The sequence below is a fragment of the Muscardinus avellanarius genome, assembly GCF_963383645.1.
Source record: "Muscardinus avellanarius genome assembly, chromosome: 2".
Taxonomy (NCBI): domain Eukaryota; kingdom Metazoa; phylum Chordata; class Mammalia; order Rodentia; family Gliridae; genus Muscardinus; species Muscardinus avellanarius.
Genome location: NC_137787.1, coordinates 141345452 through 141489630, shown reverse-complemented (window position 1 = coordinate 141489630; position 144179 = coordinate 141345452). Strand labels below are relative to the sequence as shown.

The following is a 144179-nucleotide window of genomic DNA, read 5'->3' as shown; positions in this document are numbered from 1 at the left end:
CATTACCACTGACATTCAACTTCCTGCTTGCCTCTCAGTAATCACTGGCTCTCTCCTATTTTTCTCCAGGCCCTTTGTCATCAATTATCTAGTGAACTAAGAAAAATAAATATGTTAAATAATGAGGATAGAAATAAAATCTCACTAACATTTTTCTGTTTCTATATTATACATATTAGAAAATTTTGCATAATTAGAAAATACATAAATATAGGTTTTGTCTCAATGACCCTTTGAACTGCTCTCATTAAATTCTTTGGGCCTAAATTATCTCTACTTGGGAAATTACAGAATCTGTCTGCATCAGCCCTATTCTCCAATAAAAAGAATTAAGTTGTAACATGCATTACACTAACAAGCATTCTTTTTTCTTTTTCTTTTGTGCTTGGGACTTAACCCAGGGTCTCACGCATGCTAAGCATGTGCTCTACCACTGAGCTACACCCTCAGCCCCATGCATTTCTTTTTCTCCTTTCCTTGCTTCCTTCCTTCCTTTCTTGCTTCCTTATTGGGGATTGAACCCAGGGGCATTCTACATATGAGCTATACCCCAGCACTATTTATATTTTCATTTATTTATTTTTATTTTTTGGTGGTACTGGGGTTCCTGGAAGCCCTTCTATCTCCGGGCTACACTCCCAGACCTATTTTTACATTTTTATTTGGAAACAGGGTCTCCTAAGCCAGTGCGCGGGGCTGGCTTCGAACCTGCGAGATCCTCCTGTCTCTGCCTCCCAAGCGCGGGGATTACAAGCGTGCGCCACCACGCCCGGCTATTTTCAAAAAGGGTCTCACTTAGCCAGGCGTGGTGGCGCACGCTTGTAATCCCCGTACTTGGGAGGCGGAGACAGGAGGATCGCGCTGGTTTGGAGCCAGCCTCACTGGCTTAAGAGACCCTGTTTCCATATAAAAAAGTTAAAAAATAGGTCTGGGAGTGTAGCCCGTGGGAGTGTATCCCAGAGGTAGAAGGGCTTCCAGGAACCCCAGTACCACCAAAAAAAAAAAAGGTCTCACTTAGTTGCTGAGGTTGGCCTTGAAGCTGTGATTTTCCTGTCTCAGCTTCACAAGTATTGGGATGACAGGTGTGTGCCACCATACCTGGCTCCCCATGAATTTCTTAATATGAGAACATCAAAAACATATACAACACAATGATTAGTTCTGCTAGTAAGTTAAAATAATTAAAAACCTCAAAATTAACAGATGACTTAGCTCTTCTTCAGCTCCCAAGTACTGTGATCACAGGCATGGGTCACTGTGCCCGGAGCTCAGTGAATTCTTTTACATCAAGAATTTTATTTTAACCTGGGCGTGGTGGCGCACACTTGTAATCCCTGCGCTTGGGAGGCTGAGACAGGAGGATCACGCAGGTTCGAAGCCAGCCTCAGCTGGCTTAAGAGACCCTGTTTCCAAATAAAATATAAAACAGGTCTGGGAGTGTGGCCCAGAGGTAGAAGGCCCCTGGGTTCCATCCCTAGTACCACCAAAAAAAGAAAAAAAATTATTTTAATTATTTTGTCCACTTGAAATTTCATCCTTTAAAAATGTATAGAAAGCCGGGTGTGGTGGCGCATGCTTGTAATCCCTGCGCTTGGGAGGCTGAGACGGGAGGATCACACAGGTTCAAAGCCAGCCTCAGCTACTTAGTGAGGCTCTCAGCAACTTAGAGAGACCCTGTTTCCAAATAAAATATAAAAATAGATCTGGGAGTATAGCCCGGAGGTTCCATCCCCAGTACCACCACCAAAAAAAAAAAAAAGTATAGAAAGTTACACACTATATTTTACCCTGATAACACCATAGCTATGTTCATTTCAGAGTATTTCCTAGCACTTTTTTTTAATATATACATGTACATTTCACATAACTAGAGTAATGCCTAGCCCATTTAATTTTTAAGATTCTATTATTATAATTTTCATTTCTGAAATGCCAATGATTGTTTTTTTTAATTGCCAAGTCACAGCTCGGGGTGGTGTCATGTGCCTGTAATCCCAGTTTTGGGGAAGCTGAGACAGGAGGATTGCAGGTTCTCAGATAGCCTTAGTAATTTAGCAAGCCTCTCACTAAGTATCTCCAGGATCAGAAAGAAAAAAAATTGCCTAGTCACTTCTTAGTCTATAATTTGTATTTATGTTTTAGAATTCCTCTTTTATTTATTAAAATTTTATTTTGTTATTATTTTTAATGGTACTGGGGGTTGAACCCAGGGGCATTCTACCACTGAGATATACCCGTAGCCCCTTTTATTTTTTAGTTTGAAACAGGGTCTCACCTAGTTGCTGAGGGCATTCCTAAATTGCTGAGGCTGACCTCGAACCTGCAACCCTTCTATATCAGCCTCCCAGGTACCGGGATTACAGGTGTGTGCCACCATGCCTGGCTATTAAACATATTTATTTTCTATATTAGGAATTTCTTATAGCTGAAATCTCTGCAGTTCTGTTTCAGTTGTTTGCAGGTGTTTGTTTCTGCTGCCTCTTGCTCATAGTATTTTGATTCTTCCCCCTTGTGTGCTTTTTAAAAATGTATAAATGCCCTTGTCAGAATTAAAATGATGACTATGAATGTACTTTGTACATTCCTCCATGAAGATTTATAATTGTGTGTGTGTGTGTGTGTGTGTGTGTGTGTGTGTGTGTGGTACTAGGGTTCCTGGAAACCCTTCTACCTCCGGGCTACACTCCCAGATCTATTTTTTTTATATTTTTATTTGGAAACAGGGTGTATTAAGGCAGCGCAGCTGACTTCGAACCTGCGAGATCCTCCTGTCTCCACCTCCCAAGCGGAGGGATTACAAGCGTGCGCCACCACGCCCGGCTGCAAATGTTTATAACAGTAGTATAAGAGTATTATAGACCAGGCCCATTTTAGATTTAAATCCTCCACTTGTGGGATTTTGAAACCATGAAAAAAAAGAACTTGATGACAGGAATTATTAAGGGGAGATTTCAACTATAATCAGCACTGAAGGCCTCTGAAGATGGGCTCTGATCAACTTTCCTACCCTTTTGCAAGGCCCAAGGAGATTTTCTCGAATACTTCCCCCCTACCTTTTTGTTAACCCAGGGGTGTCTGAGCCACACATCAGCCCTATATTCTTTTTTTATTTTATTTTATTTTTTGTGGTACTGAGGATTAAATCCAGGGGCGTACTACAACTGAGCTTCCCCCTCAACCCTACTTTATTTTTTATTTTGAAATAGGGTCATGCTAGGGTAATAAGAATCTCATTACTTGCTAAGGCTGTCCTTGAACTTGTAATCTTCCTGGTTTAGCTTCCCAAGTGCTGGAATTACAAGTGGGCACCACCACCGTTCCTGGCTATTTCTTATTTTCTGAAACAGGGTCTTACTAAGTTGCCTTGTGTTGACCACAAAGCCATGATCCTCCTATCTCAGCCTCCCAAGTACTGGGATTGCAGGCATTTGCCATCACACGGCATATCCATCCTTCTCCATGAGTACTGCTTCTGTGCTGATAGAGAGCCATTCCGTGACTTCAGCACCTGCTTAATCTACTTGTTTTGTTCTTACCCCAAAAAAGTTTCGCTAATTTCCTTAGACTTATCTATTATCATCTTAAAGAATAATTTAAATGCCGATTTTAATATTTTACATGTTTGGTAGAAGGAAGAATTAAAGCTCTCTTGTCTAACATATGGCTGCAAATAGCAATCTATTATTTCTGCAATTGCTTTGTAAAATTTCAATTGCTGTATTATATTTATTCATGATAACATTTTAGTGTGTTCAGTGCAGTCTACAAATCTGTCAGGAGTACTGATAATTGTGGTCTTGACATATGTTATTATCTTACCTTAGAAATCATGTATCATCTGCAAATTGGCTTCAACTCTCAGCCTTCACCACAGTCACTTATCAACACAGCTTCTGACAAAAAGAAAAGCTTCACAATTAATTTTGAAACTATAGTAAATTCAACATTTTATCTCACTTTTAGGTATATAGGATAAAAATCAAATATAGATATACAAAAACAGGAAGATTTCTCTACCTCAATTACTTCAAGAGGAAGATTTTTCAAAAACAGCGATGAAGCTGAGCGTGGTGGTGGTCCACACCTATAATCCCAGTACTTGGGAGGCTGAGAAAGGAGGAGTGCAGGTTCAAGGACAGCCTCAGGGACACAACTAGACTCTTAGTAACCTAAAGAGACTCTGTTTTTTTGGTTTTGTTTTGTTTTTGCGGTACTGAGGATAGAACCTAGGGGCATTCTACCTCTGAAATACACCCCCAGCCCTAATTTTTATTCTTTATTTTGAAACAAGGTCTCACTTAGTTGCAAAACGCGTCACTAAGTAGCTGAGGCTGTCCATGAACCATGATCCTCCTGTCTCAGCCTCCCAAATGCTAGAATTACAAGTGTGCACCACCATGCCCTACTGAAGACTCTGGTTTTTTGGTTTTTTTTGTTTTTTGGTGGTACTGGGGTTCCTGGAAGCCCTTCTACCTCCGGGCTACACTCCCAGACCTATTTTTACATTTTTTATTTGGAAACAGGGTCTCCTAAGTCAGCGCGCGGCTGGCTGCATGATCCTCCTGTCTCTGCCTCCCAAGCACGGAGATTACAAGCATGCGCCACCACGCCCGGCTGGAGACTGTTTTAACACAAAAAAATAAAATCTGGCTGGGGGTATAACCTGGAGGTAGAATGCCCCTGCATTCAATCCCCAGTACCCAGTCCCACCCATGCATACATACACACAAACAAAGTAGCACTGAAGCCAGGTGTGGTGTTGTACAGTACTTGGGAGGCTGGAATAGAAAGATTATAGATTTGAAGCCAGTCTTAACAACTTAGTGAGACCCTCAATAACTTAGTGAGACCCTTTTTCAAAAAAAAAAAAAAAAAAAAGCCGGGCGTGGTGGCGCACACTTGTAATCCCCGCGCTTGGAAGGCGGAGACAAGAGGATCCTGCAGGTTCGAAGCCAGCCACGCTGGCTTAAGAGACCCTGTTTCCAAATAAAAATATATAGAAAAATAGGTCTGGGAGCGTAGCCTGGAGTTGAAGGGCTTCCAGGAACCCCAGTACCACCAAAAAAAAAAAAAAAAAAAAAAGCAGCTGGGGTGGATTTGGTGGCAGAGCATGTACTCGGTATGTGCAAGGCTCAAGGTTCAATTCCTAGCACCACATGTAATATATATATATGTCTGGGGGGTACAGCTCAGAGGTAGAATGCACCTGGGTTTAATCCCCAGTACCCAAAATAGTAATGATAATAAAACTAAATAACATTGAACTACATGAAAAATATATTTCTGGTCAAGAGAAATCAGTAAAAATATGAAAAGCTGATTTGGGTGAAGGGGGCTTTAGTACTAATCCCTGAAATGTCCATCAGCCCCCATCTCTAATAGAAAACACAACTTACTTAAACCAGTATCTTGTCTTATACAAAAATGGCTATGCGCCGGGTGTGGTGGCGCACGCTTGTAATCCCAGCATTGAGGAGGCTGAGACAGGAGGATTGCGGTTCGCAGACAGCCTCAGGTACTTAGTGAGGCCCTCGGCAACTCAGCAAGACCCGGTTTCAAAATAAAGAATAAAAATAGGGCAGGGGGTATGTTAAACTGGGTCTCACTAAGTAGATGAAGCTGTCTGTGGACCACAATGCTCCTGTCTCAGCCTCCCAAGTACTGGGATTACAAGCGTGCATCACCATGCTGTGTTACAGGGCTTTCCAGGCTAAATAGGGTCAAATGCCCCTGGGTTCCAGCCCCAGACCCACAAAAAAAAAAAAAAAAAAAAAAAAAAAAAAAAAAAAAAAGGCTTTGCAAAGTCTTTCCTACTTTAAGGATATTCTCCTTTCTATTAAATGTTTTTTTTTTTTTAGCTCTTTCGTCTTTCTATTGTTTTATGGCACAAAACACAGAAGAAACTTTGAAGTGTCAACAAAGGGGATCTTTCAGGTTTTTTCTCACCTTCCCCAACAACATCATAATACCTATTAGGTATTTTACTTTGTGCTTCACCACATACTCTTAGTTCGTACTTTTTACTAATTTCAATTTTCATTGATAACTTTGCAAAATTTATTTCCTTGATCAATATCTGGATGTGTGATATTAACATTTCCCCATCAGAAATAAGAGAACACTTAAAGTTCTCTCCTTCGATATTCTGCTCTTGAATGAAAAACGTATAAACCACAACTTGGATTTTGCATCCTTATTTTCTGAGCAGCAACTATAATTTTAAACAGAACCCTTAGCTCCCGATGTTCTTTCTTCTTAAAATTTGCTGTACATTCTGCAACAATGTAGGAGAAAAAGCTCAGGCTTGGAGTCCTGTACATCTGGGTTTAAATCTCTGTCTTTTAGTAACCAGCTAATCTGGAGCAAATGGCACAAACTCTCTGAACCTATCAGGAAAACATTGCAGATTACGTGTAGCTCCAAGAACTAAATGACATTGTACATGTATAGCACCAGCACAATGCCTACCACATAATATAGATTCTATTATGTTAGCTCTACTGTTGTACACTTCATTTTCATTTTGTTCAATCTGTTACAGGACTTCTTTTTTTTTTTTTTGTAGTAGGGATGGAACCTAGGGTCATTCTACCTCTGTGCTACACCCCCAGCCCTATTTTTTATTCTTTATTTTGAAACAGGGTTTCACTAAGTTGCCGAGACTCTCACTAAGTAGATGAAGCTGTCTGTGGACCACAATGCTCCTGTCTCAGCCTCCCAAGTACTGGGATTACAAGTGTGCATCACCATGCTGTGTTACAGGACTTTCCAAGCTAAATTTTCTTAAGTCCCAGCCCTGATAAACTTCTGTGGTTTTGTCTACCAATTAGCATATCAACATTTTGTAACATTCATATTACCTAATAATGCAAAAATTCCATTCAAAATAGCAATACATTAAAATACTATTGTTGAATGTAATTCTAGTTCTTGAGAGGCTAAGATAGAAGAATCGCAGGTTTGAGGATAGCCTCAGCAATTTGGTAAGGTCCTCTGCAATTTAGTGAGTCACTGTTTCAAAACTAAAAAAAAAAGAATATAAAGCTGGGGGTATAGCTCAGAGGTAGAATGTTCCCCAGTTCTACCCCCAGTACCACTACCACCACCAAAACAAAACAAAACAAGGTACAGTCTAAAATCTATGTTCTAAAACCACTAGAAGTTGTCCCCTTTCTTGTATGGCTATGTTGCCCAAAAGCTATATGGTTATGTAAACTTTGCTTCTGTTCCTTTCAGGTTTTTCATTCCACCTTTTCATTTAATTTTATTTTTGAGTATGTAAAGAGGCATGATTCTAAGATCAAAATGTAAACAAGTTGTATTTGGAGAAACTTCCCTTCCACTGTATCTTTTCCCTGATCCTACTTTCTGTCTCTAGCTTACTCTATATACCATTCCTCTGGAGAAAGAGAGTGACTTGAAAGGGGCACCATATGCCTGAAGATTGTTCCATTGTTTGGATATACTATAGTGCATCCAATCAGTCCCCATTAATGGGCACTTTAGTAGTTGCCAATATTTTGCTAATACAAATAATGCTGTTGTGACCAAGTATTATGGTTAGATACAGAATGTCTCCTGAAAAGCTCTAGTGTTCATATTCAGAGTTGATATGATTAAGCCACAGGGTTGTGATCTCATCAGTGGATAAATCCATTGTAATGGGTACCTAGGGTGGTAACCTAGGCAGGTAGGGTGTGGCCAGAGAAGGTGGGTCCCTGGAGGTGTGAGTTTAAGGGCTGGGCTTTTTCTTTGAATCCCTTTGCTTGCTTGCTCTCTCTTGCTTCTGGCCCCCACAGTGTGAGAGTAGAATCCTTGTTCTCTTCTTTTCTCTGCTTCCTGCCACCAAGTCCTGAGATGTGCAGATCCTGGCCACACATGGACTGAACCCAAAGACTCCCCAAAACTGTGAGCAAATAAATCTTCCTTCCTCTAAATTGTGTGGTCAGTTCTTTTGGATTATATCAGTGAGAATGTTAACAGTCGCTAAGTATATACAAGCTATCACAGCTTATACTTTATTTCAATTTGTTCTTAGAAAACTCCTAAAAGTTAAATGCCTATTCCAGAGGGAAAATGCATGTGTAATTTCCCTGGAGAATGCCAAATTCACTCTCATGCAATCGCTAGTTATTATGTATCTATCCTATCAGCAATTTATCAAAATGTCCACTTCCCCTGCTACCAAGTATAGAGTACCACTTTTGGATTTGGATGAGAAATGCTTTAGAATAGTTTTAATTTGTATTTCTCTTTGAAGCTGAAATTCTTTTTTCTTTCTTTCTTTTTTTTTTTTTAGTACTGGGGATTGAACCCAAGAGTGTCCTACCTCTGGGCTGTCCCCAGTCCTACTTAATTTTTTTTTTTTTTTTAATTTGGAAACAGGGTCTCACTAAGTTGCTGAAAGCCTAAATAGCTGAGGCTGGCTTCGAACCTGTGCGATCCTCCTGTCTCAGCCTCCCAAGCGCGGGGATTATAAGCGTGTGCCACCACGCCCGGCTCCTACTTAATTTTTTATTTTGAAACAGTGTCCCACTAAGTTGCTGAGGACCTTGGCTAGAATCCTGAAGCTGGACCTAAATTGTGATCTTCCTGTTTCAGCCTCCCATATGCTGGGATTACAAGTGTGTGCCACTACACCTGGCTAAAGCCGGAACATCTTTTATATATCTGTCCTTTGTATTTCTTTTCCTATGAGCTCTCTTTTCTTATTTCTGGCTGATTTTTCTCTTGGGTTAATGGTATTATTCTCTTGGATTTTCAGAAGTTGTTTTCATTAAGGAGATTAGCTTTTTGTGATAAAAGTCCAAATATTTTCCACATTTTGTCATTTGTCTTTGCTCATGACATTTCTCACCATGTACTTAAAAAAAGAAAAACACTGGGATTTATCATGGTTTTTATTTTTTCTTGAATGACTCATAAGATCCTTGGCTTATACTTTCACAGATTTCACTATGTTGTTTCATAGCTGTTTCGCTCTGTGCGTCGCTGTCAAGACATCTGTTGCCAGCCTTTCCTCTCTGCTTGGAAGCCCACAGGAATTTTTCTTCATTATCTTGAAAGTCTACCAGTTTTACTGGGACATGACTTGGAGCTGAACATTCTGGATCAATTTTCCCAGTACACAATGAGTCTTTTCTATGTATGTGCATGTGTTTTGGTGGGGATGGAACCCAGAGCCCCAAGCATACTAGGCAAGCACTTTACCACTGAACTATACCCCAGCCTGAGCCTTTTCAGTGTACTTGTGTATGTATATACGTATATTTATGTCTAAAGTCCAGAATGTTTTTGTAGAAATTTAAATATTAGCTCCCTCCTCCCAAATCCCATAGGAACTCTAATTTTGCAAACCTTTTACATCAGTCACCTCTAGGTGTTGGGAAAAATAGCTCACTGGTAGAGTACTTGCCTAGCACACACAAGGTCCTGGGTTCAATTCCTAAATTCAAATTGAAAATTAAACTAAAATTAAAGTAAAATAGAGCTGGGAGTATAGCTTGGAGGCAGAATCCTCAGTACCAAAGGGGAAAACTAAATAAATAATATACATATGTGTGTGTGTGTGTGTATGTGTGTGTGTGTGTGTGTGTGTGTGTGTATTTTGTCCCTTAGGTACCTTGGAATTTATCTTGATTTTTTAAAAAATGACTTTGTGCTTTACTTCCAGAGTTCAATAAATTCACTTTTCATGTCCTCCTCTTTTTGCCTATTTGTTTCAGGGTTTTGAATTTTAATCTAAGGCTTTATAACTCTGCAAATGCTTGAATTTAACTATAATAGGACATTTTGATATAGTTTCCTTTAACTCTCTATTTGAGTGGTTTGACTTTTATTTTGCTTTCTACTTAAGGTAACTTTGCATGGATATTGTCTGCCATCTTCTGTTCGTTTGGAAGTATTTTATTTTTCCTCAACTAGATGAGAGATCTATATAGACAAGAGTGAGGGAGTTGGGTGACTTACTGGATTTCTTAGTTCTATAGTACCTATTTTTTTCTTTCTTTTTTTTTTTTTTTTTTTTTTTTCCAGTACTGGGGATGGAACCCAGGGGCAATGTACTTCTGAGCTCACCCCTAGCCCTACTTTTTAGTCTTTTTATTTTTGAAACCGTGTCTCACAGAGTTGCAAAGGACCTCACTAAGTGGCTAAAGCTGTCCAAGAACCATGATCCTCAGGTCTCTGCCTCTGGAATGCTGGGATTACAAGCACGCGCCACCATGCCCCGCCTATTTTATTTCTTTTTTTGCGGGATCAGGGATGGAACCTAGGGGCATTGTACCTCTGATCTACACTCCCAGTCCTATTTTTTAGTATTTTTATTTTTTGAAACAGAGTCTCACTGAGTTGTAAAGGGCCTTGCTAAGTAGCTGAGACTGTCTGTGGGCTGAAATCCTCCAGTTTCCACCTCCCGAATGCTGGAATTAAGCTTTGTCCACTTATTTTGCAAGAAGTATGTTGATGGCACTATTAGCACATTTCTACTTCTTCTATCTTTTTGCAGTTTATATTTTTATGGCAGTTAATGTTGTGTCTTTTGGTAAGAAGACATTTAAACAAATCTTTAATTTGAACTGTAATCTTTAATGTACCAGTATTGGGAATGGCCTAGGAAGATTTGAGAAAGCTATGATTATTAATATATTCCAAAAATTTTGCCTCTGAGCCACACACCCAGCCCTATTTTTTTTTTTTTTTGAAACTGGTATCAACAAGTTGTAGAGGGCTTCACAAAGTGTCCAGGCTGGCCTTGAACCTGCAATCTGCCTGTCTCAGCCTCCCAAGTACTGAGATTACAGGCAAGTGCTACCATGCTTGGCTAGTTGTAACCCCTTTTTTAAAATAGCAATCTGAAATCTTTTTTCATAAAGTTGAGCCCATTTATATTTGACACACCTGTCAAGAGCAGTTTCCTCTATCCACTCACCCTTTGGACACAAAATGTGCAGCTTTCCCTCAAATTAAGCAATTTTCTAACTCTCTGGACACGAACTGGGTTTCCCTTACAATTCAATTATGAAACTGACTAATCACCACAGATCTCAGGAGGGCTCAGTCTCACAAGACTGTCACTTTGGACACCAGTTGCAGGTCCCAGTTTGTAATCTATCCTTCTCACCAATCAGCTGTGAATCAGAGATTTCCACAACCTCTACTGAGGTCAGTGATTTTCTAGAACAGCTCACAGGTGCATTCTACCTCTGAGCTACACCCCCAACCCTATTTTTTTTTTTTACATACTATTATGTAATAGTTTTACATACTATTACCAGTTTGTTATATTTTTATTTTTTGTAGTACAGGGGATGGAACCCAGGAATATTGTACCTCTGGGCTACACCCCCAGCCCTATTTTTTTATTTTTGAAACAAGGTCTCACTGAGTTGCGAAGGGCCTTGCTAAGTAGCTGAGGCTGTCTGTGAACCCCGATCCTCTGGTCTCTGCCTCCTGAGTGCTAGTATTACAAGTGTGTGCCACCACACCCTGGTACCAGTTTATTTTAAAGGAAGAGGGAAATAGAAGAGATGCACAGGGCAAGGGATAAAAATGGGGAGCAGAGCACCCATGCTGCAGCAGATACACCCTCTGTTATGGGGGGGCAGGATTGATTAAATCACTGGACATTAGTGATAGTCAGGGAGTGGGGTTGAAGGTTTCAAGCTCTAACCTCCAGTTTGGTTCTTCTGGTGATCAGCCCTACCCTCCAAGTTACCTCATCAACATAGAATCTGGTGGAAAAGGATTTCTCATGAACAAGATATTTTCCCCAAAGATTAAGGGCTGTTTTGCTTTTTGTACTGGGAATTGAACCCGGAGGCATTGACTTTTGAACTACACACCCAGTCCTTCCTATTTTTGTTTGTGAAACTGGGTCTCCCTAAATTACCAGTAATGGGATACTGGCCTTGAACCTGGATCCTCCTATCTCAGCCATCCACCAGTATGTAAATTCCAAGCTGAAAAGTATAAGCTTTGTCAGGAACATAACTGCATTTTTTTTCTAGTGCATAATCCTGGTGACTGAACCCAGGAGCATTTCACTTCCTATTTGTACCCCCAGCCCTGTTTCATTTTTTATTTTGAAACAGGGGCTCCCAAACTGGCCTCAAACCTGAGCTGAGATTATAGGTGTGTACCTCTGTACCTTGCTTAAGATCATTTCAGTTTTTTGGAGGTTTTTTTTTGCTGGTCTGGGGATGGAACCCAGAGGCATTTGACCTCTGAGCTACACCCCCAGCCCTATTTTTTATTCTTTATTTTGAAACAGGGTCTCACTGAGTTGCAGAGGGCCTCACTAAGTAGCGAGGCTGTCCGTGAACTGCGATCCTCAGGTCTCAGCCTCCCAAATGCTGGGATTACAAGATTGCACCACAGTGCCGGGCTGATCATTTCAGTTTTTAAAGTGCCAAATGAAAAAATTCCAGACTTCCGGGAAGATGGCGACCGAGAAAAGCGGGGCTTAAGAGCCCCGCTAACAACCAGTCTCCATTACCACAAAACCAGTGCCTTTCATAGCCAGAAAACACCATCACCAGAAAAACAAAAAAACCACCAGGCTCCAGAGAGAAAGCGGACTGAGAACAGAGCTCAGGGCCACAGAGGAGACACACGCACCCGAGGACGCGGCAGCAGCGCCATACTGCCGGCGGCAGCGGCGAACTCAACGGACGGCTACAGCAAGCCAGGTGAGCCGCTGCGGAACAGCCAGGCGGGATCTTTCGGCGCAGACAGCATTTAAAGCTCCCAGTGGCTGAGCTCAGCACACGCTGCAGGGATTCAGAGTGGAAATCAAAACCAGAGAAGAAAAAACACGCCAGCCTCACGGCCGAGGGTGTGGCAGCGGCACCATATTGTTACCGGCGGCGGCAGTAGCAGTGAATTCAACGAGTCCAGTACAGCTACATCTGCGTACTCAAGAACAGTGAGTCAAATTGCGGGCCACAGAGGAGAAATCCCAGTACTGTACCTCCTGGGACTTGACCCAGTGAGGGAGTGGTGGTGGCAGAGATATCACACCATAGGAGAACGTGCAACCTGGCACCCCCCATAGTTTAAAGCAGCTTCTATCGACTCCCTGGGTCGGAGACTCTGTGATACAACCCAGTAAAGGAGTAGTGGGGTCTGAGATAATACAGACTCGAGATCCAGAGCACCTTAAGTGAAGCCATAGTGACCCAAGGGAAGAACCCAGAGAAGGCACAAACTTCCGAAATCATGGGAAAGAGGAATAACACTGGAGTAATGAATATGCACAACCCCACAACATCAGAACCCGATAAAACAGAAAATCAGAGATTTCTAGAAGATCAAATCAGGAAAATAACTGTAGAAATAATAGAGGTGCTTCGAAAAGAACTCAGAGAGAGCCAAAAAGAGATAAAGGATGCAATTAATGAAGTAAAGGCCTCAATTCAAAGCACAAACAACCGATTAGACCACATGGAGAACAGAATCTCGCTCTTAGAAGATGAGCAATCCAAAAATGAACGCATAGTTTCTAATCTAGAAAAAAATATCCGACAGCAGGAATCTGACATTGAAGAAATATGGGCCCTTCTTAAGAGAGCTAACCTAAGAATAATTGGAATAGAGGAGGGAAAAGAAAGTGAAACCAAAGGGATCAACAATCTCTTCAAGGAAGTAATAGCAGAAAATTTTCCAAATATAGAGCAAGAGGTTGATACACAGATCCAGGAAACTTATAGAACTCCCTTTAGACAGGATCGGAGAAGAGGATCCCTACGCCACATAATTGTCAAAATGACCAATGTGGAAGCCAAGCAGAGAATCTTAAAGGCAACAAAAACAAAGGGCCAAGTGACATTCAGAGGCAAACCAATTAGAATCACTCCAGACTTCCCAAACCAAGTCATGAGAGCCAGAAGGGCTTGGAGTAACATATTCCAAACTCTGAAAGAAAACAACTTCCAGCCAAAAATTTCCTATCCAGCAAAACTTTCTATCAAATTAGATGGAGAAATAAGAAGCTTCCATGACAAACAGAAACTGAAGGAATTTATGTCTTCAAAACCAGCACTAGAGAAAATACTCAAAGAGATTAACTACAAAGAAGAAATAGGTAACACTCACCAGAACCAGAGAAACAAGAGTTTCCATCCAACAGACAACTAAGATTGGTTATCTGTGGAGATTCATTATTTATGTTAGTCTTTTACCTATCTCTAAATTGTATTGTTTGCCTTTATTGTTGTTAATTTTTAGGATTTCTAGTTGGAATATTAATATACCTTCAGATATAGCATTTGGAAATATTTTATCCAATTCTGTTAGTAACTTTTAACTCTGTTTACATTGTCTTTGGATATACAATATTTTCTTTTATTTTTTAGGGAGTTTGTATATTCTTCTGTTGCCTGTGCCATTGAAATCATATCCAAGAAATCACTGCCAATTTCAATGTTGTGAGGTTTTATGACCCAGATTTTCTTCTAAAAGTTTATAGTCTTAAGATTTATATTTAGGTCTTTTATCTATTTTGAGTTAATACTTGTATGTGGGATTAGGTAAGGGTCCAATTTTATTCTTTTCCATGTAATTATTATTTTTCAACAATATTTAGTTAAAAGATTATTATTTCCACCACCAAATGTTCGTGGAAACCTTGTCAAAAATAGCTTGACAATATAGGGAAGAATTTAGCTCTAGGCTTGTATTTAACTCCAATGGTTTATATATCTGCCTTTAGAACAGTACTACATTGTTTCAAGTATTGTAGCTTTATATGGTTTGAAATCAGAAAATATATATCTTCTAGCTTTGTTTTTTTCAAGATCGTTTTGGGTATCTAGAATTCATATTCCATATTAGGATAGATTTTTTTCTGAAAAATAAATATATAAATATATGATAGTTTCACCTAAAAAAAAAAACCAGAAAAAAATATGCTCTGGTAAGAAAGAAAGCAAAAAGAAATATTGAAATGTTATCTTTAAATCATCAAAAGCTTGGTATCAGACAAATGAAACTGTTATGTGAGATTATCATTTTTAATTTTGGATAAATTGCTATAATACTAGATGTCAACCACTAAGCCAAGCATGGGAAGGAGGGATGGGGAGAGAATGGGGTGGGGATCGGGTGGGGGCTGACTGGGTGATGTGTGCATGTATGTCTACAAAAGTTTGTATCCCACTATGATGTATGAATACAGTGCACCAATAAAATAAAATTTAAAAAAAAAGAAAAAAAAAAAAGAAAAAATTCCAAACAGGTTTTGTGAGCAGTTTTTATTGACTTTATTATATTGAATTAGAAAAAGACTGAATATATAACCTGTTGAAATATACTATATTCATTTAAATGGCATTATCATTTCTAGCTAAACTACTCCTAGATAATGGGAAAATCTGTTAATTATACAATGAGATTGCAGTGGAAAATAATCTCCAATGGATCAATTTAAGTAAAAATCGATTTTAGTTACTCAACATAGTTCCTGCAAAATGCCATTTAAAAAATTTTAAAGTATTTTCAAAAGATTATATATTGTGAAATCCAGAGGACTTCATTCTTCAAAGTAAAATCTGAGGTTACCTAATTAGAAATTATCTATTTAGCCGGGCATGGTGGCTCACGCTTGTAATCCCCACGCTTGGGAGGCAGAGACAGGAGGATCACGCTGGTTCGGCTGGCTTAAGAGACCCTGTTTCCAAATAAAAAATATACAATAGGTCTGGGAGTTTAGCCCAGAGATAGGAGGGCTTCCAGGAACCCCAGTACCACAAAAAAAAAAAAAAAGAAATTATCTACTTAAATTTACAGAACATTTTTGTGCAATGTAGTCAATTTACAGTTGCAAGTTGGGCATGGTGGTGAGATAGAACAGCCTTAGCAAGCAGTAAAGCTCATCAACCTATCAAGACCCTGGCTCAAAAAACAAAAAACAAAATAGGGCCAGGGGTGTAGCTCAGACGTAAATTGCCCCTAGGTTCAATTCCCAATACCATAAATAAATAAATAAGGCAAAGTGGCAGTATTTCAACTTTTTTTTGGGGGGGGGGCTGGGGATGGAACCCAGAGGCTTTCTACCTTTGGGCTACACCCCCAGACCCATTTTGTATTTTATTTGGAAACAGGGTCTCACTAAATTGCTGAGAGCCTGACTAAGTAACTGAGGCTAGCTTTGAACCTCCTATCTCAGCCTCCCAAACATGGGGATTTTGTTAAAAAAGAATTTAGAGCCAGGCGTGGTGGCGCACGATTATCATCTCTGTGCTTGGGAAGCTGAGGCAGGAGGATCACACAGGTTCAAAGCCAGTTTCAGCTGGCTTAAGAGATCCTGTTTCCAAATAAAATATTAAAATATAAAATAGGTCTGGGAGTGTAGCCCAGAGGTAGAAGCCCCTGGGTTCCATCCTCAGAACCAAAAAAAAAAAAAAAAAAAAAAAAAAAAAAAATTTTAGAGGGGCTGGCAGCATAGCTTTGTGGTAGAGCACTTACTTAGCATGGGTAAACCCCTGGGTTCAATCCTCAGGACCAAAAAACAAAGCAAACAATACCAAAAGCAATAAATATCCTTTAGCAGGATATCTAAGGCTTAGTTTGGTATTCATCTATTGAAATTGTATGTGCTTTCAATAAACTATGGTAAATCATTCTTGCTTTAGGGCTCATCATAATTGCCTAAATTTCCCAACTGTAACATCTCTAAAACTTCTCACTTTAAGTAAATGAATTTGAACTTAGCCTTAATATTGGAATGCAGAGTAGAAGTTACAAGTAAATTTAATCCAAACAAAGTCCAGTTTTCAAAAAGCAGGTTTAAAACTGTTTATCAGTTAGGCTAATAAAATGTATGGCTGTATCTCCCATTTACTGTCTATTTATCCATTTATTTACTGTCCATTTATCCATTCAACTACTGTTTAATATAGGTTAGGCACCTGAATGGGTGAATGAACTACTGATGTTTTAGCAAACATTTACCGAGCTCCTATATTATGTTTCCTCCCCGTCCTCCTTTCTGGTGCTGGGATTGAACCCAGGGTCTCTTGGCATACTAAACAAAAACACCCCAATCCTTTTCTTACTCATTTATGTCCTATCAGATAAAATAGCTTGTATTAACCCATTTTGCCCCATAGTCCCATATATGAACCACCTATAAAAACTTAAATTGAACATCCAATATAATACCTATGGTAACTTTGAGATAGTTATGGTCGCAGAATTGAACACTTGGTGCTTAATGGGTTAAATAGGTTATTTAGCCACCAAACTAAATTATTAATATCTGAATTCTTACAACCTAGGTTATAGGTGCAGTACTCAAGATTGAACACAGGGACACTCAATTTTCTGGGCTACATCCTCAGCTCTTTTGCTGTCTGTGTTGAAACAGGCAGGGTTTCCCTAGGTTGCTCTGAGTCTCACTACTTGCAGAGGCTATCCTCAAACCTGGGATCCTCTTATCTCAGCCTCCCAAGTACTGGGATTACAGGCGGAGGCTACCACCACGAGCTTTTCTAATTTTTTTTTTTTTAATTCTTAATTTGAAAGGGGGCTGAGTTGCAAAGGGTCTCACTAAGTAGCTGAGGCTGGCCATGAACCTGGATCCTTCTGTCTCCCAAATGCTGGGATTACAAACGTGTGCCACCTTGCCCGGCCCAGCTATTTTTTTTTTTTTTTTAAGAGAAAGGAATATTTACTTGATCTCCAGCATAAGCTTCATGAATGAAAATTTAAAAGCAAAATTAATCTTAAATGCGTCGGTTCTTTTGTATTCATAAAAATGTTTACATCATACACTGTAGATTCAATAGTTATCAATTAATCTTGTATAACTGACTACACTGGGTAGATAAATCTGTTTCCTTTTCATAAGTGTCAAACTCCATAAGTTAATCACCAAATTTTGGTCTTTCATTGGCCTTTTTTTTTTTTTTTTTTGTGGTACTGGGGGTGGAACCCAGAGGCTTTCTACCTCCGGGCTATACTCCCAGACCTATTTTTTGGAAACAGGGTCTCACTAAGTTACTGAGAGCCTCACTAAGTAGCTGAGGTTGGCTTCGAACCTGTGTGATCCTCCTGTCTCAGCCTCCCAAGTGCAGGGATTACAAGCGTGCGCCACCACGCCTGGCTTGGCGTTGTTTTCTGATCCCCCAAATTTTTCAAATGGAAGATGATGCATATTTTCTTTTTTTCTTTTTTTCCTGTTTTTTGTTTGTTTGTTGTGGTACTGGGGATAGAACCAGGGGCATTCTACCTCCGAGCTACACTCCCGGTCCTACTTTTAGTCTTTCTATTTTTTGAAACAGGTTTTTACTGAGTTGCAAAGGGCCTCATTAAGTAGCTGAGGCTGTCGGCGAACTGCGATCCTCCAGTCTCTGCCTCTCGAATGCTGGGGTTACAAGAGTCCGCCACCATGCCCGGCTTGCCTATTTTCTCTTTCAACTTAGAAACCAGAATATAGAAAAACGAGATAATTTTTTACTTTTTCCTCCCACTCCAAAAGAACCCAGAAGGGGCTTTTCCTGGAAAAAAGCCTCTTCCTCCCCCAAGACAAAGCAACCAAGCATGGCCTGGCACCTCCAGAGATGTACACAACTCTTCAACGCATCAAAACAAAATTTTGACAAAATTCTTCCTCCAACTGCTCTGTTTCTACAAAAGGATGTCACCTTTTAATAATAATAATAAAAAAGAATGCTCTTGGAATGCTGGCTTCCCGCTGTTATTCGGACGCAGAACGGGACATCCACTCATACTAAAGGCCGGTCTCAGGCAAGGGCAACTCCCCGAGAAGAGCACAATTTAGCAGCCGCTCGCGGGCAAAGGACGGGCAGCGCCGAGTTGTCAACTTTCGAACCTGGGGATAGTCTCCGAGGCATCACCCTCTTCCCCCGTCCACGACCATATTTCTTTCTTTCTGGATCCAGCAGTCCACCAGCCATCCCCTTTATCAATAAAAGGGCGGTGGTGGTCAGGTTCTTTCTGAGACAAAGAGTTCTGAGGCAGCTCTCAAACGAAACAAAACAACAGGCCCCATGGAATCAACGCTGAGGCATCGAAGCCCGGCCAGGGGCCACGAAGACAAAGCCTGGCGTCGCCCACACCGCCGCGCCCAGCCAGGGGTGCAGCGAAGGCCCGGGAGACCTGTGCTTGCAGCCAAGGAGAAGGCGCCACATCTCTTCTTCCACGTCCTTCCTCTCCCATCTCCTCGCCCGGGACCCCTCCACAAGGACTAGCTGCCACTGAATCTTCCAACCACACGAGAAGCCCCGTCCCAGCCACACACAACATGGCAGCCGCGCACCTACCGAAGGAAGCAGCTGCGCCACTACTCCAGCGGTCCGGGTCCCTCGACCGCGGGCAATCCCATTGGCCCAGCCGGGGTGCGCGAGACCAGACCCGCGCGCGGGCAGCCAATCAGGAGGCGGCGCGCTCCGGGGGCCGGCGCGGGGCGGGCGGGCGGCTCGCGGAGCCGGAGGGGCGGCGACCTCTGGGCTGCGGGCGGGGAGGAGCCGACCCCTCCGAGTAGGGGTCGCCTTAGGGTGGCGCGGGCTCCGGAGGTGGCGCGCTCGCCCGCGCGGCCGAGTTGAATCTAGTACGCGGTGAAGTACTTCCCGGCCAGGGGGCACTGGGCCGCGGCGCGGGGGACTTAGGGGAGCGCGCCGGGCGGCGGGGCGGCGGCGGCCGATGCTCCTCCCGGGAACACCCCGAGCTGGGCCGCGCGGGCTCGGGTGCGCGCCAGCCCGCCTCCCGCCCTGCCCGCGCCCACGTGCAGCCGGCGCTGGAGCACGGAACGCGCGGCCCTGTTTATCCGCACCCTAGAGGGGTGATTTCCTCGGCAGCTGGGGACCTGATGCTCTAGAAAGGGCCATAGGACAGGCACTGCGGTATAAAACCCAGAAACAGAACGGAAGGTTTAACCATTGGCCCATTTCACAGGTAAGATTACACATGCCCTGAGTAAGAGGAATCATGTAGCCAGGATCCCACAGCTGAGATTCTCAGGAGCCATAACCCAGTAAGTAAAAACAGGACGGGAAGGTATGTAATTTGCTGCTCTTTGGCATGTGGAAACCAACCAAAGAGGGAGGAGCCACCCTGAGGCGGTAGAATGGAGCGATCCCGACCCGAGCTCTGGAAACCAGGCTGCCTGGTTCCTTATTTTGTGTTTGCCACTTAGCATGTGACATACCAGTAGCTTCCTCGTCAGAGGAACCGTTTTTCTTATATATGTGGATTAAGTAAGAACACATGAAACACTTAGAAGCGTGCCTGCCACATGGTTTATGCTCAATAAATGTTCATTGCCATCATCATAATTAAGGTAATAGAAAACCGAGAAGAAATGGTTACGGCCAGTTTTTTGTTTTGTTTTGTTTTTTTTGCGAGTTTGGGGATGGAACCCAGGGGGATTTGACCTCTGAACCACACCCCCTGCCCCCATTTTTTAATTCTTTATTTTGAAACAGGGTCTCACTAAGTTGCAGAGGGCCTCACAAAGTATATGAGGCTGTCCGCGAACCTCCCGTCTCAGCCTCTCTAATGCTTGGATTACAAGCCTGTGCTACCTTGCCCGGCTTTACAGTCAATTTTTTTTCCTCCTTTTTTTCCTTTTTTCTTTTTTCCTTTTTTTTTTTTTTTTTTTTGTAGTACTGGGGATTGAACCCAGGGGCATTCTACCTCCGAGCTACACCCCCAGCCCTATTTTTTATTCTTTATTTTGAAACAGGGTCTCACTAAGTTGCGGAGGCCCTCACTAAAGCTGAGACTGGCGGCACACCTGCGATCCTCTTGTCTCAGCCTCCCAAGTACCGGGTTCTAATTAAAAACAAACCCAAAACACGAAGGGAAACATACATTGAAGAGACAAAAATTGACCTAATTATTTTTCTTTTAATATGAGTAACAGAGGGAAAAAACATTTTAAAAATCCCAGAAATACTAGCACGATCTGTCTTTGGAGGATAAGCCTGGGAGTGATTTAGGTTTTCTTGTTTATATATTTCTGCATTTTGCAAATTTTCTACAGTAAATGCTTTTACTTTTGAAAATTTATTTTAGAAATTTCAGAAGGTGTAGACAACACAGTTGAGAGCTTTGTTAATGTACAGCTTTTACTGAGTGTACTTGGTCGGAAGTTAAAGACCTTTCTAGAAGGCAGTTTGTTGATGTGCTATGTATTTTAAAATGGAAGCTTGCTTTTTGAAAATAACTTTATTCCAAAAAAATCTCTTTTTGCAAAATTAGAACCCTTGCAGATAAAGAGCACAATCCAGAATCCCTGAGTGCTCCCTGCTCCCCTGCACTTTATCCCCCTACACTTAAGCCTTCAAGTTCTTTTATGTAGATAAATACTAAGACACACATATTTTTTGAAGATGCATGTATGCATTTTTAATGGAAATAGCATGATACTGTAATATTCTATAGCTTTATTCATTCAACAGTGTTTTTGCAATGTGTACATATCATTTATAGCACATTTTATTATTTATGGATCATTTAATTTACCTGCTGCATAGTGTTCCAGGGTAAAACTGAGTTGCTCTGTTAATGTAAAATTTTTACTTTTATCTATTTCTGGTTTTCACATTAAATTATATTTTGTTTGATATGTGTTTTTAGCACATTTTGCTTGCCATTTTTTCTTTTGGTGAACATTAGGTTGTTTCCAATTTTTTATCTTAATGTTATTGCAAGGGAAATCTTTGCGTACATATTGCTATTTCTCAAGGGTATATACCTAAAAATGTAATTGCTTGGTTTTAAATTATGAACATAGTCTTAGTAGTTTATTCCAAGTTTGCCTTCAAAATATCTCTACTAATTTACTCACTCAAGTAATATGTGCCGGGCTTGGTGGTGTACTCTTGTAATCCCAGCAGGAGGCTGAGACCAGAGGATTCCTTGTTCCAGGCCAGCCTCAGCTACTTAGTGAGGCCCTCCGAAACTTAGTGAGACCCTGTTTCAAAATAAAGAATAAAAAATAGGGCAGGGGGTGTAGCTTGGAGGTACAATGCCCCTGGGCTCCATCCCCAGACCCGCCAAAAAAAAAAAGTAATTTGCAAGTTCAATTTCCCTACAGTCTATTTCAGTGCCAGATGTTATCTTACTTTTTGCCCTTCTAATGGCTGAAAATGAAAATGATACTCAATATTATTTTCATCCTCAAACTTAAAATTGGGATATTTATTCATATGCTTATTAACCTATAATTTATATAAATCTCTAAGAAAAACCAAAACTAGCTGTCTTGCTTTTGAGTCATCCTTTTATATTAATAATAATCATATTATTATTACTTATATTAGTAGTATATTATTATTGTTCTTTATTTGGTACTGGGGATTGAATCCAGGAGTATTCTACCTCTGAACTACACCCTCAGCCCTATTTTATTTTAAATTTTGAAACAGGGTCTCACTAAGTTGGGGAGGACCTCCCTAAGTTGCTGAGGCTGGTTTGAACTTGTGACCTCCTGTCTCAGTCTCCCAAGTACTGGGATTACAAGTGTGTGCCACCATGCTCTGCTCTGTTGGGTCTTTTTTTTTTTTTTTTTTTTTTTTTTTTTTCCTTTTTGCAGTACAGGGGATGGGGTTGGAACCCAGGGGTATTGTACCTCTGAGCTATACCCCAAGCCCTATTTTATTGTTTTTTTTTTTAATTTAATTTTTATTTATATATTTATTTATTTTGGTGGTACTGGGGATGGAACCCTTCTACCTCCTGCCTATACTCCCAGACCTATTTTATATTTTTTTATTTGGAAACAGGGTCTCTTAAGCCAGCAAGGCTGGCTTCGAACCTGCATGAACCTCCTGTCTCAGCCTCCCAAGCTTTGGGATTACAAGCGTGTGTCACCATGCCCGGCAGGTTTTTTTTAAACAGGGTCTCACTAAGTTGCAAAGGGCCTCACTAAGTAGCTGAGGCTGCCTGCGAAACCATGATCCTCCAGTTTTGGCCTCCCAAATGCTGGGATTACAAGTGTGTGCCACCACACAGGCTATTGGGTCTTCTATTTTGGTGGTACTGGGGTTCCTGGAAGTCCTTCTACCTCAGGGCTACACTCCCAGACCTATTTTATTTTTGGAAACAGGGTCTCTTAAGCCAGCAAGGCTGGCTTCAAACCTGTGCGATCCTCCTGTTTCCTCCTCCCAAGTGCAGGGATTACCAGCGTGTGCCACTACGCCCCCGCGATTGGGTCATTTTAATGATTAAAGGCATTCTTTACATGTCCTGAAGACTGTGTATTTATTTGTATTCTGTATTTTTTTAAGGATTAAGTAAATTCAATTTTCTCATTTGTTTAATGAGTAAAGTTTTCTTAAGGTTTAAATATTTCTTTATATGCTACTCTGGCAGAATCCTGGCTTTAATATATAATCAATTTATCTTCTTTCTAAATATTTTTGAACTTTGATATCTTTTTAAACTTGGATAGTCTCTGTAATCCATAAATTATTTGGAAATTTGTTTTTTAAATTTCAAGTAGTGTAGGGAGGATTAACTTGTTAATGTTCATTTTATTTTTTACTATATTTAGTGACTATGTAACATTATTTGGAATTTGTTTAGAATTCCTTTTAGTCTAGTAACAGTGAGTTTTTCTATGTTTCATGTTTGTATCCTTTCCGCTCCAAAGTATTGGCTATTGGGTATAAATTTGTTAAATTAAACCTTTAAACTTATCTCTCATAGGCAAGCATTCTACCTCTGAGCTATATCTCTAGCCCCTTAAATTCTATATAGCCTGATTTTTGCCTTCTTCTTTCTTTCTTTTTTTTTTTTTAAGGGAGTAAAAGGTTTATTGGAAGCAGCAGGGAATAGGGAAAAGTGGCTGAACACCCCCAAAGGCTGTCGGAACTCTGAAGTCCAGCAGCTGCCTTCAGGACAATACTTGAGGGTACCCCAAGCCTTCAGTTGCAACCTTCAGTTGCAAGCTGCTTTCTCCCAAAGTCCACGCGATCTGCCAGAAAAGAAGTGCAGGTCACCCCTAGGGGCCCTGGTCGGCCTTGATGTCTAGCAGAGGCCTTCAGGTCACTACCCGAGTGTAGCACGGGCCAAGTGCCTTCAATTGGCACCCCACCTTCTCTCAAAGCTAATGTGACCTAGGAGAGAGAGAGAGAAAAGCTCCCCAATGGGGAGGGGTTCTCAGAGTGGGTAACCTGATTTTTGCCTTCTTGTTCTATCAGTTTCCAAGAATAATTTGTTACCTTTCACCCCCAATTTTTTTTTTTTTTTTTTTTTGTGGTACTGGGGTTCCTGGAAGCCCTTCTACCTCTGGGCTCCACTCCCAGACCTATTTTTACATTTTTATTTGGAAACGGGGTCTCCTAAGCCAGCACGCGTGGCTGGCTTCGAACCTGCGTGATCCTCCTGTCTCTGCCTCCCAAGCAAGGGGATTACAAGCGTGTGCCACCACGCCCGGCCACCCAAAATTTTGAATTTATACATTTTCCTTGTTATTTCTTTTAAATTTTACTTCATAGATTTCAGAGTGATATTGTTTGAACATAGAAGGTAAAATGTTAGATCTTCATGGTGAATATATGTTCTCATAAAATTTTTTCTTTTCCTATTTTTTGATTTTTATTTTTCTCTCTCTTTTTTTTTTTCCTGTACTGGGGATGGAACCAGGGGCATTCTACCTTCAAGCGACACCACCAGCCCAATTTTTTATTCTTTATTTTGATACAGATTTTCAGCTGCAGAGGGCCTAAGTAAGTGAGGCTGTCTGCACAGCGCGTTCTTCCTGTCTTAGCCTCTGAGGTACTAGAATTACAAGCCTCCCAAATGCTGGGATTACAAGCAAGCACCACCACGCCTAGCTCTTTTTTTTTTTAATTTTTATTTTTGCTGCAGTACTGAGGATAGAACCCTGGGGCATTCTACCTTGGAGCTATCCCCCCAGCCCTATTTTATATTCTTTATTTTGAAACAAGGTCTCAGTTACAGAAGGGTTCACTAAATAGCTGAAGCTGTCCACAAACTGCCATATTCCTGTTTTAGCCTCTTAAGTACTAGGATTACAAGCATGCACCATCACACCCGGCAACTCTTAGTTTTAATATGAATGTTTCCTCTTGTATTTACTAGTGTGTCTTTTCATTTTCAACCTTTCTGTGACATTGCTTTCAACTTAGGTGGATCTCTTATTTAAAAGTACACATTTACAAGGGGTGTGGTGGCACACACTTGTAATCCCATGGGTCTCACTAAATTGGGGGGGGGCTTGCTAAATTGCTGTGGTTGGCTTTGAACCTGTGGTCCTCCTGTCTTGGCCTCTCAAGTACTGGGATTACATGTGTAAACCACCATGCCTGGCTTGCCCAGGCTGGCCTTCAAGCAACCTGGAGTCCTCTCTCAGCCTCCTAAGTAAATGAGATTAAAGCCGGGCGTGGTGGCGCATTCTTGTAATCCCAGCATTCTGGAGGCTGAGACCGAGCATCACGGTTCAGAGGATCGCGGTTCACAGACAGCTTCAGTGATTTAGGCCCTTTGCAACTCAGTGAGACCCGGTTTCAAAATAAAGAATAAAAATTAGGGCAGGGGTGTAGCCCAGAGGACAAATGCCCCTGGGTTCCATCCCCAGACCTGCAAAAAAAAAAAAAATGTGTTTTAATGTGTGAGTTATTGATTAAAGTATGTTACATTATGTAGCCAGTTATTCAAAATAAGACTACTAATGATGGGGCAGTTACAGGATATTTTATTAGTGAAAGAGCATAAAATTATATACACTAAAATTCAAATGTTAAAAAAATTATATACTAAAAGGATAATACAATTACTGGCATTGAATGAATCCTTCACTTCTCTCAGGTACTATTCTAAGTGAATATTAAGTTTTATCCTTACAACAACCTATAAAGTAGTTATCTCTGTTTTAAAAGTTTTTTTGTTTTGATGGTACTGGGGGTGGAACCCAGAGGCTTTCTACCTCTGGGTTATACTCCCAGACCTTTTTTTTTTTTACATTTTTATTTGGAAACAGGGTCTCACTAAGTTGCTGAAAGCCTCACTAAGTAGCTGAGCTGGCTTTGAACCCGTGCGATCCTCCTGTCTCAGCCTCCCAAGCACAGGGATTACAAGCGTGTGCCACCACGCCCAGCTTTCTGCTTTAAAAGTTTTAATAAGGTATTTATAAAATGGAACTAGTTTAATTGTTGATTACTAATGTAATTTAAATGTAATTAAGCCAGGCATGGTGGTGTACACCTATAATCCCAGTAATTGGGAGGCTGAGATAGGAGGATCACTCTTTTGAGGACAGCCTCAGCAATGTAGAGGCTTTCAGCAATATACAGGCTTTCAGCAACCTAATGGGACTCTGTTTCAAACAAAAAAAATTAAAAAGGGCTAGGGGGTGTAGCTCAGAGGTAGAAAGCCCCTGGGCTCGATCCCGTGTGTGTGTGTGTGTGTGTGTGTGTGTGTGTGTGTGTGTGTGTGTGTGTATCACCACACAGAGTTAATTTACAGGTGTTTTTAGTATGGTAATAGGATTGTGGGTGATTCTCCTCAGTACTTTTTCCTAATTTTTTATATTTTACATTTTTTCCAGTCAATGTGTATTCTTTAATGATTCATGGTATTTTAAAAGATAGAACTATTGTTATAACTATATTTTTGCCTTGTATATCTTGTTCTTAACATAGATATATCATTCTTTATTGTTTTCCTTATAGAATCTTTCATGTATTTGTGGACCAAAAGATGGAGTTGGTTTTTATCTTTTAGAAGATAGTGGCAGTGATCTGAAATGACTGCAAATTTTCACTTGACGAAGATGCGTGGACCTGTTTTGTTTGGACAAGTGGCCATTTATGAAAGTTTCTTCAGCCATGATTTCTATTTGAAAATTCAAATATCAAAGAATATTAGGTTTTAGATGGCATAATAATGTATTTTGTCTGAGGACTTCAGATTTTATATAGACCACAATTGGATTCTAGTTATATTCTCCAATCAAAGTGATTTATATCAGTCTTTTGATAAGCTTAATTCTGAAGAATTTTATACTTATAAACACCAAAAGATGGGAGAAAAAAACGGTAGGTTGAAGAACACACATCGCTAAACTTTATATTTGCAAGTTTATAGACAAGCTAAATTGTGGAATTTTCAAGTTTTTTTTAATATAAATGACATCTGAATTAAAGGGAATTGAGGTTTTTCTCCACGTAGTTACCAGTTTTGATTGTTTTTTGTGGCACTGGGGAAGGAACCCAGGGATATTGTACCTCCGAGCTACACCCCAGCCCTATTTTTTAATTATTTTTATTTTTATTTATTTATTTGCAGTACTGGGGATGGACCCTAGGGGTATTCTATTTTTTTTTTTTAATTCTTTATTTTGAAACTGAGTTGCAAAGGGCCTCACTAAGTAGCTGAGGCTGTCCAGTAACCACGATCCTCCTGTCTCAGCTTCCCAAATGCGGGGATTATAAGTGTGCATCACCACGCCCAGAGTTAGTTTTGACTGTTTTTATTACTAATTGTTAATCAATATTTTAAAATCAGAACTCTAGTATACTTTTAAAAAATATACTTTACGCCGGGCGTGGTGGCGCACGCTTGTAATCCCAGTATTCGGGAGGCTGAAACTGGAGGATCGCGGTTCGTGGACAGCCTCAGCTACTTAGTGAGGCCCCCTGCAACTCAGTGAGGCCCTGTTTCAAAATAAAGAATAAAAAACAGGGCAGGGGATGTGTGCTCGGAGATCAAATGCCTTTGGGTTCCATCCCCAGACCCACGCAAAAAAAAAAAAAAAAAAAAAAAATATATATATATATATATATATATATATATATACACACACACACACACTTTACTTTCTAGAAGATATTCTTAGTTTTACAGAAAATTAATTGGGTAATTCAGTGAGTTTCCATATACTTAATAACCAGTTCCACCTATAATTTTCTTTCTTTCCTTTTTTTTTTTTTTTTTTTTTTTTTGTGGCACCGGGAATTGAACCTGGGACATTCTACCTCTGAGCCCCACCCCCAACCCAATTTTTTATTCTTTATTTTGAAACAAGGTCTCACCAGTTGCAGATGGCCTCACACGTTGCTGAGACTGGTTATGAACCTGCGGTTCTCCTGTCTCAGCCTCTCAGGTACTGGGGCTACGGGTATGCATCACCACATCCGGCTTTATTAAAACACAGTCTCACTCAGTTGTGGAGGGCCTTGCTAAGTTGCCAGGATTGGCTGTGAAGTTGTGATTCTCCTATCTCAGTTTCACAAGGACTAGGCATGTGCCATCACACCCAGCTGTCATCTTTCAATTAGATAGTACGTGTTATAATTAACAAGCAATATTGGTATATTATTATTAACTAAAGTCCTCAGTTTAAGATTTCCTTAGTGTTTATATGTCTTGTTCTGTTCCAGGATTCCATCCAGGATACCACATTTTATGTCTGTAGGCTCTCTTCCCCCCTTTTTTATGGTACTGTAGATTGAATTCAGAAGCATCCTACCTCTGTGCTACACCCCCAGCCCTGTCTTATTTTTATATTATTATTATTATTATTATTATTATTATTATTATTATTATTATTATCTTGCAGCTGAAACCCAGGGACATTCTACCTCCAAGCTATACCCCTAATTCTATTTTTTATTCTTTATTTTGAAACAGGGTCTCACTGAGTTCCTCACTAGGTAGCTGAGGCTGTCCGTGAACTGCAATCCTCCTGTCTCAGCCTCCCAAATGCTGGGATTACAAGTGTGAGCCACCGCGCCCGGCTCATTTTTTTATTTTGATAGGGAGTCTCACTAAGTTACAGAGTGCCTCACTAAGTTGCTGAACCTATGATCCTCCTCTGTTAGCCTCCTAAGTACTAGGAATACAGGTGTGTGTTACTGCGCCCAGACAGCAAGCTTTTTTTGGCTATGATCATTTATCAGACTTTTTTTTTTTTTTGTGATTTTTGTATCCAAGTATTTTTATTGTTCTCTATTGGAATTATTGTGTGATGTTTTTCTCTTGATTAGACTGGAATTAGTGGTTTAGAGGAGTAAGGCCACAGAGGTAAAGAGTCATTTTCATCACATCCTACATGCTATGAACATGATTTCTCTGTTGATACAGCTTGATCACCTGGCTGATATAGGTGTTTTTCCACTGTGAAGATGGAGATTCAGTTTCAGATTATAACTCTACATATAGTGCTTGTGTACTATAAGATCAAGAGCAAGAAACTGAAATTGTTTCCATTGTGGTAATCATCTGTACAGGCTACAGTTGAGATCAGTCTGATGTTTCTTCTTAGGAGCCCTTAGTGCACAGAAGTTGTTAATTATTAGTTTTCTTTCTTTCTTTCTTTCTTTCTTTCTTTCTTTCTTTCTTTCTTTCTTTCTTTCTTTCTTTCCTTGTGTGGTACTGGGGTTCCTGGAAGCCCTTCTACCTCTGGGCTACACTCCCAGATCTATTTTTATATTTTTATTTGGAAATAGGGTCTCTTAAGCCAGTGCTGCTGGCTTCCTTCCAAGCACAGGGATTACAAGAGTGTGCCACCATGCCCGGCAGTTGTTAGTTTTCTTATCAGAAAGTTAGGTACCTCCTATCTTACCCAGTATTGCTGTGATTAAGAGTTTCTATAACAAGAAGACAAAGAAAAATGGTCATGAGGGAAGATAGGAGGATTGAACACTATTTTAAAGATAATTAAACTTAGCAGTATGTAGTAACAAGGATGTCATAAGGAAAAATATATTCATTTAAAACCTAGAGAAAATAAATATAAATTGCTTAATTACACTAATTTGTTATAAAAGCAGAAAATCTCAATATTTTCTTTCATTGGCTTTGTTTTCTTAGATTAATCTCTGGGGGCATGCTAGGGATCCAACCTAGAGCCTTCCCCAGTCCCTATTTTCTAAGTTATATTGTCATTGTCTTCCTTATTAATTAGTTCCAAGATTAAGCAGCAGTTAATCTGGTACTTTGTTATAGTTGGTTTTAAATAATTCTTATCAGAATAACTTAGTAATGACATATTTTAGCATTTTAAAGATAGTTTTAAATGATATTCACTAAAAACCAAATTCAGCAAGTCCTGATTGTTGTCGTTTAGCATTGTCACATCTTTTCTCAGTTCAGGATGAAGTGATATATGGTTCCAGAAAGGTGAGCAAACCCAGAGTCTCAGGATTTCTAAGCAAGGGCTCTCCAACCGTGCTACATCCTCATCTCTGATTTTTAATTGACATATCTATATGGTATGCTGTGATGTTTCAGTCATATATATATTGTGTAATGTTTTAAGTTTGGGTAACTATCCTTTCAAACATCATTTATTTATGGTGAAAACATTCAAAAGCCTTTATTCTAGCATTTTTTAAGTGCTGTATATTATGATTGTTATCTCTAGTTATCCTGCTTGCATCAGAATACCAGAACTTACTTCTCCTCTCTAGCCACAGTTTAGTACCTGTTGACCAACTTTGCTCATCCTTCCCTCCTCCCTGCTCTCTGCGGGCTCTGGTAACCATTCTTTACTATTCATTGCTTTTGATACCAAATTTTTTAGATTCCACATATGAGATCATGTAGCACTTGTCTTTCTTATTTCACTTAACACTATCCTTCAATTCCACCCGTATATATTCATAAGTGACAGGATTTTGTTCTCTTTTTATGGTTGAGTAACATCACACTGAATACATATGTGTTCATTAAAAATGATTTTTAAATACTTTCACAATCCTTCCCATCTCAGTCCACCTCTAATAAAGATAAATCCTTCAAATGGGGTGCTAACTTACATCTACAAAAGGAAGGGTGGCAACAGTAATCAGTTAAGTGCTTTGAACAATAGTTTTGCCTAAAAGCATTGGTTTTTCTTGTCTTTCTTCTATCAGTGGAAAAACTTAATGATGAAAATACTTCCCTGCCTAGCTAAATGACCTCTTACAGTCCACAGGTAAAGATTAATTCTTTTTGCCTAAGACTGTATTCTCTGTTGAGTTATAAACAGTAATCTGTTGTCAGTTGCTGATGTGTACTTCAGTTCTTTGAGATTGAGGCTACGTTTATGCCTATTTTTACAGATAAGTGGCAGTACTGGGATTCAAACCCACCTTTTAATCACTACTTCCCTGCTACCCTCTCAGACATTATGGCTCCTCCCTTACATATTGGTACTCTACTAAAGACCTTTTTGTACATGTTCGTCATAAGGAATCATACCTGCTGTATGGCAGCAAGCATTTGTATGCTGTTGACTCTAAAATCTATACTTCTGGATCATATCTTACTTAGAAGCCTGCATAGCCAGTATGCAAAATAAGCCTCCTTAAGTTTCCCACTGGTTCTTCTACCAATATTTTCTACTCCAGTGAACAGCATTACTTTCCATATACTTGCCTGAGGTAGAAAGGTGGAAATCATTAACTCTTCCTACTGTTACCTGTGTGGTCTATTCATTTATTTATTTTTGTGGTACTGAGGATTGAACCTAGGGACATTCTATGGCCGAGCTATACCCCCAGCCCTATTTTTTATTTTTATTTTGAAATGGGGTCTTGCAACATTGATGAGCGTCTCACTACTTGCTGAGGCTGTCCTCGTACATGCGAGCCTACAGTCTCAGCCTCCCAAATACTGACATTACAGGCATGTGCCACCACACCTGGCTTTGTGTGGTCTTTTTAAAAAACATATAGTTAATTGCATGGTAAGATGCTTACACCTCTTGAGTAGTCTTTTACATAGACATAAAGTTGCTTAGTGTGGCACATAAGGCTTTTCATGTCGTGGCCCCTACCTGCCCTATTCTAAGTACTGTTTGTCATCCATTTTGTCCTCTCCCACTGCATTTGTTTAAAATTATGAAAACTGCCTCAGCTGTGCCATTGGGGAATTAAAAGCAGGCTCCACTTTAGTAGTGCACATTAGGCCACAGTGTTAACAGGGAAACAGCACTCCTCCTGAGGCCACTTGGTGGAGGCAGCCCTCATTAGCCGGAGATCCCCTTTGGGAGAGGTAACCTTCCCAGTGGGAGTTGAGACTCTGAGATCTAAGCTTCTTTCCTTATGAAGATTCTGCCTTCATTACCAAACTTGGAGGTTTAGGGTTTAATTTAAGGAAAATATTTTTTTGGTAATAATTTGGTGCTTTCACCTCATTATTTCTCCTGATGACTACTCAAGTGACTTTTTTTTTTTTTTTTTTTTGCAAGTCTGGGGATTCAACCCAGAGGCATTTGACCTCCAAGCTATACCCCCTGCCCAATTTTTTATTTTTTATTTTGAAACAGGATCTCACTGAGTTGCAGAGGGTCTCACTAAGTAGCTGAGGCTGTCCGTGAACCCCAACCCTCTGGTCTCAGCCTCCCAAATGCTGGGATTACAAGTGTGTGCCACCACGCCCAGCTTCAAGTGACCTTTCTAAGCAGTTATTGTTATGACCCTTCTTTGTCCTATTAGTTTTAAATAATTTTATTTACTTTAATAATTGATAAGTTATGCCTAACATTTAAATATTTTTGTTATTTTTAAACTGTAAATGTGAGGTTTAGTTTTGCTAATTATAATTGCCTTTTATACATTTGTATTTAGCTTTGGAAGGATTTTTTTTTTCAAAGAAAATTTTGAGTAAGATGTTAGCTTGCTGGGTTTCAGAAACGCAAGCCCCAGTGGCCCATACCTATAATCCTAGTACTTAGAAGTTTGAGACACGAAAATTGAATGTTCAAGGCCAGTCAGTAACTTAATGAGACCTTGTCTCAAAATAAAAAATAAGCTGTGCGTGGTGGTGCACACTTGTTATCCCTGTGCTTGGGAGGCTAAGACAGGAGGATTGCACAGGTTTGAAGCCAGCCTCAGCTACTTAGGCTCTCAGCAACTTAGTGAGACCCTGTTTCCAATAAAATGTAAAATAGGTCTGGGAGGATAGCCCGGAAGTAGAAAGCCCCTGGGTTCCATTCCTAGTACCACCAAAAAAATAATAATAATAAAAATAAAAAATAAAAAGGGCTTGCTTGGGCATGGTGGTATATGCCTTCAATCCCAGTATGTGAGAGGCTGAGATAGGAAAATTACAGGCTCAAGACCAGCCTTAGCAATATAGCAAGACTCTGCAACCTAGTGAGATCATTTCAAATACAAAGGGCTAGGGTTGTAGCTCAGGTAGAATGCCCCTGGAAAGCCAGGCGTGGTGGCACACACTTGTAATCCCAGCATTCGGGAGGCTGAGACCAGAGGATCGCAGTTCACGGACAACCTCAGCTACTTAGTGAGGCCCTCTGCAACTTAGTGAGACCCTGTTTCAAAATAAAGAATAAGAATAGGGCAGGGGGTGTAGCTCAGAGGTAGAATACCCCTGGGTTCTATCCCCAGACCCGCAAAAGAAAAAAACCACCCTGGATTCAACACCCAGTGCCACAAAAAAGGAGGGCTGCTCAATAACTCAGTGATAGAACACCCCTTGGTTAGATCCTCAGTAGCACACATGGGAAAAAAAAAAAAAAAAGTGGGCTCCTTTATATACACTTACCTATAAAAACTTTAAACATTATTTTTTTTCCATATAATCTAAGTAAATATAAAGGACTTTTAAAAAACCATTAGTGTAGCTGTAGATGGTAGCACATGCCTATGATCTTAGTACTTGGGAGGCTGAGACTAGAAGATCCCAGGTTTGAGGAGCTTAGCAAGAACTAATAGTTTGAGGAACTATTTTTAAAAGGGGGGCTGAGATAGGGATGGGCTTGTGGCTTGGAGGTAGAATACCCCTAAGTTCAATTGGCAGTACCAAAAAAGAAAAAAAATATTGCTGGACTTGGAGTGCGCCACCATGCCTGGCTTTATTCTTTATATTGAAAGGGTTTCATTGAGTTGCAAAGGGCCTCACTAAGTAGCTGAGGCTGTCAGCGAACCACAAACCTCCTGTCTCCGTTTCCTGAATGTTGGGATTACAAGCCTATGCCACCATGCCCAGCTCATTAACTGATTTTTGTTGTAGGTGATGCAAAAACTTTCTGGATGGAGTTGGAAGATGATGGAAAAGTAGATTTCATATTTGAAAAAGTACAAAATGTGCTTCACTCACTTAAACAAAAGATCAAAGATGGGTCTGCCACAAATAAAGGTATGAAGGAGGATCAATGTGCCCAATAGTAAATGTTGCTCACTTGGCAATACTATAATTCTACTTCCAATATTATTTTCTTTAAAAGTCAAGTAATTTCATTTGTTTTCTAAGAACCTAACATTAGTCTAATTGCTTATTTTTTGCACCATGCTTCTTGATTTTCATACCATGGACATTTTGTAAAAGTGGGTAAATCTGATTACTTATGAATAGCTACTGAATTTATTTTCTTTTCTCTCACTCTACTTTTTTTAAGACTTTATGTCTTTTGGAGGGGGTTGTTAAAAAAGTCTGATCATCATATAACATCTGGAAACAAAGGAAAATAAATCAGTAATTATTCATTGTTCTATTTTTCAGACAACTAGTTCTTATATTCATATAAAAGTATAGAGAATAGGGATATAGCCCAATGTGGTAGAGTTTGTGCTTAGCATATGCAAAGCCCTGGGTTCAGTCCCTAACCAGAAACAAAAAGATTACATTTTGCCTGCTTGAAGCACAACTTGCTCTACTAGCATTTTGAAAGTAAAACTGTGTTCTACATAGACAGTTTAGTCATTTATATTTTTTGTTGTTTTGTATTTTCCTATGTTTGTCTTCAACCCTGCTTATTTGCAAAACATAAAAACTTTAATGAGGTATCCTCTTTTAGAACGTATAGGTGGTGTTTTGTATTGTTTTAATAGTACTGGAGACTGAACCAAGACGTGCTGCATCACTAAGATACATCTCCATCCCTTTTTATTTTTTATTTTGAGAAAGATCTCAATATGTTGCTGAGACTGGCCTTGAACATGTTTGGCTTCAGCCTTGTGAATAGCTTGGATTATAGGTGTGCACTACTGCACCTGGGAAGACATATTATTATTATTATTATTATTATTATTTATTTTTTTTTTTTTTGGTGGTACTGGGGCAGGGGGCATTCTACCTCTGAGCTGCACCCCAAGCCCTATTTTTTTTTTTTTTTTTTTTTGAAACCGGGTCTTACTGAGTTGCAAAGGCCCTCACTAAGTAGCTGAGGCTGCCTGCAAACTGCAATCCTCCTGTCTCAGCCTCCTGAATGCTGGGATTACAAACCTGTGCCACTACACCCAGCTGGACATAAAATTTTAAAGCAAAAATTTCCCAAAACTATTTTCAATACTTATTGGTGCCATTTCTCTTCTTATAATATTAATCTATTATGTATTCATAAAAAATACATGATATTCCTTCTCCATACTTCATGGGTCAGATATACATAGGTTTTAATCTAGTTCTGCAACCTCTCCCTGACCTAGAATAAATAGTTTAATCTGTGAGCCTGTTTCTTTTTCTGTAATGGAGGTAATTATAAGAGCCTCTCAGGAGAATTGGGCAAATTGAGAAAAATGTGTAAATTGTTTGTACAGTAGTACTGTGAATAAAGGTGATGGTCATGCTGATTTCTTTAATTCTTTTTCCTGAACAGAATACTTCCAAGCAATGATTCTAGTGAATGAAGCAACTATAAGTAACCATTCAATGTTGATAAAAGGTATATACCATCCTTACCCCTATCCTAGAATATTCTCTGCTATTTTCTTACCTTGAACTTGGCCAGTCTTAATATGTTAGTTAATTAAAGATAACTTGAAATAAAATATAAGATCCAATTGAGAAGTTATATGTATCAGCCTTCTGTATTAAATGAAAAGTCTTATCCATCCACCGATAGGGAAAACAAAGACTTCAAAGACTATAACACTATAAACTTGCTTTCTATGAAAGCACTACTGGAAAGGCAATTGTTCTGTGATAGTACATTGCTGGATAAATTTTTCATTTATAGGTTGTTTAGATCATTAATCTTCCAAGCTTTAAACAAATTCAGTTTAGAAAGATCAAAGATATCATACAAAAGAAAAGGCCAGCCTCTCTTTCCTTTCCTTTCCTTTCTTCCTTTCTTTCTTTCTTTCTTTCTTTCTCTTTCTCTTTCTTTCTTTCTTCTTTTCAAATGTGGGGTTTGAATCCAGAAGTGCTTACTCATTGGGCTACACCTCCAACACTTCATAGTTTTCTTTAATTTGGAGTTGAGGTTTTGCCAGGTTATGAGGCTGACCTTGGACTTGTGATATCCACCTTCCTTAGCCTCCTGAGTTGCTGGGATTGTAGGCATGTACCACCATACCTGGCTTAATAATTCTTTCTTTACCAGCAAGGTAATATACTAAGGCAATATACTTTTTTCCTTGAAGTTCATTGTTACATATGAAAAGCACAATTAAAAAAAGGGTTTTGCTGGGTGTGATGACAAATGCCTATAATCCTAGGACTTGGGAGGCCAAGACAAGAGGATTGTAGGTTTGAATCCATCCTCGCAACTTAGGGAGGCTCTCAGTTACTTAGCACGACCCTGTTTCAAAATAAATAATAAAATAGACTTGGGGTTATCGCTTGGATGTAGACTGCCTTTGGGTTCAATCCCCAGCAACACACACACACACACACACACACACACACACACACACACACACACACACTCTTTAGGCCAAACACAGAATATTTCACATATCCACTTTACAGGAAAGAAAACAGGTAATGTATAACTTTCATCAGTACATAGCTTTACTTCTATATTATATTCATGTTAGAGAGTAAGAATAGATTAAGTATTATAGAATAAAAGTGTTTGCCTAGCATGATCAATGGCCTAGTGTTCCCCAGCACTAGAAGAAAAAATGTAAAAAGGTATGTGGAGATCAGGCATGTAATCCCAGTACTTGGAAAGGCTGAGACAGGAGGATCGCAGGTTCACGGCCGGCCTCAACAACTTTGAGGCCCTCCATAACTTAGTAAGAACCTGTTTCAAAACTGGGGGTGTAGCTCAGAGGTAGAATGCGCCTGAGTTCCATCTCCAGTACCACGAAAATAAATAAATAAATAAATAAATAAATAAATAAATAAATAATGTGGAATAATATGAAAAGATTAAAATAACAAATACCTCTACCCTTCTCCCCCTAAACAGTTACAGAATAATGACAAAACAAAAGATATATAAACTTTCCATTCTCTGACCTTTTCTAACCCCTAAAGAGAACTATGTTATTTTTTATAAAATATAGGTAGAAATATGGATACTTGATATTCCCCATAAAGATTGGTTAAAATTCAGATCAAGTTCAGGCCAGACCAGAGCTTCTCCAGTAGAAATGTCTTCCTAAGTGTTTTATCCTATATAATTTTCTTAATGTTTTTGAAAATACTGACACCTAATCTTTTGGCTTATTCTTGAAATCTTAATATGTTTGAGGATTTTAAGGCTCCTTATGGGCAAAGTTTCTAATCAGTGAAGATATTTTGATATTTTAATGAATGAATTTTTACTTGGTGTACTTCTGGCACTTTTTTTTTTTTAATTTTTGTTTTGTTTTGTTTTTGTGTAGATCACATACCTGTGACTCAGAATGAAGAGGAAAAGAAACCAAGCGCATTTCCCTCTACATCACATGGAAGCTCCTTTTCAGAAGACTGTACACTTCTGTATGTATATAAACTATATACTAATTCTTTTGCACTTGGAGACTTTTTGAAAATCATTTGATGTTAGATAAAATATAGGAGATTGTTTCCCATTAAAACATTAAAAGTTATAACTTTTAGTATTTTATATGGGATAAAGATTCATGAATTCCTTAAAGGTTATTTAATATCTCTAATCAAAAATTTTAATTAAATTTAGTTTATCATGTCTTTGCATTTCTCTGGGCATGGTGGCACACACTTATAGTCCCAGATGTTCCTGAAGCTGGAGGCAGGGTGGTCACAAGTTCAAGGCCAGCCTGTACAACTTAGTGAGACACTGTCTCAAAATTTAAAAGAGGCCTGGGGATGTAGCTCAGTGGTAGTGCACGCCTGTGTTCAATTCCAAGTATCCCCCCCCAATACCTCTGAATTTCAATAATATATTGGTTTATCAAGTTGTGTTTTTTAAAAAATTAATAGATTACTTGGAATATTAAAAGGCATCAAAAGTGTTTGTTCCAGTCGTTTTAGTTTTTAAAATGTGTAACAAAGTGGGGCATGACGGTGCTGTAATCCCAGTACTTTGGAAACCTGTGACAGGAGACTCTTAGGTTTGAAGCTAGCCTCTGCAATTTAGGGAGGCCCTCAACAACTTAGCAAAACCCAGTTTCCCAATAAAATATAAAATGGTGCTGGAGTGGGGATGTAATTCAGAGATAGAATGACCCTGGGCTCAGTCTCAATTCCCAGTATCTATCCAACACACACACACACACACACACACACACACTCTCTCTCTCTCTCTCTCTCTCTCTCTCTCTCTCTCTCTCTCTCTCTCTCTCTCTCAATTCCCAGTATCTATCCAACACACACACACACACTCTCTCTCTCTCTCTCTCTCTCTCTCTCTCTCTCTCTCTCACACACACACACACACACACACACACACACACACAGTTTGTGGAAATAGGCTAAATTTTCCTGACCTTTCCTGTAACTTCTTTTACCTCTAACTTCAATAAACATTCCTTAGCATAAGTGAGAATTGTGCAAGAGTAAATCTGACACTTAGTTTTTATATTTACTAGGTAATGTCTGTACCAAATTCTCCCAAATATAATTAAAGGGAAATTTCTGAAAATATTTTCTGCTAGAGTAAAGAACATACTTCCAAAAAGCAAACAGCATCTTTAGAAAGTCCTTAAATTGATGCTCTTAATTTTTTCTATTCAACTAAATACTAAATGACATTCCTTTCCCAAATTCCCAGTATGGGATTCTTATTTTAGTTTCTGTTACATATAATTTGCATTTATAAATATTAGAAATGTCATTAGAGTGTGAACTGTTTAAAAGACCTATAAGCAGGGCATGCTGGAGCACACTTATAATCCCAGCATTTGAGAAGCTGAGACTGGAGGATCTTGGTTTGCAGACAGCCTCAGCTACTTAATGAGGCCCTTTGCAACTCAGTGACACTCTTTCAAAATAAAGAATTAAAAAAAAAAAAGGGCAGGGGGTGTAGCTTAGAGGTCGAATGACCCTGTATTCCATCTCCAGACCTGCAAAAAAATAAAGTAAATAAAAGACCTATAAAACTTATTTTATCCCGGCATGGTGACAGTAATCTTAGTATGTAGGAGGCTGAGACAAGGATCACAGGTTCGAGGTTAGTCTCAGCATCTTAGCAAGGCCCTCTATAACAAAAAAACCTGTGATCCTCCTGTCTCATCCTCCAAAGTATCAGAATTATAGTTGTTCGCCACCACACTGTTTCAAAAGGCTGCTCTTAGCTGGACGTGGTGGTGCACACTTGTAATCCCAGCATTTGGGAGGCTGAGACCAGAGGATTGCTGTTTGTGGCCAGCCTCAGCTACTTAGTGAGGCCCTCCTTAACTTAGTGAGACCCTGTTTCAAAAATAAAGAATACAAAATAGGGCAAGGGGTGTAGCCGGGAGGTCGAATGCCCCTGGGTTCCATCCCCAGACCTGCAAAAAAAAAAAAAAAGCTGCTTTTTTGGGGGAGAGGGGAATAATAGGCTGGAGTCCTCAAAGACTGGTTGGGATTAATGGGTATTCGAGAACAGTGATAGAGCAAGAAGGATCTCAGTCATTGAGACTTTTTGTTGTTGTATAATGGATGGCTACTTTTGGAGATTTTTTTTGTCCTATAAGTATGATTTTCTGTAAAGTCATATGGGTGTGCCTAATTTATGGAATGTTATGGTTTGGCATTTGCTGTGGGTCCTTTTCTCAGCCCATGTAGAAAAAAAGCCAGAAAATCTAGTTGCAGTGCTAGAAGGTTTATTGCAAAGTGCAACACTAGAGAGGAGTGAGGTTGAGTGCTTGAGTGAGACACTCCTGTCCTCTAGACCTCAAGCTTTATATCTTGTGAGAGCCAGCAGCTAAAGCTGGCTGGGCCCGTGGCAACAAAGTATATCTTCATCAGCATCCCCCATTGAGTGGTCACAGTCTTTCTTTAGTCTGGTCACCATGACCAGAATATTTCCCTCTTTCTTATTAACTTGCATACATCCTTAGACAAGGAATAGGGGATTGATCCAGCTACTTCCTGCTGGATGGGGACTAAGTGAAGCCCCAGCTTTTTTGGGGGGTCATGCAAGCAATGTTTCACATTGAGGAATGTCCCAGGTCCCCACAACTGTCCAAGGGACTCTGGTAGTTTATTCTTGGTTCTTTCTCAAGCTTGATGGCTTCACTCCTGTTGGAAACAAACTTGACCATATTATATTAGTAAACATGGGCCAAATATGAGCATGAGTATAGTGGCCATTAGAGGTCCCAAAGACGTAGGGACCAAGTCATGGAAGGTAAAACAGACGAAATAGCTTCCCATACTGAGGAACTGTCCAGTTTATTGAAGTTGTGTAGCCATAATGCTTGCTCATATGTTTTATTTAATCTATTTTTATTGATTATGATCCACCAGAAAAGAGACTCAAAGCCTGCAGCTATTTGGTTTCTTGCTTTGAACTCATCCTGAACTCTTCTGGGTTCTCCTATGGCATCTATCTACACATGGGAATCAAAGGACTCTCTCAGTTCAGATATGATCTCATACCAGGCCCTATGAAGATCTTTTTGTCCCCCTTTGTGTTGATAAGTGATAATGAACAGGATGACATGTTGAATCAGTGTACAAGTTTCTCTCCAGGAACCTGACAGGGTTGAGAATAAATTTAAGCCACCAGACATTGCTCTGGTAAAGACAGGGCTTAGTCTCAGTATAACTCAATTGTGGGCAAATGTATTTATTAGCCTGGGAGAGCTGCTGTTGGTTTTCCAGGCTGCCACGAGATATAATCTTACATACACCAAATCTTGTTACTTTAATGATGAGGATCGCAGACTGGCTATAATAACCCTATTAGTCCCCACATAGGATGAAAATTGCCAGTTATTTTTTCATTTTAGCAATGCAAAGTCAAATTGGGCAGACACCTAAGTATTAAAATTTTAAGACCAATGTAGAATAACAAACAGTAAAGGGCCCTCTCCGTTTTTTCTTGAGGGGAACCTGTTCTTAGTCTTTGACCCACACTAAGTTTTTAGGCTTATAGAAATGGACTGGGATAGCTAAACTGACTGGTGTTTTATCTAATACCCATTTATGTATTTTTAATATTTAGGAAGCACAAATATTACAGTTACACAGGAGTTAACTTTTACTTTTGAAGTGAAATTTAGAATTCAGGGCTCAGTAAAATAGAAAACAGAAACAGTAGAAAACATGGGAAATTATGTTAATAGAACCTCATTGTAAGCCTTTTAAATATAATCATCTTTATCACACATGCAGTGTTCCTGATATAAGCTTTCTCTTCCACAAACATTCTGTGATGTACTCAAACCTTTTGTGACTTGCTTTTGTGCTTGCGTGCGCATGTTGTGTGTGTGTGCGCGCACATATATATATGTTTTTACTGAGGACTGAATCCAGAAGCATTCTACCTTCATGCTACATCCCCAACCTGGTTTTTTCTTTCTAATTTTAAAATAGGATCTCAATACGTTCATGTGAGTCTCCCTACTTACTACTTGCTAAGGCTGATCTGTGATTCTCCTGTCTCCGCCTCCCAAGGTGACTTGCTTTTAAATTTCTGATTTTACTCTAGTCTTTCCCATTTAGAACAATCTTAAGATAAACTTTATCAAATAAAATCTTTTTTTGTGTGTGTGTGTGTGGTACTGGAGGTGGAACCCAGGGACTTTTTTCTACCTCCAGGCTGTACTCCCAGACCTTTATTTGGAAACAGGGTTTCACTAAGTTGCTGAGAACCTCACTAAGTAGCTGAGGCTGGCTTCGAACCTGTGCAATCCTCCTGTCTCAGCCTCCCAAGCACTGGGATTACAAGTGTGCGCCACCATGCCCAGCAAATCCCTTTTTATCACTAAAATGTTCTCTTTTCTTTTCATCTTTCCTTACCGAAACTTTTCATACTCATGTACTTTTACATCTCTCTCTCATTTCTATGTGTACTGGTTCCTTCCTGCTATAATTCCTTTGTTTAACTTTACTTTTTTGAAACAATTGTATAACAAAGTAAAAAACAAATCAAGATCACCTATATAAATGGCCTGGGCTTTAAAGAGTTCCAGTTTTTCTTTTCAGGTGTTTACATTTCAGGTAGGAAGGACTGACTAACCTTAAATTCTCCTGATAGCATTTGAGCTTTCAGAAGACATATTAGGGCAGTGGTAGGGCATCTAGGGACACAGCCTTAAGCTTCCTAGAAAGCATGCCAGGGTTTGGTCATCTTTTAGTACAGAGGTTTGGACAGCGTCATTATTTATGAAGACTTCTACAGTTCTCATGGCAACATGGAGGTCTAGTATGGTCTGATGAGGAAAATATACTCTTATAATGTGTTTGACTTTTAAATTTGTGTGTGTGGGGGGGGGTAATGGGGATGGAAACCAGGGGCATTCTACCTCTGAGCGATACCCCCCAGCCCTATTTTTTTTTTTTTAAACAGGGTCTCACTAAATTGCAGGGGACCTCATTAAGAAGCTGGGGCTGTCCTTAAACTGCGATCCTCCTGTCTCAGCCTTCGAAATGCTGGGATTACAAATGTGCATCAGCACGCCCAGTGTGTTTGAATTTTTTAATAAAAAGTTGTGTTAATTTTTTTGTTTGTTTGTTGCTACTGGGGATTGAACCCAGAGGCATTCTACCTGTATGCTACACCCCCAACCTGGTTTTATTTCTTATTTGGCAGTAGGGTATCAGTAGATTGCTGAGAGCCTCACTAAGTTGACAAGGCTGTCTTTGAACCTATGATCCTCCTGTCTCAGCTTTCCAAATAATGGGATGACAATACCCCAATTGATTATCCACCACCATGGCTGGGTAACAAAAAGTTTTGTTGTTGTTGGGGTTGTTTTGTTTTTTTTTTTTCTTGTGATATTGGGAATTGAAGCTAGAGACATTCTACGTCTGAGCTGTACCTTCAACCATATTTTATTCTCTTTTTTTCTTCTTTTTTTGTTTTTTGTTTTATTTTTTTTCTTTATTTGGTGGTACTGGGGGTGGAACCCAGTACCACCAAATATTCACACCAAATATTCAAAGCAGTATTCACAAGTTTACTTACACATTTACCCTGTGACCCACTTCTGGTAATATATTCTGCAGAGATATCTTGACATGTATAAAATTGTTATGTACAAAGTTATTATTCATCATATAATGATTTGTAATAGAAGATTAGAAACAAAAAAGGACCCGTTGAGTAAATTATGGGATTTATGCAAAGATAGGAAACATCATATGTGCAAATCTAATATATTAGCCATTAGAGGTCTTTCTACCTCTGGGCTATACTCCCAGACCTATTTTATATTTTATTTGAAAACAGGGTCTTACTAAGTTGCTTAAAACCTCACTAGTAGCTAAGGCTGGCTTCAAACCTGTGCAATCCTGTCTCAGCCTCCCAAACACAGGGATGGCAAGAGTGCACAACCACGCCCAGCTTTATTCTTTATTTTGAAACAGGGTCTCACCAAGTTGCTGAGGCTAGCTTCGAGCCTGCGATCCTCCTGCCTCCCAAGTACTGAGGTTACAAATATGAGCTCTCATGCCAGGCTAAAAGTTTTTTTTTTTTTTTCTTTTCCTTGTGATATTGAGAATGAAACTCTGGGACATTCTACCTCTGAGCTATACCCTCACCCCTATTTTATTCTTTTTTTTTGAAACAGGTTTTCACTAAGTTGTAGAGGGCCTCACTAAGTTGCTAAGGCTGATTGTGAACCTATGATTCTCCTGTCTCAGCCTCCCAAGTACTGGGATTACAGATGTGTGCCACAACACCTGGTTTTGTGTATTCCTTTTGATCTAATAATTTGCCTTAAAGGAAGATAAAAATCAGGAATTTGGTCAAGGATTTATGTATAAGGATGTTCTTCAAAGTGGTAACAGACAAATTGGAAACAAACATTTCCAATCTTGTAAATAAATTATAATGTATACTTCCACCTGTTAGGCTTTGACTCATGAAGCTCTATGAAAAATGGCGTTCCCATATATTGTTGAAGGGGTTGATCCCATGGAGAACAATTTAGCAGTATTCACAAGTTTACTTACACATTTACCCTGTGACCCACTTCTGGTAATATATTCTGCAGAGATATCTTGACATGTATAAAATTGTTATGTACAAAGTTATTATTCATCATATAATGATTTGTAATAGAAGATTAGAAACAAAAAAGGACCCGTTGAGTAAATTATGGGATTTATGCAAAGATAGGAAACATCATATGTGCAAATCTAATATATTAGCCATTAGCTACATATGGCTATTTGAATTTGAACTACTTAAAATTCCATAAAACTGCAAATTCAGTTTTTTGTTAAACTACCCTCATTTAAAAGTACTTCATAGCTCTTCATAGCTATATTAAAAGTACACATGTGGTAAGTGGCTACTGTATTGAACAGTTTAGATGTAGAGCATGCCTTCAGTGGAAAAAGTTCTATTAGACAACATAGCTTTATATAGTGATTTTTTTTTTATTTTTTGATGTGGTGCTAAAGATTGAACCCAGTGCCTTCTGCCTCTGAGCTACACTCCCAGCCCTTTTTTTTTTTTTTTTTTTTTTTGAAACAAGGTCTCCCTTGGTTGATGAGAATTTTACTGCTTGCTGAGGCAGTCCTCAAACCTGCAACTCTTCTGTCTCAGCCTCCAAAGTACTGAGATTACAACTGTGTACCACCATACACCACACCCAGCATTGTAAATATTTTTTTAAATCTCTAAAATACCTATAATATCTAATATTAAGATATTAGACACTTTTTGAGATATATAAAAAATAAACTGAACTCAAGTTATCTGTGGAAGCTTAAAAGCTGAGTTCTACTGGGCATGGTGGTGCCCAGCCTCAGCTCTGATGGTTTGAGATGTTGCCATGGGTTCTTGTTCTTAGCTAGTTTTGAAAAAATAACCAGAACCACACTGCTACAAGCTTAAGCGAAGTTTTACTCTTAAAAAAGGTAGAAGGGGCAGAACAATCAGAGTACTATGTCAGAGGGATGCAGTGGAGAATTTCTCTCTCCCCTTTTTCATAGTCTAGCCAATAATCTTCTCCCCTCCTTTATTCTGCTGTGTAAGCCTGTTGTTGTTGTTGTTGTTGTTGTTGTTGTTGTTGTTGTTGTTGTTAGGTAAAAAATGTATTACTTGGTTAGCAAGGTTAGGGGCTACCTGGTATATGATGGTTTGAAGTTTAAGGCATGTACTGTCCACCTGTGTCCTTGGTGAGTACTCAGCCTTTCCCTGTCTCTGTCGAATAGAAGTTAATTATATGTTGAAAACTTGTTTTATAATAAAAGACACAGGAATATAGTGTTTGAAAGTATGGAGGTTTTGCAGTATCTTTCTAATAGAAAAAAAAATACAAAGGAGAAATTGAGGTATGTATACATTTCCTCAAATGGCCAGTATTGTGATTACTGTGTATCTTGTGATAAATAGCATGGAAGCTGTTCATTTTTCAGTCTGAAGTAAAATACTTTCAAGAATTTTTAAACAAAAAGTATGAAGGTTTGGGGCTATAACTATTTTGTGTAGTTAGTAATTAATATTGGGTTAATATAGCTTGCTTTTTCATCTTTTAACATTAGTCTAAACTATTCTAAGAATCTATATAATTCTTTTTCTAAGTGTTGGTTTCTATGTTTAACATTCAGTATTCAGGTGGGCTAACAGCCAACTTTTAGCTGATAAAGGTCAGTCCTGGCTATAGCCCTTAGCCGACAGCTAAGAGACAGAGAAAAGGAGTTTATTCTTCTGAGTATGAAAACTTGTTCTTATTAGCAATTAATACAGCTCTTATTAACAATCAATATAGGCTCAATATCCATCATTCCTCATCATCAGCTACTTAGTGAGGCAGGCCCTCCACAACTTAGTGAGAATCTGTTTCAAAATAAAGTATAAAAAATAGGGCTGGGGATATAGCTCAGAGGTATAATGTCCCTGGGTTTAATCCCTAGTACAAAAAAAAAAAAAAAAAAAAAAGCTTGGCGTGGTGGCGCACACTTGTAATTCCTGCAATTGGGAGGCGGATACAGGAGGATTGCGCAGGTTTGAAGCCAGCCTTGCTGGCTTAAGAGACCCTGTTTCCAAATAAAAATATAAAATAGGTCTGGGAGTGCAACCCAGAGGTAGAAGCATTCATCCCTAGTACCACCAAAAAAAAAAAAAAGGAGAGAGAATCAAACTATAACTTGTAAATATTAATACTTTATTTGAAATACTAATTATTTTATTTTAATAGATCTAGAGAAAAGAAGGAACTTCTTCCTCTGGAAAACAAAGTAGACTTTAGGGAAAAAGAATTATCTTTGAATTTATCATACCAAAGTCATGACTGCTCTGGTGCCTGTTTGATGAAAATGTCATCCATCTTCAAAGGAGAAAACCCTCTGCAGCTGCCGATCAAGTATCACTTCCAAAGACGACATGCAAAAACAAACTCTCACTCGTCCGCACTCCATGTGAATTACAAAACTCCTTGTGGAAGAAGTCTTCGAAATGTGGAGGAAGTCTTTCGTTACCTGCTTGAGACAGAGTGCAACTCTTTATTTACAGACAACTTTTCTTTCAATACCTATGTTCAGTTGACTCGGAATTACCCAAAGCAAAAGGAAATTGTTTCAGAAATGGATATTAGCAATGGAGTGGAATCAGTACCCATTTCTTTCTGTAATGAAGTTGATAATAGAAAACTTCCACAGTTTAAGTACAGAAAGACTGTGTGGCCACGAGCATATTATTTAAGCAATTTTTCCAACATGTTTACTGATTCATGTGACTGTTCTGAGGGCTGCATAGACATGTGAGTAGAAAAACGTGACATTTCAAAAAATCTGAAAGTAGAGATACATGTTAAGAAGTCCTACTGTGTTTCAATATGTCTCCCTATAAAACCTTTTCACAAAAAGTTTAAAGGGAAAAATAGGCTCTTTGTCACCAGTAATAACAAAGAAAACTGCCAAATGTAGTAAGTTGAAAATTCTTTTTTCCAAGAATTGATATTTCCTGTAATCTAATACTATAATCATAACAATATCAATTGCATTATTATTAGCAGAGCCAGAAACTGGCAAGTACTTTACATATTTTTTCTTCTTTCATCATCACAAAAAACCATGAGGTAGGTAATATTATCTGGTTTACAAATTAGGAAATTTTAGTCAGAGACATCATAGGGCAAACAAGTTGGACAGCCAGAATTTGAATCCATATTTGTTCATTTTGAGATAGGGTCTCACTTGTTGCTCAGGCTGGTCTTGAACTCATGGGCTCAAGCAATTCTGCTCAAGTAGCTAGGACTACAGGTTCTACCACCATGCCTGGCTTCAACTTATGTTTGGGTTTTTTTTTTTTTTTTTTTTTTTTGTGATAGTGGGGAAGGAACTCAGGGGCATTCTATCTCCGAGCTATACCTCCAGCCCTATTTTTTATTCTTCATTTTGAAACAGGATCTCACTGAGTTGCAAAGGGCCCCATTAAGTAGTAGCTGAGGCTGTTCTTGAACCACAGTCCTCCTGTCTCAGCCTCCCAAATGCTGGGATTACAAGTGTGCACCACCACGCCTGACCAAATATATATATATATATATATATATATATATATATATATATTTTTTTTTTTTTTTTTTTTTTTTTTTTTTTTTGCGGGTCTGGGGATGAAACCCAGGGGCATTTTATCTCTGAGCTATACCCCTGCCCTGTTTTTTATTCTTTATTTTGAAACAGGGTCTCACTAAGTTATGCAGGGCCTCACTAAGTAGCTAAGGCTGTCCACAAACTGTGATCCTCCAGTCTCAGCCTCCCAAATACTGGGATTACAGGCATGCGCCACCACGCCCAGTTCAATTTATATTCTTAATTACTATGCTAAATATATATTATATTTTACTTTTACAATTCATTTTCTGGCAGATTGTTTTAGAAAGTTAATCTTGCTTGCAACTAGTTTTTGCTCATAGTATTGATATTCCATTAAAAGAAACAAAAAAACAAATCATGTACTAATTAAGACTTTGATAAATATTTTAAGGGTATTTAACCCTTATATATGTATCATGGAGTACAGAGATATGGAGTGGAATCATTATATGTAAATTTAACTTAGTTTAGCTATGTGTCCTAGAAGAAAAAGAAGAAAAAATAATATATTTGTTTTCCTTTATGGGGTATGTTCAAAGACCCCCAGAGGATACCTGAAACCTCACATAGTACCGAGCCCTTTATAAACTTCTTTTTTTATATAGACTCTGTAGCATTGCTACATAGTACCAAAGTTCATCTGTCCTCCCGAGTTTTAATGTCATAGTGTCTCTTCTTCAACCCTACTCTTGTGTTTTGGGACCATTATTAAGTAAAATAAAGATTACTTAAATACAAGCACTGTGTGGCTGGGTGTGGTGGGAGGCCAAGAGACCAGAGGGTTGCAGTTTATAAACAGCCTCAGCTACTTAGCGAGGCCCTTTGAAACTCAGTGAGACCCTGTTTGAAAAACTAAAAAGACTAGCCAGGCGTGTTGGCACACAGTTGTAATCCCAGCATTTGGGAGGCTGCAACAGGAGGATTGCGGCTCAAAGACAGCCTCCGCTCCTACTTAGTGAAGCCCTTTGCGACTCAGTGAAACTCTGCAATAAATAAATAAATGAATAAATTATGATTCAACTTTTAAAATACCTGGTTAAAGAGTAAATCTCATAAACTAGCAGGTAAAATAAAATTCCTATAAAGGGAAAATAGACCAGCTTTTAAAAATCAGAAATAAGCCGGGCGTGGTGGCGCACGCTTGTAATCCCCACACTTGGGAGGCAGAGATAGGAGGATCGCGCAGGTTCAAAGCAAGCCGTGCGCGCTGGCTTATGAGACCCTGTTTCCAAATAAAAATGTAAAAATAGGTCTGGGAGTGTAGCCCGGAGGTAGAAGGGCTTCCAGGAACCCCAGTACCACCAAAAAAATACATAAAAAATCAGAAATAATAGAAGATCAAAAAAAGATCATGTTAGTTTTAAGTGTTGGAAAATAAAATTAAAGTTTTATACCTAGCTAATTAAGGGTTTTTTTTTTTTTTTTTTTTAATGGTACTAAGGATGGAACCCAGGGGCTTTCTACTTCCAGGCTACAGTTCCAGACCTATTTTATATTTTATTTGGAAACAGTACCTCCGGGCTATACTCCCGGACCTTTTTTTTATATTTTATTTGGAAGCAGGGTCTCACTAGGTTGCTGAAAGCCTCACTAAGTAGCTGAGGCTGGCTTCGAACCTTTGTGATCCTCCTGTCTCAGCCTCCCAAGCGCGGGGATTACAAGCGTGTGCCACCATGCATGGTTATTTTTTGTTTTTGAAGCAGGGTCTTTGTAGGATCCTGAGAGTCTTGCTATATTGCTTACCCTGTCCTTGAGCCTGGATTCTTCTTTTATCAACTCCCCAAGTAGTTGGGATTATAGGCATTCACTACCATGCCCATTTTTTTTATTATTATATTTTATTGGCCCAACATAGGTGTACAGATACATGTTTCTGATCATTAAATTATCAAATCAAAAAATACAAAGAAATATTGGAGCATTGAATGAATAATTTAGCATGCTAATGTTCCTTTTAAAGTAATTTTATTGGTACATTATAGTCTTACATCATAGTATAGTTCTTAGTGGTAGTGACATACAAGATGCATGCTTATAATCCCAGTATTTGGGAGGCTGAAACAGGAGGATCTCATTTGAGGCCAGCTTCAGCTACTTAATGAGGCACTCTGCAACTTATGAGATCCTGTTTCAAAATAAAGAATAAAAAATAGGGCTGAGGATGTAGCTCAGAGGTAGAATGGCCCTGGGTTCCATTCCCAGTGCTGGAAAAAATTTAAAAAACACTATATTTAACAAAAACTAGCAAATTGTAGTCTAGTAAGTCTAGTGTGGTGAACTTTTTAAAACATTGAACAATAAAATGTGCTCTGTTAGTACATATGTGTGTGTGTGTAAGAGTTTAAAGGATGACACATCATTATCTCTTGTGAGTTTAGTTTTATTGTATATGTGTTTTAAATTATATATTTAAGAAAAGTAAGGACTACACAAAACAATGACAGCTAATTCTGAGTGGAAGAAATATGGACGAAGAAATGTGGATGTTTGTTATATTGTTTGTGTTTTTTGTATATTTTTTAACCTTTTAAAACACAATCATGAACAAAGTAACTGCATTTTTACATCTGTAAACAGAATCCAAATTAATGAATTTGTTGATTTTTTTTTTTTCTTTTCATTGCAAACAGCAACCACCGCTCTAGTATGCATTACATGTATATATAGAAAATACAGAAGAAACTGCTAGAGGAAAAGTCTGAAAAGTCACTTGTTCAGCCAAGGAGAATAAGATCCAGAGATTTTAACCAGCTCACCCATAGTCACATATAGCAAGGACACCCAGGTTCCATAGGGTATGAGTTCCAGTCAAGTTAAATAATCATCTGAATAGTTAGAGGGGAAAGAAAATGCATACTTGGTTTTATGATTGCAAGTGTGTGCCAATGGTATGAGAAAAAGATTTAGTAGCCAGGTACCCAGTATCTAGTTCTTCAATCTGCTTTCATGTTACTGGAGTGAGGACATCTGCAAAATTATGCTTTTGTGAATCTGATGCATGTAAGTTTATTGTAGACGAGCAGGAATGGCAGAGTATTCATAAAAAAACCTACTGAATAAGAAATGAAAGAAATTCATTCCAAAAATAAAGGAAATCCATGTAGTCAAGTATTTATTTCATGAGCAGATAAAATTATGGTGCAGTTTATAATTATTTATAAATGTTTGATAGATGTCTTTCAAAGAGGCCCATTCTGTTTAGAGAAGTCTTTCAGTGGTCCATGAGCCAAACAGCTGTTCTAAGTACAATTATATCTTTTATTATATCATTTGCACTTGTATCAAGACAGTCTCTTAACTTGATGCTTTTTTATTCTGACTTCTTCATCCATTGCCTTCCTTTTAGAACAAAATGTGCATGTCTTCAACTGACAGCAAGGAATGCCAAAACTTGTCCCTTGTCAAGTAACACAATAACCACTGGATATAAGTATAAAAGACTACAGAGACAAATACCTACTGGGTAAGATACCTTGAGGATTTGTTGCAGGGTGTTTATATCTGTGAAGGTGGGTACTTTTTTTTATTGTGGTCTACAGTCTTAAGAATGCTGTTTATATTTTTCTAATACCTAACAAAAATCTAAATTACTGAGGAATAATAACAACAACAAAAAAAAACACCCTGTATAGTGTTCTTGGAAATAAAAGCCAAAGACACATTTATCATGCAGGGTATTCTCACTCATCTGTTTCAAGTCTGACTCTTATTCCTCTAGGTAGGATTAGCCTACGTTGGGTACCTATTTTCCTCTTAACCAATATATTAAGCACAGCTCATCTGAGAAATAAGCATTTCAACCCTTTAAGGCTGATATTAATATATAACACCCTTAAAGTAATAAGAGAATTTTTCCTCCTAGATATTTCTTTTCCAGATATTTTTAGAACTAAAACTTACTGCCGGGCGTGGTGGCGCATGCTTGTAATCCCCGCGCTTGGGAGGCAGAGACAGGAGGATCGCGCAGGTTCGAAGCTAGCCACACTGGCTTAAGAGACGCTGTTTAAAAAAAAAAATGGTCTGGGAGTGTAGCCCGGAGGTAGAAGGGCTTCCAGGAACCCCAGTACCACCAAAAAAAAAAAAAAAAAACTTACTATATATCGGACATTTGTGTCAAGCACTTAATATTAATATTAACTCACTTATCTTCACGAAACAGCCCTATGAGATAGGGACTGTTGTATTATACCCATTTTAAAGTGGAGGAAAATGCAGCTAGTAAGTGCAGAGGGTATGATGGGAACCCAGGTCGTCTGGCACAAAGAACTTTGATACGTAGTCTGCTTCTCTCGGTGCCAGTGAAGTAGCAGTATAAACTTTTGCTTTTGGGGTGTCTTTTTTATTTTCTCTTTTACATATTTAAATTGACAGCATTTACGAATGCAGCTTGTTGTGCAAGTGTAACCGACAAATGTGTCAAAATCGAGTTGTCCAACACGGTCCTCAAGTGAGGCTACAGGTGTTCAAAACCGAGAAGAAGGGCTGGGGGGTACGCTGCCTAGATGACATTGACAGAGGGACGTTTGTTTGCATTTATTCAGGTAAAGCAAAGGTTTATTCTTCTTCTCTAGTGGGATCTACATTTCTTTTTTTTTTTTTTTAATGCGGTACTGGGGATTGAATTCTACCTCTGAGCTATACCTTCAGCCCTAGGTTTTAGCCTCTACTTTGAAACAGAGTCTCACTAAGTTACAAAAGGTCTCACTAAGTAGCTGAGGCTGGCCTTGAACCTGCAGTCCTTGTGTCTCAGCCTCCCAAGTACTGGGATTACAAGCATGTACCACCATACCCAACTAGGATCTATATTTCTGAATACACATTTTCTTAGTTGGGGCTCAGAGTCGGGAAGCAGAACAGCCCATTCATCTGAAATTGCAGCTAAACTTTATGTAGGGCAAGAAAAAGCTCACAGTTATCAGATTTCAGGGTCGTCGTCACTTTGGATTTCTGCTGCACACCACTTATATACACTTATACTACCCAGCCTGCCTAGACATTTGTCTGTCATATTTCTAAGAATAACTCTTGAATGGTAGCTGCCTATAAAATGCCAAATGATGTTTAGGAATATCACTGGCTTTATCTGCATCAATAGAAGATGCACCTGAGGATGTCTCTGGTCTAGTAAGGGTAGGTGAAAATATCCAACTGCTAATTCCATCCTGGTAACTACCATTTTGTGTGCCTTGAAAGAAAATGCATAAATTTAACCAGGCATGGTGGTATACACTTATAATCCCAGTACTTGGGAGGATGAGACAGGAGGATTGCAGATTTGCAGCCAGCCTCAGCTACTTAGTGAGGCCCTCCGTAACTTAGTGAGACCCTGTTTCAAAATTAAGAATAAAGGGCTGGGTTTGGTGGTGCACGCTTGTAATTGCACTACTTGGGAGACTGAGACAGGAGGATCGCAGGTTCCCAGACAGCCTCAGCTACTTAGGCCCTCTGCAACTTGGTAAGACCTTCTTTCAAAATAAAGAATAAAAAATAGGGCTGGGGGTATAGCTCAGAGGTAGAATGCCTCTGAGTCCCATCCCCAGTACTGGGAGAAAAAAAACAACGAAATCTTTTGTCTTTTTTTTTTTTTTTTTTTTTAATATATCTTACAACATTTTTTCTAGGACAGGTTGGTGTGTTAGCAACACAGAGTTCTTTAAGTATGGAGTTGAAATAGCAATGTCCAAGCTAGGTGTGGTGGTGCACGCCTGTAATACCAATACTGGGGGAGCTGAGGCAGGAGGATCACAGGCTCAAGCCTGAGGAAGTAGTGAAACTTTCATCAATTTAGTGAGACCTTGTTTAAAAAATAAAAATAAAGTAGGGCTGTGGGTGTAGCTCGAAGGTAGAATGCCCCTGGGTTGTATCCCCAACGCCCCCCCCCCCAACACACACACACACACTAAATAAATAAGTTCATTTGTTATTAGCAATTATATTATCTTTTGTCTTGTTCAGTCTCTTACTTTGGTCTTTTAGGAAGATTACTAAACAGAGCTAACTCTGAGAAGCCTAATGCTATTGATGAAAATGGAAAAGAAGAGAACACTATGAAAAATACATTTTCAAGAAAAAGGAAAATAGAAGTTGCATGTTCAGATTGTGAACTTGAAGTTATTCCATTAGAACTGGAAACACACCCTACAAGTACTGGAACTGAGGAATATCCACCTAAGCTTAGTAATGGTCCAAAAGAGCCCACTATGTGAGTAAGAGCTTAAGAACCCAATTATGGATCAAGGAGTTTCTTTCTCCTTCCTCTTTCAAACCACTTGAATTTAAAAATCTAGTCAACATTTGCTCAGTGTCCCATTTCTGAAGTTTTACCTTGGATGACATGACTTGAATCAGGTTCTTTATGTTGTTATGAGTTTTGCTTTTCTTTTTGTTTCATATCACCATCTCTTACAAAGCTTTGTAACATATCTCAATAATTATTGACTTTTTCAAATAATTATATTTTCTTCAGCTAAGGGATAGGCTTAGATGTTTTTATGATTTCTAAATAATACATATTTATGTAGTATTAATATATTTCAAGGTCCAATGAAGGGAGTTTTTAAGTGATAAACAAAATTACTTTTTTTTCCTTTTCAGAGAAGTGAACCATAACAACATTTCAAGAACTCAGTATCATTCAGTTATTAAAAGTCCTAAGGTCAAGACAGCTATTTCTCAACACAATGGGAAAAAGATGGTAAAAACTGCAAAATGTAGATGGGGTTTTTCTAAAAACATTATTTCTTTACCTTTTTTCCCTTTACTTAGTTCAAAATACTTACATTACTTAATAGTATGTAGGCTTTCTCTTACTGGTTTGGAATGGGTATTCTGAAGAAATCTCAGGACATGTTTTAGTCAATATTGTCTGGGCTTTGGCATGTTTCCTGCTTAGATATATGAGGAGCGTGTTGGTCATGAACTCCACTGAAACTGAGAGCTCTCTGGATCTGAGAATGTGTGGGAGAAGCTAGTGGTCAAGAGTTAATAGTGGAGCTGGGGATGTGGCTCTGTGACAGTGTGCTTGCCTAGCATGTGTGAGGGCAGCCTGGGATTGATCCACAGCACCACAGACACACAGGTTAATAGTGATACAGGAGAAAAGTGATGGGGAATTTAGGTTAAGGAGAAGAAGGTTTTGAGATCTAGAAGAAAGATATGCAAATTTATAAAAGAATAATCCAGAAAGCATTATTTTTACATGGTATTCTCTGGGGTATACTGTTCAGTCTGAGCTGAGAAGACTAGTCAGAGACTGAAACTTGGAAGCATAGAAATATAAAAGAAAACTACTAGAGCACACATAAGGTAGCTTACAGTAGGGCTTGTTGGTGAGAAATAAAAATCCTGCTCTACATGTTATGCATATATCTGCTCCTGCCTAGTGGCAATATAGTAGATAACTTCCTCAGTATCATATAGCTTGTAAAAGATTGTGTCATAGTCAGACTGTGTTTAGCCTCCAGCTGTGCTACTTGCTGGCTAGATAACAGCTTCACTAGGGCATTTCTTTCATCTGTAAAATAGGATTAAATGAGGTAAACCTTAGAAGAAATCTTGCTTAACACAGTGCTTGGCGCTCACCTTCAATAAATATTGGCAGATCTTGTTGCTGAGAACTTGAAGAAAAGAATGATGGTCAACATTTATGGAGCATTTAGCTGGGTGCTGAGCATTGTGCTAGGCATATACCCCTCTTTTAAAGTTAATGTTACCACTTAAGGTGACTGCAGTGTCTACAATGCATAAAAACAGGCAGCTTCTTTAAGCTTTTCTTTGAAATAGAAACTAGCCAGTTTTTTATCCTTGCACAATTTACAACTAAAGTCAAATTTATAATCTTATATCAATACTCTCTCAATACTGAGATTGATTTGATTTTAGATATACAGACAGATGTATGGGATTTTAATGCCCAAAGAATGCTGTGACAATCCTTATAGCTTTGGCTTAATAAAATGCCTATAGCGGGGCATGGTCGTGCTCGGTTGTAATCCTAGTAGTTGAGAGGCTGAGACAGGTGGATTTCAAGTAGTTGAAAGTGGTATTCAGGTTCAAAGACAGCCTCAGCAAGTAGTGAGACTCATGAACCTAGTGAGACCCTGTTTCAAAATAATAAATGGGCTAGAGGTGTAGCTCGGGGATAGAATACCCCCGGGCTTAATCCCAGTGCCACAAAATATTTTTAAAAAAAAAAAAGAATGCCAATAAGTAGAACACAGTTAAGGAGGGATACAGATTGGCTTTTTTTTTTTTTTTTTTTTTTTTTTTTTTTTGGTGGTACTGGGGTTCCTGGAAGCCCTTCTACCTCCGGGCTACACTCTCAGACCTATTTTTACATTTTTATTCGGAAACAGGGTCTCCTAAGCCAGTGCGCGCAGCTGGCTTCGAACCTGTGCGATCCTCCTGTCTCTGCCTCCCAAGCATGGGGATTACAAGCGTGCGCCACCACGCCGGGCTCAGATTGGCTTCTTTTAAAGACTCTTCCTGATATCATGGGTGATCTTTTCAAAATTAATCTAGTAGAAATAGCCTATGAAGATAGATACCGAGAGAGGCCTAACTGCTGATTACTTTTTCCTGACCTAGGAAGTAAGGATATCTTTCTTATTTTCTTTTAAGGAATTTGTTTCCTTGGAGTCTGTCACCTCCGGAGATAATGATAGTTTTAAACCAGCCTGGGAACACCTGAACTCTACAGCCAGGGGAACACAAAGTAGGCTCTCTTTCCCTTTGCAATTGCCCGTCTCATCTGCCTTTGTCTCTCTCTTGCTCAGTACCTGTAGCTCATTTTCTCAGATTTCATAACAAATATGCTGCGTCTATCACAAAAGTTACAACTTATTTGGATAAGAGATTGGCAAACAATGATTTGTGGTCCAAATACTTATTTCTACTGGGGACTGATCCCAGAGCCACTTTTAAATTTTTTCTTTCTAAACAGGGTCCTACTAGGTGGCTGAGAGTCTTACTCAGTTGCTAAGGCTGATCTTGAACTTACAATCTCCCTGTCTCAGCCTCTCAAGTACTGAAATTACAGGTGTGCACCACTGTGCCCAACTGCCTTTTTAAATAGTTGGAAAAAATCAGATGAATATGTCATGGCACTTGAAAATTATATGAAATTACAATTTCAGTGTCCATAAGTAAAATTTTATTGAGTACACCCACAGTTGTTCATTTACATATTATTTCTACTTTAACGCTACACCCGCAAAGTTTAATAGTCAAAAGTGATCATAGTCTACAGGTATTATCTATGGAGGCATTGTCCAAAGCAGCTACTTTCTAACTCTTTCTTTTAGACGCTTAAAAATAAAGCCACTTTTAGCAAAAGCTAAAGTGCTGTGCCCCCAGTGCTTATCTTTAAGAGTTACCAGTTATCTGCCATAGAATATTATAAGTTGACAAACCTAGATTTTTGGTACTTTGCATTTCAGTGGCTCCCTCAGCATTGAGATGTTGCTGAGAGATGCCTCTTTTTAAAGAACTCACCCACCTTGCTGCCCCTTCTCCCATTAAGCCTTTTTGTCTCTGTAAGCTGGAATCTCTACCTACTATTAAAGGATAAAGATTGGATGAGGCATGGCAATCCCTTGTAGAAAAGTTCTATCAAGAAAGGGCATTTTTATGTATCAAATGTGAGCCATAATGAATACTGTTGCTACTTTTGATTCTTTTGCCATTTTCATTGACTTCTACAATGCACATAGTGGGCAATCTAAATATCACTTACATAACTATTATTGCTTACCAGTACTGATTAAAATATGAGTGCTGTAAGAACAGTAACCATGACAGTAGTAACTAAATCAAGAACCTTCATTTTAAAGAAGTATAATTTCCTTTTAACCGATTTTTTAAATTGACATTAAAATATATATATATATATATATATATATATATATATATACTTATGGGATATAGTGTAATGTTCAATACATGTATACAATGTATAATAATAGATTAGGGTAATTGGTATATCTGTCACCATATATATAAATATATAGACATGTGTATTTTTTATTTCTTTGTGTTTGGAATATTTAAAATTCTCTTTACTAGCTATTTTAAAATATACAAGCGGGGTGTGGTGGTGCACACTTATAAACCCAGTGCTTGGGAGGCTGAGACAGGAGGATCACACAGGTTTGAAGCCAGCCTCAGCTACTGAGTGAGGCTCTCAGCAACTTAGTGAGACCCTGTTTCCAAACAAAGTATAAAATAGGTCTGGTAATATAGCCAGTAGGTAGAAAAGCCTCTGGCCCCCCCCCCCAGTACCACAAAAATAAAATAAAATGTACAATTAATTATTTCAACCACAGTTATCCTACCATGCTGTGTAGAACATTAGAAGTTATTCTTCTATCCATCTGCAGCCTCATACTTATTAACCATTCTCTACTCTGCTCACCTTTACACGCTTCCCAGACTGATAAAACTGTTCTACTGTCAGCTTCTGTGACATCAACTTTTTAACTGAAATTTCTTTGTGCCACTGAGTTTATCTAATTTTGAAATCTCATTGTTTACAGAAGTGTAATTATTGGATGGTCATCCATTTACACCCCGGACATTAGTACGTAGAAATCCCTAGCAGTACATCACTGTGCTCTTGGGACTTGCAAGGTGACTCTGACAGTCTCTTCTCTGGCCTTTCACTGGCATCACAAATGCCTGAATACCTACCAAACCCCCACTCTGTCATACCTGAATATACTTGAAAGCAAATTCCGAGAAGCAAGTCAGTTTGTTAGGATTAGAGATTAAAAACAGTAATGAAGAAGCAACATGTGGATTCATAAAGAGCCATTGCTATGTAGTAGAAAGAAGGCAGGCGTTAGGAGCCAAAGATATTTGGATTTGTTACTTCGGTTCTTATTATTAAGAGTCAGGCAAATTTGTTTACTCCACTTAGAGTCAAAAGTTTCATTTGTAAAATTAAAAATTACTTACTTTAATATGTTGTAAAGATTAGGATGATCAAAGCATCTAGCATCCAATTAGTACTGCTAATCTAGTACTATTGCTCAGCCAAGTCTATTTCCTGACAATTCCTTCTCAACAATGTCTACTAGAGGACTCAAGTTCAAACTACACTGAAGATTCTGAAGATAATCAGCTGACGGAATCAGATGTGATAGATGTAACTAAATATAGAGAAGAAACTCCACCAGGGGGCAGATGTAACCAAGCAACCACATTGGATAATGAAAATGTTAAAAAAGGGTCTGAAGTTCAAATCAAAAAGCACCAAGAGGAAAATTCTCCAGCATGTCAAAAACAGCAGGTCTTTAATGATAGAAAGTTGCTACTTGAAACCAAGAATACTTCATCTGATTCTTTAAGAACTTCAGATAAAGGGAATGTGTTTTTATTGGATGCCAGAAGAGAAGGAAATGTGGGTCGCTTCCTTAATGTAAGTATAAGGACTGAGGTTCATATTGCTAAACAACTATTTTTTTCTATGCTTCTTTCATAAATAATGAGGAAAATATGATTAACAGATTCTGAAGCCAGACTGTCTGGGTTAGAATTCCAGTCCTCCACTTGTATGCCTGTGGCATGTTACTTAACTTCTTGAGACCTTGTTTCCTACATCTATAATGTGAGGATAATAATAGCTATCTATAGGATCAAACGAGTTAATATAAAGTACTTAAAACCTCCTACCTTTGCTTATAAAGCTATGAGAAGTGGTGTGTGAGCTGGGCGTGGTGGCGCATGCTTGTAATCCCAGCATTCAGGAGGCTGAGACAGCAGGATCGTGGTTCATGGACAGCCTCGGCTACTCAGTGAGGCTCTCTGCAACTTAATGAGACCCTGTTTCAAAATAAAGAATAAAAAATAGGGCAAGGGGTATAGCTCAGAGGTCAAATGCCCCTGGGTTCCATCCTCAGACTTGCAAAAAAAAAAAAAAAAAATGGTGTGTGAGAAAATATGTCAAAAGGTTTTCAAGCTCACCTGACCAGGTTGAAACAAATATAGACTAGAAGTGGTCACGAAATTAAATGATAGCCAGCATATCCCCTGAATATTGTGGAGATTTAATCTCTTCAATGTGTTAAGATGACAGCTGGTGGTCAAACAATACTGGAGTGATGGTAATACAAAGAGTATGATCAAGTTAGGAACCTTGGAATGAGGATAATTAATGGCTGTGTTCTGAAGAAAACCAACTGTTTACATGTCTTTTCTCTAAAGGTCCTGTTTTTGAATAGGCTATAAAAGTTGGGTTGTATAGATATTCTTCACATTACATTTTGTGTGAAAACTTTGGGTTTTTTTTTTAATTATATGTTTAAGCCATATCTTGAGAAGTACTGTGCCACCATTTACCTGTCCCCACTCTTTATAGTAACTGTGTGTGTGTGGTGGGGAGAGATGCTGGGGATTGAACCCAGGGACATTGTATTTCTGAGCTACACCCCCAGCCTTATTTTATTTTTACTTTGAAACTGGGTCTCATCCAGGTGTGTTGACACATGCTTGTAATCCCAATACCAATATATCAATATCAGTACAGGGTTTTTCTGAATGGGTTCTTGCTATTAACAGAACTGTCATGAGCTGTGGTATTTTATATATAAGCATAAACATAAAACTAAAGTACAAGGTCTCAAACTTTATATCTAACCTTTATGTTTTGTTTTGTTTATTAACAGCATAGTTGCTGCCCAAATCTCCTGGTACAGAATGTTTTTGTAGAAACACATGACAGAGATTTTCCATTGGTGGCATTCTTCACTAACAGGTTTGCAATAGATTTTGCTGGGATGATTTAATCCTGAAATTATGGCTTTAAAAATGACAATGAAAACTATAAAAAAGATCTGGCTGGGCATGGCAGTGCACACTTGTGATCCCAGCATTCAAGAGGTGGAGACCGGAGGATCGCTGTTCGCAGACAGCCTCAGCTACTTAGCTAGGCCCTTTCCAACTCAGTGAGACTCTGTTTCAAAAATAAAAAGACTAGGAGTGCTTCAGAGGTACAACGCCCCTGGCTTCCATCCCTGATACCACACACACACAAAAAAAGATGTCAACTGTAGCCCCAAGTGTCTAGTATCCTAGAATATTCCTATTCTTACTCTCATTTAATTTTTTTCCTCTTTTTTTTTTTTTTTTTTTTTTTTTTTTTTTTTTTTTTTTGGTGGTACTGGGGTTTCTGGAAGCCCTTCTACCTCTGGGCTATACTCCCAGACCTACTTTTTTATACTTTTTATTATTTTATTTATTTATTTATTTTTATTGGTGCACTGTATTCATACATCATAATGGGATAAAAAAAACTTTTGTAGACATACATGCACACATCGCCGAATTAGCCCCTACCTGATCCCCACCTCATTCCCTCCCCATCCCTCCTTCCCATGCTTGGCTTAGTGATTGATATCTAGTATTATAGCCATTTATCCAACATTAACAGTGATAATCTCACATAACAGTTTCATTTGTCTGGTACCAAGCTTTTGATGACTTAAAGATAACACTTCAATATTTCTTTTTGCTTTCTTTCCTTTTTTTTTTTTTTAGGTGAAACTATTATACATTTATTTATTTATTTTTTAGAAAAAATCTATCCTGATATGGAATATGGACTCTAGATACCCAAAACGATCTCAAAAAAGAACAAAGCTAGATGTATATTTTCTGATTTCAAACCATATAAAGTTACAATAATTGAAACAGTGTAATACTGTTATAAAGGCAGATATATAAACCATTGGAGTTAAACAAAAGCCTAGAGATGCATTCTTCCATATATTGTCAAGTTATTTTTGACATGGTTTCCATGAATATTTGGTGGAGGAGTTAATAATTTTTTAACTAAATATTGTTGAAAAATAATAATTACATGAAAAAGAATAAAATTGGACCCTTACCTAACACCATATACAAATATTAACTCAAAATAGATAAAGACCTAATTATAAATCTTAGACTATAAACTTTTAGAAGAAAATCTGGGTCCTTAAACCTCACAACATTGAAATTGGCAGTGATTTCTTGGATATGATTTCAATGGCACAGGTAGCAGAAGGGTAAACAAACTCCCTAAAAAATAAAACAATATTGTATATCCAAAGACAATGTAAACAGAGTTACAAGTTACTGATACAATGGGATAAAATATTTCCAAATGCTATATCTGAAGGTATATTAATATTCCAACTAGAAATCCTAAAAATTAGCAACAATAAAAGCAAACAATACAATTTAGAAATAGGTAAAGGACTAAAATAAATAATGAATCTCCAAAGATAACCAATCTTAGTTGATTGTTGGATGGAAAATCTTGTTTCTCTGGTTCTGGTGTGTGTTACCTAATTCTTCTTTGTAGTTAATCTCTTTGAGTATTTTCTCTAGCTCTGGTTTTGAAGACATAAATTCCTTCAGTTTCTGTTTGTCATGGAAGCTTCTTATTTCCCCATCTAATTTGATAGAAAGTTTTGCTGGGTAGGAAATTTTTGGCTGGAAGTTGTTTTCTTTCAGAGTTTGGAATATGTTACTCCAAGCCCTTCTGGCTCTCATGACTTGGTTTGGGAAGTCTGGAGTGATTCTCATTGGTTTGCCTCTGAATGTCACTTGGCCCTTTGTTTTTGTTGCCCTTAAGATTCTCTGCTTGGCTTCCACATTGGTCATTTTGACAATTATGTGGCGTGGGGATCCTCTTCTCTGATCCTGTCTAAAGGGGGTTCTATAAGTTTCCTGTACCTGTGTATCGACCTCTTGCTCTATGTTTGGAAAATTTTCTGCTATTACTTCCTTGAAGAGATTGTTGATCCCTTTGGTTTCACCTTCTTTTCCCTCTTCTATTCCAGTTATTCTTAGGTTAGCTCTCTTAAGATGGGCCCATATTTCTTCAATGTCAGATTCCTGCTGTCGGATTTTTTTTTTCTAAATTAGAAACTATGTGTTCATTTTTGGAGTGATCATCTTCTAAGAGCCAGATTCTGTTCTCCATGTGGTCTAATCGGTTGTACTTTGAATTGAGTACTTACTTCATTAATTGCATCCTTTATCTCTTTTTGGCTCTCTTTGAATTCTTTTCGAAACACCTCTATTATTTCTACAGTTATTTTCCTGATTTGATCTTCTAGAAATCTCTGAATTTCTGTTTTATCGGGTTCTGATGTTGTGGGGTTGTGGGCATTCATTGCTCCATTATTATTCCTCTTTCCCATGATTTTGGAAGTTTGTGCCTTCTCTGGGTTCTTCCCTGGGTCACTACGACTTCACTTAGGGTGCTCTGGATCTCGAGTCTGTGGTATCTCAGTCCCCACTACTCCTTTACTAGGTTGTATGGCAGAGTCTCAGACCCAGGGAGTCAATCAAGGCCACTTTAGACCATGGGGGGGTTGCCAGGTTGCACGTTCTCCTATGGTGTGATATCTCTGCCACCGCCACTCCCCCACTGGGTCAAGTCCCAGGGAGTACAGTACTGGGATTTCTCCTCTGGGGCCCGCAATTTAACTCACTGTTGTTGAGTGCGCTGATGGAGCTGTAGTGTACTCGGTGAATTCGCTGCTGCTGCCGCCGGTGACAATATGGCACCGCTGTCACGCCCTTTGCCGTGATGCTGGCATATTTCTTCTCTGGTTTTTTGCTCCGCTCTGAGTCCCTGCAGGGTGTGCTGAGCCCAGCCCCTGGGAGCTTTAGACACTCCCTGAGCCAAAAAATCTGCCGAATTCCTCCCGGCTGTTCCGCAGCGGCTCACCTCAGCTCACTGTCTGCCACTCCTCTCTGGAGCCTGGTGGACTGTTGAGTTCATTGGTTTGGTGCTGTCCGGTGAACTCACTGCTGCCGCCGGCAGTAAAGCGCTGCTGCCAGGTCCTCGGCTGTGAGGCCAGTGTATCTCCTCTGTGGCTCTGAGCTCCGTTCTGAGTCCCCCTCCTCTTTGGGACCTGATGCTACAAGGGAAGATGGTGTCCGCCGCTCCACGCCACGGCTCCGGCTGCAGCACTGCAGTCTGGTTTCTTTCTGGTGTCTCTTTTTTCCAGCCCTCTTTTTCTCTGTCCCTTGTAATTACCTTTTTTGCTTCTCTGCTGATGGTGTTTTCTAGCTATGAAAGGCGCTGATTTTGTGGTAATAGAGATTGCTTGTTAGTGGGGCTCGTAAGCCCCAGTTTTCTCCGTCACCATCTTCCCGGAAGTCTTTTTTTTTTAGGTACTGGAGATGGAACCCAGGGGCATTCTACCTCTGAAACAAAGATACACACTCTTCAATTTATGATGAAAATAGTCTGTGCTTGAGTTATGGACCAGAAAGGGGGAAGTTCATTTTCACCCTCTAATGGGACAATGGTTTGAATGAAACATCTTACCTCATTTGGAGTAGCATCATCGACTAGTTTTTTATTCCTCAATCCCCCGATTTGTTGGCGGGTGAGGCCTACTTTTTATTTTGGAAACAGGGTCTCTTATGCCAGCACGGCTGGCTCTGAACCTGCGTGATCCTCCTGTCTCCACCTCCCAAGTGCAGGGATTACAAGCGTGCGCCACCACGCCCGGCCTCATTTAAATTTTGAAAGGGTTTATTTTGTCAGATCTCACCCACTTCGGTTCAGAGGACAAATGACAGTGTGCTATGTCTTCTATAAGTTATAACTACCCCACCTGCTCCTATACCACAGGCTTCATGTTTGCAAAACAACATTTTCTCTCTCTCATGGATATTAGTAGATTTGAAATAAAATTCAAGTGATTTATTTATGTATTTTTTATTTTTATAGTACTGGAGATTGAATTCAGGGCATTACACAGGCTAATCAAATTCTTTAACCCTAAGCTACATTCCATCCCTCACATTATTTGTTACTTTTTTTTGTGTGTGGTGGTGGTAGTACTGGGTTTGAACTCAGGTGTTCTACTTCTGAGCTATACCCCTATTCTTTTTGTAATTTTGAAATTACAAATTCTTTTTTAATTTTGAAACAGGTTCTTGCTAAGTTACCACGCAGTGGCCTTATACCTGTGATCTTCCTTTCTTAGTACTAGGATTGCGATGTGAACCACCATACCAGTTTTCAATTGACTGTTCATGATAAAGGGTCACTCCTAATTGATGGATGTCAGGGAGAAAGAAGAGATCGTGTTTCTAGCGGTGTTAATATGAAAATTGACATTCAAGTTTGATTCATTTGGTTGTTGTTTAATGTGATTAACAATTTTATTTTTCATTTCTCCTTTGTAGGTATGTGAAAGCAAGAACAGAACTAACATGGGATTATAATTATGAAGTTGGGACTGTGCCTGACAAGGAAATACTCTGTCAATGTGGGGTTAATAAATGTAGAAAAAAAGTATTATAAATATGTAGCTAATGCCTGTTCATGAAATTAGTTTATCAGGTTCAAATTGGAGCCTTGCAAAAGAACCCTCAGTCATCTGTTGAATAAGTATAGGTTGCTGTTCACCAAGGTAATTCTTCTCATCTCTACCTGTTCAGAGATTCATATTTTATTTCTAGCTTTATTTCTGTGACTTAGAAATGCCAGAAACAAAGTTAAAACATTTTCATCTGCATAAGCTAGCACTTGTTTTTACTGCTGTTACACTGTACATGAGTTGAATGGAGCTGTATATTTTATATGAAATGCCACTGTATGATTTATAACTTATCTGTAAATTGTATATTAAGGAAAACAAAAGTTAAAATAGAATTCAGCTATTTCTAAATTGCTTCTTTGATTATTTTAGTTTATACCCACAAAGGCAAAATTGCACAGCTTTACCTACAATTTGGTGTTTAATTCCTGGCACATAATTTACTGTGATGGGCAACAGAACCTGAAAAATGTGTGTGTGTGTGTGTGTGTGTGTGTGTGTGTGTGTGTGTGTGTGTGTTTTTGCAGGTCTGGGGATGGAACCCAGGGGCATTTGACCTCCGAGCTACACCCCCTGCCCTATTTTTTATTCTTTATTTTGAAATAGTCTCACTAAGTTGCGGAGAGCCTCACTAAGTAGCTGAGGCTGTCCATGAACCTCCATCCTCCAGTCTCAGCCTCCCAAATACTGGGATTACAAGTGTGTGCCACCATGCCTGGCTGAAGAATATTTAAGAACTAATTTTATGCATATTACCCCAAATATTTTTTGGTTTTGGTGTTTTGGTTTCGTGTGTGTGTGTGCGTGTGTGTGCACGCGCACGCGCGCGCACACATGAATGTGGTGATGGCCTCATGCATGTTAGTCCACTACTCCACCACTAATTTTTTTTTTTTTTTTGGTGGTACTGGGGGTGGAACCCAGGGGCTTTCTACCTCTGGGCTATACTCCCAGGCCTTTTTTATATTTTATTTGGAAACAGGGTCTCACTAAGTTGCTGAGAGCCTCACTAAGTAGCTGAGGCTGGCTTCAAACCTGTGCAATCCTCCTGTCTCAGCCTCCCAAGCGCGGGGATTACAAGCGTGCACCACCACGCCTGGCCACCACTGAGTAATTTTATCAGGGTCTCACTGAGAAGGGATGAGGCCCTCATCCCTTCTAAGTACTATAATAACACTTGCTGAAGAAATTACATCTGGCTCCCTGAACCACTGTCTTATCAGCCATTTGAGTGGGAGGAGCAGCTCTTCAGTAAGGTTGTCAGACTCTTTGAGATTAAGTTTTTTCAGTTTCCTTTCATTACTTCAATACAGACAGGACAAAAGGGAGTACAAACTTGGAGAAATTTTAATATTTTGTGCAAAATGGAGTAAAGCTGTAAGTAAAAGAAACCTTGAAATGAATAAAAATTATCTTCGATCAGCTGGACAGAATTGCTCTGGGCACTTCAGAAACACAAGAAAAAGCCAGGAGTGGTGGCACATGCCTGTAATACCAGTAATTGGGAGGCAGAGCCAGTATGATTGCAGGTTCGATGTCAGGGTCAGTGTCAGCAACTTAGACCGTGTTTTGAAATAAAAAGGGCTATAGGTATAGTAGCTCAGAGGTATACCCAATACCGAAAAAAAAGGGAAAAAAAAAAAGCACACATACACAAGAGAAGAAAACAATCCTGGGCTCTACAATCCAAAATAACCTCTTGGTATGTCCTGGGCTTGATTTTCTATAGAAAAGAAAGAGTTAACCACTTTGCTATAGGTTACCGCCCCTGAGTCAGTAGTGGAAAAGGAGACTTAGACCCTCTAAGAGTCGAAACTAATTTTATCCCTAAGAGAAAAATCTACATTCAGCTGCCAGGAATTCCTAAGAAGCTGGATGGGAATATTATTTTGCAAAGGAGTAATTAAAAGTAATTCTATGGGGACTGAGGCAAGAGGATAGTGAGTTCACGGCCAGCACAGGCAACATAGCAAGACCCTGTTTCAAAATAAAAGGGAAAGCGAAGCACAGTGGTGCAGCCTGTAATCCCAGCTGTTCAGGAGGCTGAGGCAAAAAGATCAAAAGTTTCATTTGATGGCTGGCATGGTGGTGCACTCTTTTAATTCCAGCATTTGGGAGGCTGAGGTGGGAGGATCATAGCTTAGAAGGAGAATGCCCCTGGATTCCGTCCCCAGTACCGAAGAGGATAAAAAGTTTGATTTGAGGCTAGACTGGGCAACTGAGACAAAGACCACAGGTTTGAGATGAGTCTCAGAAATTTAGTGAGTCTCTGTTTTAAAGTAAATATAATAGGTCTGGGGTTGTAGCTCACATGGAATGTCCATGGGTTTCAATCCTCAGTACTACACACACACACACACACACACACACACACACACACACACACACACGGATTACAAAACTATGAGGGGGGGGGTTACAAAACCAGAAACTAGCAGACCCTAGGAGCCCAAGGTTTGTTCTTGATCGCCAGGTAGAAGGAGGACTGTATCTTTCCAGGTCAAAAAACCCTGAAGAAACTGATATTAGGGGATTTCTCAGCAAAGCAGCTCAGGCAGGCCATGTACAGTAGCCAAAGAGGCCTTTCTCACACAGTCCATTAACTGTAAGTAAACTACAAACTGAAGAAGGCCTCCAATGTGAGGGACCGAAGCACACATAAAGAAAAGGCCAGGACAGAATATGCAGGAAAAATAGGTATGAATGCATGTGTGCATATATGTATATAGATAAATATATCATCAGAGATAAAGTTTTCAGACTGAAAGATTTCACCAGATACCCACTACAAAGGATAAAAATGGACCCTTACCAAGGCAGAACACTGGGAGAAAAATAATCCTGTTAAGTTTCAAGATAAGAATTCCATTCCCTGCCAAAATAGTAATCAAGTGTAAGAGCAAAGTCAAAGAGACTTTTCCAGACATGCATAGCTTCTAAACATTTCCTATTTTTCCTTTTCAAAAGCCATTGGAAACCGGGCCTCGTGGCGCACGCTTGTAATCTCAGCATTAGGGGAGGCTGAGACCGGAGAATCTCAGTTTGCAGACACCCTCAGCTACTTAGTGAGGCCCTCCGTAACTTAGTGAGACCCTGTGTCAAAATAAAAATAGGGCAGGGGGTGTAGCTCAGAGGTAGACTGCCCCTGGGTTCCATCCCCAGACCCACAAAAAAAGAAAAAGAAAGAAAGCTATTGGGCCCCAGTGTCATAGTACACATCTTTTGAAAGGCTCCATTTTAAAAGAAAAAGTATAAGCCCCTAGCAACCAGCTAATAGTTAAAAAATATAGGCTTGAGAATGAGAAATATGCAATAAGCACGCCCTGTTTCAGGAATCCACCTAGCATCTTACCTATGCTGACTGGGTCAGCGCGCCCTGTGCCGGGAACCTGCTGACTACACCTAGTATCTTACGTAACATTTGACCACAGAATGTAGTTTTCAAATGATTCTGTAATTTCCTGTAAGCGCATGCAATCTGGCCAAATCCCCCCCTAACTAGTGGTCTTTTCCCTATAAATACCCTCAGTCCCAGTCGCTCGAGGTCGATCTCTGCTCCTGTGTGAGTTACAAGTTGGCCCCAGTGCACTGGCTCTTTAATAAACCTTTTGCGTTTGCATCAAGGAAGTCTCTCATGTGTACTTGGATGTCGCTTATCCCAAGGCTTGATTGAGGGTCTCCCCTCTGCGGGGGTCTTTCACTATAATCCCATGGATGACAACTTTGAGGGCAGCCTCTGTAATTTAGTGAAACTCTATCACAAAAAATGAAAAAAAGGGCTAAAGATATAATTCAGTGCTCAGGGTTCAACCCCCAATACAAAAAGAAAATAATAGGATTTAACTGGAAACATCTGACAGAAGAGACAAAGGGAATCTTTAGGGTAATGATGGACGATGCTAGCTTTGGGAACCAGTCCAGGCTAAAACATCAAGATTTCCGGAGAAATATACCCCAAGAGGATGAGACTAATAGAATATTTTAGGTTTCTGAATATCAGATAGACTCCAAAGACATCTCAAGGAAATATTGGCTGATCCACAATAATCTCTTTGCACAAAAAATATTCGATCAATTTATTTTAGTGTACTGCCTTAAATGCTTAGACCTTTACTGTGAATAAGTGGGCTTCTCGACTCATCTGTCTGTAGACAGTTGGGTTGCAGAATTTTGTTGCTTTTTCTGGGACATTGGTTTCCCATTTTCTAAAATAATTTTATGTTCAATTTTTATCTAGTTCTTTATTTTAAAGAAATTTAGGTTCAAACTTAAAATAGATTTATATGAAAGGTAACTAAATTAAGTTCAAATAAATAATCTCTCAAAAACCAAATTAATTATTTTTGGGAGTTCTGGGATTAAACCCAGGGTAGCTTTACCACTGAGCTATTATATCCTCAGCCATTTGTATGTATGTATGTATGTATGTATTTTGCAGAACAAGGGATTAAACCCAGAGGCATTCTACCTCTGAGGTACACCCCCAGCCTATTTTTAAAAGTTCTATTTTGAAACAGTCTCACTGGTTGATGAGTCTCACTACTGCTGAGGCTGTCCTCAAACCTGCAGTCCTTCTGTCTCAACCCCAACCTGGTTTTTTGTTGTTGTTTTGTTTTGGCGGTACTAGGGATGGAACCCAGAGGCATTCTACCTCCTAGCTACACCCCCAGCCCTACTTTTTTATTCTTTATTTTGAAATGGGTCCTCTCACTGAGTTGTAAAGGGCCTAAGTAGTAGCTGAGGCTGTCCAGAACCATGAACCTCCTGTCTCAGTTTCCCAAATGCTGGGACTACAAGCCTGCACCACCACACCTAGCTCAAAGTCTTTCTTGGGACAATCCAAATTGCTCCTTTTTCTGCCATCCCCAATTTGCATTTTCCTCTTTTTAGAACCTCCTCAAAGTCCAAGACACAAAGTTTTCCTTTAATTCAACAAATCTATTATAGGCTTCTATCCCAGAATAAGTTTAGATATTTGTGTTGTATATGTATAGATGTGTGTATTATACACACACACACAAAATATATATATATATATATATATATATATATATATATATATATATATGCACTAAAAATGTCCTCTTGTGTGGTGCTCTGTTCCCGTGGGTGCTGCTAAATAAAGGCATGCTACTGGCAATCGGATTTTAGGGTTGGTTAATTCTGTGTCGTTTAAGATATGCCTATTTAAACAGGGCAAGGTGGCACTCGCCTGTAATCCCAGTACTTGGGAGGCTGAGATTGGAGGATGGCAGGTAGTAGCCAGGGCTTGACAATTTAGCAAAATAAAAATAAGAAGGAAGCCAGGCATGGAGGTGCACGCTTGTAATCCCAGCATTCGAGATGCTGATACAGAAGGACCTGGGTGCGCAGACAGCTTCAGCTACTTGCTGAAGTCCTCCACAACTTAGTAAGACCCTGTTTAAAATAAATTTTAAAAAAAATACAGCTGGGAGTGTAGCTCAGAGGTAGAATACCCCCTGGGTTCGATCCCCAGTATCCCCTTCGGAAAAATCCAAAATTAGAATTAAAAAATATCCATGTTGCCAGGCATGGTGGTGCAAGTGTGTCATCCCAGAATTCAGGAGGCTGAGACCTGAGGATCAAGGTTCACAGAAGTCTCAGCTACTTAGCAGGCCCTCTGCAACTCAGTGAGACCCGCTTTCAAAATAAAGGATCGAAGCCGGGCGTGGTGGGGCACGCCTGTCATCCCCGCCTTTGGGAGGCTGAGACAGCAGGATCGCACAGGTTCGAAGCCAGCCTCGGCTACTTAGTGAGACCTTGTTTCCAAAAATAATTATATATATACATACATACAAACACACACACACACACACACACACACACACACACACACACACACACATATATAGTGGGAGTGTAGCCCGGAGGTAGAAAAACCCCTGGGTTCTACTCCCAGTAACACACACACACACACACACACACACACACACACACACACACACACACACACACACTCAAGCCCGGGGCCGGCGCTCGGCGCCCCGCCCGCGCAGCACTTCCGCCCGCCATGGCCCAGGCGCCGCCCGGCCCTCCGCGCGCCCCCGAGCCCCCCGAGCCGGGCCCCGCGCTGCCGCGCCCCACCGGTGAGTCCCGGGGCGGGGTGGGGGGCAGCCTCCCGGCGCAGCCTCGCTCGCCCGGCCTCGCCCGCCCGGCCTCCGCGGAGCCCGGCCCGTGCGGAGCGGGAGCGGCCCGGGGGGCGGAGGCGGCGGGCCGGATGGGGACCGCAGCCGGCGGCGGGGCTGCAGGAGGGGGCTCAGCGCCCGGGCTCCGTCGATTCCCTCCATGTCTGGAATGACCTCCAACCGGATATGTCCAAAGAGAAATTTTTTTTGTACTGGGGATGGAACCCAGGGGCATTCTACCTCCCGGCTACAGCCCAGCTTTTTATTCTTTAATTTGGAAGCCGAGCTGGCCGCGAACCGCGAGCTTCCTGCCTCGGCCCGAGTGCCGGGATGGCCAGAGTTCCGCCACCTCCGGCCTCCAAGAGAACTCTTACCACCAGAATGCCTTAAACAGGAACCGGGCCCAGGGTTTTGACAGTATAGCCGTACCTTATTGGAAGGGAATTGTAATTGGAGTTAGAGGATTAGTGAACCTCATTCTGTGAGTTTCGCATACCTTTCTTTGGGGGTGGGGGGGCAATACTGGGGATTGAACCCGGGGACATTCTAAGTGTGCTACACTCCCAGCCTTATTTTATTTTCTATTTTGAAACTGTCACTTAAGTTATGGAGCATCCTCCAGTCTCTGCCTCCCAAATACTGGGTGTACAAGTGTGCCCCACCACGCGTGGTTTACTCATTATTAAGTGACAGGATATGTTCCTTGGCCACCTTCCTGAAGACGTCAGATCGGTGCCCTGGTGGGCTGCCCTGGTGGGCTTTAAGGCCATCTCCATGTAGTGATCGTGTGCGGAGCCTATGGCTGTAGAGGCCGCAGCCTTAGCAATTCATTCCCGGGCAGAGGTGGGCCTAGAGTTTGCCAAAAAGTGGAGAATTGCTGTGTTGTTTGCATTTAGTCTTCCTTCTTTTCCAGGCTTGTAATGTTTGTGCAGCTTTGGTTCTTGGTCATCAACTTCAGGTTTAAGAACTCCAAAATCCTATAATCGTGTTGGATCAGTCGTGAGTCCATAGGTTTGCTAAACCCATGAGAAGGACCCTAGGGAAGTTCTGATCTTCATTGCTCTTGGCTTGATCTGATAGAGACCAATGTGCTCTTCCCTAAAGCACCCCAGCCCCCACGCCGCGTCCACAGGTATCTCTCCTATCTGAATCTCATGTGTGTGTGTACGCACGCATGTTTCGCTAGGGATTGAATCCAGGGACATTCTACCTCTGAGCTAACCCCCAGGCCTTTTTAAATTTTTTGGTTTTGAAATGGTCTCACTAGGTTGCCGAGTCTTGCTAAATTTCTTTTTTTTTTTTTTTTTTTTTTTTTTTGGTGGTACTGGGGTTCCTGGAAGCCCTTCTACCTTAGGGCTACACCCCAGACCTATTTTATACTTTTATTTGGAAACAGGGTCTCTTAAAACCAGCGCGGCTGGCTTCCTCCTGTCTCCGCCTCCCAAGCCTGGGGATTACAAGCGTGCGCCACCACGCCCAGCGAGTCTTGCTAAATTTCTGAGTCTGGTCTGAACTGCAATCCTCCTATCTCAGCCTCCCAAGCACTGGGATTACAGGCATGCACCACCACAACCTGGCTTCTATCTGAATCTATAGGGATCCTGCATTCAGATGGCAAAAGATACAAAGTTGTCCAAATGTATTTGGTCTAAAAGTTCCAGATGACATATTCTAAGATGTTGGCAAGTAAGGAACGCCTGCCTGTCCATGTAAAGGCCCTCAGTGTGACTCCTTCAGCTACAGAGAGTGACATGCCTCCTCTAGTCTAGAAGAATACAGGAGCTACGATCTTTTAGGACATTGTGATATGGGGTGTGTTAGCAGGAAAAAAGCCAGTATAAGCTTCTGTCCATCAGCACTAGAGACGAATCCCTGTCGGATCACAGCAGTGTGTCGCCAGGTGTTCCTAGATGCCAAGATCCAAGGAGCCCAAGTACTTAGGAGCGCGGCTCAGACAGGCACAGAGCCGCCAGAGCGAGCCCAGTGGCCCGCTCAGTTTTGGCCCGCGCAGCACACTTGCACAGCAAAGGCAAGTGCGTGTCCTGTCAGTGAGTCAGCTTTCTGTCACTGTGCCAAATACCTAGGAGGAAAGGTTTATTTGGGCTCACTGTTCCAGAGGTTTCAGTCCATGGCTGGCTGGCTCTGTTGCATTTCTACCTGAGGAGAGGTAGAAACATCAAGGCAGTAAGCAACAGGAAAGCTGCCCCGCTCCTTGCAGCCAGGAACAAAGAGAACTCCAGGAAGGGGCCAGGGATAGGACAGACCTTTCCATGGCTGACCCCCAGTGACCTCCTTCCTCAAGTAGGCCCCACCTCCCATAGTGAACGTGCTGCCTTGGCTACACCCCTCATTTTTGCCTGAGTGTGTGTGTGTGTGTGTGTGTGTGTGTGTGTGTGTGTGTATGTGGTTTGTTTTCTTGTTTCTTTTGTTTGGGTACTGGGGATTGAACCCAGGGGCATTCAACCTCCAAGCTACACTCCCCCATTCCTTTTTTTGTTTTTGTTTTTGAAACAGGTTCTCTCTAGGTTTTTGAGTCTTGCTAAGTTGATGAGGCTAGTCTCAAACCTGCGATATTTTTGTCTCAGCTTCCTAAGTACTAGGATTGGTTTAATTTTTGCCTTTTTAATGAGACTTCTAGGAATTTTTTACTGACAGCTGTGGTTCATCTTTGTTTCTTGTTTTATATTCTGTTGGACAGGGCTGATCTAGAGCACCCAACACAGGGGTTCACACACAAGAAGTAACCCCCAAATTATTGGTCCTTTTATCTATTTTTTATTTTTAATTTAATTTATTTATTTTGCAGTACTGGGGAATGAACCCATCGGCATTCTAACTCTGAGCTTCACCCCCAGCCCTATTTTTATTCTTTATTTTGAAACAAGATTTCACTAAGTTGTGGAGGACGTTAGTGGTAGCTGAGGCTGGCCGTGAACCTGCGATCCTCAAGTACTAGGATTATAAGCGTGCGCCACCATGCCTGGTTATTGGTCCTTTTAGATGAATGGAAAAACTAGTAGCCCATTCTGTCTAAGCTTTCACTCTCTCTGCCCTTTTCTTGGTGGGTGGGACTACTAATTAGTATCTTCAGAGAAAAGCCAAATCCAGGAAACAAATTAGTTACAGAAGAAAGTCATGTGAACTCAAATGCAGCCTTCTGACTACAAAATGAAGGGCCTAACTCAGAGTGAGAGTAAGAGCTAGAACCACAGAGAGCCGAAGACTGGATTATCAAAGGGACTCAAGTGATTAGTCTCACCTAAGTTTAAAACTTGCAACATTAAGTGGTAAAAATCAATCTTCGTTTCAAAACTAAATTTAGGATTAAATATAAAGCACTTTTCTATAGAAAACCAAAGGGATAAGAAGATGAACATTGCAACAGGCAAAAAAAAGAAATCTGATGCTTCTGTCCAAATTAACCTCTTAACTGACACCAGCCGGCACCTCCTGGCAGCCGCTCCTGCTCCTCCTCTCTGCCTCCTTCCTTTTCCTGGCTCTTCTTCCCTTAGGCGTCTTTCCCTGGGCGCGGCGGCCCACGCTCGTGATCACAGTACTGGGAGGCTGAGACAGAGGACAGGCCAGCCTCAGCTACTTAGCAAGGCCACCTGCAATTCAGTGAGACCCTGTTTCAAAATAAAGAGTAAAAAATAGGGCTGGGGGTGTAGCTCAGAAGTAGAATGCCCCTGGGTTCAATCTCCAGCACTGAGATAAATAATGTAAAAATTAAAATAAAAAAAATACATTTCTACCTTTGTGTATCTTTCTCTTTTAACTACTCGTATTAATGAACTAAAGCACATGTAAAGTGCACTGCTCACTCCTTTTGAATACAGTATGGCATAGAGACAGAATTTTGTTTTGTTACAGTTCTCTTGAATATATTGTTGTTTTCTTGTTGATTTGTAATGGTAATAACTTTTATTATTATTGTGATACATTATTACGATTGAGAGCTTGCTATATGAATAGGGCAGTGTTTTGAGAGCTTTGCTTATATTTAAATTCCTGGTTGTGTTCCTTAAGTAAAGGTTTTACTCATTTTTAGGCATTTTTAAATGAATTAAATTTTTTTTTTCCTTTTTTGCAATACTGGGGTGGAACCTAGGGATATTCTTACCTCTGAGAGACACCCCCAGCCCAATTTTTTTATTTTTTATTTTTTTTTTTCAGGTCTGGGGATGGAACCAAGGGGAATTCGACCTCTGAGCTACATCCCTTGCCCTATTTTTCATTCTATTTAATTTATTTTTTTGTGGTGATACTGGGGTTCCTGGAAACCCTTCTACCTCCAGGCTACACTCTCAGACCCATTTTATGTTTTTTTTGTTTGTTTGTTTTTTGTTTTTTTTTTTTTACTTGAAAATAGGGTCTCTTAAGCCAGCTAGGCTGGCTTCGAACTTGTGCGATCCTCCTGTCTCTGCCTCCCAAGCGCGGGGATTACAAGCATGCGCTACCACGCCCAGCTTCATTCTTTATTTTTTTTATTATTATTATTATTTTTTTTTGGTGGTACTGGGGTTCCTGGAAGCCCTTCTATCTCCGGGCTACACTCCCAGACTTATTTTATACTTTTTTATATTTGGAAACAGGGTCTCCTAAGCCAGCGCGGCTGGCTTCGAACCTGCGCGATCCTCCTGTCTCCGCCTCGGGGATTACAAGCGTGCGCCACCACGCCCGGCTTCATTCTTTATTTTAAGACAGGGTCTCACTAAATTGCAGAGGGCCTCACTAAGTAGCTGAGGCTGTCCACAAACCACAATCCTTCGGTCTCAGCCTCCTGAATGCTGGAGTTACAAGTGTGTGCCACCATGCCCAGCTCTTTATTCTTATGTTTGAAACAGGGTCTCACTGAGTTGCAAAGGGCCTCACTGAGTAGCTAAGGCTGTCCCCAAACTGTGATCCTCCTGTTTCAGCCTCCTGAATGCTGGGATTAAAAGCATGTGCCACCACGCCCAGCTAAATGAATTAATTTTTTATTAACCCCAAAACATACAAAATAAAGTTGCTTTTCCACTTGAATCTTTATTTTTTTAGTCTTTCTGGGAGTTGAGACTTAAGAAAAACAAGTGCCCTACCTTCTGCTTTTAAGGCTGGAGGAAGTTAACAAGAACGTGAAATTTTACTTTTTCATTTCTCACCAGGGATGTTACTTATAGGTGTCTTTCAGGTTGCAGAAAAGATGGAAAAAAGGATATGTGCTCTCTGTCCCAAAGATGTGGAGTATAGTGTCCTGTACTTTGCACAATCAGAGAATATAGCTGCTCATGAAAATTGTTTGGTAAGTTACTTGAAAGCTTACTTCAAGCTGGACATGGTGGCACACGCTTGTAATCCCAGTACTTGGGAGGCTAAGACAGGAATATTGCAGGTTTGAGGCCAGCCTCAGCAACTTACTGAGACCCTTCACAACTTAGTGAGACCCTGTTTCAAAAAATAGGGCTGGGGCCAGTGTGGTGGTGCAGGCTTATAATCCTTGTGCTTGGGAGGCGGAGACAGGAGGATTGTGCAGGTTCGAAGCCAGCCGTGCTGGTTTAAGAGACCCTGTTTCCAAATAAAAAAGCATAAAAATAGATCTGGGAGTGTAGCCCGGAGGTAAGAGGGTTTCCAGGAACCCCAGTACCACCAAAAAAAAAAAAAATAGGGCTAGGGGTATAGCTCAGAGGTTCCATCCTCAGTACTGAAAAGAAAAAAAAAAAAAAAAGAAAGAAAAGAAAACTTACTTTAAACAGCCTGAGTATTTCGAGGGTGTGACATATCAGAATAGATAAGTGGTACTTTGGATATAAGAAATAATGAGATGGGGCCGGGTGTGGTGGTGCACGCTTGTATTCCCCGTGCTTGGGAGGCTGAGACAGGAGGATCGCGCAGGTTAGAAGCCGGCCTTGCTGGCTTAAGAGACCCTGTTTCCAAATAAAACTATAAAATAGGTCTGGGAGTATAGCCCAGAGGTAGAAGGCCCCTGGGTTCCATCCCCAGTACCATCAACAACAACAAAAAAAAAGGAGTTGGCCTTTACTTGGGTTTTAAGTGGGGATTGGGGTGCATAATTTTCTAACTTTATTTCAGATCTCATTACTTTAGGATTACTTTTAATTTTATTTATAATTGGTCAAACACACAAAGAAAAAATTATGGTAAAGAAGCTCCTTAAAAGATATTTTTTTTTTTCTGGGAGAAACTTAATCATTTTAAAGCTTCATGAGGCAAGATATGTTTCAATTTAAAACACTAAGAAACAGTACTATCAATGAAAAAGGGAATCGACTTCTAAGTGTACCAAAAGGGATGTAGGGATGTAGGGCAAATGAGGGGGAAATTTGCATTTGTTGAGGTACAAACAGGAGTGTTCCATAGAAAGGCATTAATTATCATTAACGGCAAACCCCGCAAATACAAAATAAAGCGCAAATCACTGGTCACATAATTCAAAATTCACATATCATAAACTCAAGACAAAAATTCAAGTTATAGCCATTTACTCCACAGACATTATCCACAGAAGCACTTAGCCAATTTGTCCACAGTGATTCCTTATGCACTCCATAAAGGCTTCTGTAAAAAATGACACTGTAGCTGGGCGTGGTGGCGCACGCTTTTAAGCCCCCCCCACACCACCACCACCACCACCACCCACCCCCGCGCTTAAGAGGCAGAGACAGGAGGATCGCATAGGTTTGAAGCCAGCCTTGCTGGCTTAAGAGACCCTGTTTCCAAATAAAAATATAAAACATAGGTGTCTGGGAGTGTAGCCCGGAGGTAGAAAGGTTCCCAGGAACCCCAGTACTGCACACACACAAAAAATGACACTGTATACAAACCTGTACACCAGTCCACCAGAGCGATTCACCATCTCCCAAGGGGAGTTATCAACTTAGAGCAGGATACCTGAGGCTTCATGTCTTTAGTTGCCTTATCATAATCCCAAATACACATTTTAGGGTTTTAATTTGTAACGATACTTTCCTTGAATATGTACACTATGGTTAAAAATTTAAAAAAATAAAATAATCACTTGAAGGAGCTGATCCTTCCCACTCCATCTGAGAGACTTCATCTGGCTGTGGTGCCTTAAAATATATTTTAATCAAGTATTTCAGATATAACAGACATGTGTAGATCTTCCACCCAGATAATTTCTGTCAAACTCTACAGATTGTTGAATTTATCAATGATGATAAACATAACTCTAAGTCTTTCATTTTAAAATACTGTTCCATCCGGTGACTATGTCATCACCTTTTCTCCTGTGAATGGACATTTATGTTTTCTCAGTTCTATTTCTCTGACTAACAAGTTGGGAACATTTTTGTTCAGGTCTCTTTCTATATGTGAGGATTTCTCTAGTCTACGGTTTTGTATTTGTCAGCATGTTCACAGCTATAATCTAAAGAACTGACCACATAACTTAGAGGAAGGAGGCCTTATTGGCTCAGTTTGGGGATGAGTCCACGTGAGGCCAGGGATGGCAGATCTTGGGGTATGTCGGCAGGAACGGAGAGGGAGAACAAAGCCTCACATCACAGAGGCCAGAACCAGCCAGAGTGAGGAAGAACTCTGATGCCCAGAGCCCACCTTCTGCAGCCCACCATACCAGCCCAGGCCGCCACCTGGAGAAATCCTGCCTGAGACATTTGTTTTTCCAAATATTTATATAAAACAGATCCTTCTGGGTGTGGAGGCACATGCCCATAATCTCTGTACTTAGGAGGCTGAGACGGGAGGATCACAGGTTCTAGGACAGTTTCATCAGTGTAGTGAGACTCTAAACCATTTCAGCCGGGTGTGGTGGCGCACGCTTGTAATCTCCACGCCTGGGAGACGGAGACAGGAGGATCGCGCAGGTTCGAAGCCAGCCTCAGCTGGCTTGAGAGACCCTGTTTCCAAATAAAAATATAAAGTAGGTCTGGGAGTATAGCCCGAATAAAGGTTCCATCCCCAGTACCACCAAAAATAAATAAATAAATAAAATAAAAAATAAACCCTGTTTCAAAACAAAACATAAAGACCTGGGGTTGTAACTGAGAGGTAGAATGTCCCAGAGTTCAATCCTACACACACACACACACACAGGCTGGGTGTGTAGCTGAGACTAGATTGCCTCTGGGTTCAACACCTAGTACCATACACTCACAAAAGATATAGATCTGAATGTTTTATACATGTTGGTTTTTAGTTTTACTTATGTTGTGTTTGTCAGAATTTTTTTCCCCATAAGATACTGGTGGAGCCCTTCTCCCCTAAGTTAGTGGCAGAGTACTTGCCCAGGTGCACAGCCACCAGTGGAAGGAAGGGAGTGAAGGAGGGAAAGGGGACAGCAGGCCTTGGCTCTTTGTTTTTTTGTTTTTTGTTTTTTGTGGGGTTTTTTTGGTGGTGGTACTGGGGTTCCTGGAAACCCTTCTACCTCCAGGCTACACTCCCAGACCTGTTTTTTTATTTTTATTTTTATTTGGAAACAAGGTCTCTTAAGCCAGCATTGCTGGCTTCGAACCTGTGCGATCCTCCTGTCTCCGCCTCCCAAGCACAGGGATTCCACGCGTTTCACCACCACGCCCGGCTGGCCTTGGCAATTTGAAAAAAAAATTTTTTTTGAATTTCACAGACTCCTATTGGAATTTTTTTTGAATTATATTTATGTAGATGAGATGCTTTTACACATCTACCAGTAATTTCATTTACTTTAAAACCTGGCATTCAGTTTTTCTAAATATGCCCAATTGGGCATATACTGGTATCTCATGGTTTTAATTCACCTGAGGAATAATAAACTGAGCATCTTGGCCCTCTGTGTGCTTATTCACTATTCATCAATCTTAGGAAGTGTCTTCATATTTTCTGACCCACTCTTCTTTCTGGTAGGGCTGAGTTGGCCTTTCACATGTGCGGCTGATGCTCGACCCTGAGCCTATCCTTGCCCTTTTTGTCTGTCTCACTCTTGAGTTGTGTTAAGTATAGGCTGGATACTAATGCTTTCATAAGATATATGTATTGTAAATATTTTCTCCCAATCTCTGGTTTGCCTTGTTTTCTTAGAAGCATTGTCTTTCAAAGAGCAGGCCGGGCGTGGTGGCGCTTGTAATCCCTGTGCTTGGGAGGCGGAGACAGGAGGATCAAGCTGGTTCAGAGCCAGCCTTGCTGGCTTAAGAGACCCTTTTTCCAAATAAAAAAATATATAAAATAGATCTGGGAGTGTAGCCCAGAGATAGAAGGGCTTCCAGGAACTCCAGTACCACCAAAAAAAAAACAAAAAAGAAAGAAAAAAAAGAAAAACAAAGAGCAAAAATCTTAAATTTTGATAAAGTCTAATTTATTAACTTTTTCTTATGATTTCTTTGTATAAAAAATCTTTGAGCCAGGCATGGTGGCGCATGCTTGTAATCCCCACGCTTGGGAGGCGCAGGTTCGAAGCCAGCCGCGCTGGCATAAGAGACCCCATTTCAAAAATATAAAATCGGTCTGGGAGTGTAGCCCGGAGGTAGAAGGGCTTCCAGGAACCCCAGTACCACACACACACACACACAAAAATCTTTGAGCTGGGTGTGGTAGCGCACACTTGTAATCCCAGCATTCAGGAGACTGAGACCTGAGGATCACTTGTTCGTGGCCAGCCTCAGGTACTTAGGCCCTCCGCAACTCAGACCCTGTTTCAAAATAAAGAATAAAAAATAGGGCAGGGGTAGCTCAGAGGTAGACTGCCCAAGGGTTCCATCCCCAGTACTGCAAAAAAATTTTAAAAATCTTTGCCTATGCCAGTGTAGGAAAAATTTTACGTTTTTTCGTACCCTTTATTATCTCAGTCTATGTGTCACCGTAATCTTCATTTGGGAAGATGGATTGGATTCAGGTGGCACACAGAAACGTGGGCCAGCGTAAACATAAAAGGAGGTGTGTTGCAGGCAGGTCTGAGGAACAGGAATGGGAAAGCCATCAGCAGAGTCCTCTCTCAGCCCGTTTTTGCTTTTCTTTGAAGACTGCATCATTGCTCTGCCCGCATGGCTTCAGCTGTTGCTCAGAGCTTATTCCACACTCCTACAATAGGGAATGAGTGCAGCTCAGCTTGGCGTCAGGGTCCACCCAAGTCTAGTTAGCCGTTGGTGTCTAAGTTACAGAGTCTAAAACATGGCTGGGGATCAGGGTCACTCCCAAAGAAGCGGGTAGCTTATGGTGTGTTCATTCACCCTGAAAGTGGTCACTGTTGCACCCCCGATCCATCTTCCACTCCTGGTATTCTTCAGTATCATTTTCTGACTTGTAACTTTCAACATTAGTTTGTATTTATTCTTTTCTCCCCCGCCATCTACAGCTGTATTCTTCAGCACTTGTGGAATGTGAGGATCATGATCCACTTAATCAGGATAGAAATTTTGATGTAGAATCGGTAAAGAAAGAAATCCAGAGAGGAAGAAAGTTGGTAAGTGGAAATGATTTTATTGTTCATATGGGATGATCATACTCTTGGGGAGTACATGTAAAAAAGGGGAAAAATTATTGATACACCAGGTATAGAGAAGCATCTTCAAGGACAGAAAGAAGCTTAATATTTAAAAACGAACGACCACAGGCTTCGTTAGTGAAGTGATAGGAGTTGGAAAGCTGTTGGCTGGATGTGGAAGGAACCCCAACTCAGACTGGCTTTAATAAAGAGGGTGCTGATTTTCCCTCAACCAGAGGAAACACCCGCCTCCGTGGTGCAATGATGTCACCAGAGGCGCAGATGCTCCCCTGCTTTCTGTCCCCAGCATCAACTACTCCTCTCATAGGGTGGCTATGGCAGCAACTGGAGGCTTGTTCACATCCAGCAAAGATGGGTCCTCGCCACACACGGATAAGGGGCCTTCCTAAGTGGCCAGAATCTACCCCTGAGGTGGACATCTTAAGGGGTCTGGGAAGGAAGGCTGCTAAGGAGTTATCCTACTGGTCCACGGGGTCGCAGACTTACTATGTAAAAGGCCACTGGCAGCTTAGCAGACAGGTGTGAGGGCGCCACCCTCTGACCACCACCACAGTAGGTTAATGGCCAAAGACACACGTCCACTTGGTCCTGCATAGGTTAAACTCCCAGATACAGATCTAGTGATGCCCATTTTATAAGTAAAGAAAAAGAAACTCCAGAGTGAAAAAGAACAGTTTGGTGGAGTTCCACAAATTATGCTTTTTCAGTACTGTAGTAGATCCTGATGCAAGGCATAAAAACAAAGAGTATGGATTCTGACCTGGACGTGTATAGAAAATTGGACAGCCAGGCATGGTGGCGCACGCTTGTAATCCCCGCGCTTGGGAGGCGGAGACAGGAGGATCGCACAGGTTTGTAGCCAGCCGCGCTGGCTTAAGAGACCCTGTTTCCAAATAAAAAATACATAAACTAGGTCTGGGAGTGTAGCCTGAAAGTAGAAGGGTTTCCAGGAACCCCAGTACCACAGAAAGAAAGAAAGAAAGAAAGAAAGAAAGAAAGAAAGAAAGAAAGAAAGAAAGAAAGAAAGAAAGAAAGAAAGAAAGAAAGAAAGAAAGAAAAAAATTGGACACTGGCATGGTTTGTGCTGACACAGCGGCAGGGTCAGCACCACCCTCGCAGGCCTGCCCTCAGCTGCGCCCCGGGACCCCTTCCCGGGGTGTGGTGGGGGTGATGAAGGAAGATGGGCAGAGTGCCAGAGAGAGGGAGCAGGGTGCACCAAAGCAGATGGCAAGAAAGAGCAGAGCCAATTTATAAAACTTTAAGCATGTACCACCGTGGTATTTATTCTTTTTACTGAATTCCTGGAGTTTTGTTTTCCATGATTTAGAAAATCATTCTTTTGTTATTAAATTATCTACTCAGGGTTTTCACTGTAACAATCTGTCACAAACATCTTTGTACATATCTCCTTGTGTGCTTGAGTGTTTCTGCAGACACCTAGAAATGGGACTACTGAATCAGACAATTTTTTAATTTTTTAAATATTATTATTATTATTATTATTATTATTATTATTATTATTATTGGTGATACTGGGGTTCCTAGAAACCCTTCTACCTCCGGGCTACACTCCCAGACCTATTTTTATATTTTTTATTTGGAAACAGGGTCTCCTTAGCCAGCGCAGCTGGCTTCGAACCTGCGCGATCCTCCTGTTTCCGCCTCCCAAGCGCCTGGCCAGAGAATTTTTTTTAAATGATAAACTTTATCTGACAAAATGTCACCTGGGAAAAAGTACCAATTTATGCCTCTGCATCATGAATGAATGGGCACTTTTCCCAGCCTTTGACAAAAATGAGTGTCACTATTCTTGTTAATTTTTGCAAGTCTGATAGGAAACTCTTACCTTCCATCTTCTTGATCGCTGGGGAGGTTGAACATTACTTCTCTTCAGACACCTGCCACCTAAGCAGCTCCAGCGGTTCTTCACCAGTCTCCTGCAGTGTGTGCTCCCCTCGGCGCCACATCCGCCTCTCCAGTGGTCCTCTTCCAGACACCCCAGCCTCCCACTTCCTCCCCACCCACACACACGTGGCAAGTCCCCGACCCTGGGTACACCTGGCTGGCTGCTGTCTGCATTCATGGAGTAGCACCGGCATTTGAACATTTGGAGAAAAACCCATGAACGTGTGACTGACTTTAGATTCATGCTCACAAACCTCAGAAGGGCCCTCATCTCTGTTAAAACTCCTCCCACAGCCAGTCGCAGTAACACATGCCTGTAACCCCAGAACTTAGGAAGCTAATACAGGAGGATTGCAGGTTTGAGGCCAGCCTCGGCAACTTAGTGAGAGCCTATTTCAAATTTTTAAAAAATAAGAAGCTCAGTGGTAGAACACCCTGGGTTCAAGCCCCAGTATCACAAAATTAGATAAAGCCTCTCCCCACCCCGACCTCCTGACCTAAGGTGGCAATTATCATTCTTTAACCTTTCAGCTGTGTTCATCACCCGGCTGTCCACACCCTGCTTCTTGAAGTACCTTCTGCCTTGGCTACATCACCCAAGTTCCCTGGCTACTTTCTCCTCTCTACTCTACCTCTGAGATTTGTAGTGCCCTAAGGTTGTATCCCGGGCTCCCTCCTGATATAAACATCCTTCCTAGATGGCCTCATCTAGTTCCCACTGCTTAAATGCCATTTATGTGTCAGGGTCCCCTCCCTAGATTCCAGACTACCAACCTAACATCTCCATGGACATATAGAGCTGGCTGATAACACAAATCCATCCTCCCAACACATGCTCCATCGAACCTTCTTCTTCACCCCAGTAAACACCATTATTCATCTGTCACCCAGAGCAGAAGCCTAAGGATATTTTCCTCATCAGCATCTCAGCCCAACATCAAGCCCATTCGCAGTGTCTCCTGGGCGTATCTCACACCCTCCACCCACGTCAGTGTTGCGAGTCCACTGGAGCCAAGTCACTGGTGTTGCTCCCTCCATTACTGTTCAGATGGTTGATTCCCTGATTCTTCCCTGCCGTGCTATCCAGTTTGTTCTGTCTCTGCTGTGCTCATTCTCCACACAGTTGTCAGAAGATAAAACCCCTTTCTCCTTACTCCGACTTATCTCTGCATGGCCCTCCCGAGACGCTCCCCTGCCCACTTGCTGCTCCGGGAACGAGAGGCCATCCAGTTCCTCTTGCCAAGGAGGAGACTCTCGGCGCAAGGACTTAAGGGTCTCTGGCAAGACTTTCTCCCTGCCTTTTTGCATGAACGAGCTTATTATTCAAACCTCTGCTTCTCTGTCACTTCGTTAGAGGGGATATTTCACTGACCACCCAATCTGAAAAGCAACCCAATAGCACTTCACCTTATTTTAATTCTATACAGTGCATAAATCACTTTAGTGAGATGTTTTGTACTATTATTTGGAGTTTGCTTGTTGGTTCGTTAGTTTGCAGTGCCAGGGATCTAACGCAGAGCCTTTCCAATGGAAGGCAAGAATCCTGCCAGACTTAACCATCGTGCCTCCTCCTTACTAGAATGTACTTTTTAAAGGAAGATGCCTTCTCTGCTGTGTCTACTACTGTTTGTTCTTACTCTTGAATAATGTCTGCCACACATAGCTACTAAATACTAAAACTTAAGACAGTGAATGTCTCTTACATATTTATATTTCTTCCGTGATTTGCCTGTTACCATTTTTTCTGTACGTTATCTTAACCTTTATCTGATATGCTACGCATTTTTCTTTTCTTCTTTTCCTTACCTTTAAAATTCTCAAATGGAAGTTTATATTTTTTATATAGTCAGATCTTTTCCTTGTGACTTCTGGGTTTCCTGCCTTCCTTTGCCTCAATAATTTGCTTTATGTAATTAGAGTTTTAATCCATTTAAAATTTACTTGGGAGTGTACTGTGAGGTAGGGATTTTAGGGGGACCAAATAGCCAGTTGGTCCCCCAAAATTAAATTAACATTGTAATATGGTCTGCTTTGGAATTCCACCTTTTAGTCTTATTTCTCACCTACATTTTCATTTTCTTTATGTCTCTGTTGACCTTGGGATATTACAAGCAGTCTGGTTTGCAAGATGGCCTTGTGCCTCCCGTCACTCAGCTGGAGTATAATGGCGATCAGCCTTAGTCATGGCTGGGTAGGTTCCTGTGGCCAGAACCTGCCTAACCAGCTGTACATCACCTTGACATGTAAAACACTAGGTGGAAAAACAGAAGCAAGGGACCAAATAACTTCAATTAAGATGAAACTGTAAGAAACTGTAATTACTTGTTTTTTTGTTTTTTTGTTATTTTGTGGGTTTTTTTGCTATACTACATAGATTCCAAAGAGGCTCTCCTTACTTCATCTCACATTATCCTCAACAGCAACTCTGTAGGACAGTTATTACACCAGGGAGCAATTTAAGAGGAAGAAGTACTTGAGAGAGTGAGAGTGAGACAAGAGGATTGTAAGTTCAAGGCCGGCCTCAGCAACCTAGTGAGACGCTCAGCAACCTGGTAGCAAGACCCTGTTTCAAAATAGGAAGGGCTGTGGGTGCAGCTTGAAGGCAAAATGCGAGCTTAATCCCTAGTGCAAAAAACAAAAAACAAAAACTTAGGGCTGCTGGCTTAAATAACATAGTAATATCTTTAAGTTTTAACAAAGATTATGAAAAAACAGATGCTTACTCACTAAAATCTATTCTTCTGTAGAAATGCACATTTTGTGGTAAAAGAGGAGCCACCGTGGGATGCGATTTAAAATCCTGTGCCAAGAATTACCACTTTTTCTGTGCCAAGCAGGACCGCGCATTTCCACAGGCCGATGGAACTCATGGAATTTATAAGTATTTAATAAACAATTTTAAAACTATACTTGGGGGTTGGGGTATGGAATGGTTAGATTAAGACAAGGAGATTTTTAAATCTAAGTTTATGTAAATGATTTTCACATGAAAACACAGATTGGGGGACACCAGTTGGGAACCCAACTTCACAGCACCTTCTCTGAATATCAGGAAAAAAGCAATACTAGGTTTTATTTTACTTTTTTAGAATTTCCCTCCCTCCTATCCTTCCTGGTGCCACTTGTAATGACAGGAATGGCCTAAAGGGACACAGGAGACAAGGTCCAGTTCAAACCCATTCTCTTCTGCAAACAGGAAGAGACCTGGACTTCTATAGCCACAGGCTGTGTGTGGAGTAAGTGTAATTTCTACCATCATACTGATAAAAAGATACTTATCTCAGTGTTCTCAGTAATACAACTGGCGTTACAAAAGCATTATTTATTACACATCACTTTTGTAAGATTACTGTTAAAATGTTTTTTGAAATTCTACTCAGAGGCTAAATGTCTCCCCACGTAGGCACAGATCCAGGCACTATTTTATTAACTTATTTTAACAACCACTTTCTATGCCATGCATATTCTAAGTGCTTTGCAAATGTTAACTCATTTCAGTTCTTAGAACAGTCCAAGAAGGTAGATACCCTTATCCCATTTACAGATTAAGTGGCAGACCCTGGGCCACTTGGAGCTTTGCTCAGGTGCACCTCATGCTACAGAGGGCAGAGCAGGCGCCAGGCTCCTGAGGCCCTCGCCCTTCCCTGCTGCCAGCTCATCTTCAGAGCCAGGAAGGAGCCTATGTTCTAAAACAGCGTGGGCAGGCCTGCCACTAAAAGAAGTTTGCAAAATAACTTTATATCTGATTTTCAGTACGTTCCATAGGTTTTTGTTGCTTGAGACATTAGAAAGGAAATGTGTAAATATGTTAATTTTGTACTTACACTTTTTATATTCAATTTGCTTAGAAACTCAAGGGTTATAATATTCTCAGAGTTTCACTTTTATGATTTACCTTTGCAAAGGGTTTATTTTTTAGGACTCTTACAGTGACCTTAAACATAAGATCAAACAAAAAGGAGTTAAGTCCCTGCTATGTCAAAGTTTGGGGAAAAAAATACTGACCATCCATTAAAACTAATGAGTTAAGGCAATGAAAATTTTTTTCTATTATTTTAGCAAGTTACAGGTGAACTTTTGAGCATTTTACTTGAACATTGAGGTACCTATTATACAAGAGAAGACTGAAATACAGACCGAATCTCAGAGAAGTTATCACCTGGGGGAGGCCCAGAAAGGCCAATCTGAACAGAAACACAGGGACCTGAGCAGGAAGGTATTTACGTTCAAGGAGTGTGTCCTTGAGTTGTTGACAAAGGGATAGGTAGGGGCATGGGGCTCATCCTGATATTCTCTACATTTTTCTTTTTCTTTTTTTTTTTTTTTTTGGTGGTACTGGGGTTCCTGGAAGCCCTTCTACCTCTGGGCTACACTCCCAGACCTATTTTATATTTTTTTATTTATAAACAGGGTCTCCTAAGCCAGCGCGCGCGGCTGGCTTCGAACCTGCATGATCCTCCTGTCTCTGCCTCCCAAGCGCGGGGATTACAAGCATGCGCCACCACGCCTGGCCCTTCTCTACATTTTTCTATGTTTAAAACTATGTACTTGGCAAATAAAAGCACTCAGAGATACTAGAACCTAAAAGGGGGGGGATTAAACTGGTGGCAAGGCTGCGAGTTGGTAGAAGACGGAGAATGTCATATACACACTCCCCTAGGTGAGGAGGGGGCTGCAGCCTGGCCTCCACCCCCAAAGGAAAAGAAGGTGAATAAAGCAGGGCTGAGACAGGAAAGGCTGGACAGAAAATGGGCTGCAGCCTGGCGTGGTGGTGCACACTTGTAATCCCAGTACTTGGGGGCAGAGACAGGAGGATCAGGGTTCATGGACAGCCTCAGGACTTAGCTAGGTCTTCTGCAACTTAGTGAGGCTCTGTTTCAAAATACAATAAAAAATAGATCTCGGGGGTAGAATGTCCCTGGGTTCCATCCCCAGTACCGAAAAAATGAAAATGTGCTGTGCAGTTCCATAACACTCACACGCTTCCGGTCAGCTGGCTTGCTGGGCTGCCTTTCTCTCTGGAGGACACTGATCTACTTCTAAGGTCTTTGTAGGTCAGATTTAAAAACTGGTGAAAATACTTATTGACTTTGAAAACTGTTTCTTTTCCCCAAAATTAGTACACATTTTTTTTTTTTTTTTTTTGCTATATATTGTGAAAAGCAATCTGTGTAGTCCAACAGAGATCTGCATGTCTTAGAAGATGTCTGATCTTCAGGTATCTTTATGTAGTCAAGTACCCCTAGCCACTGTATATGAATTAGTACTGTTTAAAACCTGTAGTCAGTACTCCGAGAACACGATGATGGTTCTCAGGCACAGAAGGCATAGACGACATCTGGTAGCCTTAACCGCACTGATACGGGTCAGTGTATTACACAGGTTTAAAAAGGATTTTCTGCCGGGCGTGGTGGCGCACGCTTGTAATCCCAGCATTCAGAGGCTGAGACCTGGGGATCGCAGTTTGCGGACAGCCTCAGCTACTTAGTGAGGCCCTCTGCAACTTAGTGAGACCCTGTTTCAAAATAAAGAATGAAAAATAGGGCAGAGGGTGTAGTTCAGAGGTAAAATGCCTCTGGGTTCCATCCCCAGACCTGCAAAAAAAAAAAAAAAAAAAAAGGATTTTCTTTTAAAATAAATATTAAAAGGGTAGCCATTATGAAAAACAGGTAAGTACTTTTTAAATCACAAAAATAGACAATATTTGAAAGCTGTTTGTTAAAATATATAATGATTCCTCAAAATTGTGTACTTTCAGGGTGCTATGCCAACAACATGCTCCCAAATCTCCGGTCAGCACACAGAGTGGTAAGTTTCTAAAACTTTGTATCTCAGGTTTAAAGAAAGCTAACATTTAGGTAAAACATGGGACACTCTGATTTACTAGCCTCATTGAATTAAAATACGAATTTTTTAGCCAATTCCTTGTGTATTGTATGATATAATTAACTAGTTTTTCTTTTTGGTGAACTAGACCTTTCTCTCCTGCCACATGGTATCTTCCATTCTTACACTACCAATGAGACCAAACTAAGACATTATAAAAAGCTTTCACTTTCTAGGCGTGGTGGCACACACCTATAATCCCAGTACTTAGGAGGATGAGACAGGAGGATCACAGAATCAAGGCCAGCTTCAGAAATTTAGTGAGATCCTGTTTCAGAATAAAAGGGCTTGGAGGTAGAATGCCCCTGGGTTCAATCCTCAGGACCAAAAAAAAAGAAAGCTTTAACTTTTGTGACAGCTTCTCTTCTATAGGAATATTAGAATTTTTAGTGGATAAAATCAATAACATGCCACATACTCCATGAATGAAAATTTCCTAAGAATGAGTGTGTGGTTAGCATTTCATCTTAAGGTGAGCAGATCCTGGCCAACCTGGAGTAATGGGATGCACATTCTTTCACAAGTGCCCTCAGTGCTCTCCCAGAGCACTGACTGTGGAAGGCTCGCTACCACCTGGACTCAGGATCTCTTTGGAAAGACTTGGTTCTGTGTTGTGCCAACTGCATTTTATAATGATAATAGCATTTGCTGAACATATTGCTACCCCCCCCCTCTTTTTGGTACTTGGAGGTTGAACCCAAGGGCCCTCTGTCTCCAAGCTACACACCAGCCCCTTTTATTCTTTTTTTTTTTTAAAGCAGTTCTAAGTTGCTGAGGCTGTCCTTGAACTTCTTGGGATCCACCTGTCTTGGTTTCCCAGGTACTGGGATCATGTGTGCACCAACACGCCTGGCTCACTCCTTACCCTTTTAATTCATCAGAAAATACCATGAAGAAGATTGCTCTCAATTTGTGTTTGTTGACAGGGAAAGATAATATATTTAGTTTTAAAAAGAAGATTATAAGCCAAGCATGGTGGCGCACACTCGTAATCCCCGCCCTTGGGAGGCTGAGACAGGAGGATCGCGCAGGTTCAAAGCCAGCCTCAGCTGGCTTAAGAGACCCTGTTTCCAAATAAAATATAAAATAAGCCTGAGAGTGTAGCCCGGAGGTAGAAGGCCCCTGGGTTCCATCCCCAGTACTACAAAAGAAAAAAGAAGAAAAAAAAAAAACAGATTATATAGATGTGCAAATAAGGTGACCTAACTGAGGGGAAATGGGGGGATCCCTAATGCACATGATGGCCATTCAAACATATCAAAGTCAATCACTAAGCTGAACATGAGGAGGAGGGAGAGGAGGGATGGGCTGGGAAGTGGGGAAGGGCTAAATGAGTGGTGTGTGCATGCGTGCCTCTACCATCTTGTATTCCATTAAGATGTATGACTACAATGCACCAATAAAAAAAAAAACTTTTTTGTGTGGTCCTGGGGATGGAACCCAGGGGCATTCTACCTTCTAGTTACACCCCCAGCCCTATTTTTTATTCTTTGAAACAGGGTCTTACTGAGTTGCAAAGGGCTTCGTAGCTGAGGCTGTCCACAAACTGTGATCCTCCTGTCTCAGCCTCCCAAATGCTGGGAATTATAAGCGTGTGCCACCACACCCAGCTTAATAAAATTGTTTTTTAAAAAAGCAGATTATATTGGGTTGAAATACAGCTCAGTGGAGGAATTTATGCTTATTAGCATGGCCAAGGCCCTGAGTTCCATCCCTAACACCACCAAATAAAACAGATTTTAACAATGCTAAAATGAATCTTTCACTGTAGAAAACTATTATTTCTTTTGAAATCTTCCACAAATTTTCTTTGTGTAAACATACCTACTATTTTTCTTTTCACATGCTGTATCTTAAAGATCCTTCCACATCAGCACAAGTAGAATATCTCATTTTTAAGAGGCTGCATCATATTTCATTGCATAGCTCTAACACAATTGAACTATTCTCTGCTTGGCTGACATTTAGATTTCAGTTTTCTTGGGTTTTTTTTTTTAGTACTGGGGATGGAGCCCTGGGGCTTTCTACCTCCAGGCTCTACCCCAAGACCTTTTTTATATTTTACTTGGAAACAGGGTCTCACTAGGTTGCTGAGAACCTCACTAAATTTCTGAGAGCCCCACTAAGTGGCTGAGGGTGGCTTCAAACCTGTGCAATCCTCCTGTCTCAGCCTCCCAAGTACTGGAATTACAAGTGTGCGACACCACGCCTGGTTTAGATTTTCAGTTTTCTATTACATTTAATACTGTGATTTACTGTTCTCCATACATCTTTGTTCCTTTATATTAAGTATGTTAACTAAAATTGCTGGGTCAAGCCAGGCATGGTGGCGCATGCTTGTAATCCCAGCATTTGGGAGGCTAAGACAGGAGGATAAAGGTTCGCGGCCAGCCTCAGCTACTTAGTGAGGCCCTTTGCAACTCAGTGAGACCCTGTTTCAAAATAAAGAATAAATCAGGAAGCTGAGACTGGAGGATTGCAGTTCGCAGACAGCCTCAGCTACTTAGTGAGTTTCAAAATAAAGAATAAAAAATAGGGCTAGGAGTGTAGCCTGGAGGTACAATGATCCTGGGTTCCATCCCCAGTACTGCAAAAAATATTAATAATAATAATAATAATAATAATAATAATAATAATATAGAGAATAAAAAGATAGGGCTGGTGGTGTATTTCGGAAGTACATTGTCCCTGAGTTCCATCACCAGTACCACAAAAAAAAAAAAAAAAAAGTTGCCGGGTCAAAGAATATAAGCAGTGAAACTCTGGAGAGATTTTGGCTAATTATCTTCCTGAGAGGCTGCGTCAGCAATACAGTTACCCAGATCTCTGTCAACATTATATATCAAACTTCTTATCTTCATTAGTCTGATATGTGAAAAGTACTGAAATTGATTGCATGTCCATATCTTGTCACCAATTATTTTTCCTATGATCCAATTTCTTCAGTTTTCTATTCAGTGAACCCTCTCCCTGGAGTTTGCTGTTCACCATTTTTCTACTCAATTACTTATTGACATATAAGTTTTTTTGTATTTTAAAAATTAGTCCACTGGCCGGGCGTGGTAGCGCACGCTTGTAATCCCCGCGCTTGGGAGGCAGAGACAGGAAGATCGCGCAGGTTCGAAGCCAGCTGCGCGCGCTGGTTTAGGAGACCCTGTTTCCAAATAAAAATGTAAAAATAGGTCTGGGAGTGTAGCCCGGAGGTAGAAGGGCTTCCAGGAACCCCAGTACCACCAAAAAAAAAAAAAAAAAAAAATTAGTCCACTATCGCCAGGCGTGGTGGCACACTCTTGTAATCCCCGCGCTTAGGAGACGGAGACGGGATCGCACAGATTCAAAGCCAGCCACGCTGGCTTAAAAGACTCTGTTTCCAAATAAAAATATAAAAATAGGTCTGAGAGTGTAGCCCGGAGGTAGAAGGGCTTCCAGGAACCCCAGTACCACCACCACCAAAAAAAAATTGGCCCACTATCATGTTCCTCTTTTTGAGTGGGTATGGTTCTGTGGATTTAACCCAGGGTATTCTACCTCTGAGCTAAATCTCCAACCCTTTATATTTTGAAACAGGTCTCACTAGATTGCTTAGAGTCTCTGTTTGAGGCTGGTCTTGAGCCTGCGTTCCTATCTCACCCTCCCAAGTCCTGTTATTACAGGCATATGTTACCAGGCCTACCTCTCATATTCCTGTTTTTTGCCATGTCTTTTGACTTGGAAAAAAATTTTGGAGCCCGGCGTGGTGGCACACGCTTGTAATCCTAGCATTATGGAGGCTGAGACAGGAGGATCATGGTTCGCGGACAGCCTCAGCTACTTAGTGAGGCCCTTTGCAACTCAGTGAGACTCTGTTTGAAAATAAAGAATAAAAATTAGGGCTGGGGGTGTATCTCAAAGGTAGAATGCCCTTGGGTTCCATCCCCAGCACTGAAAAAACAGGGGGGAAAAAACTTTTGGCATATAAGAATTTTAGATGTAATGTAGCCAAACATTCTTGTTCTTTATGTATTCTGACTTTTAAGTGATTTGTATTTTTAGCTGGTTTTCCAAGAGTGAAAAGAAAAAGAAGAGGAAAGAAACGTCTCTCCACAGGCATTCATGTACCGGTAATTTGACTTAATTTTCTTATAGCTTTAAATTCTTCATACAGTATCTTTAAGCCATTCTGAATTTCAGGTGAAATGTACTTTGCAGATCTTTGGAATGGATAGCATTTTAATGAGATCAGTAAGGAGAAGCCAGAAGTGCCATTATTCCCACCGGTCCTGTGAAGCATCCCTAGCACCAAGCTAGTGAGCGTGTGATCCTACAGGGTGCAGCGGAGCATCCTTACCCACCAGAGATTTTCCAGCCCCGTGACCCACCCTGACTTCATCTGTAACACTCACAATTTTTTGGATTATTGTCTCTAAATTGTGTGAAATATTTAGGAAATTAAAAACTGTATTTACATCAGCTCAGATAAGTTAACAACAGCAAGCTCTACTCCTTGCTGTTTATTCGAGATGTTTCTCAAGCCAGACCCAGTAGTTTATCCCTGCAACATCGGCTACTCAGGAGGCTAAGGTGGGGGAATTGCTTAAGCCCAGGAGTTTGAGTCCATCCCAGGCAACATAAAATAGCAAGGTATGGTGGTGCGCACCTGTAATCCCAGTACTTGAGAGGCTGAGATAGGAGGATCAAAGGTTCTAGGACAGCCTCAGAAACTCAGTGAGACTTTCAGCAACCTAGTGAGACCCTGTTTCCAAACAAAAAAATAAAAAAGGGCTGGGGATGAAGCTCAGAGGTAGAACGCCCCTGGGTTCGATCCCCTGTACCACAGGGGGAAAAAAAAAGAAAAGAAACAAGCAAGAGAGATGTTTCTCAAACACATGAGTATGAGGCATGGTTTTCCCCATAGGCGTGCCATTTAATTACACAGAGCAGATTAATTTTATGTAGTACTAAATGCCTACAGTAAAGCCAGTGTAAGGTAATCTTGATTTTCTCTCCTTCTAGCCTTCTGAGACAATAACATTCAACAGATTTGTAAAACCACTGAAGGAGGAGTACAGCTGCCGCACAGGTTTGCTCTTGTTACAGTTCTACCAGACATGGTCTCTAGTGTTCATAAAAATGTTGACCATGTGTTTCAAAGTTGGCACCCCACTTTAGTCTTCATTCTTACAGACTTCTAGTAATCAATGAGTATCTTTGTCAAAACTATCCACCCCAGTAGAACCCAACAATATCAAAGTAACTTGGATTGGAATGGCCCATTGCATCTCAGTGTTAAAATAGACTTCTTAAGAAGCTAGGCTTGCCTGAGCTCCCGTGATGCGCCAGCCGACACCATGACAGTTACAGCTTTCTGTTCTTTTCCATAATGACTCACAGTAACTGACAGGAACAGATGGGCTATCATCTTAAGGGTTTGAAAATCAATTTTAGAAAATCCACTTAATTTATAATTATAAGCAGAGAAATGCTTTATTTTGCTTTTAATAACAGCTTGGTTTCAGAAAGAAAAGATGAGGTATGATTAAACTGCGGTGAAAGGCAAAGGTATTGTGTTTCTTTATCAACTTGTCCACCACTAGGCAGAATCCACCCCATGATAAAAATAGCCACAAAGTGAGATGAGCAGCTGCCCTAAGACAAACTATTTCCTTCTGAAGTTTTCTTTCTTATTTTTAGATGCAGCTGTGAAAATTCCTTTTCTTAAGAAATGTAAGGAAGCGGGACTTCTTAATGACTTATTTGAAGAAATATTAGACAAACTTCATTTGATTCAAGAAAGACTCATGGATGACAGTATTTCAGAATCAGGTGCTGAAAGAGCCTTAATTTCTATTTATTTATTTATTTATTTATTTATTTTATTTATTTATTTTTTGGTGGAAGCCCTTCTACCTCCGGGCTACACTCCCAGACCAATTTTATACTTTTTAATTTTTGGAACCAGAGTCTCTTAAGCCAGTGCAGCTGGCTTTGAAGCTGTGCGATCCTCCTGTCTCCGCCTCCCAAGCGCAGGGATTACAAGTGTGCACCACCATGCCCGGCAAAGAGCCTTAATTTCTAACTGTGGAGACTTCTCACACACCTAGATGTAAAACAAACAAAAAAAATTCTAAAGGAGCCAGGCATGGTGGTGCACGCTTGTAATCCCAGCATTCGGGAGGCTGAGACCGGAGGATCCCTGTTCGCGGACAGCCTCAACTACTCAGTGAGGCCCTTTGCAATTTAGTGAGAGCCTGTTTCAAAATAAAGAATAAAAATAGGGTAGGGGGTATAGCTTGGAGTTAGAATGCCTCTGGATTCCATCCCAGACCTGCAAAAAAAAAAAAAAAAAAAAAAAAAAAAATCTAAAGGAAAAATAAGACACATTCTCTTTACTATTTTTTCACTCTTATAACAGTCATTGTGCCATCTACTACAAATCAACAGGATTCAGATAATTCACAAACTCAGCGGTCACAAATGCCCCAAATGGTGATGTGTTCCCCAGAGGTGCACAATGAGTCGGCCACATGGAGCCGGATGTCTGCGCCCCTGCATTGCTCAGGCCTGACAAGCCATAGATTCAGTTGATGGGACTCAAATTGCTTTGTGTGTGTGGTACTGGGGATTAAACCTGGGAGCATTTGCCCTCGAGCTATACCCCCAGTCCTATTTTTAATTTTGAAACAGGGTCTTGCTAGGTTGCTGAGAGTCTATTTGCTGAGGCTGTCCTCGAACCTGCGATCCTCGTCTCAGCCTCCCAAGTACTGGGATTAAGGCATGTGTCACCACATCCACCTTCAAATTCCTTCTTAATAAACCATGTGTTGCCGGGTGTGGTGGCGCACCCTTGTAATCCCAGCATTCGAGAGGCTGAGACTAGAGGATCACAGTTCGTGGATAGCCTCGGCTACTTAGGCCCTCTGCAACTTATTGAGACTGTTTCAAAATAAAAAGAATAAAAAATAGGGCAGGGGGTGTAGGTCGGAGGTTGAATGCCCCTGGGTTCCATCCCCAGACCCATTAAATAAATAAATAAATGAATAAACCATGTGTCAAGTAATGTTAAGTTTAATATATCAAATGAATTTTAATGTATGGACCAGTGTTTGGTTTAAATATGACTCTACTAGTTTGTTTCATAATGAACTCTTTAGGAAGCTGAAGTTCCACTTCTAACATGCAAGTATATCATTGTTTAGCCCTGTTATGGCCTGTAGTATGAGTTTACAAACCTTTTGTCCTTACTTTACAAGGGAAAATTCGACAGTCTGTGTTGTAGGCAACCCATGCAAAATATATATTCATTTGAAAGATTATATTCTACAGGACATCTAGATGTGGCATACACTTGTAATCCCAGTATGTGAGAGGCTGAGACGGGAGACTCACAGGTTCAAGGCCAGCTTTAGCAACACCTCATTTCAAAAAAGACCAAAAAAAAAAACATTCTATAGGACAACCCCAAAAAGTAAAATTAATAAACATTTCCAAAGCATTAATTCTTTTGCTTATTTTCTATAGCCAGAGCACTTCTCAAAGTCAGCTAAGGGCTTGTTCAAACACGAAGCTGCCCCGCCCCTGGCTCTGATCCTCCAGGCTCCCCACCGCTGGTGCTACAGCGCCAGGTGCAGTGTGTCTACTGCTCAGGTTCCAAAGCTGATGACTGCTCTGCTTACTCTTCCCTGTTTCAGGTTATTTTCTGAGGTGTTACTGCCTATATAAATTATTTAAAATACTGAAAATGCTGTTCTTTCTCCAGACTATGAAGAAATTGGGACTTCACTTTTTGACTGTAGACTCTTTGAAGACACATTTGCAAGTTTTCAAGCAGGTATATCAGTTATAAAATAGCCAAACAGTATATAGCTCCAGAACATTTATAGAATGAAATAGGATGGTGTCTGTAGGTGGTAAGAATGTTTTAGAAGAACGCTGTCTTATTAAATGAAAAAAGCCCACTACAACCAGTATTTCACAAAGAAAAGTTGTAAACACACACATATATAGAAAGACTGCACAAGTGGAAGCCACAGTTACTTATAGATGGTTGGTTATAGTGATTTCTGTTATATATTCTCTTAATGCAGTATTTTCCAAATTTCATATATATATATATGAAATAGGGGTTGGGGGTGTGGCTCAGAGATAGAATGTCCCTGGGTTCAGTCTCCAGTACTGCAAAAATAAATAAATTGCCAGGTGTGGTGGCAAATACTTCTGTATATAAACAAACTGTTTCCAAAATTGGAGGAAACTTTCTGCAGCTTGCCTTCCCTCACACCGTAAGACACGTAAAAGTTTCAGTTCTCCCAACCTCTAATCTCCAGACCTGATCTGTTAGGGGCATTGTGGCCACTTCTAAGTGAATCAGAAATGAGTAAGAACAGCCAATACATCTTTGTACAGGGAACTCTGGGCTGGGTAGGTTGGGCAGAAAGAGACGACCCTTCTGTATTATGTTAACAGTGTGCCGAGTGTTACTTTCAGCACTAGGTACGTGGTCAGGCTAAATTTCCATTCACTGATTCTGACCTGAATTGCATCAAAGCTGCACACACACTGGGCAGTGTGCACCCTAGCTTCCAGGTGGGAGTGGATCACCAGAGCCACAGAATCTGCTGTTCAGAGCTCTTCTCCACACTGAACAGTACAGCTCTCTGTGCTCTATATTTACTGCTTATCAGTACTTATCTGTTAGCAAATGGTATTAAAACAATAGGTTTCCCCTGTGGGAGGAACAGTTCATGTCCCTGCCTCGACATATACAATTCAAATAGAAATGTATAGCAGAACCAAATTGAGAAAGTCGTGTAGCAATACATTTACTTATAATCAGCAAAAAAAAGATATTTAGAAATCTATCCAAAATACTGTATCTTTTAACAGTTTAAGGATGTCTGCTAATAGAAGTACTCCTGTTTTTCTTTTAAAGCAACCTTTAAACTCTAAAAAGCTTTATTTTATAGAAGACTTTCATCTATATTGTTTCACATGAAAGTTACACATGTGAAACATATCCCACAGGGTGGAATAGTGTAGTGCTTGGGGTGCAGGGCACCAGGAGGCATCTGGAAAGGCCTGAGAACCAGCTTAAAGGCTCTGCCTCTGACACTATTGTTGACACTTCATTTACTCCAACATTTACATACAGTTATTCTGAAGATTATACATGTATTCCAAAGTATCTTCTTTAAAGTATCTTCTTTAAAGTAAAGATAGATTCTAAAGTATCTTCTTGCTAAGTTTCCACAGTAAAAGTCTTATATTTGCAAGTAAAACAAAAGCCTTTATGTAACATTAAAAATTGCATGCACTTTTAGGAAAAGAGTTGCCTTTATCCCTGATATTCCAGCCACATTCTCTCTCCAATGATCAGATCCCAGCAAATGGCAGATATGTGTATATAGCGTGGTTACACAGCTGCGGTGTCCGAGTTCTCAGAGACAGAGGACTTGTTCTGCCATAAGTGCATCCAAAATCTTAGACAGACTTACGACTGTACGTGTGGTAAATGCAAAACTCCCATCCTGAATCAGGAGAAACGGGTATAAACGAACCAGTTTCTGCTCACAAGACTCTAGAGTTTCTATTTGAGCCACAAGCATTGTGGGCTATGTACTTGCAAGTGAAAGGGGCTAGAAACAGTATGCTCTTTCTAACAAAAATCACCGAATAATCTCAAGTACTTTATTCTTTTCAAAGCAATAGAGAACAAAATTCATGAATCTGAAGAAAGACGGCAGCAGCTGAAGGAAAAGATTGAGCTACTTCAGGACTTAAGACAGACCTTGTGCTCTTTTCAAGAAAACAGAGACCTCAAGTCAAGTTCTACTTCACTATCCTCCCTGTCTTCCTAAGGATCCCCACTTCCTGAGCCAGGACCAGGGGAAACTGCACGCCGGCCCTGCCGCTCCAGGCTGAGCCTCCCTCGGGCCGTGACCTGCAGCCCCACCAGCTCATACGTGTTCTTGCTGAGTGACGTTTCATGCCTGACTTGGTTGTTTCTTACCTCCATCATCTCACTTCGATTTCTTCTCTAATAAAATGTTTGTCAGGTCTGCTGAATAAATTGGATTATGCCGTCCATCTCTCCTATCCTCTGCACTTGAAATCTTGCGGGTGTCTTCCTGCTGGTGCACAAACCCCCCCCACACACACACACACACTCCGGCAGGTCTAAGTTGATTCCAGGAACACCAAGGGCTCCCCTCCCAGGGTCTCCCCTCCACCTTCCTCCGTTGGCCTCCTGAGAGGTTCCCACTTACTCCATGCGAGGTGCGTTTCCTTCGGGTCACTTCTCTGTGTGCCTGGCCGGCTCTCCTACCACAGCGCGAGCTCTGCCAGCAGAAGCACGCTGCTCCTGGAGCTTATCACTGCACCTGGTTTGGGCTGACAGCTGCGCTTTGCTCAGTCTCACATCCCAAATGCTTAGCATGCGCAGAAAGACTGGTTCCAGCCTATAATGGGCCTCAGATATAATAAACTTGAATGTACTACTTTACTCATACTAAATTTACCTGCCTTTGTGTCAGTCTGCTTCTTAAAAATTTCAACCAAGCTGGGTGTGGTGGCTCACACTTGTAATCCCAGTACTTGGGAGGCTGAGACAGGAGCATCCAGGTTCCTGGCCAGCCTCGGTTACTCCGTGAGGTCCTCCATAACGCAGTAAAACCCTTTTTTCAAAATAAGGAATAAACAAATAGGGCTGGCAGTGTAACTTGGAGGTAGAATGCTCCTGGGGTCCCGGTGCCACAAAAAGGGAAAAAAAAAAAAAAAAGAATTTCAACCAGCTATTACATGGACATCCATCATTTTCAAAACACCATAATTTAATAGTAGACTATGAATGTCAGTATGAGCGTTCAAGAATGAAAAACCGTTTTTTTGGTTTATGTGTTATTGGGGACTGAACCCAGGGGCATTCTACCTCCAAGCTACACCCCCAGTCCTATTTATTTATTTATCTTTTTTGGGGGAAGGTCTGGGGATGGAACCCAGGGGCATTCAACCTCCGAGCCCCTGCCCTGTTTTTTTTATTATTATTATTATTATTCTTTATTTTGAAACAGGGTCTCACTAAGTTGCGGAGGGCCTCACTAAGCTGAGGATTCTCCTGTGTCAGCCTCCCAAATGCTGGGATTACAAGTGTGCGCCACCACACCTGGCTATTTATTTTTGCAGTACTGGAGATTGAACCCAGGGACATTCTATCTCTGAGCCACACCCCCACCCCTATTTTTTATTCTTTATTTTGAACAAGGCCTCACTAAGTAAATGAGGCTAGCTACAAACTTGTGATTCTCCTGTCTCCACCTCCCAAGTACAGGGATTACAAGCATGTGCCATCACACCTAGCAATAGTTAAAATTTTTCTCAACCTGATAAATTCAAATTTTCATGCCCATATGACCACTGACAACTTCACTCACAATTTTTTATGTTTTACAGTACTGGGGATCAGACACAGGACCTCCCACATACTAGGCATGTACTTTCCCTCTAAGCTATATCCCCAACTTATTTTGAGACAGGGTCTCATTAAATTAGCCAGGCTTGCTATGAACTTGTGCTCTTCCTGCTCAATATCCTGAGTAGCTGGGATTATAGATGTGTATCTCCATACCTGGCCACCATTCTAATTTTTTACCATAGTCCTCTGGTACACAGTAATACTACGTGTCAAAATGTGTTTATCTGATGTGAGTGCCCGGCATGCTGGCTGGCATATAAGTACTCAAAAAATATCTGTTGAAGGAAGACTATGGCATAAATGGGAAGAGATATTCCATTCCTGTTGTTGTATCAGTCCTGGTCTAAGTCTTTTACCTCAAGGATAAAATCCAAGTTGGTAGTTTTCAAGTCTGGCCACACATCAGAATTAGCCAGGGCACTTTTAAGACTATAGAGCCAAGACTCTACCTGAGACCAACTGACTCAAGGTTTCCCCTGTTCTAGATGATGACTAATACCTGCTTCCTATCCCTCGATGACAACTTAGAGCAAAGCTTGTCTAAGGGTTTTAACATCATGGTCTTTTATTTACAAAGTTTTGTCTCAGCCAGGGAGAGCGGCACACACCTGTAATCCCAGTACTTGGGAGACTAAGACAGGAGGACCACAGGTTCAAAGCCAGCCTCGGCAACTTTGTGAGGCACTGTTTCCAAATTTAAAATAGGGCTAGGGGTGTAGCTCAGAAGCAGAATGCTCTTGGGTTCAATTCGCTGTCTCCCATTTTACTTTCAAATTTGATCTGTCATTCACAGGTAACGTCACAATGGAACATCTTGTGTTCAGAGACCTTAAAGTAGGCAGACTGCTTAAAACAGACCTGGGTTTGTATTATCACTGTCATAACTGAAAAATTATTGAAAGGATCTGAGCCTAATTCTGCCTACAATATGGAACAAAATATGACCTCTAAATGTGAAGGCCAGGGCACACGCCTGGCACAGCGGGAAGTAAACGTTACAAACTACACATGTGCAGACACTCCCCCTACCTGACATTTCCCATAACCCCTGGCTTATTTTCTCCATTCTAACCTAACAAACTCGCATAAGTTCTCAAAGGCTTGTTGGCCCCACCTCTAAACCTGTGCTCATGCCAATTTCCCACTCTCTTGAAGAGACAAAAGCACAAGCCATCTTCAGAACAGCTGCCTGTACGCTATTTCATTTGATTCTCTCACCATGAAAAACAAATTCATAAATATTGTGTCATTAATTCCTAACCCAATCGTCCTCTCTCCTGATCATTTGTATGCTCCTTAAAGATAGGGACCATTTCTCTTGTTTATAAGTACTCCAAAGAACTCATATATTTTTCTGCTGTGACAGTTCAGTTGTACTCTTTCAACAGATGTAAAATTCATGTTTTTCTATGTGTGTGAAAAAGAGAATCAACTGACATGCTTACAGTGGTACCTATTTTAGCCTTATAACAGGTAAGAATCTTGCTGTGGTAAAAGATATGTAACAAAATTGGCCATCTCAATCATTTTCAAGTATACATTTAATTGACATTAAATATATTCACTTTCAGGCAGACGTAGTGGTACATGTTTCTAATGCCAGTACTTGGGAAGCTGAGATAGGATCACAGGTTTGCAGCCAGCCTCAGCTCCTTAGTGAGGCCCTGTTTCAAATTAAAGAATTAAAAAAAAAAAAAAAATAGGGCTGGGGTTGTAACTCAGAGGCAGAAAGCCCCTGGGTTCAATCCCCAGTGCCATAAATACATACCTACATACATACATATATACATGAATAAATGAATATTCAATTCAACCATCACCACTATCCACCCAAAACACTTTCTTGTAATATTGAAATTACGCTCATTAGCCAGGCATGATGGCGCATTCTTGTAATCCCAGCATTCGGGAGGCTGAGTCAAAGGATCATGGTTCGCGGACAGTCTCAGCTACTAAGGCCCTCTGCAAGTCAGTGAAACCCTGTTTCAAAATAAAGAATAAAAAATAGGGCAGGGTGTGTAGCTCGGAGGTCAAATGCCCCTGAGTTAAATTCCCAGACCTACCCCCACCAAAAAAAAAGAAAAGAAAAAAAGAAAAAATTTACGCTCATTAAATAACTCATTCTCTTCCTGCTACCCCTGGAAAAGACCCTTTCACTTTGTCTCTATGACCCTGACTCTTCCAGGTGGGAGCCTCAGGTGAGTATAATCACACAGGATTGTCCTTTTGTGACTGACTTATTTCACTTAGCCTAATGTCCATCAAGTTATTCCATATTGCACCATGTATCAAGATGTCCTTCTTTTTTTTTTTTTTGGTGGTATTGGGGTTCCTAGAAACCCTTCTCCTGCCGGGCTACACTCCCAGATGCCTATTTTATATTTTTATTTGGAAACAGGGTCTCTTAAGCCAGCAAGGCTGTGCAATCCTCCTGTCTCCGCCTCCCAAGCGCAGGGATTACAAGCGTGCGCCACCACGCCTGGTCTGTCCTTCCCTTTTTAAGGCTGCATACTACTGACTTCTACGTGGCAAAAATAATTATACATGCTTATCTTACAGGATTACTTTATTAATACATCACTCTAAACATTATATAAATACAGCCTGTATACTAGAATATCAAACATTGTTCCAGTAAGAAGTTCTAGAGTACATTTAGGGCTATTTTAAGAAATGTGAATAACTTTTCATTATCACATCAAACAAAGAATAATATCCATCTCCTACTATGATTAACAATGAAACCAAGTAGAAAAATAAGTATATTTTAAAAAATTACTCAAGTACTTTTTGAAGGATTTGCATTCTCTTCACTACCATACACTCATACAAATTACACTGTAATCTAACATGAGAGTGGTTCTTTGCCTACATTAGGAACTCAGTTAATGTTTGTTGAACATATAAACTATGGATAAGGATCTACTACTTTAATTTGTGCTTTTTGAAGAAATTCTTTTCAAGTAAGAGCAGTAGTAAACATACTGAAGTTCTGTTCCGATCTCAAGCCTACAGAACAGTGATTGTTAGAAATACTACCCGTTATAAGCTAAATTAACGTGCATCTATTAACCTAGCAAGAAAATTTTTCTCATGGTACAGAACTAATTCACTGGGCTTTATTTACTTCTGACACATCAAGGAAAAGGGGACGGCATTTCCTTTTTTTGCCAATCAACAACTGAGGCCTCACTCCCCACCCACCCCAATACATACCCACTTAAGAACACTGCTTAAAATAGCAGCTGCAGCGTGTCTTTCCCCTCTTCTGCGTGCGGCTCTGAAAACAGATTCCGGCTCTAAGTTCAGAGGGGGACTGTCTAAGCAGGAAGCAAAACACTAAGGGAGTTCACACAGATGCAGAGGCATTCGTGGGCCAGAGAGCTCTGTTCATGAAGCAAGCTCCATGGACATGTGATGGAACTCGGAGGGAACTCTTCCATCCCAGCGTCTCATTTCATAATCAGACCAACACACAAATGCCTTTTGAATAGGCCCTTTTCAGAAAAACCATGATTTTGGGACTCCTTTCAAGTTTAATTCTAACACATTAGAACAAGAAAATCCTAAGACGGATGGTGTTTTAATAAGCAGATTTATGATGGAATTTGGCCTAGATAAAATAGATAAGGCAAGTTCCATAAGTCCTACACAAATTTCGGTTTTAAGAACCACTTCAAATCATAATGTGGCAGACCTGCTGACTTAGCAGCCACAGTAGGAAGGCAAAGGCACACTGCCCACCTGTATTGCTGTTTTTCTCTTACACATTAGCATTTACAGTGGAAAAGGTGAGGGGGTAACTTAAACTCCATTCCTCAAATTCAACCTTAATGAAACAAAATACCACTGGAGAAGTAGTAGAGATCCTAATCTGTAAAACGCTTGCCTTTATCAAAACAAAGGTTTCTTACCAACTTTTCATAGATAGCTCTATATTACTACTCTTTTGGTGCTTAGATCTTAAAAGAAATCCTGGCTAACCTAGATTTATCATTTCAGTAGACTTAACTCATGTTAAATGGAATATTTCTTTGATGCTTTCAAAGGTAAAAGGCCATCGCTTGCAAAAGCATACCAGCAAATGCCTCAAACAGTCCTACCTCTCTCTCAGTGAGGTACTGGCCAAACAAGAACAGCACCTCCCCAGCCTGAGGTCTGCATCCTTGAGTCCTGGTGGGGCCTCTATGTGTTGGTGTCACAAACTATCACCACTCCTGGCAGCCAGGGGTCGTATTATCTGACCCAGGAGAGTTGTCACGAACTTCCTTCCCAAGATCAGAAACTCCTCTAGTTAAAAACAAAAGTATCCGGGCGTGGTGGCGCACGCTTGTAATCCCCGTGCTTGGGAGGCGGAGACAGGAGGATCACGCTGGCTTAAGAGACCCTGTTTCAAAAATATAAAATAGGTCTGGGAGTGTAGCCCGGAGGTAGAAGGGCTTCCAGGAACCCCAGTACCACCAAAAAAAAAAAAAAAAAAAAAAGTAGCTCAACTTCCATCCTTTCACAACATTCCAGACCAAACAGAAGAAAGGTCACATTTAAAATACATGTATCGGGAAACAAGAGTAATTTAAATAGGCTCAGGCAGAGCCACACAGTCCTTCACGTGTTCCTACAGAGACCACGTCTCAGATGAGAAGAGAGCGTCCCGATGGGCTTTACCTGCAGAATCACATCTCCCGCAGAGCACTGCTGCACCAACAGTGTCCGGTGCACTCACACCCAAGCAGCCTCGGCTTCAGTTCTTAAAGGCTCCACATTTACTGGCTTTAGAAATGAACTCCTTTAGCAGAGGGCCGTCCATTTGCCAAAATGCTGCAGTCTGTGTAACTTCTGTCAAATGATTGACACAAAACTTAAAGCAGAATTCTTCTAAATCCTGGACACACATGACAAAAATAAAAACAAGGAGAAGCCTTTGTTTATTAACTTTGATTCAATTACTTCTCTCCAAATCCCTCATCCCAACTCTCTCACCTCCCCACCCCCCAAAAAGGGTTTTGAGAGGTCAGAACCCTCAAACCAGGCAACGATGGACCACAGGCTGGTGTCAAAAAAGCTCAGCAAAGGCAAAGGTTGTCCTACCTGCAGAGAGAATCTACAATACACACACACACGCCTGGGGGACAGTTACATGTGTTTATACCTAACACACTATAATAAAGACACTGCCGAACAAAGCAGAATGCCACTTTAGTCCATATATTTTGTTCTGTTCAAGAAATGAGAATAAAATGCTTAGGTGCAGGGTAATTTTAAGGGAGACTAAGAAACAGAAATGGAGATTTGTGGTCAACCTAAAGTGATACAATACAAAAATACAAAAATACAATCCCCCAAAAGTCATTTTCATATTCTTAAAAAGTGTCTTCACCTTTAGAGCTCCAAAGAATAAACTACAACTTCCCCCCACTAATGTCACACATAGTCAACCCCAGAGAAATATATTTACACAGATCTTTCAGTCAGACAAATGGACGTCATCAACTGTCAACACTCAGAAAGAACAGGGCAGGTTCTAATGCACCAGGACAATTAAGAAATCGATTCTGCCTATGTTCATGGACCCTTTCACCTCCTGCAAAAGTCTAATACTTTAGGTTTCTTCAAGTATTGGAATTAGTTCCTAATTAAATCAATAAGGCTCCTGGAATGTATACAAGAGACTAGATATATTAAAGCAAATCACACTAAAAGTAGTTCTTATCACAAGTGGCTTAGATTTCCTGAGAAGAATCAATATAAATAGAAACATTTAAAAAAAATTTTTTTTGTGTGTGGTACTGGGGTTCCTGGAAGCCCTTCTACCTCCGGGCTACACTCCCAGACCTATTTTATGCTTTTTTATTTTTGGAAACAGGGTCTCTTAAGCCAGTGTGGCTGGCTTTGAACTGTGCGATCCTCCTGTCTCCGCCTCCCAAGCACGGGGATTACAAGCGTGCACCACCACGCCCGGAGTTCAAAATTTTTACAGTATGTATGATACTGAACTACCTTGAGACTGTATTTTCTTCCCATTTTTCCCTTGATGTCAGTATGTTTCCAGGACTATATAAGCACTTTTTTTTATAAGTCCTTCTTTATAAAACTTACAGAAAGTTTGAAAATACATTCAGAATGTGAGGGCTCCAATTATCTTGCTTCTTAAATCCTTGTAATTATTGTAACTTAAATCCTTGTACCTTTTGCTGTACATTCTCTACAAGTTATCCTGTCAAAAGGGGACATGGGAGCTGGGCCTTGTGGTACACACTTGTAGTCCCAGTACTTAAAAGGCTGAAATAGTAGGATCACAGGTCAACGCTAGCCTCAGCTACTTAGTAAGAACCTGGTTCAAAATAAAGAATAAAAAGTAGGGATGGGTGTGTAGCTCAGAGGTAGAATACCCCTGGGTTCACTACCCAGTGCCAAAAAAGGGGGGATGGGCATAGGGGAGCCACAAAAACTTTTATAGAGCAGAAAAGAAACATGAAAATCAGGGTATGTCCATCTTGCTACCATTCTGACCTACTAACAAGGCAAATTCATCCAGTGCTCCTAGCTGGGGCTTCTGAAAATTAGTTTTTGCAGTTAATTTCCAATATGACTTGTTACATATATTAAATGATTGGAAGCTACTAATATGTGTTTTTGTACTCTAAATAGAACAGTTATTTACTTACTACATTCTATAGTATCAAGGAAATAAAATGTCAAACTACATTTGTCACTTTTGTAACTCCTATCAGAACCTAAAAAATATACCATTGAAAGTAACAATTCTTGCCTGGCGTGGTGGCCCACGCTTGTAATCCCCACGCTTGGGAGGCGGAGACAGGAGGATCCTTCAGGTTCTAAGCCAGCCATGCTGGCTTAGGAGACCCTGTTTCAAAAATATAAAATAGGTCTGGGAGTATAGCCTGGAGGTAGAAGGGCTTCCAGGAACCCTAGTACCACCAAAAACAAAACAAAGTAACAATTCTTTGTCTTTTTTCTGATTTTTTGACATTGTATCTGTAATATTTGCAAATTTCCAGGTTAGTTGTTTTAGATTTTTTTTAAAGCAACCTTTCATAGCGAGGCATTTCAAATATATTTATTCACTAATTCAACACCTGTTTTTTAGTGTTGGCTCTAGGCCCACACTGTGGCAGGCTTCAAGACATCACATAATTTGCACTCTATCTAAAGGAACAGTTTAATTGTATTTATATTCAATATGAGAAAAATGAAAGCCAACAAAAGAAACAATTGGCCCGTACTGGTAGAAGTGACTTACGGCTTTTTCTGTGAACCTTCTGGGGTAAATTTTAGTAGAAGGTGAGGAAGAAATTTCAAGCAACTAGGGCCAAGCTGTCTGTCTCTGCCCAGGGTGTTCTGACTGCTGCAAGTCAGCAAAGTCCTAACCCAGCAGATGGAACGTGTGAACAGGGAGGAAAAACACGGAGAAACACAGGGAAGGAGCTGGAGTCAGTCTCCAGTGGAGAGAAGTACTCACCCTACTTAAAATTACATCATGGGGTGGAAATAAGATCTGAAGAACTAGCATTCTAATAAAGAGATTCAAGATGTCACAGGAAGGGTAAGAAAAAGAACTACCTCCTTTTTCTACTAGAAATTATTTACTTTGATCATCCTTCCATCAGTTAAGGTCAAGTATAGTTGACTTTGTAGATTATCAAATATTTATAATATGTATAACCTCAAACAAAAATAGAATACATTTTGAAAATATAGGACATAATGGTCAACTTCAATCCCTAAGTATGGCAGATTCTGGAATTTATCCTGTTTAGACCTCAAAGGGCACAGCACAGATCTTTGATAAATTTCCTTGTCAACTGATGACACGATATTAAGACGAGACATGGTGGCACACACTTGTAGTCCCAGTACTTGGGAGGCTGAGTTCTCAGACAGCATCATCTACTACTTAGTGAGGCCCTTTGCAATTCTGTTTCAAAATAAAGAATAAAAAAATAGGGCTAGGAGATGTAGCTTGGAGGTAAAATGTCCTGGGTTCCATCCCCAGTACTGTTAAAAAAAAAAAAAAAAAAAAAAAAAAAAAAAAAAAAACAACTAGGTTAGCATGAAACCAAGCATGGTGCACATGCCTGAAATCCTAGTACTTGGGAGGCTGAGACAGGAGGATCACAGGTTCTAAGCCAGCCTCAGCAATTTATCAATATCCTGTTTCCAAATAAAAAGTAAAATAGGGCTGGGGAAGAGGATAGCTTCCAGGAATATGGCCCTGGGTTCAATCTCCAGCGACACACACACACACAGAAACAGGCTAACACATACCTGAACATACCCAACCTTAGCTAGACATAGTGAACTTCTCTACATTTTTTGTGTGTGTGTGTGGTGGTACTGAGGATAGAACCCAGGGGCTTTCTACCTCTGGGTTATACTCCCAGACCTTTTTTTTTAATATTTTATTTGGAAACAGGGTCTCACTAAGTTGCTGAGAGCCTCACTAAGTAGCTGAGGCTGGCTTCAAACCTGTGGGATTCTTCTGTCTCAGCCTCCCAAGCATGAGGGTTACAAGCGTGCACCACCACACCTGGCTTTATTTTTTATTTTGAAACAGGGTCTCACTAGGTTGATTAGAGTCTCACTACTTGCTGAGGCTGTCCTTGAACCTGCAATCTTCCTGTCTTAGCCTACCAGGTACTGGGATTATAGGTGTGTGCCACCATGCGTGGTAAAGATGTGCTTATTAACCTCAATAATACCCTTTACAAACACAAAACTTCCGACTCCCTAAAGCCCAGTAATTCAGTCTCTCTAGAGATCTGAGAACCCTAGATGAAGAACTCAGTCTAGCGAACACAAGCAAAAAGGAGTTCACCTAATACATGAGTAACCGAGTTGTATCAGATGACAGAATTCCAGGGCACACACGAGGTAAATCATATGGTGCCCCGGGCTTCTGACAGAGCAAAGTTGGGGAGACAATAGTGGATCTTGAAAAATACACCGATCCTGGGGGAAACTTGGAACTAGAGTCTGCAGCTGGCAGTCAACGGGGGAAGGCGGGCACAGCACTTCACTCTCCAGCCTGCATGCAGCTGTGGGAACTCAGTGGGCTCGAGCTCAAGATGCAAGTAGAGGAATAACTCGTGCTGAAGTAAACAGAAGGAAGAAGGCCAGACTTCATTTCTTAAGGATCAGTTCGTTCACCAAGTTGCTAAGCAGTGGTGATCCGACTCAGGTTGCCCCTCAGGTCACAGGGATGCGCACAGAGAGGGATGCTGCTCTGCTCGGCTGTTGTTACCTCTGCGTCGTATCTGACTGCAGCAGAGAACAGCGAGAAGGCGTTCTCCACGGTGATTCCTCCCTTGATGATGTGCTGACAGAGCTTTTTCAGTCTGTTTTCACAATAAGATGTTGCCAAGTCCAAAAGACCTAGAAGTATAAGTGTGGAAGGCTTAATCTAGCTAATGGTTACTTGCCATAATTTATAAGCACACATATATCATTTTGGTGAAAGTTATGTAGATAAGTCAGCACAAGTTTCTTAGCAAATATTGAATTTGAGTAAATAAAATTTCTTCCCATCTCTCCCACCTCCATAAATATCTCTTATACTCACTTGATATAATTTCTTTTACATTATTAAAAAAGGAAGAAAAAGGAATTTCCCCCTCATTTCCATCCCAAAATGCTAAATCCAGTAGAAACTTATACTTTATATGAAAAATTACAATAGTCCACAGTCATAAATAAATGTATCTATAATTATATACCTACACAGTTCTTCATTTTTTTTTTTTTTTTGGTACTGAAGATTGAACCCAAGGGCATTCTACTGTGAGCTCCAACCCCAGCCCTTTATTTTTTTTTTTATTTTGAAACAAGGTCTCACTAAGTTGCTGGGGCTGGTCTCAAACATGTGATCCTCCTGTTTCAGTCTCACAAGTACTGGGTTTACAGACATGCTCCACCATACCTGGCTCACGGTACTGTTTTTAAAGACATTTACTCCAATGTTTTGGGGGTAACAAACATGTAAAAGCCAATGCACCAGCACCTTTTTACACCTCACTACTCTAAGCCCTGAGGAGATCGTCCTGAGCACAGGCCTGGCCAGTGTCAGGAGGCCTCAATACCTATAGCATCTTCGGGCGTCAGATCCACAGTGTCTGTGTAGAGGTACTTGAGAAAGGCACGATACACGGGGTAAGAGAACTGGTCGATTTCTATCACCTCTTTCATGTCCTCATTCCAATAAGACTGAAACATGGACCGGAAGTGCTCGCACCTAAAACAGAGGAGCAAAAGTTATCAAATCAAGGTGACAACATCAGGTGGACAGGCAGCAGAGGAATCCTTGTGTGGGTCACATGCCAGGATGATGACAGTGAGCACCCAAAAATACGCCCTGTGCAAGGGCTTTTACAGCCATCTCTTAACATGCTTTCCTATCTTTTCTGAAAGCTCGTATTAAACAGTACTCTACACAGGCCACAGGTCTCAGCACTGCTGCAGAACCACTGCTCCCACCCAACAGTGCCCATCTGACCAGGTTTAGGGGCCCATTTGCCTTTTTTAAATAAAGGCATATGGAAGTACATTTTAAAAGAAATGAGGATGGGGGTGTAGCTTGGTGGCAGCACGTGTGACAAGCATGCACAAGGCTCCAGTTTATTCCCAGCCCTGCAACAAAATAAAACAAACCAACAACAACAACAAAAAAAAAAAATATCATGAAAATTTCAGGAATAGCCAGGTGTGGTAGTGCACGCTTGTAATCCCAGCATTCGGGAGGCTGAGATCAGAGGATCGCGGTTCGAGGATAGCCTCAGCGACTTAGTGAGGCCCTCTGCAACTCAGTGAGACCTGGTTTCAAAATAAAGAATAAAAAATGGGCAGGGGGTGTAGCTCGGAGGTTGAATGCCCTGGGTTCCATCCCAAGACCCGCAAAAAAAAAAAAAAAAAAAAAAAAAAATCAGAAATTATAGTTCAAACTTTTGACTTTTTATCACTGAAAATGATTAATCTGCTTCTTGCTTTAGGTAATCAATGTATTCTTTTTTTTTTTTTGTGGGTCTGGAGATGGAACCCAGAGACATTTGACCTCCAAGCTATACCCCCTGCCCTGTTTTTTATTCTTAATTTTGAAACAGGGTCTCACTAAGTTCCAGAGGGCCTCACTAAAAACTGAGGCTGTCTGCGAACCACGATCCTCTGGTCTCAGCCTCCCGAATGCTGGGATTACAAGCATGCGCCACCAGCCCGGCTAATGTATTCTTAAATCTGGTTTAAATGTCTCCTGAATTGTATAGAGCTAAATACAGTTCCATTTCTGATGTGACCATTGTTCTTCCTCTTGGACTCATCTCCTGAGCATCCATTGCTCTTGTGTTGTTTCTTTGCATGCCCTGCTCCCTCTCCTCTCCTCCTAAGCCTGCCACAAGTGTATTTATAAAACACTCACACTCACAAGAACAAAGCAGGAGTTTTAGTATTGTATTTACTATCCAGATAGGTCTACCTGATGAGAAAATGGCTCTTGAATACTGTATTTTCTTAGAGTATACTTTACTTTTTATATACTCTTAGAGTATATCAATATACTATGCTCTAATATAAATAATATACTCTAAGAGTATACAAAAGTATTTATATTAAGTGAGGTATAGTACAAAGAGACATACATTATTTTCAAGATCCATTCAGCATACTAAATGAATGGTTCCAGTTCCATAATTACTACATCTGAGAAAAAAAAGAGCTGTCTAAACAAGGAACAATGAGTGTAACAAATAAAAACACTGTCCATGCAAGCAGCAGTCCAGCTGACCACAGGGTCACAGGGTCACAGGGTCACAGACAGAAGCCTCCAGTTCATCTTCTTAGTTGATACTCTGGCTCAGATAGATAGATAGATAGATAGATAGATACATACATACATACATACATACATACATACATATATATATCCTAAGGCATAATATATATACATATAAGCATAGAGCTTCATGATTCCCTTAAAATGCATTACTCTGCAAATAGGTTTTTGTTTTGTTATCCCTGGGAATTGAACTCAGGGGCATTCCACCTCTTAGCCACACACCCCCAGTCCGACTTTATCTCATCTGGAAACAGGACCTCACTAAGTTTCAGAGGGCCTACAAATTGCTGAGGCTGGCCGAGAACCTCCAATCCTCCTGTCTCAGCCTCCCAAGTACTGGAATTATAAGCCTGCACCACCCTACCTGGCTCGCAAATAGATTTTTAACTAAAAGTTTCCAAAAAGATTTGTAAACAAGCAGTTTAACAGTGACTTTATGTGCCTCCTTCTCTGTAATATAGCAGCCTCAGAGGGTGATATGTGCTAGTCGTCACTAATAAATGTAGAGTACCTTCACGTTTATACAAGGAACTCCTGCTACATACTATATCTAAAAAATTGTAATTGGGAATTGAGTCGCCCTCAGGGCCAAAAGCCAGCTTTCCTAATTAATTAGAATTTTCTGCTTGGAAAAAAAGTGAACCTTTAAGAGTAAAAGAGGAGGCAGGGCGTGGTGGTGCACGCTTATAATCCCAGCATTCAGGAGGCTGAGACTGGAGGATCACGGTTCACAGACAGCCTCAGCTACTTAGGCCCTTTGCAACTTGTGGAGACCCAGTTTCAAAAAAAAAAAAAACAAAAAAAAAAAACCTAAAAAATAGGGCTGGGGATATAGCTGGGAAGTACAATGCCCCTGGGTTCCACCCCCCAGTACCACAGAAAAATAAAATAGGATAGATACTTTAGGCTTTTGTGCTTATTTTTATAAATTATGAATAAATTTTCTAATATAATTAAGTATTAGCAATATATATATATATATATATATGTAATTTTTTTTTTTTTTTTTTTTTGGTGGTGGTGCTCAATATTGAACCCAGGACCTGGTGCATGCTGAGCAAGTGCTCTGCCACTGAGCTACATTGCTACATTCCCAGCCCAAGATTCTTAATTTAAAAATATGGACAGCCAGGCATGGTAGCACACACTTGTAATCCCAGCATTCAGGAGGTTGAAACAGGAGGAGTGCTGTTTGCAGACAGCCTTAGCTACCTAGTGAGACCCTCCACAACTCAGTGAGACCTGTTTCAAAATAAAGAATATGGCTGGGGGGTGTAGTTTCATCCCCAGTACCACAAGAAAAAAAATATGGACAGAAGCTGGGTATAGTGGCACACACCTATAATTTCAGTACTTGAAGCTGAGACAGAGGATTGAAGGTTCAAGGACATCCTTAGCAAGTAGCGAGGCTCTTAACCTAAAAAGACCTTATTTCAAAATAAAAATTAATATAGGAATGGGGATATAGCTCAGAGGAGGTAGAATGTCTTGGTGCAATACCTAGTACCACAAATAAGAAGATTAAAAAACTTAAACTCTCATTATACTTTTCCTAAAAGTTATGAGCACACATTAAAAAACTTTAATTTAAAGTGGATTTGATCATATCTACAAAAATATTTAGTTGTGAGAACTATAGCCAAGGTGATTTCTTTTTAATATTCATTTTGTGGGTTAACATACAAACGGAAGTGGTAAAAAAGAGCAAAGTTACTAATGTTTAAATTCATGCAAAAATACCTGATTTTCAAAACTGCTTTATGGACATGAATATATTTCCCATCAATTCGAAATTTTAGATCGGCAGTTTCTGGGCTGTCAAATTCTTTCTTCAGGGACTCTGCAACTGTTAAAAAGTCTTCATGCTCTAAAAGCAATGAACACACTATTAACACTGAAAGTTCAGGAGAGAGATTAACAACATAAATGATCACAAGCATAGCATATAACTTCAATTTTTTTATGCGGTACTAGAAATGGAACCCCGGGGGTCATACTACCTCCGAGCTACACCCCTAGTCCTATTTTTTATTCTTTATTTTTTTAAAACAGAGTATCACTGAGTTGCATAGAGCCTCACTAAAGTAGATGAGGCTGTCTGAGAACCATGATCCTTCTAAATCAGCTTCCCAAATGCTGGGATTACAAGCATGTACCATCATGCCTGGCTTCAATTTTTTTCAATTGAGTCCATGCTTTATTTGACAAATCAATTTCATGGCATTAAAATAAGTACCCAGCATCTACAAACTATCAAAAACAAAATTTGGAAAAGCCATATGGCAGCAGTATTAACACACTTAGCAAAGAGAAATGTGTGTTTAAAAACAAGTTATAGCCAGGCACAGTGGTGCATGCCTATAATTCCAGCTTCTCGGAGGCTGAGGCAGGACCATGAAGTTTGCCTGCCTGGTAGAGAATCCCTGGATCAAATCCCAGTTCCAAACAACAACAACAAAACAAAAGTTACAGGTAGTCTATGAGGATATAATCACTCACAAAGTTTTAATAGTTCTCTCTTTTTAATTTATTTTTTTATTTTTTTGGTGGTACTGGGTTTTCTGGAAACCCTTCTACCTCCAGGCTACACTCCCAGACCAATTTTATATTTTTTATTTGGAAACAGGGTCTCGTAAGCCAGCGCGGCTGGCTTCGAACCTGCGCGATCCTCCTGTCTCCGCCTCTCAAGTGTGGGGATTACAAGCGTGCACCACCACGCCTGGTGAGTAGTTCTCTTTTAGAACTTTGAATTTATCAATTTTCCCTCTCATTAGTAATGACTTTATGTGCTTCTCTCTGTGGTGCTAAGAGTTGAACCCAGAAGCCTTCTACTTCAGCTATCCCCCCAGACCTGTTTTATTTTTTAGGTTGAAACAGGGTCTAAGTTGCTGATGCTGACCTCAAAACCTGTGATCCTCCTGTCTCAGCCTCCCAAGTACTGAGATTACATGTGTGCACCACCACATCCAGCTTATCAATTTTCTGACTGAAACAAAATGAACATTTGTGTTCTGGAGTGGGATAGTCATCATATTCAAATCAACGAGACCTAAAAAAACAAACTTACCACCAAGTGGTCATGCTAAGCAGTCAGGCTCTTCTCTGTGCACATAGAAACTTTACCCTAGACATCTGAAATCTAAACATTCCTCTTCACCCTAGAAATCGATGTACAACCAGTAATTCTGACACTATCTAGGAACTGAGCCAATTTCTGATAACGCATGTACAAAGGATACAGTTTTCCAACAGCGAGTGTTCATGTTACCCACTAACAGCGGCTGTGATGGGTCTATGTAAGTACAACACGTTACTGATGAAAACTGAAGCACCTGTGCACATTCCTATGACACTCGCTTTATGTTTTTTTTTTAATTTTTTTGTAGTACTGGGGATGGAGCCAAGGGGCATTTTTCCTCCAAGCTACACCCCCAGCCCTATTTTTTATTCTTTATTTTGAAACAGGGTCTGAGTTGCAAAGGGCCTAAGTAGCTGAGGCTGGCCATGAACCCAGATCCTCCTGTCTCAGCCTCTCAAATGCTGGGATTACAAGCGTGCGCCACCACACCCTGCTGCTGTATGTTCCTTATATGAAGAATAAAGCAGAACGCAGCAAGCAGGAATATTAAAAAAAAAAAAAAAAAAACTCTGGTGTTCCTCACTGAGCACTAAACAAGCTGCCACAGACACAGGAGACAGATTTCACCTGCCCAGGAGCCAAGAACAGTGGCCTAACCAAGCAGCTCGGGTGCTGAGCCTGGAAGAGGAGGGACTTGGGCCAAAGGCCAGGCTGTAACTTCACAAATGAGCAAGGAAGCACAGAGCCTAAGCCTGACGCTGACCTACAGCCAGCCCTCAAGTCCACAGCGCAGAGCTCTCCTGGCTGCGGAGGGACATGGAAAAGCTCTCAAACCAGTCCTTCCTACTCTGCATCCTGGATGCAGCAGGACAAAAGGCAGGAAGTGAGTAAGATGGGAGGATCCAGGGCAGCAGATGGCCACCCGGCCTGGCCAGAGGCTCTCCTGGCATCCAGTCACAAGATCCAAATGACCCTTTCTCTTTGTTTCTGGGAACAAGTAAAAATATCTTTTTTTTGGATTTACTTTATTATAGATTTTAAATGTTATCGTGAGATAAAAATATATAAAAACACCCAGAAGCACACACTTAAAGACAAAGAGGAGATTATATAAAAAGGGAAACAATTTTATAAATGAAAGGTAAATGTAATTATGTTCCTAGCCAGTCTTTTTCTTTTACTCCTTCTTGAAAATTCTGGCTAGCAGAATGTGACAAAAGTAGACCTGTGTCTTTATGGCTTAAAAAAAAAGCATACTTGAAAAGTATTATGGTTTTCCTTTTTTACAGAACTGCTACTTCGGTCATATGCAGGCACTTCAAAGGATATCTTTCTGAGAAAAAAAAATTTCCCAGAAGTGTGAATTCACCATTTGACCTTCTAACACTCAATTAGGATCACACTAAGGGGAAAAAAAAAACACTTCTGACATTCAGCATCTGGAAGGGAAAAGAGTCATCTAGGAGACATAGTGACTAACCTGTTAGCTCCAGATCCAGGAACACAAACTCTAGGACAAGCCCAAAAGGACATCAGTGCCATGCTAAGATGCAAGACCCTGGGCAGGGATGCCTTAGACAGACAGGTCCAGGTTGAGAATCACCCAGGCATCTCAGCATGTGCTGTGCAGACAGGCTGCAGCTGGACATGCTACACATTTGTGAAAACGGCCAAATGGCCCCCTCTGAACTATATTTTCTAATCATAATATTTATTGCAGTACACGTGTGTGTGCGCGCGCGTGTGTGTGTGTGTGTGTGTGTGTGTGTGTGTGTGTAGTATTACTGCTAAAGAAGTTGACAAAATTCATTTAACAGAACAGTTCAGCCTGTTTCACTTTGGTTTAGAGCAGCTCTGCTCTTCCTAAACATCTCCAGCCTTCCAGACGGCGGGGGTGGAAAAGCAATGCGACTGTTTACTGAGCACAAGATCTGCCTTTGGGGTGATGAAAACATTCTAAAACTTGATATAAATGGGTGGGTAAACACTATGCTAAATGTCATTGGATTATACATTTTAAAATGGTAAATTCTGCAGGGCATGGTGACACACACTTACAATCCCAATACTTGGGAGGCTGAGTCAGGAGGATATAGCAGGTTTGCAGCCAGCCTCAGTAACCTCGTGAGGCCTTCTACAACTTAGTGATAACCTGATTCAAATTAAAAAATATAATCAGGCAGGGGGACGTAACTCAGAGTAGAATGCCCCTGATTTCAATCCTCGGCACCACCAAAAAATAAATAAAATGATAAATTTTATGCTACATGGTTTTTTTGAGAGGTCTTTACTGTTGCCCAAGCTTGACCCCCCTGGTCCTCCTACCTCCTTAGCCAGCTGAGTTGCTGGCATGACAGGCAGGCACATGTCACCATGTCCGGCTCAGGTTATGTAAATAATTTGATCTCAACTAAAAGAAAAGTGCTTAGGAAGAAAAAATAAATCTGTGCGAATATTTAATGACATTTGAATAAACATGATTATTACTAGAGAAAAACAAATTAATGGAGAATAAAACATTCTAGAACCTAGAAGAGACCATAACCAGCAAATATGCAGGCGTCGCTCTGGGTCAGGACACGGTGGCACTCTTCCCTGGCGGAAGCAGCCTCAGGCCTCCTTACCTACAGACAGGAGGCGCCAGGAGACGGCAGGCGTGGCGAAGCAGGCGAACACGTCGTCGGTGCAGGAGAAGTGGGTGAGGTGGGGCAGGATCACCGACTGGCCCCGGCACTGGCCCCACATGTACACGTGCCCACCCTGGGTCTTGGCGGCTGATGTGTGGGCTGAGTGACAGGCGGCGATCTCCACTACCCTGAGAAATTTCAAGAAAAGCACATTGCTTCCTCTTCACAGCACACCCCGCATGGTAATTTAAAAGTTCATGATTAAAACACCTCGAAAACAGTCCAAGACACTAGCGGCCAAGAACACTGATGAAGCCAAAAGGTCAGGGGAAGAGCGCTGTGTCTCCTTCCTGACGGCCTCAGCTCACTCCAGGTTAGTACAATAGCACGTACCCTTGAGCAGAGCCTGCAAGAGCAGACTAGAAACCAAAGTAAATGCCAAAAGGGACACTGATGAAGTGTTCTGGATGTTCAGGAGGATTAGGCAGTAGTAAAAAAAAAAAAAAAAACAAAGACTGTCTTTAATATACCACCCCCTCTCACGCCCTACCAGAGCTCAGAGCAAAGGCTTACAAACACTGGGCTGAGGTCATGGATTCTGGGTTGGATTCTGGGTTGGAGTCGCCAGCTCTGAACATTCCAAATCAAAGGGACATGGGCTGAACCTACTGCGTTTCTCAGCGTGCTTCCAGAAGCAGAGATCAGCACCCAAGACCCAGCAGGTGAAAGCTCACAACTCAACAAGCATTCTGCATCAATTCCAGCAACATGCACTGTCAAATCAGCATTTACACAAATGTGTCCTTTTAAGAACAGATTTTATTTCTTTAGAATTTATTTAGAAGTGGGTTTAGTTGGATTTCAACATGGTCACAGGCCCTTTTATTTGTGTGTGTATGGTACTGAGTATTGAACCCAGAGGCATTCTACTTCTGAGCTATATCCCCAACCCTGTCTCATATTTTGTTTGGAAACAATCTCACGAGGTTACTGAGAACCTGACTAAGTTGCTGAGACTGGCCGCAAACCTATGACCCTCTTGTCTCAGCCTCCCAAGCACTGGCATCATAGGCATGCAGCAGCACCACACCCAGCTCACAGGCCCTAACTGTCAGAATTATACCAAGATGTAGTTGTACCTATCACGAGTGGTTATTTCAAAAGCCACGTGAGAATCATACAAACCCAAGGTTCATTCTGGCTAATACTCCAGACCATTTTCCTCAAAATGAGAATGCTTAGAAACATAAGAGTCACAGATCCAAATACCGCAGTTCTGCCACACACAGTCCCAAGACACAGCACAGCCAAGTTACCTTTCTTTTTCCACCATGATGTGTGCTGGGCTTAGTAGGTTATTTTTATTGCCAGTTCCCAGCTGCCCATACGTGTTAGCTCCCCAGGCATAGAGCATGCCCTCATCCGTTAGTGCTAGAGTATGTGCATAGCCGCAGACAATCTGCAAGTAAATGTAAATAGTTATTACCAGGGAAACAGGAAAGGCAGGAAAAACATCTACTTAAAAGATTACAACTGGCCAGGTATGGTGGCACATGCTTGTAATCCTAGTACTTGGGAGGCAGAGACTGGAGGATCACAGGTTCGAGACCATTCTCAGCAACTCAGTGAAACTCTGTTTCAAAATAAAAAATAAAATCAGGCTGGGGGTTGTAGCTCAGAGGTAGAAAGCCCCTGGCTTCAATTCCCAGTACTATATACTTTAGCCAATTTGCCATCAGGCATGGACGGGCATTTGCTACAGCATTAAAAAGCACTTAAAAAAAAAAGCCTAAAAGTTAAGGGTACTGGATTTCTCCAGTTTAAATTGTAGAGACAAATGTGCCAGCACCAGACACTTCCTTCTCTTCCTGGGAACTGAGGGAAGACAGTATTAACTGTGGCGCAGGAAACTTCCGGGATGATAAAAGGATGATATGCTATTAAAATGCAGCACAGAAAAGGGACAAACTGATAAAGAAATAAGCCTCCACTATTTCTCCAAGTCAGAGCAGGAAGGATGAATGGACAGGCAGCAAGCGGCCAGCACGCACCTGGTTCACACACACGCTGTGGAGGGCCGCCACTCTCACGGGGGTCAGCTGGTTGCCGTTGTTTCCCAAGCCCAGCTGGCCGTTGCCATTGTAACCCCAGCCATACACCTGTGAGCAGAGGAGAGAACCGACTCTGAAGACGCCAGTGAGGAGAGGCGAATCCAGTCCACCTTCACCAGTCACACTCCGGCCCCCATCCTACCCTGTGTGGCCCTACAACCGATTTCCAAATAGGAGACATTTCGGGGTGGGGAATGACAGGATCTGGCATCAGTTTCCACTCACGACTTACTCGTTCGAAAGCCATGAACAGGTCACGCGGTTCCTGCCACAGATGAGGACACTGAGGGTGGCTAACCATCACCAAGCACTTACTGTGGGTCAGAACACTGAAAAGCACTAGCAATCCAAGACAGCTCACAGTTTAACATGGGAGCTGGACACAAGTAAAATTTTTTGTAGACAGGCAACAAGAGCTACAATAGAGAAAATCAAAGAAACAGGAGAAAATTTAGCTCCTGGAAGAAAGTTTAGGGAAGCCTTTTCAGAACATGGAGAACAGAGGAGGAGTGGGGCAAAGGCATTCCAGACAGCAGGCATGGAGCGGCCTTGAGACAGCACAAGCAGGTGCTCCTGGCTGCATGTACCTCGGACAAAAAGGAGAAAAGACCAGAAGGAAAGGGCCAGGCACTAAGGTAGCAAAAAGGACACCTGGGGATGGGGACCACAGCTATAAGTTTTCCACTGAAACATATCAAAACAGATTTGTTTGCATTCTGAAAGATCGCACCAGCCATAGCAAGCAGGGTGATGGAACAGAGGACTGGCAGTGGGAATTCTGTTTCCCATAACCAAACAAGTGAGCTCTGGTGAAGCTCTAGGCTAATAAGTGACAAGGGACCAAGAGAGGGACAGACGGGAAAGAAGGTGGTCCCTCAGATGTCTGGAGAGACAGGGCCGTCTGCTGAAAGTAACAGGGCGGGCACAGGTTTCACAGGGGGTTGCAGGCTTAGAATATCCTCTGCGGGAGACAGGAAAAGTACTAACCAGGAACAGACCAAAAAAAAGGTACAGCTCAAATGAGAAATCTAGGACTATGGCGCCAAGCTCCACTGCAATGCAGACAGAAGGGAACTGGGGCTCTGTGGTGAACAGGACACAGACTTCACATCCCGGCAAGGAAGGGTTAAAGGCACTTCCATCCCCAGGCAGAAGAGCACCAGGCACCCTCTCCAGGTGAAAAACTTGGCAACAGCTAGCAATATTTTTTCCTTTTTCTCATTGGTGCTCTACAATTATACAGGATAATGAGATCCATAGGGACACATTCATACATGCACATAGCCTTGTTCTTTGATCCATTTCCTTTCCTACATTTCTGTGTGACAACAGTGCACAGTTGGCTGAGATGTGGTACAGGCTGCACAGCAGGGGAGCAGGACAAGTTGTACCTTAGCAAAGTAGAGATGCAAGATTATCCCACTGTTTCCAAAGAGGTAATTATACCCATTCATCCATATTTGTTTATAGAGAAAAGTCCAAAAGGATATACATCAAAATATTGATAAGACTAGCAAATGGGCTGGATGTTTTGGTACACGCTTGTAATCTCAGCTACTGGGAAGGCTATGGGAAGTAGGAGGATCCCAAGTTTGAGGCCAGTCTTGACAACTTAGTGAAGCCCTGTCTTAAAATAAAAAAAAGGACTGGGGATATAGTTCAGTGGTAGAACACACCTGGGTCTAATCTCGTGCCCTGAAAATAAAATGGCAAAAGGAATTCAATTTTTACTTTATGTTTTGTCTTCCATTGCTAAAATAAGCACAAAGCTAGGCACAGTGGTATATGCCGGTAATCCCAGTACTTGAGAGGCTAAAATAGGAAGACTGTCTTAGTCTCAGCAACCTAGTAAGACTGTTTCAAAATCAAAAAATAAAAAGGGCTAGGGGTAGAGAATGCCCCTGAGTTCAATCCAGAAAGAGAGGGAGAAAAGAGGGAGAAAGAGAGGGAGAGAGGGGAGGGAGAGGGAGGGAGAGGGAGAATGAGAATCACATAATAGTTAATTTTAAAATTAAACTTATTTAAAAAAAATAATGGAGTAAAGAATGCTGGTATAGAGGGTATTCCCAAGAATTCTGAAACCATCCAGGATGGAATCATTACTGAGTAAAAACTGAGTCAACCCAGGTGAGCATTCAGTAAATTCTAAAGCACCCTAGGATGCCAACGCATGATGCTATGTCTATGTCTGCAGAGGTCTCTTTGTATAATTTTCATGCACTAAGAAATTACTAGATGAGCCAGGTGTGGTGGCAGACACTTATAATCCCAGCATTCGGGAGGCTGAGACAGAAGGATTGTGGTTCACAGACAGCCTCAGCTACTTAATGAGGTCCTTTGCAACTCAGACTCTGTTTCAAAATAAAGAATAAAAAATTGGGGAGGGGGGTATAAGCTCAGAGGTAGAATGTTCCTGGGTCCCATGCCCAGTACTGTAAAAAAAATAGAAAAGAAAAGAAAGAAAAAAAGGAAGAAAAGAAATGCCTAAATGGTAAGTGGTCCATTCAAATAAAAGTTGCAACCAGAAATGATTTCATAGAAATAATCATCAGGCCGGGCCTGGTGGCGCACGGTGTAATCCCCGCGCTTGAGAGGCAGAGACAGGAGGATCGCGCAGGTTCGAAGCCAGCCATGCTGGCTTGACACCCTGTTTCCAAATAATAAAATTATAAAATAGGTATGGGAGTGCAGCCCGGAGGTAGAAAGGCTTCCAGGAACCCCAGTACCACAAAAAAAGAAGAAAGAAAGAAAGAAAGAAAGAAAGAAAGAAAGAAAGAAAGAAAGAAAGAAAGGAAGGAAGGAAAAGAAAAGAAAAGAAAAGAATCATCAGCTCAAAGGTGACCATGGCAGCAGGTAGTAGCTAACAAGACAATTGGGGGGGGGGGTGGTACTGGGGATGGTATCCAGCATCATTCTACCTCCAAGCTACACCTCCAGCCCTATTTTATTTTTTTTATTTGGAAACAGGGTCTAAGTTGCAGAGGGCCTCACAAACCTGTGATCCTGATCCTCCTCTCTGCCTCCCAGGTACTGGGATCATAAGCATGCGCCACCATGCTTGGCTGACAAAAAAACTCTGCTTTAGCAAGTCGCTTCCTCCTGTGATCACACATCCAAGATGGAGGAGGCAGTCCTACACAGGCCTGGTCAGCTGACTAAGGAATGCACAAGCTGACTCTTCCACTGGCAGAGAAAGGTGGTATAAATGTTTTTTTTCTTTTTTTGGCAGGTCTGGGATGGAACCTAGAAGCATTCGACCTCCAAACTACAATGCCCCTGCCCTATTTTTTTATTCTTTATTTTGAGACAAGGTCTCACTAAGTTAAGAAGGGCCTCACATAAGTAGCTGAGGCTGTCTGCAAACCGTGATCCTCCGGTCTCAGCCTCCCGAATGCTGGGATTACAAGCGAGCGCCACCACACCCAGCTTCAAATTCTTTACTCCAATACATTAAACCACAAATACTTATAATCATTAGAGTATATTGATCTTGCAAAAAATAAAATTTGGACACACCAGAATCATTACTTGGAGATACAGCTTAAGATCTAAAGAAGTCACTCTGAGAGGCAAGCATCCTCTGGTCCTCAGTGATCAGCCAGCTGTCTGGGGGACTACCTACACAAAGCCTGCTCTGCCCGAAGGGAGGGGGAGGGAGAGCGCACACACAGCTCACCTCACCATTGTCCAGAACAGCCATGGACGAGGTCTGACCACAGGCGATGCCCACCACCTTCTTAATATGTAAACAGTGGGTCACCTTTCGGGGAGTTGGTTGATTGGCTGTAGATCCTGATCCCACCTGGCCACAGTTGTTATAGCCCCAAGCAAAAACCTACAAGAGAAGGGAAAAAGTTTGTGAGTGAATGGAGTGGGGGAGTGTGTGTTGTGTGTTTTATGTACTTTACTGGGGATTAAACCTGGGGATATTTTACCTCTGAGCTATACCCTCAGCCATTTCTGTTTTGTTTCAAAACTGGATCTCACTAGGTTTCTGAGGCTGGCCTCAAATCTGCAATCCTGTCTCAGCCTCCAAAGTACTAGAATTACAGGTACGCACCACTATGCCTGACTTATATACATTTTATAACAGAAAATGAGGTGTATGTCACACAAGTATCAATGATGTAAAAATTCTTTTAAATTCTTTGGGAAATATTGTTTATCATGGAAATCATTTCCCTGTCTTACAAACCCACAATTATGGACCTCATACAGCCTTCCTAGACGACTCAAGAACACCATGCGTATATGACATTGTTCCCCTTATAGATAGAAATGCTCCCAAGTGCTGAGTAGATAGCCAACGTATATTCACAGATATACCAAGTTTAACAACAAATTTTAGCACAATTAAGCAAAGTAACATATGCTTAAAGCAGGAGCCGAGCATGGTGGCACATTCTTGTAATCCCAGTACTTGGGAGACTGAGACAGGAAGATCACAGGTTCAAGACCAGCCTCAACAGTAGCAGAACTCTCAGCAATCTAGTAAGAACCTGTCCCAAAATATAAAAAGCTGGGCATGGTGGTGTACAACTATAATCCAGTATTTGGGAGGCTGAGACAAGAGGGTCACAGGTTCACAGTCTTCCTCAGTAACTTAGGTCCTGTTTCAAAAAATCAAAATAAAGGCCTGGAGGGGGGATAGCTCAGAGGTACAATGACACTGGGTTCGATCTCTGGGTATAGCTTAGAGGTATAATGCCCCTGGGTTCAATCTCAAGTATCACAAATAAATAATTTTTCTTTTTTGTGTGGTATTGGAGGTAGAACCCAGGGGCTTTTCTACCTCCAGGCTATACTCCCAGACCTATTTTATACTTTATTTGGTAACAGGGTCTCACTAAGTTGTTGAGAGCCTAAGTAGCTGAGGCTGGCTTTGAACCGGTGTGATCCTCCTGTCTCAGCCTCCCAAGTGCTGGGATTATAAGCATGCGCCACTACACCCAGCTAAATAAAATTTTTAAAATGGAAATAAAATGAAGCAAGAATCCAGCATGGTGGCACATATCTATAATCCTAGTACCTGGGAGGATGAGAAAAAAAATCACATGTTTGAGGCTAGCCGCAGCAACTTAGCAAGGCTCTCAGCAACTTAATAAGACCCTGTTTCAAAATAATAAATAAAAAAGGGCTGACGTGCAGCTCAGAGAGGTCCCCTCCCTGGGTCAATCCCCCAAATGAGCAAGACCTAATTTCAATAATAACTCTTCAGGCATGTCTCAAATATTCTAAGTTCCCTTAAAATGCTACTACCTTCCCTAAGCAAGAGATGAACCAGGAAGCAATGGACTGATTCTGGGTACCGGGCCTGTGTGCTGTACCGGGTATATCCTGAAATCTTGGTCTCTCTGAGCTTTTATGTCTTTTCATCCACAACCTGGCCCACTTGGTAAGATCACTGTAGCAACACTGAGGAACTTTAAACAGGGGGATGACATGACCTACTTTCTGCTTTAAAAGTCATAGGGAGCCGGGCATGGTAGCGCACACTTGTAATCCCAGCATCCAAGAGGTGGAGACCAGAGGATCACAGTTAGTGGACAGCCTCAGCTACTTAGCAAGGCCCTTCACAACTCAGTGAGATTCTGCTTCAGAAATAAAAAGACTAAAATAATAGGGCTAGGGGTATAGCTCAGAGGTATAATGCCCCTGGGTTCCATCTCCAGTACTGGCGGGGGGGGGGGATGTCATAGGGATGTAAGACTGGATGGGAAGATCATTTGAAATGTTATGCAACAGAAGAGATGATGGTAATACTCTAAGCAAGACACCAGGCAAAGACCTGAGCAACAGCAACAGAAAGGAAAATAACGGTACAAGAGATGAGAAGCAGGATGCGTAGCTTTAAGATAAGCATGGAACGTGTGGTTCAACAAGTGGTACCGTCTCTAATAGAATGCTAGGAAAGTTATCTTCTCCCAAATCATTACAAATACTGAAAAACAAAATATACCTTAAGGGATTAAAGAAAGTACAGAACACCAGTATACACACTTGGTTTTTAGTCTGAGCAGAGAGTATAAGACTCAACTGCCTTAAGATTGAATTATACTATCACGAGGGTATCTGATTACACAATACAGGTTATGTTGAAAAAAGAGTATGCTCCCACAATGCTTTCAGCTACAAACTATGTCAAATACAAATACGGTCATTTTTTTTTTTAAAGCAGGAGAATTAGCCAGGAAGGATGGTACATGCTTGCAATCCCAACTACTCAGGGAGGCTGACACAGGAGGATCTCAAGTTCAAGGCCAGCCTTGAACTTGAAGACCTTGACTCAAAACTTAAAAAAAAAAAAAAAGGGTCTAGAAGCCTGGCATGGTGGCACACACTTGTAATCACAGCATTTGGGAGGCTGAGACAGGATCCCGGTTACTGAGGTACTTTGCAACTCAGTGATACCCTGTTTCAATATAAAAAATAAAAAATAGGCCGGGCGTGGTGGCACATGCTTGTAATCCCCGCGTTTGGGAGGCGGAGACAGGAGGATCGCGCAGGTTCGAAGCCAGCCACACGCTGGCTTAGGAGACCCTGTTTCCAAATAAAGTATAAAAAATAGGTCTGGGAGTGTAGCCCAGAGGTAGAAGGGGCTTCCAGGAACCCTAGTACCACCAAATAATAATAATAATAATAATAATAATAATAATAATAATAAATAAAATAAAAAATAAAAAATAGTGTTGGGGGTGTACCTCAGAGGTAGAATACCCCTGGGTTCCATCTCCAGTACCGCAAAAAACAGGGTGGAGAGCTAGGGACGTGGTTCAGTGGTAGAGCACCCCTGGTTTCAGTCCCTAGTAACACAAAAATAAAAATAAGAGCAGGGGACTTTCACAACAGAAAAGTGGAAGTTATCCAAGTACCCATCAACAGATGAACAGATAAACAAGATGTGGTATATACATAAAATGATTATTCAGACTTAAGAAGGAAGAAAATCCTGTCACCTTGAAGACACTCTGCTGAGTGAAATAAGCTAGTGATTGAATGACAAATACTTATGAGGTGCCAGGAATAGTTAGAGTTATAGGAACAAAGAATGAGAGCAGTTGCCAGGGGCTGGTGGGGAGAGAGAATGGGGAGTTAACATTTAATAAACTTAGAGTTTCAGTTTGGCGAGGTAGAAAGAGTTCTGTCTGTAGGTGGTGGTGATGGCTGCACTCACAACGTGAAGGTACTTAATGACACTGAACTATACACTTAAAAATGGTTAAGATGAGTCTGACATGGTGACACCTGTCTAATCCCAGTATCTGGGAGGTGGAGATGGGGATCCCTGGTTTGAGGCCAACCTCAGCAACTTAGCAAGACCTTGTTTCAAAATAAAAAGGGCTGGGGGGCAGAATGCCAAAATAAAGAGGGCTTAGAGGTAGAATGCCTCTGGGTTCGATCCCCAGTACCAAAAAAGAAAAGAAACAAGAGGTCAAGATGTGACTGTTACTCAGTGGTGTAGCAGTTGCCCAGCAAGTGCAAGGCCCCGGGCTAGATGACAGCAAAAAACAAAACAAAACAAACAAGCACACACACACACACACGCAAGCACATACAGAGACGGTACATTTTATATTATGTATATTTTAAGATATTTTATATTTTATGCTGTGACATGAGAGATTGAACTCAGGGGCATTGTACCTCCGAGCTATACCCCCCAGCCCTATTTATATTTTATTTGGAAACAGGGTCTCACTAGGTTGATGAAAGTCTCACTACTTGCCAGGCTGTCCTCGAACCTGAAATCCTGTCTCAGCCTCCCAAGTACTGAGATTACTAGTGTGTGCCACCACACCCGGCTCACCACAATTTAAAAAAGAAAAACAGCAGCACACTTACCTCTCCATCAGCTGCCAGTGCCAAGGAATGATGTGAGCCACAGGCCACTTCCACCACCTGCCTGACCAAGAGGCTGGTGCAGATGTCGATGGGAGCGATGCCTTGGCTGGTCGTGCCGTTCCCCAGCTGGCTGTAGCCGTTGTGGCCCCAGGTGTAGACCGATCCATCTGCACACACAGCACAAATTAGCTCTGAAAGGAAGCCTGCAGCTGCCTTGCCCAACCTTCGCCTCATTCTCCAGCCTCCCCTTTCTCTATAAAGTTGTCACTGAGAGGGAAGGAGGAGGAAGGAGAGAGAATGGGACAGACAGAAGCAAGATTTTTTTTTTTTTGCAGTACTAGGGATGGAACCCAGGGGGCATTCTACCTCTGAGCTACACCCCCAGCCCTATTTTTTATTCTTTATTTTGAAACAGGGTCTCACTGAGTTGCAAAGGGCCTCACCAAGTAGCTGAGGCTGGCCGTGAACTGAGATCCTCCTGCCTCAGCCTCCCAAGGACTGGGATTACAAGCGTGCGCCACCACGCCCAGTTAGAAGCAAGATCTTTAAAGAAAGGACTTGGTACTAAAACAGAAGATGGGCTTTACAGTCAGATGTTGTCATGGCTTCTGTATATAAAAACTGAGCTTTTTAAACACTTTTATTCATGACAATAGTTTCTGTGCCAGGTACCAAGCAAAAGTTAGGCCTCTCAGGAAAGCTCTACCAAAGTTGACCACCATTTGCCAAACACCAAGGCTCAGGGACACTTGGAGGAAGGGTCTGCTCCTCATCACGACGGGCAGAAGAAAGAAGCATGGGGCTTACGAGACAAGCAGGCACAGATCTCCTTGCAAGCAGACTAAGCAACATGAAATCTGTCTGGTCTTTATTTTAGAGGAGTTATACAGCAACCATTTTATTACGATTATGTTCGTGTATTCTCTGTCAGAAATTTGGGCAGAGGACATTGAAGACAGCTTCTCTTTGCTTTATGATGTGTGTGATTCAGGAAAGTTCAAAAGCTGAGGATGAGCTGGGCATGGTGGCGCAGGCCTGTAATCCCAGTACTTGGGAGACTCTTGAGACAGGAAAGAGCACAGGTTTGTGTCCAGTCTCAGCAACTTAGTGAGACTCTGCTTCAAAATAATAAATAAGCCTGGAGGTGCAGCTCAGAGGTAGAATGCCCCTGGGTTCTAGCCCCAGTACAAAAAAAAAAAGAGTTGAGGATGAGGATGTTTCAATGGTTGGGAGCTGGCGTCCCCAAGAGGCACTGCTGTGGCCTCAGAAAGTAAGGGTTTATTATAAAGGACACAGCCAGGAACAGAAGGCGAGGGATGGGGAGGGGCACAGAGCTCCACACACAGCACCCTCCCAGTGCCACCCAGAACTTCAGTGGGAGGTGACACCCAAAAGAAGCTCCTCTGCATCCGTGTGTGTGTGCGCGTGCGTGTGTGAGAGAGAGAGAGACAGACAGACAGACAGACAGACAGAGGATTGAACCTCGGAATGTTCTACCTCTGAGCTATACCCCCCCAATCCTACCCATCAAGAAGCTCTTCTGCATCAGTGTGTGTGTGTGTGTGTGTGTGTGTGTGTGTGTGTGTGTGTGAGAGAGAGAGACAGACAGACAGACAGACAGACAGACAGAGACAGACAGATGGTTAAACCTAGGAACTTTCTACCTCTGAGCTATACCCCCAATCCTACTTAATTTTTTTTTGGAAACAAGGCATAAGGTTTTTTTTTTTTCTGGTGTTTTGTTTTGTTTTTGTTTTTGTTTTTGAAGTACTGGGAATTGAACCCAGGGACATTTTGCCTGCAAGCTATAACCCCAGCCCTATTTTTTATTCCTTATTTTATTTTTTATTTCTTTTTTATTTTTTTGTGGGTCTGGGGATGGAACCCAGAGGCATTTGACCTCTGAGTTACAACCCCCGCCCAATTTTTTATTCTTTATTTTGAAACAGGGTCTCACTGAGTTTTGGAGGGCCTCACTAAGTAGCTGAGGCTGTCTGTGAACCGTGATCCTCTGGTCTCAGCCTCCCACATAATGGGATTACAAGTGTGTGCCACCATGCTCAGCTAGGCTATAAGTTTTAGAGAGCCTAAATTGCTCAGGCTATCCTCAAATCTGTGATCCTCCTGTCTCAGCCTCTCAACTACTAGGATTATAGGCATGTACCATCATACCCAGTAATATTTTTGTTATCGTTGTTTTGTTTTTAAGATCGTGAAGCTGACCAGAAACCTGTTTCATCCTCCCAAGTACTAGGATTATAGGGGTGTGCCACCATATCCAACTATTTTGGGGGGTATTTTTTTGGACTTTTTTGGGATTCTGATAGAGGTAACTTTTTAGTTTTGTGTCATTTCTTGACATAGCACCATTTTGTGCATTTCTTCCCACAATTTACCTGAATATCAAGTCAATCTTCTAGGTTTTATGTTCTGCCAATCTTTACCATGTAAAATAAAATATGGCTCTCTTAAGGACAACCTAGACCTCGTGACAATGATTTCTAAGAAGAGCAGCAGAAATCCGGAGTTATGGTTAAACTGCTGGCTGACTGATTATGGTACCAAGCAACCAGAGGAGCGGTATGTACCCCAACAGGCTGTAGATATCTATTTATTATTTGTTTAATTTATTGCAGTACTGGGGATGGAACCCAGGGGCATTCTACCTCTGAGCTATACCCCAGCCCTAGTTTTCTTCCTTTTTTTTGTAATGGGTCTGGGGATGGAACCCAGGGGCATTCAACCTCCAAGCCACACCCTCTGCCCTATTTTTTATTCTTTATTTTGAAACATGATCTCACGAAGTTGCAGAAGGCCTCACTAAGTTAGCTGAGGCCGTCTGCAACCCGCGATCCTCCAGCCTCAGCCTCCCGAATGCTGGGATTACAAATGTACACCATCACGCCTCGCCTAGTTTTTATTCTTTATTTTTTGAAATAGAGTCTAAAGCCGGGCGTTGTGGCGCACGCTTGTAATCCCCGCGCTTGGGAGGTGGAGACAGGAGGTTCGCGCTGGTTCGGAGCCAGCCTCGCTGGCTTAAGAGACCCTGTTTCCAAATAAAAGAAATATAAAATAGGTCTAGGAGTGTAGCCGGGAGGTAGAAGGGCTTCCAGAAACCCCAGTACCACCAAAAAAAAAAAAAAAAAAAGAAATAGAGTCTAAGTTGTGGAGAGCCTCACTAAGTAGCTGAGGCTGGCTGAAAGCCTGAAATCCTCCTGTTTCAGTCTCCCAAGTACTGGGATTACAAGCAGGTGCCACCACGCCCGGCTGTAGGTGTGCATTTATAATGTCACACGCCACACACTCTTTTGAGTCCTCCTGCAGGTACCAAGCCGACCTAAAGAACCTCTGACGTGTCTTGTGAAAGGTGCTTCCTACCACAGAAGTGACTACAGAACCACAAATGGAGAATTTCATCCTAAGAAGGAAGAGGATGAAGACAGACCCTAATAATCCACAATACTATGTTAAAGGGACAGCACGTGTTTTATCTTCTGAAATAAGGAGAACACATACCTTGTATTTAGGCAATCTCAGTATCATAAAGATGCCAGTTTTTCCTATATAAATGTATAAACTGAAAACAATAACAATAAAATCCCTCAAGTTATTTTCTGAAGCTAGAAAAGCCCTATGAAAAAGAAAACAGCTGACTACCCGTTATTAAGACTTATAAGTCCAAGAGTGGTGGTGCATATCTATAATCCCAGTACTTGGGAGGCTGAGACAAGAAAATTGCAGATTCCAGGCCATTCTCAGAAACTTAGCAAGAACTTCAGCACCTTAGCAAGATCCTGTTTGAAAATAATAAGAAAAGACAGAGGGTGTAGCTCAGAGGTAGAATGCCCCTGGCTCTATCCCCTAGTACCAAAAAAGAAAGACCTATAGCCGGGCATGGTGGCGCACGCTTGTAATCCCCGCGCTTGGGAGGCTGAGACAGGAGGATCCCACAGGTTCGAAGCCAGCCTCAGCTATTTAGTGAGGCTCTCAGCAACTTAGTGAGACCCTGTCTCCAAATCAAATATAAAAAATAGGTCTGGGAGTATAGCCCAGAGGTAGAAAGCCCCTGGGTTCCATCCCCAGTACCTCTTAAAAAAAAAAAAAGACCTATAAAGTTTTTAAACTAAGATTAATATTAGGATGTGAACACACAGACTAATCAATTCAAAATCTAGAAACAGACCAATTGCCTTTGGTGCAATAAAAGCTGTATTTGTTGGGGAAAAAGTAAAATTTTTACAAGCTAATTGAGGTAACTGGATAATCATATTGAAAATTTAGATAATTCTTCATACTTTATCATGGCAACGAATTTAAAATCATTAAAACAAATTTAAAATGTAAAAATAAGCCGGGCGTGGTGGTGCACACTTGTAATCCCCATGCTTGGGAGGTGGAGACAGGAGGATCGCGCAGGTTCCAAGCCAGCCATGCTGGCTTAAGAGAACCTATCTCCAAATAAAAAGGTATAAATCGGTATAAATAGGCCTGGGAGTGTAGCCCGGAGGTAGGGTTTCCAAAAACCCCAGTACCACCAAAAAAAAAACCCCAAAACACAAAAACAAAACAAAAAACAATAAAATATAAAAATAAAACTATATAGGAATCAAATCAGTGAATTCTTCCATAACCTGGGAGTCGAGAAACTTTCCTACTAAAAAAAAATTAAGTCTAGTTACACTGGGGAAGGGGGATGTTTTTATTTGGAAAATACCACTGTGAACAAAGAAAAAATAAACCACTGGAAAAAATGTTTATAATTTGTATCTCTAAGATAAAATATTTCAGCCGGGCATGGTGGCACATGCTTGTAATCCTAGCATTTGGGAGGCTGAGACTCGAGAATTGCCATTCGCGGACAGCCTCAGATGCTACTTAGGACTTTTGCAACTCAGTGAGACCCTGTTTCAAAATAAAGAATAAAATATAGGACAGGGGGTGTAGCTTGAAGGTCAAATGCCCCTGGGTTCCATTCCCAGACCCACACAAAAAAAAAAGATACTTAAAACTGTACAATATGGACTCTGAAAATAATTCTTTTTTTTTTTTTTTTTTTTGGTGGTACTGGGGTTCCTGGAAGCCCTTCTACCTCCGGGCTACACTCCCAGACCTATTTTTGCATTTTTATTTGGAAACAGGGTCTCCTAAGCCAGCGCGCGGGGCTAGCTTCGAACCTGCGTGATCCTCCTGTTTCTGCCTCCCAAGCGCGGGGATTACAAGCGTGCGCCACCACGCCCAGCTGAAAATAATTCTAAATGTAAAATTAGTTTCCTAAGATTATCACTTTGTAAAAAACCCAAAATTTGAATATATGTTTTAGTATGTGCTCTATAAAAATGTGCCTCAACATTTACATCAGATACTAAGGTCTAGTTAAAATTGAAATGTGTTTGGAAAACCTGCAATGTTTAAGTCACACCGGATGGCACTGAACCAGCTGGTAAAGCAGTAACTTTGAAATCACCAAAGCGAAGCCAGAAAGCTTCAGCACACAGAGCAGAAGTGAGAAAACCACCTTGTGATGCTCAACACTAGTCAGACTCCCTCACGACGATCAGCTGGACCATGCTTCCACAGCCTGAGAAAGACGCAGGGAGTGGGGAGTGGACTTGGGTGAGAGGCTGGCCATCAGACAGCTGGATACCAAGGCCAACAGCAGCGTCCAAGGAAGCCAGGAACCCCTGTCTAGATACAGAAGGGCAGGGATGCAATCCTTCTCCTCAAAGCCACCCTAGAGCATCTAGGGCCTGAGGGCCTCTGCCAAGCTCTCAAAGAGCCCACTGCTCACAGTGCAGGTTAACTACCAAAGGAAAATGTCCCCTCTCCATCAGCGATCTTGGGGACACAGAAAAAAGGCCTCCACATCTCCCATGCTTTCAACATGGTACCCTTGTGAATACCTGAAAATAAACTAAGATTTGTCCAATTCAAGATGCCGAATGTATACAAAAAAAGGAAAACCAGTATTACCTGCATTTATAGAAATGTATCGAGGAAACCCTCACTTCCTTTGCCATCTCTAATCTCCCACAATGTTCTGTACGTGGCCTAAGACCTCATAAGATTGCCCGGTGTACAAGACATCTGTGGCCCTTCCGATTTGGCATGAAGCATTTAACTTTTACCGGCTTTCAGCTTTTATCTATTTCCCTTAGAAATTAACAAACAACCCAAGATTAACAACCCAAGATACAGCCCTACCTCCCCTTTGGCTTAGAATTAACTGCTCAGTCAGGCATGGTGGCGCATGCCTGTAATCCTAATACTTGAAGGCTGAGACAGGAGGATTATAGTTTTGAGGACAGCCTCCACAACTTAGTGAGACCCTGTTTCAAAATAAAATAGGACTGAGGGTGTAGCTCGGAGGTAGTAACACACACACACACACACACACACACACACACACACACACACACACACTTCAACTTCCCACAAACTGAAAAACTAGATTTGTTCCTCCTTTACCTTCAGTGCAGAGAAGCACATGGGGGCCACTCCCATAACTCAGGCTCTTGATCTTCTTTCCACATAAAGATTCTAGCTTCTTGGGGACAAGCGTGCTCTGGTTATCTCCTGTTCCTAGACAGTTATTGTAGTTCAGTCCAAACACAAAGACCTAGAAAAGAAATGGTTTTGTCTGGGTCATTTGCCCTAAAGTTATAGTAAAAGCTCCATTCTCCACTCTAAACGGAAGACACACTCAAATTCAACCTGACAGGGCAGTCAATAGGAAGAAACTGAAACGGCTGCTAAGGAAAATTCAAATTCAACCTGTGCTGACACTAAGTTTCACAATATATGTTAGTACCACAGGGCAAAGGAATATTAAATCAAGAAATCAAAGAACAGAGAAGCCTTATCAAAGGTACAGTCTTCCTGAATCTCTGGCTTTCCTCATCCCCTGCTTTCCTCATCTCCTGACTGCACACTCTGAAGCCCACCCTCCCTCCCGCCGAACCTCGTCGTTATGAGTGATGTACAGGGCTTCGTTGGCGGAGGTGCCGAAGACGCATGCTTTCCGGATAGACGCGATCTCTTGAGGGGAGAGCAGGGTGAAGATTGGCCACTTCCCTACATCCACCATGACTCTGGCTTCAGGCAGTTCCTATAAAGAAGCCGACATCTCTGCTGGGACAAACAAAGATTCCAAGGAAAAACTTGACCACTAACTTTAAAAAAAAAAAAAAAACACACTTGTTAATAAAAGCTAATGACAGCTAATTTCAGAATTAGCAAACTACCTTAGCTTCAATGGAGCGCTCACATTCCCCAGCAACTTGTTCAGCCCTTCCTCTGCCTTCAGATCTGGGCCTCGACCTGAAACAAGAACACAATGTACCAGAACCAGGCACAGCCCTGCCCATTTACTAGCCAGATGTATCTGTTCCCTAGAGGCTACATACGCCAAAGAGAAGACGGGTCGCCTGGACAGAACCAGGCCTCTTCCCGGGAATGTTTTCCCTGGGTAGTCAGGTAAAGTTAAAGTTTACAATGCTAATTTGTCTAAGACAGTTCTCAACTAGGAATGTGTATGGGTTTTGTTTGAAAAATCAGAACCGGCCAGGCGTGGTGGCGCACGCTTATAATCCCAGCGCTTGGGAGGCTGAGACAGGAGGATCGCACAGGTCCGATGCCAGCCTCAGCTACTCAGTGAGGTTCTCAGCAACTTAGTGAGACCCTGTTTCCAAATAAAGGATAAAACAGGTCTGGGAGTATAGGCCAGAGGAAGAAAAGCCTCTAGGTTCCACCCCCAGCACCACAATAAATAATAAATAAATAAATACCAGAAGCATGACTTCTAGCTCCACTCCAAGGACACCAGAAACACCCTAATCTTTAGAGAAAACCACTGTCACATGAAACCCGATTTAACAACAGGAATGTGACGTCTCACAGAGAGCCTGGAGTGGACACAATTCTAGGGAGCACTTGTCTACTTTATAGGACAAAACCATGAAAGACAGTGTTATATTCTGGTTCTAAATTCTCTGGTATTATGTACATAGATATTTCATTTTACACTGAGAAAAGTATTACATGAACAAAGATAAGGTAATCTGCTCCAATCTTGATGCTGAGCCAATGACTACGACCTTTATCCAAGTAGCTTACATGTTCCTACAGCAAGTAGAGGTGGGGTTTTATGCTAAGAAACCTAGTTAGGGCTCCAATTTTTCTATGCTTAAAAAGAATTCTTAGACATTCTGAGGGCTGCACAAGCACAAAACCCAACTGTGCACATGAATTTCCATTCTAGCTCTCACCTCTAGAAACCAAAATGGAACAAATTTCCTGAGGAAGACCAGAACTCCTCAAGTTCCTTCCTGCTACCTCTTGGACCTCTAGTAACAGCGAAAGAGGCAGGCTCCAGACCAACTTCTTTCTGGATCCAGTGCCTCCCTTGGCCCAGGTAGGGAGAGCCTTGTCTTAAACATATTTGGCAAATGGCTCAGTTCCTGCCATCCACAGAGATTTTGCCACCTGGATGATGAAGACCAGTGTTTAGCAGCCTAGGGCATCATTCCACTTCTTCAAGGAGGTTGAAACCCATCACACCAAGCTACTCCCTGCACTACATTGGCCAGTCTCCTCAAACACAGGCAACTGTTCTTACGAGTGTGCATGCATGGTGTGTACAAGTGTTTTTGTGTGTGTTGGTGGGGACAGATAAAGGAGCTGGGAAAAATGAAAATATATAAACGTAGTAAAATAAATTGTTTCAAATGACAGGAAAGTAGGTCTCACTATCATCCTTCTCCCTCTTCCAAAGCATCCACTGAGCCAGCTGTGGTGGCACACTTCTTGTAATCCCAGCATTTGGGAGGCTGAGACAGGGGATCGTAGTGCGCGGACAGCCTCAGCTACTTAGTGAGGCCCTCTGCAACTTAGTGAGACCCTGTTTCAAAATAAAGAATAAAAAAATAGGGCTGGGGTTGTAGCTCAGAGGTAGAATACCCCTGGGTTCCATCCCTAGTACTGTAACAACAACAAAAAAATCCACTTTATCAGTTGTAATTCCTTCCGAAGACAGTGTATACTCATAAGCACTGAGTGTCTGCATTTCTGTGTTTGATTTAAAAACAAAACAGAAGTGGTAGCTTTTCCCCAGCTTAACAGTACATCATGGAAATCAGTCTATGCAGAACTCTTTCTTTTCAACAGTACTATACAATTCCAATATATCAATTTAATGATTTTTTCCCTATGGAGAGGCATCTAAGTCATTTGCAGTCTTTTTCTGGAACAAAACTGCAATTATTGCTTATATATGTTATTACATAAATGCCCCCATTTTATGCATAAAATTCTGAAGTAAATTCCTAAAAATAGAACTGCTGGGTCAAAGTCTAATAGCTATTTTACCCTTGATAGCAATTCCAAACCATTCTCTAATGAAGCAGTGCCAATGTGTATGAAATAAATGTAGGACAGCACCTGTTTACCCTTGATTTAGAAATATTCTCTGTATGGTACAATTATCTTAGAAGCTTGTAAGCTGCGTGCAGCAGCACATGCCTGTAATTCCAGTATTTGGGAGGCTGAGACACGATCGCAGGTTCAACGCCAGACTCAGAAACTTAGCGAGACACTCAGCAATTTATTAAGACTCCATCTCAAAATATGAAACAAAAAGGGCTGAGGGTGTTATCTCAGTGGTAGAACACTCAAGGCTTCGATCCCTAATAGCACTGAAACAAAATCTTTTTAAAATTAAAAAATAAAAATAAAACATGCTCTCAAATGGCCTGTGCCTCTTACAAAACAGATAGGGAAAGAAGTTACAATATAAATGCCTGTAAGTGGGTAGATGAAATTTCAAGGAAATCCAGAAGCAGTTTCCTGGAATACATATATAGTCCTCAACATTTTAAATTTTGATGGTATGAAAATAAGCAAAAATGCAAGATTTGCACCTTTAAAATTACAACACAAAGGACTACCATTCATAACCATACAGCTTCCCAACAATGGCATAATTATTCTGAAGCATTAATCTGAGACGGGCGACTCTACCCTAAGGGTTTGGTAATCTACTGCAAGATGAGAGGAACCTTCATAGTGACTGTTTATTATACGGATAAATTACTTGCAGCTTTATTTTACAAGGTACTTCTCCAAAGACTAGCACTTTAATAGTCAACATTAAAAAAAAAAACCGCTCCTGTGTCTTACATGTGCACACCCATCATAAAGGAAAGCAGCATCACCCGCGGTGGTGGTAGTGAAGGGACTGCCCACTCGGGGCCTGTGCGTTAGTCCCATGCCTCGGTGAGCGTGTGTGGGGGATACCGGGGATAAGATGCCCAGGGGCATTTCGCCTCCAAGCTATACCCTCAGCTCTTTTCTTGTTTTGAAAGAGGGTCTCACTAGGCTGCTGAGGCGGGTTTCTAACCTAAGGTCCTCCTACTCAGCCTCACGAGTACTGAAGTTACAGGCGTGCACCGCTAAGCTCTGCTCCACGCTTACTTTTAACCACTGTGACAAGCTCTTACTTTTTTTGAACCTGTATGTCCCCCAAATCAATGCTAGCTCTAAAAGTTTGCAATTTCATGTTCAAGGTGTAGTAAAGACGCTATGGGAAATTTCTCGAGTGCGGGACAACAGCGGCAATAATACTGACCAAGCAAGTCCTTTGTCCTAGCAACACAATCAGGCCAGGCTAGAGAGGAACAGGAAGGAGCAAGCATCAAGAGCTCACCTTGCTGCAGGCTCTGTGTTAGGAGCTGCACATATATGACTTCATTCAATCTCCACATGGTCTTATGGAGAGACAATCCATTCTCAGAGAGATGGGGACTGTGGCCAGAGGTAAAATGACAGGCCAAGGTCACGCTACAAGAAATGGAACAGTCAAGATTCATGCCCACCTGTAATTCTTCCTTTTTTTTTTTTTTTTTGGCACTAGAGATTGAACCCAGGGGTGCTCTACCTCTAAAATGCACCCCCAGCCCTATAGTATTTATTCTGAAACAGGGTTCCAGAATAAGGCTAACCTTGAACCTGGGATCTTCTGTCTCAGCCTCTCTGGTACTGGGATTACAGGCGTGCGCCACCATGCCGGGCTCCTGTTATTCTTATGAAGACATCAGCCCTGGTCTTTCAATGGCTAAACTCTGCCAACATTAATTCCTTCTGTGCTTTATCTGGTTTCATAAATGTACATCAGCATCTGTTTTGAAAGTGCTTAGAACATAGAAAGTACGTCTAAAAAATAAAGCAGTCTCAAATCGCCTCTGCAGAGATGTGCCTGGCGACATCTCCTGAATGTCACTTATTCTTTCACCCTTCCAACAACCACTGGGAGGCGACCCGAGACCCACAGTGACCTCCGTCCTCAGAGCTCCCAACAGGACAGGGCGCATTTTGAGCTATAATCTGCTGAAGCACAGTATGCCTTCATTAGACTACACTCAACGCAGGCAGCTAACGACACAAACAGGTATCCTCAGAATTTAGATCTGGTTCTAAGTGTTTTAGAGGCATTTTAAAAACCTAGAACATTACAGATACACTGGCACACACCTGTAATCCCAGCAACTGGAGAGGCTGAGGCAGAAGGCTTGCGAGTTCCAAGCCAACCTGGGCAATTTAGCAAGACTCCACCTCAAAATTAAAACATCTGAACATGGTGGTGCAACGCCTTTAATCCCAATACTTGGGACTGAGACAAGAGGATCGCAGGTTGAGGCCAGCCTCAACAGCTTAGTGAGGCCTTGTTTCAAAACAAACAAACAAAAAATAGGGCTGAGAGTATAGCTCACAGGTAGAATGCCCCCTGGGTTCAATCCCAAGTATCACAAAAATAAGATAAATAAAACAAAAGGGCTGGGGATATAACCCAGTGGTAGAGTGCCCCTGGGTTCAAAAGAATGAATTTTGAACACAAGGTATGTGGTATTTCCATCCTAAGCCATTATGGTGGACACATAAATACCACCAAAAAGCCGGGCGTGATGGTGCACGCTTGTAATCCCCGCACTTGGGAGGCTGAGACAGGAGGATCCCACAGGTTCGAAGCCAGCCTCAGCTACTTAGTGAGGCTCTCAGCAACTTAGTGAGAGCCTGTCTCCAAATCAAATATAAAAAATAGGGGAAGCCCGATAGAGACAGAGAGGCGCGCTCTCCCCCACTAGCCCCCGCAGGTCCGCGGGGACTGGCGGTCGATTCTCCACAAATAAAGGCATGCATATCATCTTTAAAAAAAAAAAATAGGTCTGGGAGTATAACCCGGAGGCAGAAAGCCTCTGGGTTCCACCCCCAGTACCACTAAATAAATAAATAAATACCACCAAATTTTTCTGATTTGTTCAATATTATCACTATCACCATTTTCATTACAACTGAATTACTAAAGTGAGATGTTTCATTACTCTATTTTCCTGAATGCAGTGGCTTCTTTGCTAACATTAAAAAAAACAAAAAAAAAACAATTAGCCAGGCGTGGTGGCTCACGCTTGTAATCCCCGCGCTTGGGAGGCTGAGAGGACAATCGCACAGGTTCGAAGCCAGCCTAAGCTACTTAGTGAGGCTCTCAGCAACTTAGTGAGACCCTGTTTTCAAATAAAGTATAAAATAGGGCTGAGGGTATAGCCCAGAGGTAGAAAGCACCTGGGTTCCACCCCCCCATACCACACATACACACACAAAAAAATATCATGAGTCTATCAACTTCATGAAGAATGTTCAACTATCACAAAAAATATAGGGTATATACTACCAATCCAATAAGCTAAAGTGGGTGGAATAGTTAAAAACTACATAGTATTCAATCTGCTATGAAATATACATCAGACTTAAGAACCTGTGTGACTCTGGGGACGCAGCTCAGTGGTAAGGCACTTGCCAAGCACAAGAGGCCCTGGGTTCCAGCCCCGTGACTGCTGGAAAGCGGAAGAGATGGGAAGGGAGCCTTGTGCCCAACAATGACTCAAAAATACAAGGATCCATGACAAGAAGAGCATGTCAGGACTGCACTGATGTTTTATGCCATCTACTAGATTGGCCTAGATGTGAAATAGAAGTATTAATAAGAGCCAGGCGTGGTGGCGCACGCTTGTAATCCCAGCAGTTGGGAGGCTGAGACCGGAGGATCGCGGTTCACAGCCAGCCTCAGCTACTTGGTGAGGCCCTCTGCAACTCAGTGAGACCCTGTTTCAAATAAAGAATAGAAAATAGGGCTGGGGGTGTAGCTCAGAGGTAGAATGCCCCTGGGTTCCACCCCCAGACTGCAAAAAAAAAAAAAAAAGAAAGAAAAAGAAAAAGAAAGAATTAATACGTGTATGGAATTCATTTTAAAGGAATATAAACCAGTTCAATTGAATTTCATTTCAATCATCTTTCCAGATGTTGCAGACTAATTTAGACACATGAAATGAGCCTAAGAAAGCACCGGGGAGGCACTGCTCACAGAGAAGAATCTTGAGTGGGCCTGCTCAGACTCGCCTTCCCTGACAGGCATGTCCCTTGTCAAGGACTCAGCAGTGCTTAACTAAGTAGCCTAAGGAAGGTAATTCGATGTTTTCCCTTCTTGTGGAAACCATAACCAACCTAAGGAAGCATCCCAAGGAAAGATGCCAACACAGCTAATACAGCTAAACTACATGCTCATTCACAAATTTAAAACAAAAAGTCCATAAAATAGACTTTTCCCTGTAAACTTAGCTGAATTAGCTATATTGGCATCTTTCCTTGGAATGCTTCCTTATACAATATATTCTGTATGATTACCATTTTTAAAAATATACACTAAGCTGGGCTTGGTGGTATGTACTTGTAATCCCAGTACTTGGGAGGCTGAGACAAGAGGATCACAGATTTACAGCCAGTCTCAGCTACTTAGCGAGGCCCTCTGAAACTTAGACCTTGTTCCAAAGTAAAAAATAAAATAGGGCTGAGAGTGGAGCTCAGGGGTAGACTGCCTCTGGGTTCAATCCCCAGTGCCACCAAAAAAAATCTTTTGGAAAAGTACAATCATACCTCATTCATGCTGTCTTCAGAATGTAAATTCATATTAGGAAATTATGTGCATGTGTGAGAGTTACTGGGCTTGAACTCAGGGGCATTCTACCAATGACCTACAACCCCAGCCCTTTTTCTTTCTTTTTTTTTTTTTTTTTGGTAGTACTAAGGATAGAACCCAGGGGCATTCTAACTCCGAGCTACACCCCCAGCCCTATTTTTTATTATTTATTTTGAAATAGGGTCTCACTGAGTTGTAAAGGGTCTCACTAAGTAGCTGAGGCTGTCCACGAACCGCGATCCTCCTGTCTCAGCCTCCCAAATGCTGGGATTACAAACGTGCACCACCACGCCTGGCCCCAGCTCATTTTTCTTTACATATATTTTTTCATATTTACACGTGTGTATACATAAATTTCTATATGTATGTATATAAATTGAGACAGTCTAAGTTACCACACATTGGACTCAGACCTGCAATCCTCCTGTCTCAGCTTTCCAAGTACTGGGATTACAGGTATGTAACACCATTTCCAGCTCAGATTTGGGATTTTTTTTTTTTTTTTTTTTTTTTTTTTTTTTTTTTTTTTTTTTGGTGGTGGTACTGGGGTTCCTGGAAGCCCTTCTACCTCCGGGCTACACTCCCAGACCTATTTTTTTTTAATATTTTTATTTGGAAACAGGGTCTCTTAAGCCAGAGCAAGTAGCTGGCTTCAAACCAGCACAATCCTCCTGTCTCTGCCTCCCAAGCACGGGGATTACAAGCATGCGCCACCATGCCCAGCAGATTAGGGATATTCTGAAAGGAACATTTCCAGAAAAAATATAACTTAGAACTTTCCAGCACATACAATTCAAACTAGATCCAGTGAGCTACTAAGATGACAGGTCTTCCCAGGTCTTTAATAAATATCATCAAAAATGAGCAGAAATGAACAAATCAGTCCTAGTAAGTAGTCACTTTTGAAAAGCTAGCATTATGTTACTTTACAAAGTTGGTGTGGCTCTAGAATGTCTCCCAAAGTCTGTGTTTGGAGGTGGTGCTTTGGGAAGTGGTCATATCATGACGGCTCTGAACTCAGTGAATTCATCCACTGATGGCTGAGTGGATTCTCTCTCAAATCTTTTCTAAGTTGTTCTTATCAGGTTTTTTGGTCACAATGATGAAAAGCTGAATAAAATAGATGTTAATTTTTTTTTTTTTTTTTTTGGCAGCACTGGGGCTGGAACCCAAGGGCATTCTACCTCTGAGCTACACTTCCACCCCTATTTTTTAATTATTTATTTATTGTGGTAGTGGGGATGGGACCCTGGGGCATTATACTTCCCAGCAAAACCTCAAGCCCTATTTTTTAGTTTTATTTTTGTTTTTTGTTTTTGTGGTACTGGGGTTCCTGGAAGCCCTTCTACCTCCGGGCTACACTACCAGACCTATTTTTTATTTTTATTTGGAAACAGGGTCTCTTAAGCCAGCACGGCTGGCTTCGAATCTGTGCCATCCTCCTGTCTCTGCCTCCCAAGCACGGGGATTACAAGCCTGCGCCACCACACCCGGCAAGTCTTTTTATTTTTGAAACAGGGTCTAAGTTGAAGGTCTCACTAAATAGCTAAGGCTGTCTGAGAATTGCGATCCTCCCATCTCAGCCTCCCAAGTGCTCAGATTACAGGCGTGCATCACCACGCCCGGCATTTTTACTATTTTTAACCCATATATTGCTAGGAAATACTTTCTAATAAATAACATTGATATGCTCAGCCTGAATTATGACTTGGGCATATTAATTGTGAACCAA

At 41.1% G+C, this 144179-nt stretch overlaps 3 protein-coding genes across 4 annotated transcripts; 2 read left to right on the top strand and 1 right to left on the bottom strand.

Moving 5' to 3' along the window:
- Positions 1 to 27010: 27010 nt before the first annotated feature.
- Positions 27011 to 65074, top strand: SETDB2 (SET domain bifurcated histone lysine methyltransferase 2; the record flags this gene model as incomplete). Of its 2 annotated transcripts, XM_080689079.1 has the most annotated exons (13): positions 27011 to 27026; positions 33949 to 34074; positions 35534 to 35599; positions 37491 to 37587; positions 46368 to 46928; positions 51110 to 51226; positions 52135 to 52304; positions 53740 to 53965; positions 54358 to 54457; positions 56383 to 56476; positions 58839 to 59179; positions 60426 to 60514; positions 64957 to 65074. In XM_080689079.1, 13 exons carry the CDS (start codon positions 27011 to 27013, stop codon positions 65072 to 65074), a joined length of 2121 nt encoding a protein of 706 aa, XP_080545205.1. The 2 variants fall into 2 exon arrangements, with proteins under 2 accessions (XP_080545205.1, XP_080545206.1); XM_080689080.1 differs by lacking the exons at positions 56383 to 56476; positions 58839 to 59179.
- A 6110-nt stretch (positions 65075 to 71184) lies between these two features.
- On the top strand, positions 71185 to 99313 carry PHF11 (PHD finger protein 11; the record flags this gene model as incomplete). The annotated part of the gene is made up of 10 exons (XM_080689458.1): positions 71185 to 71197; positions 76396 to 76517; positions 81540 to 81647; positions 86342 to 86475; positions 93513 to 93580; positions 93625 to 93701; positions 94473 to 94539; positions 95151 to 95282; positions 97216 to 97287; positions 99159 to 99313. Exons 2-10 carry the CDS (start codon positions 76419 to 76421, stop codon positions 99311 to 99313), a joined length of 912 nt encoding a protein of 303 aa, XP_080545584.1. The 5' UTR covers positions 71185 to 71197; positions 76396 to 76418.
- Positions 99314 to 105667: 6354 nt separating this feature from the next.
- Positions 105668 to 135511, bottom strand: RCBTB1 (RCC1 and BTB domain containing protein 1; the record flags this gene model as incomplete). Its single annotated transcript, XM_080689612.1, has 11 exons — positions 105668 to 105808; positions 110189 to 110319; positions 111024 to 111175; positions 114509 to 114635; positions 118472 to 118662; positions 119791 to 119933; positions 120526 to 120633; positions 124262 to 124420; positions 128428 to 128594; positions 134893 to 135043; positions 135386 to 135511. The coding sequence occupies 11 exons, from the start codon at positions 135509 to 135511 to the stop codon at positions 105668 to 105670; spliced, it is 1596 nt and encodes a 531-aa protein (XP_080545738.1).
- Positions 135512 to 144179: the final 8668 nt, after the last annotated feature.